General features: G+C 39.0%; 6 protein-coding genes across 8 annotated transcripts; 4 read left to right on the forward strand and 2 right to left on the reverse strand.

The window, feature by feature from the left end:
* Positions 1-2,707: 2,707 nt before the first annotated feature.
* prkd3 (protein kinase D3) lies at positions 2,708-38,455 on the reverse strand. The gene is made up of 19 exons (XM_041972588.1): positions 38,075-38,455; positions 36,769-37,417; positions 20,594-20,732; positions 17,237-17,368; positions 16,533-16,690; positions 12,919-13,114; positions 12,749-12,826; positions 12,266-12,449; positions 11,915-12,038; positions 11,634-11,711; positions 8,699-8,975; positions 7,776-7,828; positions 7,282-7,354; positions 7,069-7,175; positions 6,764-6,925; positions 5,868-5,966; positions 5,520-5,787; positions 4,954-5,039; positions 2,708-4,270 (listed from the first exon to the last, which is right to left on the reverse strand). The coding sequence occupies exons 2-19, from the start codon at positions 37,054-37,056 to the stop codon at positions 4,097-4,099; spliced, it is 2,676 nt and encodes an 891-aa protein (XP_041828522.1). The 5' UTR covers positions 37,057-37,417; positions 38,075-38,455; the 3' UTR covers positions 2,708-4,096.
* Positions 38,456-38,800: 345 nt separating this feature from the next.
* On the reverse strand, positions 38,801-46,071 carry mocs3 (molybdenum cofactor synthesis 3). Its single transcript, XM_041972832.1, has 13 exons — positions 45,835-46,071; positions 43,310-43,442; positions 43,132-43,224; positions 42,788-42,908; positions 41,974-42,048; positions 41,691-41,808; positions 41,496-41,604; positions 41,333-41,395; positions 40,672-40,835; positions 40,477-40,524; positions 39,811-39,907; positions 39,610-39,717; positions 38,801-39,222 (listed from the first exon to the last, which is right to left on the reverse strand). Exons 1-13 carry the CDS (start codon positions 45,925-45,927, stop codon positions 39,065-39,067), a joined length of 1,380 nt encoding a protein of 459 aa, XP_041828766.1. The 5' UTR covers positions 45,928-46,071; the 3' UTR covers positions 38,801-39,064.
* Positions 46,072-46,509: 438 nt separating this feature from the next.
* LOC121631370 (glutaminyl-peptide cyclotransferase) lies at positions 46,510-55,058 on the forward strand. The gene is made up of 7 exons (XM_041972235.1): positions 46,510-46,677; positions 49,249-49,395; positions 49,715-49,996; positions 52,597-52,764; positions 53,366-53,465; positions 53,728-53,844; positions 53,925-55,058. Exons 1-7 carry the CDS (start codon positions 46,546-46,548, stop codon positions 54,104-54,106), a joined length of 1,128 nt encoding a protein of 375 aa, XP_041828169.1. The 5' UTR covers positions 46,510-46,545; the 3' UTR covers positions 54,107-55,058.
* A 2,144-nt stretch (positions 55,059-57,202) lies between these two features.
* Positions 57,203-88,290, forward strand: LOC121631458 (connector enhancer of kinase suppressor of ras 3-like). The gene is made up of 13 exons (XM_041972372.1): positions 57,203-57,453; positions 73,418-73,581; positions 77,009-77,211; positions 77,832-77,919; positions 81,208-81,249; positions 82,112-82,231; positions 82,455-82,514; positions 83,104-83,172; positions 83,268-83,414; positions 84,766-84,890; positions 85,356-85,543; positions 85,651-85,737; positions 87,005-88,290. The coding sequence occupies exons 1-13, from the start codon at positions 57,402-57,404 to the stop codon at positions 87,292-87,294; spliced, it is 1,635 nt and encodes a 544-aa protein (XP_041828306.1). The 5' UTR covers positions 57,203-57,401; the 3' UTR covers positions 87,295-88,290.
* Positions 88,291-95,336: 7,046 nt separating this feature from the next.
* On the forward strand, positions 95,337-103,888 carry ipcef1 (interaction protein for cytohesin exchange factors 1). 3 transcript variants are annotated; one of them, XM_041972373.1, is made up of 11 exons: positions 95,337-95,611; positions 97,075-97,128; positions 97,511-97,550; positions 98,067-98,236; positions 99,944-100,017; positions 100,866-100,937; positions 101,021-101,085; positions 101,340-101,464; positions 101,583-101,931; positions 102,189-102,379; positions 102,548-103,888. In XM_041972373.1, the coding sequence occupies exons 1-11, from the start codon at positions 95,360-95,362 to the stop codon at positions 102,746-102,748; spliced, it is 1,593 nt and encodes a 530-aa protein (XP_041828307.1). In that variant the 5' UTR covers positions 95,337-95,359; the 3' UTR covers positions 102,749-103,888. The 3 variants fall into 3 exon arrangements, with proteins under 3 accessions (XP_041828307.1, XP_041828308.1, XP_041828309.1); XM_041972374.1 differs by lacking the exon at positions 95,337-95,611 and adding an exon at positions 96,158-96,301; XM_041972375.1 differs by lacking the exons at positions 95,337-95,611; positions 97,075-97,128; positions 97,511-97,550 and adding an exon at positions 97,689-97,792.
* A 149-nt stretch (positions 103,889-104,037) lies between these two features.
* On the forward strand, positions 104,038-132,744 carry scaf8 (SR-related CTD-associated factor 8). The gene is made up of 20 exons (XM_041971077.1): positions 104,038-104,176; positions 105,063-105,146; positions 123,989-124,033; positions 124,348-124,509; positions 124,663-124,819; positions 124,927-125,054; positions 125,359-125,535; positions 125,612-125,691; positions 125,832-125,943; positions 126,475-126,606; positions 126,687-126,796; positions 126,909-127,102; positions 127,202-127,302; positions 127,656-127,769; positions 127,960-128,116; positions 128,379-128,509; positions 128,717-128,858; positions 128,939-128,986; positions 129,093-129,317; positions 129,473-132,744. Exons 1-20 carry the CDS (start codon positions 104,147-104,149, stop codon positions 131,338-131,340), a joined length of 4,197 nt encoding a protein of 1,398 aa, XP_041827011.1. The 5' UTR covers positions 104,038-104,146; the 3' UTR covers positions 131,341-132,744.
* Positions 132,745-134,674: the final 1,930 nt, after the last annotated feature.

The following is a 134,674-nucleotide window of genomic DNA, read 5'->3' on the forward strand; positions in this document are numbered from 1 at the left end:
AAACTTCCTGGTCTGGTCTTTCTCTGGGCTACAGCTGCATCAAGGAGGCCTTCCCCAGCCTCCAAGCCCACCCCTACCCCAATTGGCAAGATGTGTGTATTTCAGGTGAGCAAATATTGCCACTTGCCTGAGAGTTCAATGACCATCTCTTTCAGGGGGAGGAGGGGAGGTTGCGTATTGCGCCTGCCTGCTTTGTAACAGGGATGCATGCAGCTTCACAGGGCAACTAGTCCACAAGATGGGTCAAGGGAATTCTCCAGGCACAGCTGGAGTCAGTAAATCAAACATACCTATATAGCTCATCTGCATTTTCCCAGACAAGGAAACTGTTTCCTCTCTCTGTGGATTTTACAACAAAAGATGTCCCTGCAAGCCACCACACACATAGCTATGACCCTTTTTGATGTGGTAGTCTCTGATTAGATCTTAATAGAAAGCATTTTCTTTTTACACACTAAGATTCCCTGTAAATAGACAAACATAACTCAGATAATTTAGGTTATTTGGCAAAAGGTAAACATGGATGGCAATAAAAAATTGATCTCGTCAGCAGTTTGCTAGGTTTTGAGCACTTGTGCCTGCAATACACGCAGGTATAGTTTTCATTTCAGTCAACATTTACTTCAAATGCAGAATAATGATTCACAATCTATTGGCTAAAAGCAGCTTTGTAAAAGTGAAAGGTCACCAGTCAAATGGCACACCAACAAGGCTCTCAAATAAAGACAAGCAAAAGAAGAAAAGGCCAGCTTGGGTAAAGGCTACAGGCCTGTGGCTGCAGCCAGCTGTGTATTGGGTCAAAAGATGATGTGTTGTGTAGCCCGAGGACTGCCTTCATCCCCCTGGAAGTCAAACAGAAGTGTGGGTATAACCATGTCCTGGGAGGCCTTCTCTGCCATCACAGTGAAATGGAACTAGCCCAAAGAGCAAACAAGATCTCTTCCCATCTCTCCCCCAAGCCCAGACCAACCTTGTCTGAGTGATGGGTTTTTCTGTTGTTCTGTTTGTTTGCTTGTTTGGTCTGGAAACCATGGATACTCAGCATGGAAGAGAGCGGAGAAGCCGAGGTGGAGGAGAAGAGGTGGACAGGTGGATGTGGAGGGAGGGGGCGGGAGGTGGCATGACACACAGACCTCCCTTTGAGGTGACGAGAGACCAGCTGAGAAGCCTCCGGGCAAAGCTGCTCAACAAATACAGTATACACAGACCCAGGATCAGTGCAACAAAAACAAGTTTCTATTTCTGATCTTTCAGTAGTTTCTATTTCTCACAAAAATCTTATAATACGGTCTTGATTTGTAGTAATTACGCAATTATTTATCAGGTGTTTGTCATTAAAAGAAGTGTGTGTGCAGTCCAAAAACGGGATTTTTCACATCTTTATATTCTGCACAGATTTTTTCTAAATGTTGCAGACTGAAGAGAATGTGATTTGTCTGGGAAAATGTACTTATATCCATCTTCGCAATACAAAATTCTTCACCTGTCAGACTTTCCAGAAATCTGCTGCAAGTAAGTATTCCCGGACATTTTGAATGGATTAACCAACAGAGAGTGCCACCTTCTGGTAAAAAAGAGAACTGTTTTCTCATTAGATGATGGTTCGTAGACAATTAACCACACACATTATAAACACAGTCCTGGTATGTAATTATTTTAGAGTTGAAAAGAATCTCTAACAGATATTTTCTTCTGTTCTACCAGTTTAAAAATGTAACCTTAAAGCCTAAAATATCTATTGCATAATTCCTATCATTATGCACTCATTTTGAGGCCAGCGTATCTGCTTGACTACAGCAAAAAAACAACAAAAATCACCTTATTATCCTCCACAGTAGTTGAGTTAGTGAGAAAAAGACCCTCATGTCAATGTTAAAATAAATTTACAGACAAAATTCTGCATGTTTAAGCATGACTAACTAATACACCAATCTACAGGCAGAGGGGGAGGCATTGCATCTATTTAGTCTGATATAAACATATGATTAATATGATGTGAAAGTCGGCTCATATCTCATTGTTCAAAGGTAATCTCACTGGACAGTGTATAAATGTTCCCACCACAGGGGTTAATGGGTCACTTGGGCTGCAAAGCAAATCCACATCTTGAAGTCATTCAGACGAACAGTTAAAAGGACAGCAGCATCAAATATCTTCCACACAAAAAGGAGAGAAAATTACGCTGCGACAAGCAACAATTGTTATCAAGGGAAGAACACTTCAAACATTGCTCTAAATCAATGACAGCTTTCTATTCTTTGCAGTAGTTAATGATGAGCAGTACCTTCGAACAATAGGCCCATTCAGAGGTACAGTCTAAATTCACATGGGCTGGACTCAAATGATACTTGAAGGGAATCTGTGATAGCTTTTATCATGAGTGATTTCAAAGTCTTCCACAAACCCCTCTCTCCCCCTTTAGCCTCCTAAACTATGTCATTACTCGCTTGCGGTGAGCAACTGGCTCTGCAAAGTGCTCGTGCTGTGCAACAATCACATCCAGCTGCTGAAAACTGGATCTGACAAGTGAAACCACTACACACAATCGCTCACACATCACAAAGCATCACACCAAATACAAGCTCAATACAAACAAATCTGAAGCCTGTCTTTGCACTGTGTGATGCAGAGTACAAGTACATGTATTAACTTTGTTTAGTATTCTTAAATTAAAAATAGGGAGACATTCAGAGTTTTAGGACAGATGTTTCATTTACTGTTCAGCTTTAATTTCATTTGTATGTACTGAAATATACAAAACACTGACACCTGCCAATCCAGCGGCAACAAAGACAGGAAAATAAAAACAGGAAACAGAAACATTCTCCCAAAACACACAAACAGAGCAAAGTACACAATTGTAGTACTATGAACTCCCATGTGAATCAAACTATCATTATACCCAGTTTTAATTTTGTCTTTTGTAGACAGACAAAATCATGAAATGTCATGAAGAATCAAACATTATTTCATTTGATGTACAACCCAGACTTGCCACTCCGGCAACACAACATTTCAGATACCTGCAGAGCATCAAAACACTCTTTCCAGAACTGGAGTGCTTTAAAGGTCACATTCAAGAAAACTGCAAAAATACAAAAAGGGGACATGGAAACATGATGCTATAGATCAAGAGTCCATCGCTTGTTTTAACCTCATGGTGAAGAAGTATATTAGCTTCATCGTAGGATTTACTAAGTTCAGGATGATGGTCTTCACAAGAAATTCACAATCTTGAATAAAGACAACAGTTTTCAACATTTCTTAACATATTTATGGGTCTCTTTCTCCAGGGGATAGCTGATCAAACTTACCCACTATTAGCTGCCACTAATAGATCAAACTTAACATGTTGGTTTAAAATACTTGCAGCTAATACTGTGAGCTGCATACATTTTCTATAGATTATCACACTTTGCACCAACAGTGGAAATGTAAGAACTGTTTGCTCTCTGTAGCAGCGAATAGTGTTCCTATTCAATTGCTATATTTAATAGTTATATAGTGCAAAGACTTACCACAATTACTAAATACATAAAAAAAACTACATATGCATGTGATATTTCCAGTTCATGCCGGAGGACAGTCTCACAAACAGTTCGGTAATGAGAATAAACTCGTGTTTAATTCTCAGACTGTATATCCCTTGTGAAAAGTGCCCTTTACTCCTGGTGCAAGCTTTTCTTTTTCACTCATCTCCTCTCTTACATCAAGAACATTATCACACAAAGTTGCCCAAAATTATGTTTAAAACTATTCGCTCTCAGGTTCAACTTTTGTGTTACAACTGTTCTCAAAAATGAATAAAACTAAAGCAAATCCATGGAATGTCTTTGTTCTTTAGAGGAAGAAAGGACGCTCAACTCTCCTGAGAGTCTCTTAATGCGTTCTTGTGACGGTAATCTCCTCCTGCTTATTGCTGCAGTGCATTACGCTACTAAATCTGTTGGGTTTTTTTCCCCACTTTTAAATCCTCTGGGGGGCAATTCTCCACCTGACTGGCTTCCCTCCACTGCCACAACAAAGAGTTCTGGAAAAAGTCTGTGTCATAATCCCCATCTTCATTACAAGAGATGTAGTAATTCCCCCTGCGCCACTAGGGGTCCTCCTCCATGTCATCTAGGTTGGGAGCCATGATAAAATGTTTGGGGTAAACAAGACTGTGCTCATCCGCATACTCCTCCCAACGTGCATCATCGCTTTCATGGGTGATGTAGCGCTCACCTCGCCGCGTCTCAAACTCCCTCAGGTCCAGCCATGTCTGATAGTCCTGAAGAAAAGTGACACAAGTTCTGTCAGTACAGTCAGTGTGAAGAGTGTGAAGCTAATCCTGCCATTAACCCACTGGGAATAATTCTTCCTCTCATTTATTTTAAATTACAGCCTCGATAGTCTTTGCAAAGGCTTGTTATTTCCATGTGGCTGATAATGGCATTTCCATAAGCTAGACTCCTCCTGCAGACTTAAAGCTGACACACACTGATGGATTTTCTTACTCTTATTGTTATTCCTCTTATAAACACTCTTCTTAAGGATATAATTGTAGTATTTTCACTTTATTGTAGTTGTTTTGTGGTGCGAATAGTTTCTTATATTCTGATGTATATCTTTTTTCAGGTTGGTTGGATACTGTGCGGGTTACAGGTTCTTTCCAAATAAGGGAAAGCTATTTTGATATGATTTGTTTGAGAGCTTTGATTATTTTGTTCTGTTGTTTCTTTTTTTTTTTTTTTCTTTAAGCCTTCAGTTGTCTAGATTTTGTCAAATTTGAGCTGTGAAAGTATAAATATGTTTTAGCAGTTCCTGTTGACACCATAACCATTACTATTGATATTTAGGTAATTATTAATAGATTCAGCTGGGTTATAACTCTCCGAGAATGTGTGATTTTTTTTTATTAGTATTTTTTTAAAACTGTCAATTTAAAGAAAAGAAAATAAGCAAGTATTTCACCTGTAACCAGGGATGACTGAGACACTTGTCCACACTATACCTCTTCCTCATTTTGACTTGGAGAAGATTGTTGATCAGATCTGTGGCTGTGATACAAACAGATATTGAGCAAATTACATCAATAAACTGAACTTATAAGACATCATTTCATGCAAACAGCGTATTAATAGTTTATAAGGTTTTAACTGTCATAGGGACAAGCTTAAAAAAAGAGATGAAATAACACATAAAAGTAACAACAACATATACTTAGGCTGGCTTACTAAACTTTAGCAGTATTCTGTATTTTGCATTGTGGGTAGAAAGAGCGGCAGCTTGTACAGTTGGGGAAAACCAAAAGTGATTCATCTCAACCTCAGAAACAGACAAGTCAGTAAAGACTTTAGATGACCCAGACATGTAGGTGGAGAGGGTAGCTCTGGAAATGCGTGTCCAAATTTCAGTTTGACACCAAAATGCAGCTACAACCAGGCTAGCAACAGTTTAGTTTACATAGGTAAAGGACAGTATAAATCAAAGACTTGGGGATTCAGTGCAAATAAAAACACAACTCTTTGTCTTCCTACCCTCTGCAGAGATGTCCTTCCAGGGTGTTGGGGGGTACATGAAAGCAGCATTCTGGATCTGATCATTAATGTCCTCGTCTTCATTAAAAGGGAAGGTCCCACTCAAGCTGACATACACAATGACTCCCACTGACCACATGTCTAGAGAGCGGTTGTAGCCTTTACTGCGCAGAACTTCAGGGGCCAGGTAAGCTGGGGTGCCCACAACCGACCGCCGGAATGACTTTTCACCAATGATACGGGCAAAGCCAAAGTCACACAGTTTTACCTGGAGAAAGAAAGAGAAGTATTGTAAACAAATATAAAGGCAATGGAAATAAAAACATCTGCACAAAAATATCTATTTACCTGAGGAAAAGGCTCAGCAGAAGCCAGAAGCACGTTCTCAGGCTTCAAGTCACAGTGAACAATGTTTTTGAAGTGCAGATGTCTCAAGGCCACCAGAATCTGTTGCAAACATAAATCCAATGAACTTAGATTTAGCTAAATTAAATCCAGATGAATTTTATGTAAACTTTAGCAACTAAATGTTTAATGGTATAAACCTCATGTTATACACAGAGTTCTTTGTATAATCCATGCAGTAAAATATATGTTGCAACCATACAGTGGCAATATAAGCATACAAATACCCTTAAATACTTCCATCTTGACCCATATCTTTATATGAATACATATGATCTCATTATCTCATCTATATTCAAAAGTCTGTTATAAGTCTGCACTGCACGAATGTCTGCCTGGGGCTCTGTACCAAAACCACAGTGCGCCTGGCTCCGTGCTTCTGACCCTGGCTTTAACAGAAGTCCTCCCAGCCACATTAGAGCCAGGCCCGCCGCAGCTAATAGGGCTGTTGCTGATGGCCCTGCTCCTGTTTGGGACCAGGAATCCACAGAGACCTGGGGGCCTGCTGCTCCTTTAATAAGGCCACAAAGCCACCAGCCCATGAAAGCTGTAATCCACAGCTTTGGGAGGAGTCTGTGATGCCATGCGGACCAATCTCATAAACAATTCCCCCCAATCAGCTTGCCATACAAAAAAAAAAACAGGCCTCAGAGATGGAGTGGAGGCTCTTAAGATCCCCAAATAAAGAAACAGAATGAAAAGAGTAAGCTACAGTAGAATATTGATGAAATTATGAATATAAAACGAATTCTAAATGTTCAAAATACTGGAGGTCAGTGACACAGCTAAATATACATGGAGCTAAATTTACATAAATACAGTAATTAACTAGCACAGACCTGTGTAACTAGGAACTTGGTGATTCGTTCAGGTAGTTTGCTCTTCTCGCTGGACAGGATCATCTCCAGCATGTCGCCGTGCAGCTTCTCCATGACAACAAACACCCGCTCTGGTGTCTCAAACATACACTCAAGATTAACGATACCCGGATGATGCAGATTCTAAGGAGAAGCAGATAAAATATTCAACATCTTTATTTCTAAAGTCCTGAGCATGACCTGCACGGGCAAAAGATTCAATGCAAGGCGTATACTTGGTTTGGTTTATATTGGTTTGTGCTGTTATCGATGGATTCTGTCATTACCTGTAAAATGGCCACCTCATTCCTTAGCTGGCTCTCCTGCTTGGTAGGAAATCTCATCTTGTCTATAACCTTAATGGCCACATCTCTGCCGCTCTTTCTGTGTTTGCCTTAATTATTATAGATTTGTAAAAAGAATTATTCTTACAGTCCACATATTAAAACTGAACAACATTAACAGATAATTTTGCGTGTTTAATAAAAGGTGAACCATACCTCCATACACAATGCCAAACTGGCCCGATCCCAGCACTTCATCAGAGAATATTTGGTACACCGAGGCAATATCCTGTACAAATATAATTTGCATTGTTATTTAATGACTGTGTTACTTGTAGACACATTCAAGTTAACTTTCCATGCTGATACTGGCTATTACATCATATATGGTTAAGCAAAACTGTTGCTTTTCCAAAATGTTTTGGGTATTGCCAAATATATTACTTTCACTCAGTGCAGAAGTGGAACCAAGTCAAAAACCCCACAGGCCAAAATAAAAAAAAATTTAAAAAAAAGTCTGCTTCCCTATTTGTGCAGCATAAAAGCTTCCACTGGATGTTTTAATAAAAGCAACTGTAGGATACAATTTCTGCTTTTACCACAACAGCTACGTTAATAGCACATGAATGCATGAATTTGCAGGCTGTGCTGGGAAGTTGTGCAATAGCTTGTCAAGCAAAACAGAAAAAGAAAAAAGTAGCTCCACTCACCACATTCTCCTGGATCTGGCAGTTGGACACAGATATGCTGATGGACAGCTCTTCTGGAGGGGAAAACACATGATGTTTCTACATTCAATAGCTGAAACACTCCCCTTTATCCATGCATTAATCCTTAAGTAATTGTAGTAAGAGCTGCATTGCTTACATGCTAGTGTTTCTTTTTTCTTTAAAAGCTTCAATCTTACCGCAGCTGCATGCAATAAGTCACAGCCCCACATAATGAAGCATTTTATTACACAATAAATTGGTTATAAAATCGATCTGGAGAGTTATGTGTGACTAAATGGTGTAAGTATGCAGTGCATTTTAGTGCTGGGAAGTAAGACAGCGACAAAAGCAACTAATACAGCATACTAGCCAATGAATGGATAGTCTGAGATAAAAGCCAGAGGCAGTTATTCCACGAGTTTAACTACTTATAATAAATAATCCAAATCAGTTTGTTACTTTGCAATTTCTAAAATGGTTTACTAATTGACATACGGATCTTATGTAGATGTGAATCTTCTTGATTGAAACTCAACATCCTTGTCGTGACCAGTGAGAGTAAAGCTCAGTTTCTGTATTGTCTGTTACTTCACTTGTCTCAACTGTCATCTACAAACGGAGACTTCACAACGCCACTTCCCGTGGTCTACACACAGTAGAGCAGGGTTTTCCCAGACTGCCAAAAGTCAAAACAGGTCTTCAAATTCATTTGCACTAATCTCCAACTTTCAACATGTTAGCAACACTTTTCATTTTTCACGAGGCCCTTGAAAAAAACATGTGAAAAAACCACAAAAAAAAAACAAACAAACTATGAACTATGTACCCATAATATAACCCGTTCCTACTGAAGCTCCCAATTTCACACAGGGATGCATCAATATATTTAGCTATTTAGAAAAGATGGGAGAAATTCAACTTACTGTGATCTTTGCCCTGACCAACAGCAGTGGCCACACTAGGCTGAGGGGTGACAGGCATCAGGGCCTGTCTGATGGCCTTCTCCCAGCCTTGGGCCACCTCCATGCCAACTCCAGAGGCAGCCAGAGCAGGGCTATGGTAGTGACTGCCGTTATTCTCCCCTACATAGTAGACCATGGTGGCTGTGATAATCTCAAAGCAGTGAGGATTGCTGCCCTGCGCCAGGTTACTGAAGTCTCTGAACGGTTCTACCTGGAGGATCTCAGACAGAGGGATTTCCTGTGGGAGCAAGTGAGGAACAATTGGTAAGTGAAAAAAGATGAAATCAGGAAATGCTGCATATGCTACACTCCTCCAGCACATATCAAGGATTAGAGGTTATTTTTCTTATCTTTATTTGAACCAGAACACTGACATAAACAGTTTCCCCTAAATGAAAAGTGGAAAGGACTGAGACTCCAATATTAGGAGAAACCACAGATGCATACCAATGTAAATTTCCACATGCATGTTATATTTGTTTGAAAAATGAAATTAAAAAGGAAATGGATAATAAAATACCACAATGAATAATCTGGGAATAAAGTCTCAACAACAGTGGACTAAAAGTAAAATAAATAAATAAATAAAATATGTTTAGCTTTAAGCATATAAACATATTACCACAGATGTGTTTTTATAAGATAAAAAAAAATTCTTATCAGATCTGGAAAGCGAAGAATACAGCATTATATCAACATAAGATGATGCACAACAAGTAAACAATTTTGATACAGGTAGTCACACTCACACTCCACAAGTCTCCACTCTCTTTGGTTCCAGCTCTAACTCTCTCCTTTCCTCTTCTCTCTCTTATGAGCACAAATAGAAAACACAGTTGTGGCACACTTTAAAAGTTTCCCCTTCCCCTTTAAACTCACTACCAAATCAAAGAGAGGAGGCTGGGTCAAAAACAAAAAACACAGAATTTCCAGCCAATAAGGGGCCCACAGAGGCGCACGCTGTCCCCTCCGCGTGGCTCACCACAGAGTATCAGATGAAGTGCTTGTGGTTAGCGGGGCCGGGTCACGTGAGCAGGCTTTGCGGCAGCCGAAGTGCCCTGGTTGCCTGATTACAAGGCAGGGCCAGCAAGAGGCCCCTTATGAGCACGAGCCACTGGCGCTACCACCCGCCACTAAGACGATAGACAAGGCAACTACCGTTCCTCCCACAGGGTAGAGTGTAAGTGGGTGTGTGAGGGTGCTATGTTTCAGCTTGACAGCACTGAGACAGAGAGAAGCCCCCTCACCCCATAAAAGCTTCTTCAGAGAAAGCCACAAGTACAGAGGTCTCATCTTCAAACGAGAAGCCGTTATGGCTTCCAAATGGTGAAAATGGCTGCCATGCCTGGCAAGCAAGCCACCACACGACCACCACTAATCAGATTGGAGGTATAAAGAAAAGAGGAGAGGGGAGGACGGTGGCCACACACTGATGAGCACCAGGCAAGAAATGAAAGGAAAATGCCCAAGACAGACGGTTTTGTGGATACTGACTGAGCTTATGGAGAATCAGTGGCTTCAAAAAAGAAACCCCCAAAAGAACTGTTTTCTAAAACCATCTCATTTAACATCTTTTATATGTATTTTATACCCTTACTGAACAGATGTAGAACAATAACCAACTTCTGGTGAACGAAAGGGATGCGCAGCTACAATACCTTCAATTTACCCCCTGAAGGTTTTAAATGTAGATGAGAGCCAAGCTGATAATAAAGAACCACATAAAGTTGCCAGTAAACACACCCTGAGGAGCCTGTCCCCTCTGAGGTTTCCTTTGTGGCAGGGGATTCAGGGTGTGAGAGAATAATTAGGAGAGAAGGGAGAGGAAATAAAACTTTCTTTGGGCTTGTTTCATAGCCAACTTAGAAAGAAACAGAGGAAGGCAGGACTCTATATAACAGCTATGTAAGTAGCCACCTGTTTAACATGCATCCAAGTTAACAGATTAACCGAAAACTTAAACCTACACACAATCCCACGGCAAATACGTCTCACCACAACTCAATGAAGTGTAAAAGTCCGAAAAAACACACAAAGTTAAATGAACAATAGAATAATTACACCCACCATCACCTTACATGCAAACACAACCACCAACACACATGTGGAAGTCTTTACCTTAGCAAGCTGAAGCTCCCTCCCTCAGGCCTTAGTGTGTAATTACTGCTATTACGCTCCTGTGGCTGTGTAATGACTGACTATAGTGCTGCCACTGAGAGGGAAGTGTCACACACTGATTTTACACATCAAAATTACAGCATTACCACTTATTTTGAAATTACTTCAGGATTCCAAAAAAGATTAAAACTAAAAATCTCACAGTCTGGTTTGTAGAATTCAGCTGTTCACTAGAATAACAAAGGCTGTATATCCCCTTTTATACCTGTAGATCCAAATACTCAGAATTTTGACTTTCCCTTCAAATCCCCTTCAAATGTCCCATCTGTTGCATTAGTAACAAAAGCTAAAACATAGAAACTGATAGTGATGTGACCATTTCACTTCATGCAGGGACGACACCAAGCTAAAGAGTGAAAAACCACAGGGGAATTTTTAATGAGCCAAACTGACCTTACTATAGTTCACAGTTGAAACACAGCTGATCTTAAGCTGAGTCACATGGTTACCACAAGCTTTAATTCACGTATCTCACAAGTATGACATTGAATATGAAAATATAATGTATCATAACCTAATCGATTTCAGCGGTGTTACTTTATAATCATAAGATAGCAGTACTGTGGTTTCACTTCTCTTACCATGGAGACTTTACAAATATCTCAGACTGAGAAAACATTTTCTGGCATTTTAATGAATGTTACTGTCAGTTTGATATAAAGGGCAAGACATGTTTGTTTTTTCAAGAACAAGGCAGAGATGAGCCTTTTAAGCTTACTTTGTAGAACTTGGCTCCAGTGTCATTCTGGAAGAGACTCAGACTCTTGCTGTCCAGCCTCCAATAATGTCTCTTCCGCTGGTAAAATAAAAAAGAAGGAAAATTAGTTAGGAAATTCACTTCAATCTATATTTAAGAAATGTAAAGGTTTTATGTCACAAGGAAAATACCTTCTGTGCTGAATTTCAACACATGAAAACAGCTTGCGAGAAGGAGTTTTGCCAAAGCGCAGCCATTTCAGACTGGGCTCCTCTGTTGGGCATTTGGGTTATCAGTCTTACCAGGTTGTCCCTGCTTGTATAATGAACCATCCAGCCCTCCTTCACCACAGTGGAGCTCCGCCTCTTGGTGTGTTTGATGGACTGGACCACCCGCATCAGAGGGATGTTGCTGCTGGTAGAAGGGCTAGACACATGAAAAACAATCATAAAAACACAATTCCCTTCAAGCTCAGTTTAATTGAATACTGACTCGTTATATCTCAGTTCAACTTTTCTAAGTAATTTGAGTCTGGCTCTTCTTTCTTGACATACATCCTGAACAGAAAGTGATACTTTTGTTTATACATGAAAACAGAAATAATAGACATCAAAGTGAACAACCTTTAATTACATTAAATCATGTCTAAATACCTAATAGTCTTTATGGGCTCTTCATCCTTTTCTCTATCAATGAAGGGAGAATCCATGACGAACATCCCGTCTGGGGTGGATGGTTCCTCTGGATCATCCAGTCCTCTGCCACCATCCATATCACTGCTGTCTACCTCCATCGTATCCATGGTAGTGTCTGAGTCTGGCCCAGGGCTGGCTGGCTCTACACAACAACGTCAGATGCATTATTTGAAACAGCAAATTTTACTAATATTTCTACATTAATATAACCTAAACATCATCAGGTTCTTCTTCTTTTTTTTTTAATAAAAGTAATGCCAATAATTGATGGTTTGTGTACTTTACCATTCACAATGTAATACAGGGTCAATTTACAAAATAAATAAACAACTATATTTAACAGTGTTATATCACGTTATTTATTTGCACAAATAAAAAAAAAACTCTTAGTAGATTTAGGTCATGTTTATGCAAAAATATACTAAATTAACAATAACTTACCTCCATTAAAGTCCACCTCCCCTAAACAGTCTCTTGGTACCTTTGAAGCACACCGCTTATGGCAATTAAATCTGCAATCTGATATATGATAATTATGGTAAAGTGGTTCCATTTTTTCTTAAATAAACTAAAGGATATGTCTTTGGATAAAAACGTTCATATATTTTCACCTTTACACTGCATGCCTTGGCGAAAGAGACCCTTGAGCAGACGTTTGCAGTACTGGCAGATTGTGGGTCGAGTGTAGGTGTGAATGGCGAAGGTGTGTGGCACTTTAACTTTTAACTTTTCCATCCTATCCATCCAGATGGGCCTTCCGCTCCAAGACAGGATGCGCTTCCCTGCCTCTTGATGGGATCGCTGTTGCTGTGGATGGATGGAAAGGGCAATTATAGAGGGAAATTATAAGGACTTACAATTTACATGCATTTACGGTCCGTGCAGACCGCAATAAACAACTCAGCGGGAAGCTGAAGGGAGGTGGAATTGCGGTGCTGGTAAACCAGCGCTGGTGTCATCCTGAACATGTCACTGTTAAAGAGAAAATCTGCAATAGAGACATTGAACTGCTAGCTGTGAGTCTCCGCCCGTATTATTTACCCAGAGAGTTCACATGCGTTATTCTGGTAGCGGTATATATATTACCTGGTACCGCTCCAGACGCAGCCTGTGATGTCATTAACTCTGTAGTGGCCAGGCTTCAAACACAACATCCAAACGCATTTGTGGCGATCTCTGGAGATTTTAACAACATCTCCCTCTCTGCAACTCTACCAACTTTCCAACAGTTTGTCAGCTGCTCCACCAGAGAAAACAAAACGTTGGACTTATTTTATGCAAATATTAAAAATGCATACAGCTCCTTTGCCCTGCCACCTTTAGGAAGATCAGACCATAACCTAGTTCTTCTCTCCTCCTCCTACAAGCCCATCGTTCAGCAACAACCAGTCATTAGAAAGGCTATTAGAACCTGGTCTAATGAAGCTGAAGATGCTCTGAGAGGATGCTTCGAGGCTACAGACTGGAACGTCCTATGTGAACCTCATGGAGATGACATCAATGCCTTGACTGAGTGTGTGACAGATTATATTAACTTCTGTGTGGACAGCACCGTTCCAACAAGAACAGTGAGGTGCTTCCCCAATAACAAACCCTGGATCACCAGTGACCTGAAAAAGCTGCTGAACATCAAAAAGAAAGCTTTTAGGGATGGAGACAGGGAGTTATTGAAGTCCACACAAAAACAACTTAAAACACAAATGAAGAAGTGCAAGGAGGACTACAGGAAGAAGTTGGAAAGTAAGCTTCAGAAAAACAATGTGAGGGATGTGTGGTCAGGAATGAAGAAGATCACTGGCTTCGGGATAAAGGAGGATCAGACTGATGGAGGTCTGGACAGAGCGAATGAACTGAACATGTTCTTCAATAGGTTTAGCTCACCTCCTGCTTCAACCCCAACTAGTCACACACCCTCCATGAGCCCACAGCTTTCCTGTCACACCTCCACTCTGTCACCCTGCAGCTCAGTCAAGGACCTGGACACAACCTCATCTCCCTCCACATCAGGACTTCCTGAAACCTCCTCTGCCTCCACCTCCACTCTGTCTGTCTCCTGTAACCAAGTCATGCAACAACTGGTGAAACTGAACCAGAACAAGGCTGCAGGTCCAGATGGTGTCAGTCCCAGAGTTCTCAAGACCTGCTCAAAACAGCTATGTCCGATTCTCCAGCACCTGTTCAACACCAGCCTGAGCCAGAAAAGAATCCCGGTGCTGTGGAAAACATCCTGCCTTGTTCCAGTGCCTAAAAAACCACAACCAGCTGAACCAAAAGACTACAGACCAGTCGCCCTGACATCTCACGTCATGAAAGTCCTGGAGAGACTCTTACTGGCTCACCTCAGCAAGCAGGTGAACACCTTTCAGGACCCATTACAGTTTGCATACCGTAATGGGCTTGGGGTTGAAGATGCCATCATATACCTGCTTCAGAGAGCCCACTCTCATCTGGACCAGTCAGGCAGCACTTTGAGGGTCATGTTCTTTGATTTCTCAAGTGCTTTTAATACGATTCAGCCTGCTCTGCTGTGTGAGAAGCTGCAGAAATTCCAGGTGGATCCCTCCACAACCACCTGGATTTACGACTACCTCACAAACAGACCACAGTTTGTGAGACTGAAAGGTTGTGTGTCTGAGATGGTGGTCAGCTGCACTGGAACACCACAAGGGACTGTACTTTCACCATTTCTATTCACGCTGTACACCTCAGACTTCCAGTACAACTCTGAGTTCTGTCATCTGCAGAAATACTCTGATGACTCAGCAGTTGTTGGGTGTATCAGTGATGGACAAGAAGCAGAGTACAGAGAACTGGTCGGTCAGTTTGTGAAATGGTGCGGTGACAATCATCTCATCTTGAATACCAAGAAAACAAAGGAGATGATTGTTGACTTCAGGAGGAACAAGAACACACATAGAAGTGTTTACATCATGGGAGAGGAGGTGGAGGTGGTGGAGGAATACAAGTACCTTGGAGTTCAGCTGGACAACAGACTTGAGTGGAAAAGCAACACTGAGTACATTTACAAGAAAGGTCAGAGCAGACTCTACTTCTTAAGGAAGCTGAGATCTTTTAACGTCTGCACCAAAATGTTGCAAATGTTCTACAGGTCTGTTGTTGAAAGTGCAATCAGCTTTGCAGCAATCTGCTGGGGCAGCGGCATCAGAACCAGAGACTTGAAAAGAATTAACAAACTGATCAAGAAAGCCGGTTCTGTGCTTGGAGTAACTCTGGAGCCGCTGGAGTTGATCATCAAAAAAAGAATTCTGTACAAGCTGACGAAGATAATGGAAGATCCTTCACACCCTCTACACAACGCCGTGACGAAACAACAGAGTGTGTTCAGTGGGAGGCTTGTTCAAGTCCGATGCAAGACAGAGAGATACAGAAGATCCTTCCTTCCAGCAGCTATCAGGCTGAAGAACAAAGCCCTTAATTAATTAATGTGATTGTTTTACTTTACTAAAAAAAAAAAAAAAAAAAAAAAAAAAAAAGATTACTACTACTACAATATTGAATTTCCCTTTGGGATTAATAAAGTATTTTTCATTCATTCATTCATTCATAAGGAAAGTAAAAACAAAAAAGAAAAAATAACCAGGAAAAAGAGGAAATGAAATCTGTCAAAGCACATTATCATTACTTTGCATGTTATCCTCATTCTGAGCTGATTATTCAATTTGACGTGTTTTACCACATGTGACCATTTGGTTCTCATTTTATGTGCTTAGATCAAGAAGTCTGGAAGCATCTGACAGTAATGGGAGGGACACTTTCGTAATTTTTGCCGACAAGTGAGCAGATGCATAAACTTGGACTTCAATGGACTTTTAATGTCATTAGCATAATTGCATTTCCTCATGACCTTTCGTATGTACTCAGACAAGAGAGGAAGATTCCAGTGTGAGCTTATGCAAAAGCTGTTTCATAAGAACTCACTGGGAGCTCTCCTCTGAGCTCAGTTAAATTCAATTTTCTGCATCTGTGGTATTCCACAACGTGGCCCTGGAGATTCAACCATGGAAAATGGCCAAATTTGATAAGTTCAGAAACATTTAACAACAAATACAGAGCTTGTGAACTGCATGTGGACTATGGACTTTGTACACATGTAAATTCAGCTGACATCCAGTCTGATTCAGAATGATGTCATTACCTTAAGCAGCTTCAAAGCACGAGTGGGATTTTTTTGCATATCTCAATCACATTTTGATTCAGAGCTCACCTCATCTGGGACAACCACTGCATTTTCAGCAGGTAACGGTCGTGGGACTGAGAGAGACGGTCCTGGCAGTGAGACATTGGACAACCTTCTCTTCCTTACACCAGTGCAGTTATTTGGGATCTTGAAGGCACAACGCTTGTGGTAGTTCAGCCCACATCCTTACAAAACAGAAAGACATATATCACATCAGTCTTAAAAGCTAGGAAAACTGCCAGAAAAAATGTAAGGATGAAGACATTTTTCACTTTGCAAATCAGCCACAAGATGGCCCCGCTGATAAGCGGAGAGTGTAATAAGTAAATGAATCTACTTCATTAATAGTCAGTAAGGACTTCTAACGCAATTAAATGTTAGAAAAATAAAAGGATTTTATTCAAATCTGATTCGACAGTGACAGAAACTGAGGCAATCCTGCATGCCATAACTCCACTGAGATCTGAATGTCAAGCATTTAAATGGCTACAGTTCCCAGACCAAATCATTCTTGTTTGCTTGTATCGCCCTGATACATTTTCAAGGTCAGAGACGTGCTGTGTTTATTCATCTCAGTGTGAGATAGAGTGCAGTCAGAATTATGCTGGACTTCAACTAATGCATTTTTCTCAGCTTATTTCTAAACTAGGTTGCACTACAGCAAGATACAATAAAACATTTTTAAGAGGTCAGAGGATTTACATAAACATAGCAGCTTGTGTGTCTCTAACCTTCACATTTGAGCCCCTGCCGGACAAGGCCCCACAGCATCTCCCCACAGTAGTCGCAGAAGGTGGGGGCCTTGTAGGAGTGAACGTAGAGGGCATGGGGTCGGATCTGGAAGTCCTCAACTGTGGCTTGAGCTAAAAACAAAACAAAAATAGGGTATACCTATATGGATAAGTTTAATACATCTAGAAAACAGCACAGAAAAAAATGACCGCATAAGGCAACAAAAAGATCTAAAAGACAAGATCATAACAGTTTATTTATAATTCAAGCGTTTTTTTTTTTGGTTTTTTTTCATGCAGTTTATAATATTGCTGGTCACCTTGAGAAGAGAAAACCAGCTACAAAGATCAGCTGTTTGCTTCCTCTCTACACATATAGCTGCTATAGCCTCATAGCTACAGTAGAGGGCAACAACGCAACCTCAATGAATTCATTCCCTCTGCCCAAAAACAAGACACGCCTAAAAGCCGCCAAATAAATAAAAAATTGTCTCATTTTATTAGACTATTTATGTTATTATGATCATTATATCAAAGGCAGTACAGCTCAGAACATGTCTCCCTTTCCGTTCTCTCATCTTTTCAGTATCCTGTGTCAAACAGCTCACTCTGAGCTCATTGTTGGACACAAGTGTTGGTTAATCATGGCTGTGAATCATCACAGATGTGAAGATGAGTAAGAAATGTAGGTGAAGTCTGCCAATCTTGTGTGCGCGTGACTGAAGCTTCTCTTTTCTAAGTGTTTCTTGCAGTTTTCATGCAATCATTTATGTGGCCACAGCGACCAACAACAGAGTGGTTAATCTTTACACTGTAGTTAAGCAATGAAACTTGTTTGGTGGCAATAGTGACGTCATATAGTTTGTGTTGAGTTTTAAAGATAATCAACAAGACACTTCTGCTAGAGAAGACAAGACACTGTTGGCTGTTTCTGTGATGAGATTCAGACCTGAATAACATTTCCTTAAAGAAAACTATTTAAGATTCAAAGAAATAAGATTTCATGTGATAAAAACTCTTTTATACTGGTAGGATGGGTCCAGAGTAAATTTCAAGATCAAAATAAATAAGTAAACACACTTAAATCAGTTTGTTTAATTTTGCTAATGCTTTGAACTCCATCAACAAAATTCTTCATTGATTTGTATATGCAGTACCATTAATACCAAAGATCATCTGAGATAACTCGGGACAATATTTTTTCTTCATTTCAAGGAACTGAGATGGCTTGTGGGGTGATGTTCACAGTTTGGGTTTGATTTAAGAGAAAAGAAAGAACTGCAGCAGGTCACATGTCATGACGAGAACATAGCTCCCCGCCACAGACACATGAAAGGCGGCATTCATGAGCTATTTCACACATGTCTGCAAAACAATTGGCTAATTCTTAGCAGTTGCAGTGTTACCTAATGCTTGCTAATTAGCAACAAACAAAACACCGAACATAAATTGACACATTGTTTTTTGCAGTATTTGTCCCAAAAATGAATGAATCTGATTGCTATGGACTGAGTTTCCATTTGGAAGTATATATGACAAACAGAAGGTATTAGAAAATACAGCTTCCGCACTGCCGGTGGTGATGAATAAGGAGTTTGTGAAAGTGGGTGGGAATTTAAGAGGAGTGAAAAACAGAACAAAAGGACAATCGGTCAGGCCAAACCTCAAACCTCATGGGCCAAAATGGCCTGTGCTGTGTTCACAGTGTCCAGAGCTGCCCCACACATCAGAGTCTGTTTATACTCCATGGGTCTACTACAATCACTTACTGCAGGAAAAACAAGCCATTTTCTTTGAGCTCACAGCCAAGAAAAAGCCACTTCTGCCTCCCTCTTGCAGAGAGGAAGATATTCAGATCGTCTCTCTCCCACAGCCACAGAATCCAACAACACACTAGTTAAGGGAAAATGAACGGAAGATGACAGGAGACAAATTGTGGGGCAGAAAGAAGTTCATATTTTCTCAGAAGCAAATTAAAGACCTGGGAACGTAGATCTCTCAGCTTTTTTTTTTTGCAAAGATCAAGTTCCTAACAGGCAAGCTGCATATGGAGCAAATCTAAGATGTTTCACTGTAGACTTTATCACGTAAATTAGGAATCATTTAGCACCACAATTGGAACTTACACCTGCCAAATAAACTTTGATGAGTTAGGAAGGATTAAGACGAGAAAACACAAGGAGGGAAACAGAGTTACAAACACAAACACAGACACCAAGTAACAAAAAGAAGGAAGTTCTCCAGTCTTTAGTCTACATTCCTCAGCCCTGATGCCTGAAGTATCTTCAGAGCCTGAACTTATATGATCATCCGCTCTAAATCCCTGCAAACAATACTCCCAGCCCAAGAGAAAGGGGAGGATATTCAGCACAGGTGGTGTCAGGTGCTTCCCACTAGAGACAGATGGAGCAGGAGAACAGATTAGAGCAACTCAGAAACTCTGAGCATTTGCTGTTCTCAGCAAAGCAAAGGAAAGCCAATTCATTCATCAGAGGAAATGGAAAAAAACACAACAAAAAGCAGACACCTGCATAGCTGCTGCAAAGGTGGACATTGTAATGAAAAAGGATGACAATAAAATACAGACTTAGTGCAAAATACAAGTGAGTGAGAGAAAAGAGTGCTGTTTACTTTGATTTGGAGTCGCTCCCTTTTTTTCTTTAGTTTTAGTTAGTACCGCAAAGTTCTTGAAGAAAGTTAAATAGCCTGTTTTTACTGGAAGGGGTGAACTATGACTTGGCAAAAAAAGGCACAAGAATCTCCATCTAGTGTATCAGCTTTAGACCATTGTTTGGACTGTAAAACATTTGGTTTATACTACTTGGAGAAATTTTGCATAAATTTTGCTCCTGTTTTGGAAGTCTAAAGAACCATGACCTTAAGTCTGTTTAGAATAAAGCAAAAGGAATCAAAAGGCTGCCAGCAGACAAATATTAAAACTTAAATTAAAAAAGTGCAGAAAATTATTCAGATAAAATTTGTTTTAGTTGAGTACATAATATAAGTGTGAATAATTATCTTTGTATAAACTTTGTTTAATAGCTTTCCTGTTTTTTTGTTTTGTTTTTTTGTTTTTTTTTTTAAATATGTGGGTTCATATATAATAAAAGTCTCTTCCTGAGCTTTTCTCAAACAGATCAAGATTTATATTGTTCCCTTTAGTCACAGAACTAAAGCCACTGCATTCAACATTTAACAAATACATATCATCTGATTCTGACTATACTTCCTTGACTACAAGTTATTTAAAAAATTAAGTTAGATAAGATTCTCAATGTGTATATACTGTAAACTCTGGATGTAAAAGAGTGTGCACAATGCTTTGAACATCAATGAATAGTTCCTCTGGATACATACCAGAGAGCACCACCTCAATGAGGTCCCCTTCATGGATGTCTTCTACTGAGGTCAGCCTCTGCAGGATGTTCTCATCATTTAAGTTATGCCGGAACAGCAGGATTTTGTCGTACATGCCAAAGAAGCCACACTCTGGAAACTGAATAGAAGTGGAGAAACATGTGAAAAGATGAGTAGAAATGGTGGTAAAACAACAGAGGTATTATTTATCCATATGTCCCAACACAAATCTTGATATTTACTTACTACGCTGTAGTGGGTGGTCATTTCACACAGAAAGTAAAACGAGATACAGATCTCTCTGGTTCAACTGATTCATATTAACAACCTGTTCTATAGAAAAACTAGCAAATATAAACTACACACACATATTACATCATTTCCAGTGGCTTACGTCATCACCTGTAATGGAACCGGAGTATTTTGAACCCAATGACTCAGGAAATGAGTCCCTGCTCAGACCTCTTTTCCTCTTTTCAGAGGAATCTAAGGTAAGAGGAAATGCAACTAACTTAAAGGACCTCTCATCGAAGAATGAGCCTCACTTTCATCGCAATCAAACAAGTGTCCACATTTATCTCCATTAAGAACACATGTGTTCTACTCTTTTATTCTTTATGAGCAAGTCTCTAAACTTTGTACAGTTGAACTTTTTCTTACACAAAGACAAATCATATATGTGCTAACATAGCCATGACCCCATAACCAGCAGTCACCGCCACTGTCAATAACCAACATAAAGTCAGATAATATAAAAGAAGGCCACTGATGAGGGTGTGAGAGAGACACTGGGAGAAGCAGGAGGTAAACAATCTGAAAGGAGGAGACGAAATTCAAGACACAGGAAGTGCAGCTCCAATCAAAACTGAGTAACTTCCTGAACAGAGGGCAGTACATAACCTCTCAGAGAGCAATGTGTTTGTCACAAGAAGAGGATTTTAATTACATTTTGTGATCAAATGCATATTTCTAGTGTGCACATGCAAATGGAGAGGCTTGCACATTGATGTGGTGTAGTGGTTCTGCACTTGGAATGTATGCTTGGCACCAGTCTTTTCTATTCATTCATATTTTTTAAACCTCAAAGGAAAATTGTACTGTGAATGTCTCCTGCAGAGAACAACATGTTTACACACCTGACAGTGCGGAAAAAGTCTATCAGCACTGGATAGATGTTCAAAGCTGACCTGCACAGTTTGTATCAAAATGAGAACTGCAGTATTACACTATGACATGAGCCTGGTCTTGATGCCAGACAGGCTGGTATTGCAGGATCCACCAGCTGTTTCCCCCTGAACCAGGGTCATGTACAATGGGCCCACCAGAACAATGTCACTGTGGCCTGGGAGCACCGGGGGCTGGTGTGGTGTCTGGGCATGGGACACATAAGACACCTGGAGCCTCATAAGTGCCAAGAAACAGAGAAGGCATGACAGATTGATAGCTGAGGAAACATGCACACATCAGATCACTAGTGTCAACTAATTCAAAGAGATAAAACACCAAACTCTAAAATTATTTTTCAGCAAAAATATTAAACTTTTCTCTTTAAGGAGGATAACCATCTCCCATCAGGAATTAGAAAATGACATCATCACATTAGAAACATTAGATGGCAACTTCCCCCCCCCTGACCCATCAGGCACCAGTTGTTTACAGTATTCATGAAGCGCCTACAGGTTAAATCCAAGCTAAACAACATGTCATTTTCAATCCGATTTTTAAAAAATTAATTACTTGTCAGGAATTTTGGTTCTGATATGCCTGTACAATACAGAGCTGGACAATCACTGTAATCACTGTGACATGGCCATGACTATCTCAACTAATGAAGATTATATGATTATTGTTAGTAGTAAGAGAGGCCTTTGAACAAAGAGCCCACATTGTTGACATGCCCTCCAAACTCTTCAAACCCCAATGGGACCATCCATCTGCAGGATGAGAGGCCCACGATTCACAAGACCAGGGGGATCCTGGTGCCAGACCACACAATACGTCTCATTAAGAATGTTGCAACTGGAAAATCTTAGTTGCCAATTGGTAATGTATTGATACAATGTAAAATGTATACAATTTTGACTAACAATTTTATCATTACTCTTAGATTTATGACTATTTCAGAGACTATTTAAGATTAGTGGTTTTGATTTTTTTTTAAAAATTAAGATGATTTTAACTGAACTGAAACTATAGGGAGTATGTGAGGTTTATAGGTATATGGAACCAGCTCCGCTTTAAACAAGGCATGAGTGTGTATCACAGCATATTTCCAATTCGCCCCCTCTTTCTGACACACCAACATCCTAAACCATGCCACGCTTTGAAGTGATTAATGCTATGTAGCACAAACCATCACCACCGCAGACGGGGGGGGGGCATCCTTCCTGAGCTGGCTACAGTGTCATGGTCGGACTTTCCTCCACTAACTTGACAAAAAAAAACTGACGTTACTGCATAACTCTATTCAGTTCAGATCATCTCCTCTTGGCCCCTCGTTCAGCTCTTTCCACAGTACAGAATAGGTACCATTCAGAGCAGGAGCATCTGAAGGCAAGCATGTAATGACTACCGTACAAGGGCAGAGGACACAACATTTTTCCAGGCTCAATTAAATCAAGAGGAAGCCAGACATAGGAGAACAATAGCTATGCAGGGGTTTAGGACACAATTTTAAGAGTTTGCTGTTTAAAGGGATAACTGATGGCTAACCTGTGGCTGCATGCATGTATAAAGCAGATTCCAATACATGTTTTCTCTTCCTGGAATGTGAAAATAAACCTACGCACACTCACACACCATTATCCCCACATGCTACTGGATACATCTCTGAAAACCATAGTGACTAAGCATGCCTTTACTCATCTTTAAGTGAAAATCCATTCAACTAAGCAGCCACGACCACACACACACACACACACACACACACACACACACACACACACACACACACCAAAGATCGGGGTACAGAGGAGCTGTGTGTGAGGTCCACAAGTCAGGCTGGAAAGACGAGTGGAAAGAAGCTTTGCAGTAGTAAGCTTTTGTTAAACGAACTAATCTGCCATTGATATGCTAAATCCTGTTAAAGGAAAAAAGAGTGAGGGGAGACAGCAGGGCCAACAGAGGGAGAAGAACGCATCTGAAATATGGCGCAATATTTACATGCACTCAAAAAGCCTCATGACAAATCATGCAGTATTATTTATAACCACTGTACTATCAGCTGCATTGTAGGGTGCAAAATCATAAAGAAGCAAAATATTATTATAGCAAAACCATGTATATTTTATATTGAATCAAAGATTAAAAGGGAAAATGGAGCTATGCGCTGTGTTTAATGTTCTGCTGTTGCTATAAAAGAATAAAACTGATACATAGAGGCATTCAGTCACTGAATACAACTAAATATTTTGTAGAAACAATTGCTTTTGATTATGTTGTTGGAAATGTTGTTTTTCCTCAATGTGTGGTATGTAGCAGAAGTGGAAAGCAAAGGGAAACAATGTTAAGAGCAGCGTAAGGACTCTGACAGATGGCCATATAATGGCAGTAAGGAAAGTATGCTGCTTGACCTTAGGCTGCTTCTTCACACCTTTGTTAGTGTGGAAGTGGGCCAGGCAGATGTGGAGGACAGATATGGTTGAATGTACTACTTTACATTCTTATGTGTAAGCCAAAAGTTAAATAAATTGGTTGGCAATTGCAGGAAAAATATTAATAAAAAAACATCACACCTCATCATTTTGCCTGTACATATGCATTACCTACTTTTTAACAGATAGTTCTACTACTCAGTATGGCTTTCATTTATCTTGTATTACAGGCCACCAACAATGGATCTTGTCCAGAATACTCTTTAAAGCAGAAGTACATACAGTAAGAATGCCAATTTTATAACATGGGTAAGAAAAAGAGAGCTTTTTTGTTATTTTACCGCTGGCATCCCACTGTCATGTGGCTTACTCATGGAATTCTCCCTACATTATGCCTTTCTTTCTTCTGACACTGTAAAAACCTAATCTACCACAGCCAGACATCCATTGTATAAAGGTTAGGTTGCACAACCGTGATGTTAGAAAAAGCACTGGGCTGTCATTATGCAAAGTAATAGAAACATCCTTCAAGGCTTTTTTCAAAGCAAAAGCCAACCCAATGTCTGCCCGGAACTTTTAACCACCCAGAGGGCTTCTTTTTTTTTTTTTTTTCGCATTATTTCCAAATAATACCCGCAGTTTTCTTATGTAAAACGATAACTTTTGTAGTCTCCACCTAAAACAGGAAAGCTGAGCCCTTTACAGCTTCTTTAACACTACAATGGCACAATTCACCTGGGGAAATAAATCAGAAAACACTAGTAAAGATGGAGAACTTTGGACACACATTTGTATTTGATGCTAATTCAAATTCACAGTCCTGAAACTGAAACTGAGAGATGAACTAGATAAGCTACACTCTCATTCCATTGCTACTTTAGAAGTGCCCTCCAGTAAATCAGCTCTCAACCGTAAACTTAAATTAATTGGATGTACTTCCCTCCTTGTGTTTTTTAACTACGTAAAATATTATCTAACTTCCCAAATAAAACTAAATATTTTCATCCAGGTGCAGGGTTCTTGTGAAACATTTAACCAGAGTCAGGAGGCAGACGGCCCATGTTTTGTTTATTTAGCTTGAGGTGGCAAGATAAAGGCTGTCACAAGATCAGCAGTATGTGATAGAAGGTGCTTTTATCAGCCAGATAAATAACTCTACTGACTAATAACTGCAATTATTCAATAGTGTTAAAAGATGGGGCACACAGTCCCAGAAACACTACAACAGAAGCAACAAGGTGTTTTTTTAATATCTTAGAAAAGAGAAGCATTGCTTAAGATGGTATGAGTATTCAAAATTGTTAAAAGTACAATACTTAATGAGTTTTGAAGCTTTGCAGATTTAATAGACAACATGTGCTGCATCTCGATGTCCCACAGTCATTCTTGAAACCATGACTTTGACTGAGCTGTAGTGAAGGTTTCACAAAAAGAAAAACAGTTTTATTTTAAATGTCAAAACAATGGGGAAACCATTGTTTGACTTTGAGGTACATTTTAACACCCACAACAGAGAAAAATACGCTTCAATACTTCAACTCGTCAAACAACTGCAGTGGAAAATCCAATTATGTGTGCATGTGAACCTTGAGGGAAAGCTATACTAATTCTTTGTCCAAGTCACATCAAACACTGTGTGGAAAACTGAGTTAATTTATTAAAGTCAACAGTGGAACTCTAGTCGTTTACATTACGTATTATTATTATAATACCAAGGCAAAGTTTTCCACACAGCATGGTACAAGAAACACATGCACAGCAAATTATACGATTACTAGAACGAGGACAACAACAGCAGCCAAATAATTAATTTGTCATTTGGAATGATGCATCAAAAGAGTGCACATTGAAAACACTCTGGTTTTCCATCATCTTGTGCAACAGTACGTGTTTTTTCCCCCTTTCATTAACAGTTTCCATATAATTTGGTTAGATGACTTCTAAATAATTCCCTTTGATGGTGCAAATCCACTCAATATCCTTCGGCATGAATCAAAATCCGTATAGAAACACAATTGATTTAGTTTTGAGATAAAAAATTATACAACTGAAGTTAAATAACAGCAGAGAAAAGATTATCTTTCAAGTTTAAGTGGTACAACAGTCACAACAGCACACATGCACAACCTAGCACACTGTCACCCTCAGATGATGCATGTGATTCATGATGATTTATGAGGAGTACATGCAGGATGTAGGAATAAATGTATCTCCTAATAAGCTCATTTAAAAGGCAAAAAATAAGTGTTTATGAGGCAAAATGCTTAGAATACAGGATACAACGTGACTAAAAGGCTGCAAGGTGACAGCTACTACAGGGCCCAGTTTCATTCATTTCATCATGGTCTCATGAGCCCCTTCACACAAAAAACTACCTACAGCATACTCTTCACTCTGCTCACATGGCTACCTGTCATGCATCCATGCAATTTTTTTTGTATTTTTTTATACATTAAAAGGAGATTTCCAACAAGGTTTTTGGGTCACAATATAAGTTCACTGGTGTGCATCCATCCATCCATTATCTTGACAACTTATTCCATTACGGGTCGCAGGTGAGCTGGAGCCTATCCCAGCATTTTAACAGGTGAGAGGCAGGGTACACCCTGGACAGGTCACCAGTCTGTCGCAGGGCCAACACAGATAGACAAACAACCATTCACACACACACTCTCTCCTAGGGAGAATTTAGAATAACATGCAAACTCCACACTCCACATGCACTGGTGTGCATGTTCTTATTAAATGCTTTATTAATTTAACTTTGGCACTGTCATGCAGAAAAGGTCAATTGTAGCTTCCTTTTGACTAATTTAAGGATGGTGGATCACAGTTTTGATTAAAAACAAATATATTCTAATGCATGTTTGGGCTATCACAAAAGCATCACTTTTTTCTGAATTCTAAGAAAATGGCTTTTTATTTCTAAACCTAACAAAACGTATCTTTATATGTAATCATTTTTGTCCATGTATGCAAAAAAGTCACATTTAAGAAAACATCATACAAACGTCTACATTGTACTTGTTACTGACTGACCGCAGTTCAGAATGAATCAAGGAACTACACAGAATGAGCATTCCTTCTGCTCTTCAGCCAGAAGAGCTGAAAGAAAGGCCAAGTTGCTTCATTTTAACGGTACATTATATAAAACTGTTTGCTGCTCTGTTTGCAGGTTCAGGCCAAGAAAAACACACTACAGCTGGAGGCATAAAAGTGGGGGAAGGTACATGTAGCTGTCTGACAAAGCACTATCCATATACTCCTACGGTAGAAAGCATTTTTTACACTTTCAGGATCTTGCAAACTCATCCTACCCCCCTTCACTACACATTTCATGAGGTATGTTCCTCCAGAAATCAATACATCTTCTTTTCCACTGCAAAAGGAAGACTTCACCACCGGTTAATGGACTGAAACCATCTTATGTAGCAGAGAGGAAACTTGTGGTAGATTAGTGGCAAGAAAAGTAGTGACTTTGGAGGCTGACTAACTTGTTTTCTTCCATGTGGTGGAATATGGCTAACACTTCATTCATACGCTTTACTGTGTGAGGCTGTGCCATCTTGGAACATGACAGTTTGCGCTCAACCTGCCACATCCACTGATCAACACGTGATGATTCTCAACCTTGAAAGTCTCAGCCAAGAATGAAAGAATGCTTTTTCTTTAAATGTTTCTAGTGGTGCAGTTTATTTCAGTGTGCATGACACCATAGCCATGCACTTTCAATACTGCAGAGTAACACCTTACAAGCAGACAATCTAAACAACCACTCAGGCATAACATTGTCCTTAGAAACTTGCTCAGCTTCTAAGAACAAGGGTCAATATGCTGAAAAAGCAAAATCTGTAGCCTGGTTTAGCAATATTACAGTAAGATGAGAAACTCTGGTTTGAAAATGTGGCAAGCATTCATATGCATTTCCTTCACAGCTGGATTCTTTCTTATTGCAAAATGAGGGTTGTGAATGCATGGGACTGCAGCTTATGCAAATCTATATTTCTGAGCAGACAAGGTGGAATCACAGCTCTACCCACTTAGATTAGGTCCAGATCCTTCTTCAGACCACAGCATAGTAAGAGAGTATACACCTGTCATCACAGACCCCTTTTAGTCATTATGAAACTCCAAGAGAGCTGCCACTTACCCAATTTACATCAACCACAATAGCAGATAGTTTCCAGCAAAAACTCCTCCTGGTTTTACAAAACGTTCCTGTGAAGCACTCCAAAGAAAATCCCACAATTATTCCACTAGGCCTTTGATTATTTGAGTCATGAGAAACAATACTTTTCTGTAGTAATTTGGCCTAAAGTACAAAGGCGATGAAGTGAAGTGGAGATAATGGTAGTGAGGTCACTATTTGGTTTTGAGCCCCTGCACCGACAAAGCAGCCACCTAACAATCAAATCTTATACATACATGACAGAACTTGCCCTACTTTTTTTCCAGTTACAATTTCTTTTACATCTGTGAGTGTGTGCATTCATATATGCATGCATGCATGTGTATGTGCGTGCATGGATTTTGCAGGCCTTAACAGTGTTCAGGCTGAGAAGAGGAAGGCTGAGTCACAGGATCTAAGGCCTCGCAGGAAGACAGCAGTGTGATCTAAGGCATGCCTGGCCAGGCCCCCGCACACCACTGATGAGTTATAGCCCCGCTGCAATCCTACGCCAGCACCTCTGCCTCAAAGATATACTGCAGTGCACACTTCATCTCCTGTCTCTGGCCTGGAGTATCAGGGGGACGGTCGCCAGATTCACCACCACAGGGGGCAAATAAACAGGTGAAGCCAGAGGGAATTTGTGTGAGATTGATGGCAACTGCACTTTCTCTTCTTCTGTAAAAGATGGAGGTCAGAAGGTGTGTGGTAACAGCAGGAAGTAGGAACAGAGTGCTGTTGCACAACTAAAACATTAAAAATTGCTGTTCAGTCTGCCATGGAAAGTGAAGAACAAGCAGCTTGAAGTTTTCATTCCCTTTATTATCAAGAAAACCTACTTTTACAGATGTTCTTTTGTCAAATTAGAAATTTACAGACATATACCACTGCAAAACAAAAAAACTAAATTAAACTAAATAAGCAGCCCAGCTGAATTCCAACACCCGAGCTATCACCTCCTTCAAAACAGACCCCAGCAGGCAATTTCTCTAAACGTTTATACAAACAAACAAGAATAATAGCAAGTGCAGTGCAGTGCAGAGAAAAGCAGTTCGACAGACTTGAACAGGCTGTCCTGCTCTGCCGACCACAACAGATTGGCGAGAAGGAGCAGAGGGAGTATGGAAACAGGGAGCGGCTCTGAGGGGAACTAACCAGTGAGTAAGGCTGAAGAATGAGACGCAGTGACATATAGAGTCATGCTGAGTGGCCTTTAAAGTGCTTAAACAAGCCAATCAAACAAAAGTGGAACTGAAAATGAACTTCTTTGCTTTTCAATGGTTATTAAACAGGTATTACAGTAACAAAGCCTTTCGTAAGACCTTCTCCTTTTGTAGCACAGAGGGTTTCTTGTATCAACATGTAATTTCACTTCCTCTACCACCTTACTATCAGTTTAACAGATCACTCTGTACACTGAGACAGGAAAGGCAAACAGTGCTGAGAAAACAACACAGAATAAGGCATTCTGTAACCTACTCATGCTGTGGGGATCAATAATGCCATAGAGATATGACTGAGTGCGCACAATACACTGCATGGTCTCATTGCTGGACGTTGGGGGAAAAAAAGCCATGGCATGTTAGCAGATCTACTAAAATAAAGCTATGGAAACTAATCTACTGAGTCAAAAAGTGAAATAAGCAACTTTTGTGATGAACTAAGTCAAATATGCTCACATTAATGTATTGGAAAGGGTACTGTTCTTGTCATTAATCTGAGTTAGGCTGCTTCTCCTCAGCATTTGTCATGCTTGAAGTCTTTTAAGTGTGCTGAGGTTGTCAGCTAGTGCAGTTAAGCTGGAATCCATTCAGAAGAAAAAACATGCAAAGTTAATAAGTAAATTAATAAAGGAAAAGAGATATCCTCTTTAAGTGAACCATGTTGTGCCACAGTTACAAATTTATGAAGAGAACCACGTGGAGTTGCTCAGGAAGTACTCCTAAATCACTACACGTGGTTGGCTTCACAAGGACAAAGTCACCGGGATTCCTGAGTATTAAATGGTTCTATGTTGCTGCGGTGCTGCCCGCCACTTCAATATAATCACAACCAAAGCCGTTTCAGTCAGCTTTAGCACAGATTGGAGTGGTGCGAGATTATCTCCCACCACTGGCTGAAGCTAAGTGTGCTGAAGGACATTAGGGCAACCTGCGAGTTTAGAAAACCCAAACCAAAGCCACACTTGGTGGCAGGAGCAGTTTCTTTCTGATGGTTTTGGCACAAACAGTTCTGTCGTGCAGCACCCACAACCCCCTCTGTGCCTCATCTAGTCCGCCAAGAGGGCTGTCCCAGCCTCCCCAGCCCCCTTTCCCTGGAGAGGACCACACTTCTCCACTCTGTCATTCTATGAGTTTTGTGGCCAGGCCCTGTGTTCTGCCTTGCCACTTTACATTTAAAGGAGAGCAAGGCGGCAGAAATGTGCACTGCAGATGGTAGAAATTACTTAGCTCACTTAACTTTTTTTTTTTTTTCTTTTTCTTCTCTCGCTCCCTTTTCCACAAATTACTCCAAGACTGGGCAAATTGATAGATTCCTTGTGCAGGAAGGCTTTGAGTTGTGCATGTGCATCAATCTCCATTGTGATGTAAATTTAGTCAACTCCATGGCTTTGGGATAGATCATTACGCCTGCAATAAACACTGAAAACCATCTAAGTAGGAAAAAAGGTCATAGCCGTGTCTTTTACAACTAATACCAGTTGTGAATATTTTGACTCATGGGTGACCTGTTCTTTCATGAAAAGGAGCTGAATGTGCTTTCCAGGAAACTTCTGGCCTCATGTATATCACACATAAGTCTTGTGCTGTTGGGGAGTCTTTTGGGGCGAACTATGTCCGCCCACTCTTAAGGAACATGCAGATGTGGGCTTGAAGAGGAGGAGGGAGGGAGGGAGAGGGTGATTTATTTCCTGTGCGTTTCGGTTAATGTTGGTCGATGTGAAGTGCAGTCTCTCAATTTTCCATCTGCCCCCTTGATCTGTTATTATATCTTCCAACTTTCTAAAGAAACTTCTTCCCCAGACAAAATACCACTTAAAGATCTTAATAAGAGAGCTGATAGGGGTACGTTCAATAATTATACATTTTAAACCTTAGGAAAGCTAAACCAGCATCTATCAAATATAGCCCAAAGCCACCATAAATACATAAAAATGTAAAACCAAAGAAAACTTCTCTAAAGTTTCAGCTTAGATTGGTTCATTTTGCTGAATTTGCATTTTCTGTGAAGTGTTAGTTTGCACCTTGCAAGTGGAAATTACTCAAAGATTTGGAACACTTGAAACTGTTTTTAAAATGCTTAGATATTTCTTTGTATATTATCTAATATAGCCCATTTCTGATTCAAAAGGGCCTTTGTCTCCGTAATTACAGAGGCAGCTGTAGAGCCCTCAACCAGAGACTGGGAGTTAACAGCAATGACAAAACCAGTGGGGGAACCTGTGGCTGAGGCAGCTGCTTTTCACAGCATTTCCAGCTGTACTGCAAATGGAGCAACACACTAAAGACAAGCACTAAAAAGCCTTCATGAAACTACATTGAAAGTAAATGTTTAAATGCTTTCTAACAATGTAGAATAACTTCAAGGCATTATAATCCCTACTGATACAAGAAAACTTTCAACTTACGCCAAGCAACAAATTCTTCATTTATGTCAAACATGTCCGCTGCCAAAATTCTGCAGAAATTTCTATTGTGCTGCTGAAGGATCTTAATTACGGCTCCACAAAGACTGAGAAGAATCATTTCTCAGATGTTCTATCCTACAACAGAAAGTGTTTTACTTGAAATATTTAATTTTTCTTGCAGTCTGATCCCACCCATATGCAGCAGCATCACATCATCCTCCAAAAATGCCTGGGGGAAGAGGAATGTTCTGTAGCTGGCTGGTTGTCCAGGCCGACCAGCTGGCTTGTTGGGAGTCACTCTCAGAGAGTCGTGAACTTTTGTCCTGCCCCTGCTCCCTTGCTGACTGCACGAGAGGACTTGGGCGACACCAAACAGGAAACGCTCAACAAGTGGAAGCTATGGATGTTTATCTCGCGCCATTCATCAAGCCCCAAAAGCCAGACAGAGAAGTCAGGACCCAGCAAGTGAAACAAGGCTGTTCCGAGCTGGAGTTGCATGCTGCACTAGGGGCCATCAATGGGCCATCGTGGATTAGATCTGCCTCCACCACCCACTGGCTCCCTCCCATCATCCTTTCTCACAGCCTTCAAGGAGCCTGGCTTGTAGTTGATATTTTTGTGCTGAGCAGTGACACACACAAAAAGTCATTTTTAAGTATTCACTAGATTGCAAGAACACTGGCCACAATAGGTCTTCTGTATGGCTGAGACTGAACTCGTCAGGATCAGGTTGCACTAGACTAAAATTGACCTAAACCACTAAAATTGGTTATTATGGTCCAAACCGCCACTGTCAAAACCAACTTCAGATCAGCACAGACAAGAGAGAAAGCAAGCCGTCCAAGTCATGTGGTTGAGTCTTTAGCAGGGAGACGAATGAGCTGAACAAAATATATACAATGTACCGCTCTTATAACAAGCTACATGACTCCCTGAAGGACAATGAGACTGATTAAAATCTAAAGAGTTAAGGGGAGCTATGAAATGTCAACCTTGAGTCATGACACATTAAAGGCAATAAAAGAGAGCTCATGCATATATAGTTGTTCAAACACTTTTAGATTTTATTTCCTGCTTTATATTCATGTGAATAGCATATATTTTTAAAGTGAAGGGGGGCTGAAATTTATATATGAGCTAGGCTGTCATAATGTTTTTGGTACTCTTAAATATGTAAGACTTCAGTTTGGCAAAGCAGTGAAACAAATGGTTCTAAAGAGAATTACAAAAAAAAGGAGTCATAAATTTTAAAGGAAAACAAAAGAGAATACCAACTATTTGACCTGAAGTGGCAATCACAAGCTTTAAAATGATAGCAAAAAAATGCAAGTATAGAGTGCTTTTTGGTCAATGTCCTACACACTATTTTACACAACTCTAAGAGAAAAAAGTATTTTTATTCAAATAAAATGGTGTAAATGTTACATTTGCAGTATATAACTTTTAGGAATAGATAAGAGCACCAGCATCTCAGACTAAAGTAAATTAAACCAAAAACAAAACCCATCTTTTAAGCCCAGGAAAATCTAGAAGTTCATATAAAGTGCAAACCCTGAAGATCTCCTAAGACAGTTTTCCAAAATAAAAAAAAAATTAAAAAAAAAAAAACTTAAATCTTTCTTTTTTTTATTTGTTTCTAGTACAAAGGAAGTTATCTTCTGTCCTCACTGACCATTTTTTTCTTTTATTTAGATAATATTTTGAAAATTCTGAATTTGAGGTCAAAAACAGACAAAAAAAAGTTGAGATGTGCAAAAAAAGACTGAAAAGTTTATGAAATGAGCAACTAACAACATTCTGAAAGCATCAGGATTGAGTATCAAAGGCTTCGTCTTACCGCTCAACTCTTTGTGCCAAACTCACACCATCATGACCAATACAGTACAGCCACATGGGTTGAGGAGCACCACGGAAAAGCATTTTCACTTCACACAATCCACTGCTTCATCCACAGAGTGTGTGTGCTTGACTGGCCTGCCTGCAGTCCAGATCTTGCTATCTTGCTTGGGGATGTAGATACTTGGATTAACAATACACAAGTGGAAACAGGCTTTATTCTGTTAAAAAACTCTTCTACTCCACTACATCTTTGCAGAGTTTACAGAGTTGTTTTGCAGCTATGCCAAGCTTACAATTACTGTAACCTGTAGGGAGTTATTAGGATTCTTATTAACACCTTGCTTTGATTATATATGATGTACTTATCCAACAACCCACAGTTAGAAAGATAGTTAATAGCTGAATACATTGAAGAGAAAGCCAGAGGACAAAGGAAACCGTTTGAGAGCTTCTTGATGCTTGAAAGCAACCAATGAAAACAGCTCCAGGAAGATGATATGAAGAGTGCATCTTTGTCTCTGGGTTTCTCCTCCTGGCGCAGAAACCCATACATCCAGATGCAAGAAGATGAACAAAACAAAGCAAGAGGCAAATGAAATATCAACATTCTTAACATCACGGTTTACAGGCCACTAAAGACCACTCTGAAAATCCATAACAGCTGACACAGCAGAAAACCTGACATTTGACTGTGCAGATTTAAGTTGGGATAAGAATCCCTGCTTGTTGCATGACTGCGAGATGAGTCACATAGTGAAGCAGGCCAGTTCTCAGTGGAGGAAACAGCACCATGGGGGGGACTACACTTGCAACCAGATTTTATCTCCATGCAGATATTAACAGATGAAATCCAAAGCTTTTTCCTGTCTCGCCTTCGCTGACAGACACCTGAAGTTCTGCTGACTGGAGACATCCTGGGACAACTGTCAACGGCCAATCTAGCTCAGGTCAGAGATCCTCAGCTGGAAAAGTTGGCAAGGGTAAGTGGACTTTGCAAAAACTCACCACTGTCATGCATATTTCAGAACAAGAAGCGAGGCAGGGTTGAACTGAAAGTACAGGAGGATACAGTCATATTTTCCATTGATATCAAAGCCATATGGCTGGATTTCATTAAATAGTTGAAGCAGTGCACTACATTTGGCAGTGTTTAATAGGAGAAATTTATAATAAAGTGGATGAACAGACTGGATACGGTTTCTTGTGATGATGTACAATATTTTACAAATAAAGGAATATTCAGATACTTCTTTTTAAAAGAAGTTGGCCATATCCAGATCATTTCCTGACACATTTCCTCAGACTCATTTTAGAGATAAAGTTACACATGAGAGAAGGTTATCTTGATTTTATCTTTGCAGATTATCAGCACTGACTCCCTGCGAATGCTCAGCCACTGATTTTCTCTAGGGATTGTCTTTAAAGCATCATATCCCCCACCCTTTTTTCCTGTAACAGATTCTTGCAACTACGCCAATATGTTACAGAATCCATCTAAATATCTGCAGTGATGAGATTTTCTGCTCTGTCGACCAGAACTGCTCATAACTAGCTAGTGAGAATCAGCAGACCTCGTAAAGAACAACAACATTACCCTGCTCCTCTGGAATGTCAACTTAGAAAACATTGGGGGCAAAAGACACAGACTCAGTACAGATGGCTAATTCACTATCCCCTAACTACTGCTCGGTATAAATTAGCTCCTCGTCCCATTTTTCTTTATTTTAATTATGACCATCTCAAACATCAATATCGGTCTGGCCTACCTAAATATTCAGACTCTAGCCACTGATGAAAGTGCTTTGTTTAATCATGCTCTTCTTTATTCAATCAATGATAATTACAGACACGAATGGAGTAATCATCATTATTCACAAGAGGCTAAAAAATGGCAACATGTGGATGCACACATGAGTCATTTCATTATTCCAGCAGGCTTTGCACACCATTAATCCCACGCAACTGTTAAGTGCAGAAAACAGTCAAGGGCTCAAAGAAGATGCATTCATTATGGATATAAATATCTATTTAAAATAGCTAAAATGCACTGTTAGTTTAATTCTCAAGTTTTTGTACTTATTTGGCATTTGTAGCTGAGTAATGAATGTATTTATGTTGGGTTTGTTTGTTTGTTTTTTTTATGGGAAATCTGTTTTATTTAAAAGGCACGACGTGTGTGGTTTTGCAGATTTACACTGCTAATTGCATGTGGCCAGTTAAAAAAAAAAAAAAAAAAAAAACATCAATGCTTCAGTGTCGTTCTTATTTTGCACATTATAAAAATGCAAACTCACACACACAGGCATACACAGACCATGATCAAAAACGAACAACAACCAGCAAACTCAACTGGCGCCACCGATTTGCACTAAAGATTTTCTCACACAACCAAATATGAAACGGAAAATTGTTTTTAACAATTCAGCCCCTAGTTTTCATTTCAACTGAGGTTGCACTCCAGTGTCATTACAACACATTACCACTGTCATGGAAAATCAAGTGGATCCAACATACACAATAAGTATGAAGCCACTCTATAGGCCCGTGCTGTATATTTATGTGCCCACTTGTCTCATGTCAAGTATAATTACATCACAGTGTAAACAACTGGTACTACAACATTGTGTCATGTAACTGAAGAAGCTTCATTACTACTGTGTGCATGTTTCTGCTGCGTTTGACTCATTTTGAGGCACATGTCACAGATGGCTGCTTTGGAAAAACAAAAACTACACAGATGAATACGGTGGGAGACAGCAAAACACATGCCGGTGCTTCATTATGTTGGTCCTCTACTGTTTTACATATTATTGCTTAAGTTTGAATATAAAATCTCTGTAGCAAGTGTGCATGTGTTTGTGGAAAACCTTTAAGTTCAGAGGAGAGCAGAGGAAAAAAAGAACTTGTGTGGATTACTTTAAAACAAGGTTTTTGAAGACTTTCCTACCTTCTGATCAACTATGGAGCACACCAGGTCTTTGACGGCTGACAGCGAGAGGTCACTGGCCTCCAGGTTAACTGTCTCTCTGGTCAGTCCAATCTGCAGCAGGAAGGACACCCCATGGAAAGAGCTGCGGGAGTTGGTGGGACTGGGGGCGCTGTGACTGCCGTTGGACAGCCGTGTGTAGATCTGTCCAGGCGGGCTAGGTAACAGGGCAGATGGTGAGGGCGGGTGGTGCGGATGGAGAGAGTGGAGGAAGGCTCGAGGTAAGGACGGGGGAGAGGAGGCAGACATTGGGTTTCTTCCAGTTGCGACGTGAAAGACTGAATAGTGGAAAATGCAGTAAAAGCTAGCAGAAAAAAAACACTGCTTGGTCTTTGTGGATGGACTTGTTGTAGGGGGAATATTCAGTCCTCATCAGCAGTAGTTAGTTTATTTAAGCAGTACTCTCTCTCTCGCTGTCTCAAATGAGGATGACAGTGTCCCACCCACCCACCTGAGGTCATGCATCATTCCCTGGATGGGCCGATGATGGAGAAAAAAGTCTGAACAATCCGCAGACTTCTGCAGTTAAAATCACTGCAACAGATTCATATCCTGGAGTTTTGTTCCTTCTCTTTACTAAAGTCAGTAATCCACTCTGACCACAGGAAGCCTGTCACCACAAACATACACAGAAAAACACACACAAACAAGTATTTTTACAAAATAAAAAAGGAGTACATGAATGAATTAGCTCATGTTCTTACACTATAAACGTTCTAGAAATATTTTTTTCTTACATGCCTTCACTAAAACTGCATCTTTAAAACATATCCTTCCTGAAAATGATCTTTCTGTTGTTGCACTGTTATGGTTTTAAGTACTTCCCCGTGGTTAGGTTTAAAACTAACTCATGCTGCCCTTTTGTAAATGCACCGTGCTAAATGAGCTACATCAAAATCAGAGTATAATGACATTTGATAAATAACATTTCTATTTAGTTGTTACTACGGCATTCTTTCATGCTCGCGCGCAAAACAACAGTCCGAACAACACGCAAAGGGGGCTTTATCAAGCGTGTATCTACTACGTTTACACAAATTCAAACTTTACAAACATCTGGAGCCAAGGCTTTTGAACATCTGCACCCCTCCCACTTTCGATTGGCTTGCTGGCAGAACACAACCCGAGTGGAGAATGCCAGCAAAACAAGTTATACAAGCCCTCAATTTGCACATTCTGAGAGCTCTTTGTTGGAACTGAGTCATCTTCGTATAAACTCTGCTTAAAGTCAAACGTCGAACTCAACGTTTCTGTAATGTTACTTTACCTTTACTCCCAGCGAAAGGCGCTTTTCTTTCCATTGTGAGAGGACTGAAGATGAAACTTTTCAACTCCATCAACTGGGGGAAGCGGCGCCTGAAGTTTTCTATTCTTCTGCGCTTTATGGAAGTCGCCCGGGAAAAGAATACAACGCTGTCGCCAAATAAACTCGATAAATACCCGCTTAAGTTTTGCGAACAGCCTCGCTGAGACGAACCGTGCCGTCCATTTAAATGATCTTATCTTTTAATTCCAGATTGTAAATTCATGCGCATCTTATTATCCTTCCAGCTGTGACTACTCCCCCTGCTTCAAGAGAAAAAGAGAAGCGGTCGCCGCTGGGGTTTGGAGTCTTTTTTTAATCTCCGCATAACTGCTTTTCCATATGTGGGGAGAAAAACTTGAACTACAGTCCGTGAGAAGCAATGGCGCCTCCGATGGGGCTCCGTCTAACGCGCATGTGCATTTCTTTTCCGTTATTTCAACTTGGCCATGCCAAGAAAAAAAAAAGTAGAAGAAAAATTCCTCATGACCCGGATGGGTTAAGTAGGCTGTACGAGGACTTTCAAAGTGTAGTACAAGGTATCCTACAGGTTTTTCTCTCTGTCCCTGACCAGATTAAGTTTAATTAATTCCTTTTTTTAATAAACCAATAACGGAGCTTGCTGTGGTTTGTCTAAACAGCTGATTTGTTTATTGGATAAACTTGAAAAAATCTTTACTGAAGGAGATAAAGGAGATATTCTCTACAACTTATTCAACTTTTTAGGGATTTACATCAAAACAAAAGACAAAACACGTGACTTTGTGAGCATATGTACATGCCATACAGCAGACAATTCACAGATAAAAAGTAGGAACTTGATCTTTTAATTGTCTTGAGAGATTGTGTAATTCATGACAAGGCAAGATGCTCAGTATAGATAGAAGATATAAAAGAATCATCAACAGTCTTAGAGGAAAGTTTATTAGCAAAAAGTTATTTAAAATTAATGCATTAATACTGTGGAAATGTGGGGTCTATTCTCTTCGCCCAAGCCATGAGGCCTCCACTGATGTCTTTCACATTGATACAGTTCACTTCTGATCCACTCATTTTTTCCAGAACCTGCACCGCTTTCTGAGAGTCGTTTCCCAGCTTACAGACGACATAAACTGAAAGGAAATCATAGACACAAGAATAAGAAACAACACCTCCTGAGATCAATATGTTTCAGAAAAAGACTTTATAAAATCCAGAAACCTGGATATATATAAGCCTACAATAGGTATAAACATGCAAAGGTATAAAGCGCTCACTTTAAACTTCACAAGGCTAAAATTTTGAATGTTAATTTCTCTAAGCAGACCAGCTGTTCAGGTTAACCGTACTTGTTTTGGAGAAAGGGTCACTTAGCAACCCGATTACAACCTGTCCAAAATAAGCCTCCGTACCAGCAGCATTAGGCCACACAGGGGAGCATGCATGTATGCAAGTGATTCTACATGTCTCCTTGTTTTAAACAACACACACAGATCATAAACAGAGTTGTGCCATGTTACCTGATGGCTGGCAGTCACCTGCCATCTGTTGTTTCAACTGGCTGATTCTTTCCTGAAGTAACTGGAGATGTTCAGTCTTCTTCTCCTCTAAACTGGAGAGAGGAATATCTGGCAGAAATTTAAAGAGAATAACACAGAAATCTGGAATATTTTTTATGGCACACAGTGAGATGGATTTATGTATTTACTGCAAAAGGATACTGAGAGAAAAGGGCAAGTGGCATATGTCCACTTCCACAAGGGGGCGCACATCCAACAAGATATGAGGCTCTGAGCTGTCCACCTTTGATTTATAATCCTGAAATTATATTTAAAACACGAATTAATGCAAACACACTATTAACTTCTATAATAGGAGAGAGCTTTTAGGGGGAAAATATGTTGATTTATATCTTTAGTTAAATTGGGAAACCAAATTAGTCAGAAATCATGTTTAAATGTTGCCTGGATTTGTAATTATGCAGTAACATGAACATTTTAACAACTTTTCCTTCAATCATAGGAAACAAAACCAATTCTATCTGGAAGCTTCTTACAATTTTGGCTGCACCCAATCAATCACGATCCCCATCTCTTGTGCTTAATGACTCAGCGGATTTCAAAGCACCAATTCTGCTGAAATATAAATAGATGCAATCCACTACCACTGCTCTCTGTGCCAAAGAGAATGTGTTATTCTTTCCCATAGAAAATCTACAGGCACATTTTCAGTCATTTCCCATTTAAGGCTGGGTCTCCACTGAGATGTAATCAGTTTATGAATGCACATAAAAACCGAGAAAATTGTGAGTAATCATACAATAAATGGTACTAAATACAGGGAGTCACGCACCAACCGACTGTTCAGGCGTATATAGCCTACCGTACCTGCACTGTGATCCTCTGATCTTTGGACAGGAGATTAAGTTTGCGGCACTGAAAGGAGATAATCAAATGCACATTTAAAATGCGATTGATGAAATCCAGTTAATATAAGATGTACTTCACTTCCAAAAGCAACATTCCAGTGGAAATGGGCATGACTCATATTGAGTTATCCCATCAGTTTCTTTTATGACTAACCTTATCTGTGGCAGCAGACCCACAGAAAGCCTCATAGTCTATTAGCTGGGTAACGCTGGGGTTTTCTCCACACACTGCACAGCCAGCTTGTTTGGCCCGCAGCTTGATAGACCTGAATCTGGCATCTTGAGCATCAAATATCACCAGCTGCTGACCACAGGAAGCTGGCACACCCAGTCAAAGGAAAAGTTTCTATGTAAAAAAGATTCAGAGAACTGCTTACTGTGGCTCCCAGTGGTACATTAACAGTCACACATTTAGGGATTTTGATGGAAAAACAACACAACATTTCCCTTACTGACGTATCATGGGCAGGTGTTAGCATGTGTGTGACAATGCAGCGCTCAGAGCAGGTTAAGGCAAGTTTATTATTTACTGTGAGTGTGAATATTAAAACGAGAATGCAGAAACTCCAACGGCACCAAACACAATGGTAAATGAATAATTGAATCCAGATAATGCAAACTAAATATTTCCTCTTTTGCTTTCTTTTTTTTTTTAATCAAACAAGCACAAAATGTTGCAAATATAAAATCCATTTTAATGGCTCATTATCAATGAATCCCAATGACTGGGCAAAAAACTCATACAAAGAAACATAATGGCAAAGGAGGTGCTACGTCTAACGTGGGAGTGAGGAATGGGGAAAAACAAAGGATACAGCCCTGCCCAGAGGCAATTTTGAGGACCTCCAAAGCCTGGAAGCAGCCCATTATACCTGGAACTTAAGTAAAAATAGATTTTTTTTTAACAAAGAAGTATTATTTACACAGAAAAAAATAAATATATAAAGACTTCTATGAAAATAAGGAGGCAAAACTCACCCACTCCTAACACCCCTCCATCAGAACAGTTGGTCACAGTCTCTGGAGGTGGAGGAACTGGGTATAAACACCTATAACAGGGGCCTCCATGGTAGTTATACACTGTCAGCTGTGCACACACAAATAATATTGTACATCTAAATTAAATTGACCACAATGAAGGAGAAAAAAAGGAGACCAACTTTGCTAACTTACCTGGCCCTCCATTCGTAAGGCACTTGCTGAAACAAGAGGTTTGCCACTGAGCACACAGGCATCATTCACCAAGTAACGAGTGGGGACATTGTCTGAACAATCAGCCACAATGTCATATATAAGGTCAAGGGAGTCAAGGTGCCCTCACAGGTCAGTATAACAGAATACTCAGTGTACTGTACAAAATGGTACTTATGTAGTAATCAAAATCGTCAGAAGTGATCAGATGTATTTATGACAGACATTTGACCAATGACAGGTAACATGATTAGCCTGAGGATACTGTTGAATGAGTTGCAAGGCATTCTCTGGTGAGAGCTGCAGGTGGTAGGGAACACACTCTACTGTGGAATTTAGCCTGCAGACACACATTTAGAAAAAGTATTTTAATGTTGTTTATTCACTCTCATAAATAGTAAATTTAATACAAACAACCCGTTTTTCTCTCAGCTGCCTTAAAACAAATCAAAGCCATGCAGGAGGTTAAATTAAATCAAGGCAGATGTTATATTTCTGCTCCTGCTTCCATAATCTTTATTGTCTCATGAAATAAAACCTGGTCAACAAATACAACAAATAAAGATGATTTTATATGGATGACACAACAATAAATTTAAACATTGCACAAGTTTGTTTTTGTTTTTTTTTTGCCATTAAAAGAAATGCTGCCCTCTTGTGGCCACAGCTGTGCAACATGTTTGCAAACCACAGAAGGCCCACAGTGAAGTCAAATGGCACCATTAACAGCTGCTTCTAAAATAACATGTTTACTCAATATTTGTAGACTACGGAAAAATGCATGCCCAGATATAACCTGTGGCGAGACTGGAAAGCGCCAGCAAAGTAACCATAGGGTCAAAAAGAACATGAAATTTACCAATTATCACAGTTATTTCACATCTACTAAAAATATCAAAACACTACATTCCCTATTTAAGTTTTCTTGGGGCTGTTTTGAGAGAAATAAACAAGTTCGGTTTCCCAGATTCTCTTGGACATCTTTTTTTCTACAAGATGGAATTAATATAAAGTTGCCACTGACTTCTGCACACTCTACTGTAGTGTTTAATGTGTATTTCTGCATGCCGAGTCAATACCTTCTAACTGCGCTGGCAGCAGATAGAGCCTTGGCCTGGCCCTGGTTCTCCTCCCCATGAAGCACCTGCCTATGCAGGTTACTGAGCTCCACTTCATCATAATCTAAAAGGCCAAGGCGCCCTAGAGAGACACAAAACAGAACAAGTAAATTCTTAATAGCCTGTCATTTTAATTTACATAGTTGAATCAAGATGCTAATTTTAATATCCAACTAAACTAAGACTAAGCTTTTGGTATGTCAACAATTATTCCAAACCCACATCATTACAAGGATAACCAAAGTAAAAGATCTGGTTAGTATTATATATCATCAAGGGATGCATTCGTCGACTTGCTTACTCACCAATGCCGGCTGCTGCCAGATACTGTGCCAGAGGGCAGCCCAGCCCTCCACAGCCCACAATCAGCACTGAAGTCTTGGACAAGTTTAGCTGACCTGCACACAATCAAAATCCACTCTTATCCCAGAAACCACACCTGGCAGGATGTTTACTGCACTGTTTGTCACTACGCATCAGTACCTTGCACTCCAAGCTCAGACAGAAGTAGCTGTCTGCTGTACCGCATGATGTCCTCGTTGCTGAGTGCTGGTTTGGCTAACAGGGGGGTTAGCGGTGTCACTTTGTTGTGTAGCTCCAAAACTGAGTTATGGCTCTGATAACACACCAAGACAATATTATTATACAATATGCATCAGTCCAAAACCATCTACTGCTAAATTATAGAGGCATTTGTAGATATTTCTCACATTATTTATCTGCAGTCAATATGATTAGTATAAGGAGATTAAGGTGGTATGTTGTCTGCTTACTTGTATGTTAAACACGTAACAATGATTTAATCAATTACTGCAGAGTGAAAAAACAGTTTAAAACTTGTGTTCTGTTTTAAAAATGCTAAGACTGAATGTAAAATTGAAGAAGACAATGTTGTTCAAGAATTAAAAATAAAATATTATTTGCAGAGAAAGAAAAATTGTACTTTGGTAGGTAATTTTGTACTAATGATCATTTTCATAATAGATTCCATTTTTGATTGTTTTCTTCATGAACTCATTGACTGTACATTGTATAAAAATATGTAATTATTAAGAATGCATCAAAACAGTGCAAGTATTCATAAAGAACAGCAGGAAATATTAATTTTTTACCCATTTGAGGGGACACGTTATGAGAAAAACAATCTTTGCTTATGTTTCAGCTTAGACAATCAGGCTTAAGATATGTGCCCAAACCGGATTATTAAGGAACAACATTTTCAAAAGCTTTGATTCGATGTCATTCATAAACATTGCTGGAGCGAGAAGAGTTTGTCTCTCAGTCATTTTTCCATTTTCATTTCATTGGTTTGAGTGTCTGAAATGAGGTATTTTGCTGTTGTGATTTATGTCACTTCTTATTTGATTTAACATCCAAGTGCATTTAAACGGATGAATTGAACAGTTTGACCTGAATAAAGATACCTCATTCAACACACAACTTTAGACTTTTATGTCTCAAATAATATATAAATCTAATAACAATCAAACATATTGAAATAAGAGTATATTTCACACATTATTCTAAGTGGTAACCTTGTTTCCACCTCATTTCTTTGCAGTATCTGAGGGTCATATTAGGGCTTTGACTAGTCTCTGCTGTTTACCATTAGCTTTTGCTGTCGTGCTCCCTGTTTTTTATTTGTTACCTGGACAACCATGGTGTTCGGCAGGTGAACTTTGAGACCACATGAAAAGTGGTCAATATATTTAGTTGTTTCAGCCATTAACTGTATTTCAGCATTCACTGAATTAAGTCATACAGTTTAAAAAATCTCATCCAAATCCAAAATTTGCTGCTTAAACTCCACAAACAAGTTATCATACGTGCAAGAATGTATTTCCCAGAACAAGAAAATGAAAGCATGCTAACAAGCTTTTGTTGTTTTTGTTCACTTCGTTTCACAAAATATTTGTGCTTATTTAAAGCCATTCAGGTAATATCTCTTCACGCAGCTCTAATTGGCTCTTGACTCTAGAGATATTTTCTGGCTGAAAGCTCATCAAGAGAATAGTTTTAAGTTTGATGGCATTACCAGTGTCTTAAATTAACTATGACATCTTTTAGACTATAATACATGTCATTTTTATGCAAATGTATTTTTATTATACAGTTGTAAAAAGAATCTGTTGAAGATAAATTCTCATCTCAGAAGAACTCTGACTAAAATCCCCTTTTTTGGTTGGATTTGTGGGTTGATTGTGATGACAGGATTAACTGTTGTGACACAGTAGCATCTGTGGTTGTCTACAGTATGTGTCACTATATTGCTGCAAAACATTGTAGACAGACTTCCTCTACGGATTGATTGTTTTATTTTAACAATTCGCAGTGGAAGTCTGTCTGCAATGTTTTGCAGCAATATGAATGACACATACTGCAGACTTCCTTTGTTTTATACATGTGGATGCATGACAGTGACATTAATTGCATATTACACCTCTGATACAGTAGCATCTCTCATATGGTGTATAAATTGTACACTAAAGTTTGAAGCTGTATGATAGCTCTGAAATAAAATTCATCTCCTTGGAAAGGAGGGAGTGGAGTTAAGTGGCTTGCTGCACAACCTTAAACATGTTGCCATTAAAAAAAAAAGTAAATTCATGGTTGGAAATGGGAGAAACACTAACAGTGTTGACAAAATGCACCTGATGTACAGTCATGTCTGGGCGTGTCTGTGTTTTCTGATTATTTGCACAAATATAGCTGCATCACTCTTCACACGGATAAGATGACATGCGTCTCCGCCGTATTTTAAAATTTATTGTTAAATGACAAAGGCACATATATTTAGTTAACTGACCCACCAAACAAATAGTTTGGTGCATATGAAGTTCTGAGCTCTACTTCTGCTTAGTTGTTGAATCACAGAAATGTTTACAGCCTGAAACTGCGCTACAAGACTAACTGTTAAACTGGGGAAAGAAAAAAAGTAAACAGGACATAAAATACAGGCCATCTGATATGTAACTGTGAACCTCCATTACACTCTAATGCTTTCGTACCTTTTCCATTTTGGCCAATTTATTCTTCAGGGCTGCTATCTCTTTTTCTCTCTCCTCGAGTTGTGCCTTCAAACTGCACACCTCTTCAGCCATATGTGCCAGCAAAATGCACAGATGTACAAAAATATAGTAAAAATCCTATAAATTAAGCAAAAAAGGAGGGGGTTAGCAACAAAGTATCTGTGTAACAAAAACACATGAAGAATACGGAGCGAACTTCCGGGTTGACCACGTGAAAGTAAGACCACGTGATAGGTGACGTACGAAATGTCTGCGATTGAGACGTAAATAAATAAATATTTACATTCTGAATAAACATATTTGATTTATTTTCACAAAAAATCAATTAAATTTGATGAGCTCTCCTAATTTAAGAGCTTGAATATTAAGTTTGGTTTATATTTTTAAATTTTTTTCAGTCAGTCAAATGTAAGGTACAAATTCACAGATGTGATAAGAAGGAACTATACATTTCAGAATAATAATGTTCTCCATAAAATATTCGCCATGAATGTAGTTTTTGTTGAAATTTGAACGGATCATTGTGTCATCATTGTTCACAAACACAGTGATTGCTAAGTTCAGTGGGGCACCGCACGCGCGCCCACACACACGCACAAATACAACAGTATAGTGAGTGACGCTATGGTGTAGAGAGCCTCCCTCCTGCTTTTCACATGATCTAAAATCTCCCTCAGGGGAGAGACGGGAATGTGGAAAGGAGCGACAACATCGATGGTTGATCGAAGCCACAGACTCCTCATAATGCGTTCATTTTACACTTTATTAATCTGTGTGATATCCATCCTCAGCTCGAATGGGCTTCCTTGGACGCAAGAAAAGGTAAACCTACTAAAAGGATTTGTTAACGTTTTCTTGTCTCAAGATACGGTGTTATTGCCAAGCAGTTTAATAACAAAAAAATTTTTAAATCCAAAGGAGATAGAGTCTTCTCAGCTGTAGCTCCAACAATGTGGAATAAGCTGTCTCTGCAGATCAGTCAACCTCTTTCTCTTGCTGTTTTAAAAACTCGTTTAAAAACGCATCTTTAGTTATATTTTCCAGAGTTTTAGTGGTGTGTGACTTAATTTGATTTTTCTTCCTACACTTTTTTATTATAAATTTCTATTAATTATATATGAATCCTTTTTTATTTTTCCAATTAAATCTATATTTACATTTTAATTCCTGTACAGCACATTGGTAATCTGTTAAGTTGTTTTTAAAATGCTATAGGCAAATACAAAGAAAGCTGATTATAAATGTGAAACTATAAAAAAAAAAAAAATCATTTATCTTTACCCTTGCAGTGATTTTTCATTGTTGTTATTATCCACAGTATATCGTTGTTTAGTTTGCTTGCTTTCAGTATTAATTCACTTCTATAATTTAAAGCATGCACCAGTTTCTTTTGAAACATGACTACATTGACTCATCTTTGGATTATCGATAAAAGGAAATCCATTCAGTTTTTATTTTCACATTATATTTGGATGTGTACCTGTGATGCAGATTACCTGTACTTTTGTTGGTGCTAAGATTACTTAATGCTTTTTCATTTATTAAGTATGTAATGTGTGCAATTTTATGCATGCTGTTCATCAACACTATGCTGCTGTTTCTGGTCACTGTCTCATGAGATGCACCTGGATGTGCCTCCCTGTTCATGTTCCTCATCTGTGTTCTTCTCTCCTCCCCTTGCCTTGTTGCTATGGCAGCATAGTCATCACCATTGATCCTCCAATTGTGGGTCTTTGTATTTATAGACCTTAAGTGGACCCACTTTTAACCCCCTCTGAGCCTAGTGAGCCCCAGCCCTTTGGAGAACTGTATTCAGACTGTGTGACCATGTAATTATACCTTTTACACTTTTCTCCACAGCCACAATTACAGGACTGATGTATGAGTCATCCAGTGTGGGTCCAACTCACGCTTGGAATGGCTTTTGTCAATCTTTGCTTATGTTTCAGCTTAGACAATCAGGCTTAAGATATGTGCCCAAACCGGATTATTAAGGAACAACATTTTCAAAAGCTTTGATTCGATGTCATTCATAAACATTGCTGGAGCGAGAAGAGTTTGTCTCTCAGTCATTTTTCCATTTTCATTTCATTGGTTTGAGTGTCTGAAATGAGGTATTTTGCTGTTGTGATTTATGTCACTTCTTATTTGATTTAACATCCAAGTGCATTTAAGCGGATGAATTGAACAGTTTGACCTGAATAAAGATACCTCATTCAACACACAACTTTAGACTTTTATGTCTCAAATAATATATAAATCTAATAACAATCAAACATATTGAAATAAGAGTATATTTCACACATTATTCTAAGTGGTAACCTTGTTTCCACCTCATTTCTTTGCAGTATCTGAGGGTCATATTAGGGCTTTGACTAATCTCTGCTGTTTACCATTAGCTTTTGCTGTCGTGCTCCCTGTTTTTATTTGTTACCTGGACAACCATGGTGTTCGGCAGGTGAACTTTGAGACCACATGAAAAAAAACATTAAGTGGTCAATATATTTAGTTGTTTCAGCCATTAACTGTATTTCAGCATTCACTGAATTGAGTCATACAGTTTAAAAAATCTTATCCAAATCCAAAATTTGCTGCTTAAACTCCACAAACAAGTTATCATACGTGTGAGAATGTATTTCCCAGAACAAGAAAGTGAAAGCATGCTAACAAGCTTTTGTTGTTTTTGTTCACTTCGTTTCACAAAACAAGTATTTGTGCTTATTTAAAGCCATTCAGGTAATATCTCTTCACACAGCTCTAATTGGCTCTTGACTCTAGAGATATTTTCTGGCTGAAAGCTCATCAAGAGAATAGTTTTAAGTTTGATGGCATTACCAGTGTCTTAAATTAACTATGACATCTTTTAGACTATAATACATGTAATTTCTATGCAAATATATTTTTATTATACAGTTGTAAAAAGAATCTGTTGAAGAAAAATTCTCATCCCAGAAGAACCACATATGTGAATAATGAATTGCAAAAATCCCCTTTTTTGGATTTGTGGGTTGATTGTGATGACAGGATTAACTGTTGTGACACAGTAGCATCTGTGGTCGTCTACAGTATGTGTCACTATATTGTTGCAAAACATTGTAGACAGACTTCCACCACAGATTGATTGTTTTATTTCAACAATTAGAAGTGGAAGTCTGTCTGCAATGTTTTGCAGCAATATGAATGACACATACTGCAGACTTCCTTTGTTTTATACATGTGGATGCGTGACAGTGACATTAATTGCATATTACACCTCTGACATTAACAAGCTATAAAATAAGATTACATTGGAGTTTTATCTGTCCACACTTATTTCCTGCTTAGATATGTATTTGCATTCTGCTTAAATGCCCACCATCCATTTTGTACCACTTTGCTTGGTTTACTCTCCAGCTCCAACACAGAGCTGTCACACTAACACAAGATGAGATCCGTGCCGCCCTGTCTCACACTGATCTGGAGCAGATGTGGCAGAGGGACCTGACGCCGCTGCTGGTTACCAGGTACCCAGGGTCTGCAGGCAGCCAGACTGTACAGGATGTAAGTTTAACAGACCTTCACTCATAAAACATTTAATTTCATGAGACACCCTGTTTACCATGAGACATGCTTTTTTTTTTTTTTTTTTTTTACAAAAATGGCCAGTGAAATAAGTAATATTCTTTGAGATTACCACATCAAAAGTATTGTTGTTTATGGCAACTCAAGATGTAGATTGTAATCATTAGTAGAGATAAAAGTTATGTTTTTACACAATAAATTGTCACAAGCATTGGTCAGCTGGAAGCAGAGATAAGGTTAACAACAAACAAAGCAGTTGTTGCAAAAGTCAGTTTTCTGTGTGTTTGTGTGTTTGCAGCATATAAAAACTACCCTAGGTTCCCTCGGAGCAGGTTGGGAAGTAACGGAGGACAAATTTTTGTCTCAAACTCCCTATGGCCAATTGCCATTCACCAACCTAATTGCCACATTAAACCCATCAGCCAACCGTCGGCTGGTCCTTGCCTGTCACTACGACTCCAAGTACTTCCCACCTCAGTGGCATGGACGGGAGTTCCAAGGTGCCACTGACTCTGCTGTCCCCTGTGCCATGATGTTGGAGCTGGCACGAGCTCTGGATGAAGAACTGAAAGCTCAGAAGGTAATGGACCAACACATGCATTAAAGCTGCAGACTAAGATGAAATGCTGCATTATGCATTATTAGTTATGGACTTTTTAGTAGTCCTCAAGTCATTGAGCTGGATGTAAGATATATATTTAGCATGCTTTTGTGCTTGTGGCCAGCACTGACTTATAGTGTGGCCATGAATCACAGCGAAGTCGTGACACAAAAATACCAGTGGCTAAAAGCTCAAAGAAAAACATTGAAAAACACCAAGCTGATGAAACCAGTTCAAAGATCACAGTAAATATTGCTGCAGAGTTTCTAAATGTAACACAAACATGAGAAACAATGTCATCTCAGGGTGACTTGCAAGTACTACAATACATACCAAAAGAAGCAGCGTGGTACTAACAGCACCCAGGAACACTTGGGAGCTGAAGCAGATTTAATAATAATAATAATAATAATAAGAAGAAGAAGAAGAAGAAGAAGAAGAAAAAAAAAAGAAGAAAGAAATTTATAGAGCACTTTTCAGAAGCCCAAAGATGCTTTACAAGATTAAAAAAAAACAAGTTAAAAACAAGGCAAAAATATAAATAAGCAGGTAAAACAGAAAAATAAAACACAAAGTAGTTCAGATTAAAAGTTTATATTCTGAAAGCAGAGCAAAACAGGTGATTTTTTTAGTTCAGATTTGAAAGTGTCAGGGTCTATGGTGTCTCAAATGTATTGTGGGAAAGAGTTCCAAAGGATGGGGGCGACACCAGAAAAGGCCCTACACCTCCTAGGTTTGGTTCTTGCTCCCAGGTACGATCAGGAGGTCGACATTAGTGGAGCTCAGGGTACAGGAAGGTGGTGTAGGGGTGGAGCATGTCTTTTAGCTAAGAGGGGGCCTGGTTATGGAGCATTTTATGGGTGAGCAAAAGGATTTTGAATTTGATGCGGTATGTAATAGGGAGCCAGTGAAGGTTTTGGAGGACAGGGCTGATGTGGTCTCGGGAATGGGAGTGGGTGAGGAAGTGGGCAGCAAAGTTTTGAATGTACTAAAGTCTATTGAAGAGGTTGGTGGTAGTGCTATAAAGAATGCTATTGCAGTAATCAATGCAGGATGTTTATGATGATTATGATGTGTTTATTGTTTTTAGCTAGTTACTAAAACACATAAAACAATGATAGTTTCATAATTAACAAAAACTTAAAGCGAGTGAAGAAATCTGCAGGAAAGGCATGGAAAAAGTATTATCACGATCACCAATACAATGAAGTGTGCCATTCTCCTTCCTCTTCCTGTGAGGACTATGTTACTGAAACTAAAGAAGACTAAATATTTTCCAATAACGTAATACATAAGGAGAGAGCTCAAGGCTCAAAGATATACACGGCAAAAATAAATACAAGATCAAATTTGAGAATCAGTTTCATAAAGGAAAATCCCGGCAGGCATGGGAAGAATTAAAGAAAATGATGGGCAGGACATCCAAAGGGCTGGATGCGATAAGTACAAGATACCGCTCCTTCGTGAATAATCTTCACACTTTTTATGGACAATTTGACACACAAGACTATAAAGACAGGATCAACACTAAAAGTACCAAGATACCCAAGAACGATACCATCAACAGACGAACTGCCTCTCTTTGATCCATCTCCACAAAGCACCTGGACCTGATGGTTTAAAAGGGCAGATTCTAAAAACATGCTGCACCCAGTTTAAGATGTTTTTAACATGATCTTTTCAGTTTTTCTTAAATACCTGTGCTATGCAGAATACATGGAACACATCTATAATTAGATGAGTTCCAAAACTCGGTTTAATTATAATTATACCCCCAAAAATAGGGTCCTAAGCAGAAATTTGCACAATTTGGGATTTAAAAAAATTTAATAAAATAGAGTCACTAAATAAGAGCTTACAACCCCTTTTCACTGCAGAAATTTGATATTTCATAGTTAAAGATGGGAACATAAATATAGTCTTTATTACAACTAACTGAGATCTATGGTGTTTTATGCTCCCCTACTGGACATATTTTATGAGAAACAGAATAGAGCTGTTGTCTGTGATAATGGTGGTTTTAATGCTAACATAAGAAAAAGAAAACATTTTTTTAAACCCAGATATATTTTTCTATTACATCCTATTATTTGAGAAACCTAACACAGCATCATTGTCAATAATAACATTTCAGCCAAAAAGCTTTTAAAGTAAAGCCACGCTCAACTGATGAGTAAGGATAACATTAGCATTCATGTAGCTTCCTCCTCTGCCCTTTTACTGTTTCACTGTCGCCCTCAGACTCTTGTCTTTTGGCAGACAGTGACAGCGCCTGTGACAGGGAGATCAGCCAAGAGCCATGTTTGTCAGACTCAGCTGTCTGTCACAAAGATCACTGAGGGAGTAGAAATTGTAGTGAATACAAATCCATTAGCTGCAGTGGAGGACACATAATGTAAGAGGTGATAAATCATGTGGGAGGTATTGTTTGTTTAACATAACACAATCAGATTTGTTGGGAAATCACAACTACTTCTAAATTTTGTTTTGTGTTGTAAACTCATAGCCACTAGACGGCAGCAAATCTCATGAAATGGAAGTGACTAAACAGAAGGTTTTTTTTTCTGATTTCCATGCAGAGCTCCAGCCCCAACTTAACCCTGCAGCTGATCTTCTTTGATGGAGAAGAGGCACTTTTCCAGTGGACCTCCTCAGACTCCCTATACGGCTCTCGCCACCTGGCCCAGAAGATGGAGAGTACCCCCCATCCTGCAGGAGCCACAGACACCAACCAACTGCATGGCATTGTACACATGAGTTCTGCTCATCCTTCTCTGTTCAGACTACATAGGATTAACATAATCACTTAATCACAATCAAGATTATCCTTTTGTTTGCCCACAACATTTCAACAAAATCTGCTTAGCCCTGATCTTCTCATACACACAGCCTGCACAAAGACATCTTAAATCACTAAGCCACTCATTTTATCACCCGAGGAAGGTTTATGTCTAACACCATTTATTATATAGTCTATGATAATCTGTGGTTCTTGGTATATTTTTTGTAACCTAGCAATGGACTGATAGCAACTGTTTATCAACAAATGAAGACATTGATGTGTGCAGATACAGATAAAGCAGACTACATCTCTCCGCAGCTGGTGTGTGTGTGTGTGTGTGTGTGTGTGTGTTTTGTGTGTGTGATGTGTGTGATGGATGTGTTTTGTGTGTCTTGTGATTATGTCAGGGTGTGCTGCACTGTGGAACACATGATGTCATGATTGCACCTCAAAACTTTGTGGTGGAGATGTGATTACCATGAGAACAACTCTGTCAGGACGTTATCCTCAGGATGGGTGGACAGAGTTTCCCATGCATCCCTCAGCCCTCTCTGTCTCTTCTCCAGGATTTGTTTGTCTTGTTGGACCTGATCGGGGCCCCTAGCCCCCGCTTTGGAAACCAGTTCCCAAGCACAGCACCCTGGCTGACTCGGCTGCAGGACATTGGTAAATAGTCAATGCAGACTGATTACAGGGACAGAAAATTTCCACCTGAAAGGAACAATGCAACATCTAAACCAAATAGTGATGGCAGTCATGGAAATGTTTGCATATGTTGGTCTGCCTTGTGGATTATAATAGGTAAAACTGCTAAACTCCTGATAAAATAGTTTAATTACTGACTTTTAAAAGGTAAATATCATTTCAAGAACATTTTAGCCTTTAATTAAACTAATAGATGCACTTTCTTTGCCCTTCTTAAACACAGAGAAACGATTACACTCCATGAACCAGCTTGTGCAGCATCCTAACAGTGTGCAGTATTTCTGGCCTGACTATCCTGTGGGCCGTGTTCTTGATGATCATATACCCTTCCTAAACAGAGGTAAACAATACATGCAACATAGCAACAGATTTACGGCTCTGTTCTCTTTCAGAACTTCTCAACTTGTTCTCCTGTTTCAGGAGTTAGAATCCTGCACCTCATCCCCAACCCCTTCCCGTCCGTGTGGCACTCGTTTGATGACAATGAACAGAACCTGGATCGTCCTACGATTGAGAACCTCAACAAGATCCTGCAGGTTTTTGTTTTGGAGTACCTCAACACCAGACCTGTAGTTTCTTCAAACCCACAAAATGCCCCATAAACTTTCCCTGAACACTTTTTTTTCTTATTACATGTAATCAAGCTATTCAGCTGAAAGAATACACACCATTAAAAAGATGAAACTAGGCTCTGACTAGGCTCTGACTATAAGACCAGTACCCAGTTTAAAGAACGTTCACAGACTATTTACTTATAGATACTTGATGTCATCTATGTGGACAAGTTCAATATTTTGTTTTATTTCATATATAAGTAATATGGAACACATATTTTTCTCTAATGGCTTTATCAGTGAGGGTAATGCTTCAGAGTTTCTTCTCTTCAAGCTCCCAGCAACAAGATCGGCACACAGGAGCTTCAGTGTGTCTCATACAACACTGCTCTCTTTATATTAGTCCTCATTAACACTGTGAGGAGACATTTAGAGTCAAAATTAACAACTTTGATCTGTTCTACTTGACTCAAGAGGAAAAGAAAGAAATAATTTTCCTGGTCACATAAAATATATAAAAATTGTGCAAGCCCAAACTTGGTGATAATTTAATTGTGAGTTGCTTGAAAAACCTAAACCCGAAAGCACTTCATGTAACAGTATCCAGAATCTCTGATCTGACTTGTTGTGTAAGAAATGCCACAGCAGATGCTACTGAACATATTGGATAGAGTAAAAAGGTGGCATACATGAAATGGTACTACATTGTGTGTCTAGCTACAGGTTATAAGATATTTCCTCTTCTACTTTTAATCTGTTCAGTGAGAAAAGCCATCAGTGGCAGGAAGTGGGGTTAATTCAAACTGAAACAACATATCTAGCTCTTTGCATCTTTTCATCTTACACAGAGGAGTAGAAAGCTTCCTGTGCTGATGGCTCATGTGACTGATTTTGTTTATATATTACTAGCCTGATTCTCATGTATCTGCCCAAATAATATACACTGCCAAAAGTGGACTTCCTGTATGTGAGAATGAATAAATGTTGATTCAGAAAACAATGGTTGTGGAGCAGGAATTGCTTATCTTTACACATCTTTTTTTAATTATACTTTTTCAGGACCTGCAGATAAAGGGTAAGGTCTCGCTCTGATTCTAAGCCCTTGTGTTGATTCAAGCTGTTGTAAACTGTTTTACTGTAACCTACAAACCAAGAATAGTTAATAATGTGTCCCTTGTTTTCCATCACGTGCCTTTTCCATCAGCCTTTTCCCCATGTGAGACCTCTGCCTCACCTCAGCAGCGATCTTATAATTCCTTTAATCCTATCAGGTAGCCCTCCCATGAATTCCACACCACCTAAATCCCCCTCACTCCACACTGCTCCCATGATAAGAGAATGTGGATTGGCCACTTTTTGTTGCAAGCAGAAATGTTTATGATGCCTAGCAACAATTCAGACCAAAACACTGCATATCCTCCCTACAGAGAGATAAAAACTGCACCTCTCTATGTATATTTAGCATCATTCTTTATTCTCATTGTCACTCATTTAGCTTTTTTCTGGTGTGTTATAATCCATAAAAACGTACATCAGACAGCGTACATGCTATTCAACAAAGAAATTAATGGGCTCATTTAGTGAAGGGATTTATCAATTAACTTTAATCTAATGAAAAGACTTTTTAATCTTATGAAAAGACTTTCACTCTGTTTCTTGGCTCTGTTCAGTCACAAAGTAAATAAACATGTTTGTGCCATAAGAATGTGAGAGGAGAGGCAACATAAAAGTTTTATATGGCTTCAGAAATGTCTGTTACTGCAAACTAATGCATGGGAGGGTCGACTAACAGCACTGATATCTGCAGCTGATTACAGTGCAGCGTATACAACAGCTTCCAGCTGTGTAACATTGGATTGATGGGTAGGGCTGGGACTTTTACCCATGCAAGGTGTGTTAGAAAACAATAAGTGAGCCAAGTAAAGTTACTCTCTTTGCAAAAAGGATTGCTGGCTAGATTTTAGGACAAGGGTTTTAAGTGAAAAGGGCAAAGAATATGGTTACATAGCATCTAAATTTCGCCATAATTTAAATTTAAAGCTTTTCCAACATTCATGATCTGGATACACACACACACACACACACACACACACACACATATATATATATATATATATATATATATATATAAAATCATGATTTTATTTTTACTGGTCTCACCAGTATGGGTCTGCATCATGTCACATTATGTATGCCATTATACTAGAATATAATATGTAGTCTCTGGCAAACTCTTCAAAGAAATTTAAAAGGGGTTTTTTCAACACATCTCAAAAATATTTTCTGCATTTCAAGTCTTTTTTCATGTTTTTTCTATTTAATGGAAAGAGGGGGGCACAGGAAAATAGTTCATATTTGCTTCTGGAAGTTGTAAAAATATCATTGTGACTGGGAAAGCTATCAGGTTCTGTCTTGCTGGTAATCAGATTTTATTTTGGGTCTGAAAAAGGGGAACTAAGTAAAATAACAGTAAAAAACTAAATGTAACTAGATGTTGTTTACCAATAGAGAGCAGTGGTGAGTCATGTTCAGTTTTAATAAGCTTCATATATCTCGGTTATAATTACATTATATATTGATAAGTATCAATATGGTTTAAACTGTATAACAAATATATTAATGTTGTTAGGTCGTCATGGTGAAGCTGCTAAATGCACAAATGCAAGCAAACTTAAATGCATTCATCTACTGAAATTATACTGACAGATTTTCAGTGCCAAAATCTGTATGAGCCTGCATACTTTTGTTTTCCAGATTCGATATAACGTGAACTAGGTGATACAGTTTGCTGTACATGCTTCTATTTTCAAATAAGGGCGGTGAATGCACAAAAATTACCAACATCATATTGCGGTGCTCCCCGTAAACTTTTAATTTCATATACCAAATGGGTGAACAGCCAACATTACACTGTTTGGCGTTCGAAAGGCTTCTGTAAAATGTTCATATGTAAAACCTGTACAATAAAAGTTTCATCTATGTATTATTTTTAATAGAAATATCATAAAGGCTGCTAGACTTTAGCTAATTCTAAGCAAAATAAGTGGGCTTGGAGTTTGAAGGTGCGCTTTTTTGCCGACAATGGCTGTTTTCCCCAGTGTTTCCGGTTGTCATTGAACGCAGCATTAATCCTTGACCAGGCAGTGAAGAGCTGTGGGGGATGTCAGTCCAACCTCTAGTCATGCGTGATTGTTGAGTTGTTTGGTGAGTGAACACAAACAGACGAAACGCGCCTAACTCCTGTAAAGAATGTGACAGCATATAGTCAAAAGTTTATTTAATTTACCATCAGCGTCGTCATATTTTCATATATTTTTATTTGCGATATTGTAAAGAAGAAGTCATGGAGCCGATAACGAAGTGGACGCCTAAGCAAGTTGTGGATTGGATGAAAGGTGAGTCTGAAGCACTTTTTGTGAACGGTTAATTTCTATATCATTAGTGGCATTAACTTTTGAAAGTCGTAAAACGCCTTTGAGTTTCTCTCTGTATTTCTCCAGCTGGTTTCGTAGAAACTGCTCCTGTGTGACAGCATACCTTCAGAGGCGCATAACAATAGGACCGTATTTTCTCTCGATTCCCTCTTGAAGATGTTAAAAAACCCGTGATTCGTCTGTTAAATTACAGTTCACTGGTGTCATACAAATGGACTTTACTAAAACGACATTATACCTTAAGTAAATAAACGTTTGAATGAGTCTCGGGCACCTTGTTTTTCTACTTCAGTCAAAAATCCCAGAGTTACCAGAGCAAAACTCCTATTAAGAAAAGATTTGTTCGGTCTGACACGACTTTTGTTACATAGTTAGGAATGTTACATCTTGTCCACTCAATTATTTTAGTCATTATCTTTGATTAAGTTATTGTGATCCATACCAGATCTCAGAGGGATCTCAGTTTTTAAATCACTGTTGTGTTGTGGCAATTTCTCTTTCTGAGGAAGGCTCATAATTCCTCTGGTGCCAGTCTGTTTTGTTTTCCTTATTTTTTAAAACAAAATCTCAATTTAGACTGATCTAAACCTTGCTGTTTGAACTGTTTAATTTATTCCTACACACATAAACACTAACATAAATATAACATGTAACACAGTCACATGTAACAGGACACTGAGGCAAACTCAAATTATAAATGAGACTTAATCCCTCTAAAGTTACTATCTGTATGATCTACTTCTTCAGAAAACCCATACTTGTTTCATATGCTACAAGGAATGCTTGCTATGATAGTGACAGTGTTAATCTTTGAACCTGACTTTAGTCACAGCTTAGGTATGTCTAAGCAAAGCAGAGGCTCAGTGGAATGTGAAACATTGGTTGGAAGAGTGAGATCATGTTAAACAAAGTAACAGGGTAGTACATCTTTTATCATATAAAATGAATTATAGGCTGTTTAAATGCCCATTGATTTACTCTGAACCATATTTTAAAACTGAATCTTAGCTGATTGGCATTATACCTCAATTAAAGCTCCCCTGACTGAGGCATGTCTGTCAGTGCTCATCTATAGTTGTTGAGTTAAAGGGAGATTTTGGAGGGGTTAGTCTCTGTGTGTCCTGTGAAGCCTAGCCAGTGCATACATGGATGGAGGATTAGTTGTCTATACAGACCCCATTGCTCTCAGACTCCTGAAAATCTGACTCAGCAGTTGTCTGTGTAGGTCCTAACCACTGGATTTGCAGACCCCTGCAAACACAATGGAGGTGAAGAACTAACCAAAATGCTGCAGCCTGCTCCTGGGAACATTTTGTACACCTCTTTCACATACAAATCTGGTGGTGCATGATCATTGAATGGTGGTTGATTATGGGTAAATACCAGGTGGCATATTTAGACTCTTATCAAAAGTGATTATTGCGGTTTTCTCTTTACACTTGAGATTTAGAAAGGTGGATGATACAAGCATACAGAATCGACCCTCAAGTCTGCCTTCCTTCACTGTGGTCTGACTTGCCTAAATAACCATTTGCTTTAGTTATAGGTGTTGTCTTTGAGTGTAGACTGCAATTACTTTGCAAGCAAGTGGATCTTGCTCTTAAGCAGCCAGAGCCACAAAACAAACCAAGCCCTTGGAGTAAATTTCAGGATGCAGCACTTCTTGTTGATGTCAACTAAAGCCGTCTCATGGGCAGGTCCTGCTAAATGTTGCAAAGGTACATTTTTTTGCAAAAAGAAAAAAATGCTCATGTTTCAACATTTTTACACTCAAGAAAAACAGAAAATGTAACCAGGAGAGCCAAAGTTACCATCAAAGTCCACAAAAAAGGATGTAAGTTTACAGCAAAACATTAAATAAAACAGATACCTTTTGATTTTAAAAAAATAAATTGTGTAATGCTTACAGGATAAGCAATATGAAACTGAAATAAAACACGTTTAAAGCAGGGTCATGGCCTCATGTTGACCATTCGCACCAACATCAAACAGTAATGTTTGCAGAGTTGTTGTACCTGGGAGACAGAAGTCACAGAAATCATTGTCTCCAGAAACACAGTATGTAGACCTTTACTCTCATCTGCCTCAGGCTGTTTTCCTCAGAAGGACAGTGACTGCTCTTGTTGGTTGAGACAGTTGTTAATCACTTGCATTGTTAAGAGATCAAGTGATGATTGTTGAATGTTTATTGCCAGTGAAAGGGGGTTTGATTCTTTGAATTTAAACACTTGCTTTTTGTTTGACTGGAGAAGCCCCCAAAGCGCTTTTCCTTCACCACAACCTCTGATCTTCCAGCTGGTCCTGTGGTGTCGCGTGATTGCTATGCCATATGTCATGTGTTGGACCACTGACCCTGGGGGAAATATGCACTTTTCTAGTGACAATTTATTTCAGTTTATATATTTAAAGTGTCTGTGAAGCTTCAGAGATTAGATTAGGATTTGATTTAAGTGACTGCATTCAGCGGTATTAATATAGTGACCCACATAGCCATGTTTCACAATGCAAAAAGTTCAAATGATATGAAGCAAGTCACTTTCCAAATATAGTCCTAATTCCTCACTTGCAGTACTTGAACTGAAACTGGCTGACAACTTTTAGGGAATATTTTGCTCTGGCTCAGCTGAATAGCTTTTCATTCACCAAATGCATTTTTTCTTTCACTCCTTGCTTGTCTGTTTTGGAGTTACTGAGTGTAAGACTGCCAGGTTTTAACAAGGGAACCCAGACATGTAAACTTGTACAACTACTGTCTAACTGGATGGCTTTTGTCCAATTCTTTAACAAGCCAAGACTGGGGGTGCCCTCCAGCATTTTCTATACTTGGATACTGGCTAATCAAATTACAGAACCCTATATCTGGAAATAGATTAGACATGAATTTCAGTGGTGGGCTGTTTTAAGCAAGAGACCATAATTTGGACTGGTCATAGATGGTCATCTTGTGACTGACCACACAGCCTTATTAGCAACACATCAGTGCAAGGAACTATAGCTGAACATGTGTGATTTGTGTATGACCAAAGCTCAGTGGAGGCCTTGCCAAGTCTCATCCACATTCACCTCCAAAACATCCATAACTATTACAAATGTATTTTAAGTTGTACAGGATCGACTACAACTAATAACATGATGCAGCAAATAAATAGAAATAAGTGTTTTTGAGAAGTAGATGTAAGAATTTTAGCATGCAAATACAGGGACATTTTAAATAACTTTATACATAAAACGTTGCATTAATAATGTTAGATTTCTGCAGAGCAATCATTAAAATGAGTTAAAAAGAGCTGTTAAAAACTAAAAGCCAATATTTGTTCAAAAAAAGTGAACCTTGACAAATAGGATGTGGGCAACAACAGAAACTTAATACATATTAAAATAAACATAGTGTAGAGAAGACAAACGACAAGCTAACAGGCAGATATTACTGTTTGTTTAGCTCAAAACCAATATGATCTTCCACTGAAAGTGAAACAGCAATAAGCAAGGAGAATTTCCATCTTCTTTTCTTCTGTTGATTATTAGGCATTTATTGGGTAGCTAACATAATTTGTCTAATAATTTTGAACACTTGTCTGTGTAAATTTAACCCGCAATTGTGGGTAGATAGCGTCCTAGGCGGCCTATAGGGAGGTGTTACAAAAAGAATAACTTCTTGTTCTGAAAAGCAAAACAAAGGCAGAAGTTGCAGAAACTGCTTTTACTGGATTGGGCCACTCCCCAAACACCCATCCAACCATTTTCTAAATCCGTTTATTCCAATGCATGGTCAGTGAACCCATCGAGTGTTAGATGAAAGCAAGGCACCTGGAGAGGTTGGCAGTCCATCGCAGGACCAACACAGACAGACAAACAACCAATCACACTTACGCCTAAGAATTTAGAAACACCAGTCAACCTAACAAACATGTTTTTGGACTGTGGGACATTTGGACTGTGGACATGTATGTACTGCAGGTTTTTAATGTTTTCCTGTAGTACATACTGTGCAGTAAATTTTCTTTATATTGCAATGTCTCATATGTTGTTTGAAGTATATTTTGGTAAGGTTGAAGCAAGCTTCATTACAAAAGGGGGAAAAATTTCTTCCAAATTCTTTGTCAGGGGGAAGGAAAGTTGATGCACGTAAAGATGGATTAAAAAATGTGCCTGATGCACATTTTCTGTTCAACAATATTACAAAACTTTACAACAGATTTGCATGAAAGCTTTTGGTGCACCACCTAAATGTTTAAAACATACTGAAGTCAATGCTGAGGAGTCTGTTTAATGTTGTGTGGATGGAAACACTAGTAGCAAGGGTGTGCCTGCATCATGCCTCTCAAGTAGCACCAACTTGCTAAGGAGGTAATTAGCTTGTCTTATAAGTGACAAACATGTGCTGAATGTGTCTTTGTCTTTGACTCAATGCATGTCTAGAAAAATAGCACAATTATGTCTGAGTGCTGAATGACCTCACTGATGGGTACCCTGAGCAGCCTTATCTGTAGAGATGATAGCAAGGTGTAGGCAATAGTGGCCCATGATCCTTATCTAGTTAAACAGACTTCCTAAACAGGAGTGTTTGCAGACATTGTGCAGACACCTCACCCTTATTAAGGCATCCCCGACCTCGGTTTTAGAGCATGTTCTATCAGGCAAGTGGACTTCTATGTTTGGATAGTCACCACACATATCATTTATCCATTTTAGCAACTCTTTTGTTGTAGAGTCTGTGTATATGCTTCAGTGAGAACAGGTGTCAAAATAATCCAAACATGTTATTTAAGAACAGCTGGAAATTGGTTGCCCCCTCTAGCATTATTAAAAGGAAGTAACAAATCAGTATAATTTATTAAACAGAAATTCTGTCTTTCCACAAGGTTAAAACTCCTGTGTCATTAACCAGTTTCCATTTATCATGCAGCTTTTGAAAATCAACCTATTGTATTCAATAGATGTGCAGATAATGATGTTACCTCTACAGAAATGGGAAGTGGTGTAAGATGATTCCCTCTGGGGAGATGTCATTGAGAGAGACTGCTGTAGTTTTGTCACTGGTAGGCCTTATGTAGCCTGGTTCTCACACAGTCCAGCTATCCCAGTCTAATAGCCTGAGGAGCTCCAACATATGGGAACTCAGAGAGAAATTATCAATTGTTAATGCAGCTCCTCTAATCTAGTATTAAAGAGACAAAGACAAGGCAGTTGTGGGTGTTTTAATCAATACTGGAGTTCTCACATTTAATGTCTATTTATTGTTACCGGTGTTGGGGTAGTTATTTTAAAAAAGTAATTAGTTACTAGCTACTCATTACTTCACACAAACACAGCTCGAGTAACGCAGAAAAACGTGTTACTGTAGTCCAGTAAAGTAATTTCGTTACCAATATTTTAAGTGTAACTCAATGCGTAATATCATTACTGTAACATGTTACTTTGTAAAGTGTTACACTGATTGTTACTGCATTGTAATGACACAACACAATAATAATCTTTCACGTGAACAGCACTTTATATGCTTGAACATCTGTGAACCACCATCACTTTACATTTGACATCTAACAGGGTTTTCTACAGCGGACATGAGACAAAGTGCCACCCCATATCCCAGGCAATGCTGGGCTAGACCTGTTTGCTTTTTTTTATTCAAATTTAAAATGTGCATTGCAAATCTCCCAGATGATCTTGGCTTAGTAGCTGCAAACTGTTGGGTCAGCCCTCTGAGTATGAGCCCATGAAGATTCATGCTTAAGTCCAAAAAAAGAATAAAAGGCCCAGACTGCTGCAGAATGAGAGTGAGGCTCAGTTAGGATGTAAATGTGGGTCATACATTAACTGATTTTGTAATTCCAAATGCTTGTCCTTATGTGTTTGATGACTGTACACAAAGGTAGTCATACATTTAAAGTATATCAACATAGTCAAGTTTTAAATTGATGTCATGCTCAGTGCTTGTATGATGATGTAAACTATTACAGAATTAAGGGAAAAGGAAGTGGGTGGCTGGTTGACATTACTATCAAAGCACTGCTAATGCATTTATGCTTAGATAACCACAGAACATGAGAGGAAAGTAGCCAATGTTGTTATTTTTTTTTTCTACCAAACCAAGCCAGCAGCCCTGTGAATGAGCACTTTAAACAGGTCACACATGTCCTTTGTTACATTTGGGACCACCGGTTGCTTTTAACAGATTAAAAATCCAGCCTGTGTGTCTTTGCTCAGCGTGTGGTTACCAACAACCGCAGCTCTTCCACCATCCCACCTGCTCACACTGCAATATAGTAGAATGTCAGAATGATTATGAAGTAATCTGTAACTTTATGAGCTGTTACCCACTTTTGGGTTTCACTGGGTACTTGGGCAAATGCCAAATCAGACCAGATGCTGTTCAGTACATGTCCAGACAAGTCCACAATGTTTTAGTTATTCAGCCACTAACTAAATTTGTGTTTGGATGTTCTCACACTACAATTAACATCTCTGAGTGGAGTACACCCTTAAAATGTAAGTTTCTTTTTATATTTTTTTATGAAAACATGGTGTTGGTTTTACATTAATAAACCATAAAACTACTCCTGTAATGTCTCTTGTTCATTGGTTACATTAAAGAGTGATGATAGACAGGGTAGTTATAACAGACCTGTCTGTTTTCACATCATTGATGTTACATTAATGAGTCCCCAGGCCCAATATCAACATGACTTTATGTATTTTAAATGGGTGATACCTAATTTGGAAAACACCTGCAGGGCTAAAGGGAAAGCCCATATTGCATTTGTGATTATTTGTGGTTTCACATGCAGGTTTACAGCACTCAAACGCGTGTGTCATTATGTTATTGGAAAGTTAGAACACTCATAAGATGACACGGTTGTGCCAAGTTTCTGTTTTCATTTTGTTTATGGATGGAAGATACCTAGGAAGTCATCAGAAAATTCCACAAGCACTTAGCAGTGAAGTCATACATACTGTAGCTCCGTGGTGCATTTTTGTTTTGTTTTTTTGTTTTTTTTCGTACTGCCCACTTTCCCTGGACTTCCTGTTACAGGAAAAGCAACATTTTGTTTTAGCTTATTTCCTTGTTCTTAGCATTTAGCATACAGATACCACATCAGAATACTTATCAGACACCCTTGCATATTTTCTCACGCTGGAGTTGTCCTCTTTACCGTTTGAACTTACAATCATCTGCTGCAAATCTCATGACACATCTCTGTTAATCTTGACTAACTGGCTAAAAACTCCAGTAGGTCCCTGACAAAACTCCTTTTGTTCTCCGGATTTGAACCCAATATATTGGACAAAGGATATGTGAGCAAATATGGATTTTGAATTTGTTTGAACTGGGAGTGGTGGTTCCTCTTTGAGAGAATCCCGGCCTGGAGAAACAATAATCGGTGAGTCTGTTGATCCTTCCTTTTGTATCCTTTGGTGCAAACACCTGGGAAAACTACGTCACCTGTCCGCCATCTCTGTTCAAATGAAGAATCTTATTAGCTGTTTTGAGTCAACAGCACATTAATCAGTTAGAGCAACATAAATGTCTTTCTTACCCAAAACACCTGCAGATGGGTGGCATTTGTTTTTGTGATGAGAAAGGCTGACATATATTAATGCGTGTGTGTTTACGAATCCATGTTTAGTTTTGTGTATTAATAGCAGAATATTGCCACATCAAAGCCAGATGGTAGGTAGAATTGCATCGGCACAGCATGCATTGTTTGTGTGCATCATAGGCACCCTGTCCTGTCCTGTGGGTGACACACTGTCATTCACTGCTATCTCCCACTGAAGATGACTCACCCTCCCCTGCCCTCATCCTTCGCAGCATGGGAGAACGGGATCAGCTGCCCACAGCCTATAGGCTGACTATTAATGTCTTACATTGCATAATTTGTTCAACTGCTCCTTTTTTTTTTTTTTTTTTTTTTTTTTTTTTTCGTGAAAACATGAGTCACAATGAAGTTTTGGGGAAGCCCTCTGACTTCAAACTCATGTTTATGTCCTCTGGCATGTAAATGTGTACCTTTGTGTGTTTTTGTCATTTTGGTTAGAGGTCTACATGGAAAAACTAATGATGCGCTCAGTCTTTTCGACCCCTGTCTCCTCTTCCTTTGACCTGGACACAAGCCTGCTATAAATTTCCATGTCTTCCCCCAAAAGCCCATCTCCCCTCATATTTAGCCTCCTCCCACTTCCTTCTCACTATAGGAACCTTAATTTTATTTACAGCCTCAGCCAGTTCTTGTTGACAACCCATTGCAGCTGGGTGGTTGACCAATGGTAGCACTTTGCGGTACCACGGTAAAATGCTCCAGCTGGAGTTGTTCGAGTTGGAAAGCAGGTTTGGATGTGGACAAGGCAGGCAGGCAAAGGGAGCTCTGCTGTGCCAGGATCAGAGATGGATTCTCTGTTGGTTGTGATCGAGTAAATCCTCTGCTTGGCTTGGCAGTAGAGTCTAGCTTTCTATTTTTTCAGCCAGGCTTTTTACCAAAATTTTAGGGGGGGGATTGGCCTCTAGGAGATTTATGGCAATTAGCAGGTTCTTATCCAAAGATGCTTATGGGAATCCACATTAGGAATGTAGCAAGCACTACACTCAACCATATGAGTCTCTGGGGCAATGCGATGCTATCTTAGGTTTAATTAAAGGCTTTCATCCCTCTGCCTGTTACATCTGTAGGTCTGAAAGTTGAATAAAGCATTATCATGCTACAAAATAACACAACAGATGATAACTTAAACTTGGCTTCTTTAGAAAATGCCCACATGCAGTGATAGGAGTATGTCTAGTACAACATTTCCATGGCAAACTAAACGAGTGGGGCTCATTTCCTCCCCCAAACCTTGTTCGTCTTTATTGTGGTCTCCTTAGGCTTCTATTATGGTGCTACAAATATGTCTGTAATCAACATGCAAGGCCACCCTGATCATGCATCATACATGTGATGGGAAACTACTGCACTGTTTATCCTGTTTTTTTTCTTTTACATGTTTGTGTCTTGGTAGCTATGACTTCAGAGTCCAGGTTGAAGTTAACTCTGGGATGTTCCTCACAAATAAATTCTTATTTTTGCCTTTTCTTGTTCCCTGGCTCTTTCATTCCCTCTTCTTTGCTAATTTTCCTCCATCTCATCTCATTTGCAATGCACAGCAGTCTTTAATTATAGTTTTTTCTCAGGGTTGTGATGCATAGGTTGTCCTGTTGACACACACTTTTCTTTCATGCAACATCCTATCCTCCACATAGAGGCCACACAGAGTGTTATTACTACTTCTTACGACTCAACGCTGTAGTGATTTAAAACTGGAAAACAAGCAATCCTCAGATCACAACAGTGACATTTTCTACTGTTTGTGCTTTTCAAGACACAAAGACTGTGACTATCTTGGGACGCTTGTCAACAGGCGGAACCACAACAATATAAGCATTGGAGGGGCCAAGAAAGTCAAAATATTATGGTGGTTGTAGGGGCAGGAATGGGACAGAAAAAAGATGGGGGTGTCCAAGACATTTTTGAGGTCTTTGTTGCTTTCTTTAGTGAGTGTTTATGCTAGTGGTAACGAGCTGCAGCGTGGTTAGGCGGCGCACTGGCTGGAGAGTGGTGAGTATTTATGTTGGCCTGAGATGTAATTGCTCCGACCCTTATATTTACCTGCATAAACCTTTACTAATAATGACTTCTGTTGTTCAGTAAAAAGAAGTAAGTGGCTTATGTGCAATCATAATATGCCATAGTCTTCTTTAATCATAAAATACTATTTGTCGAAGTATACACGTCGGTTATATTATGGACTTTAAACCAGATTTTATGACAGCAGGAAGCATGCACGTGCAATTAATACTTAAAGAGGACTTCAGTACAGTTGAGCCTCTCATATTGAGGGTTTGACCCTGTTGACCCTAGCTAATTGGGACGGCACAACAAAACCATCAGTAGTGAAACAGATTTTATCAGATCAATAAATACAAATTTGTTATGTTGTCACCCAGAATAATTTGGGCTTTTTATCCCAGGATTAGAGTCTGTACCATTACAAAGCCTGCTTCAAGCACTAAAATAAACTAGATGCAAGTAAATATTTTGGATATTATCAGATATAACATGTTATAAACCATCTGTGTTAGTAGGATTTACATAAACACCGCTCATTCAGACTGCCTAAATCAGCCCATTTTTATTGAGTTATTGGTGTGCAAGTAAAAACAAGAGAATTGATACTCCCCTTTTTGAAGGAGGTAGTTTAAAAGCTTGTTAGGAAACAGTAGGTTTCAACGGTTAAAGAACCTGCTATCTGTCAGGTAAACTGGTTTTAGAGACTAGTTCAGAGCTGGGGGCAGAATTGCTGTTGTAGACATGACTGCTGTTTGCAACATTTCTAAACAGTAGTGATATCAAAACATCCAAAGTGGGGAAAATTAGACTAATGCTGCTGTCCATGGTGAAGACAACGTGTTTTTAATGTAGTTCTAGAGTACACTGGAGTGATAATCAAATTAGATGAACCACTGCTGGAAAGGATATAAACACTTTTAATGGCCATATACTTAAGCCCAGAACTAGACCTAAGTTCACATTGACATAAAGGGATCATTTTGGTAAGAGAATCCAGGCTGCATTGCATAAAAAAGGAAAAATCTTAAAAAGAGAGAGAAATAAAAGAAGAAGTCAGATTTCAAGTGCAAACTCAGAGACCCCGTCAGCCAGCATTTCATACTCTGTCTGTTTCCCACCCTTAGCCTCAGAGACAACTGTTTTGGTTGCCCCAGGTTTGCAGAGACACAATAATGAGCCTGCAGCAGTTCTGCAGTGCACTTTGCTCTTTGTCTGGTGGCCTTGTTTTTCCTCTTTCTTATGATCCATTTGTTGCCAGAAGTCATCATGACACAGCCCATGCAATAAGCAAAATAGTTCTCATAACCTCCTTTGGTCATCTGCTCTGACTTTTCTCGTCACTATAGTCAATATTAATTAATCTGTCCAAATCACAAATCATCAAATCTAGAAACTGAACAAGGTTCATCTATATTGGCTGCGGATCAAACTTAACAACTTCTATTAAAAACAGTCAATTGTGACAAAAATAAATTCCTTCATAAAATCTTTGTCACTGAGAATAACATACTTATATCATGATCATTTCTGAGACATAACATGAAAATCTCACAATGTTTCAGCCTTAACTGGCACTCATACTTGCTGATGTGCTTAACCCACGATGGCCCCCATGACCTTTAACCCCTCTTCTCTCATCAGTCATCATCCATCATCCTGCAAGAGACAGAGCTGCTTTTGTCTTCCAGTAGAGAGACTAGTCTCAGCTGCTTTCTCTCACTTAGGAAACCCACTCGGGACAAGTAACTGCCATTTTGTAGTTGTCTGTGTTTAAGATTAGAGTACGAACTAGCAAAGTGTACGAACACTTTGCTAGTTGGAGGGATAAGATTGAATCACGGGTTGCAGTGTTGTAGAAAATTAACCACTTGTACAAAGATAATATTAGAAAATTTTGTCCTGGGTGCAAACTAGTTTGCATGTTTTGGGAACTACAAGAACTTCTGCAGGAGTTACTTAATCAGATATTTACACTTGGTAACTAATCTCCAGAGCAGTTTCAGTTGTTGAGAAAACAAATCCCAGTATCTCAAAACATTGCAGATTATTGCTCCTGAACTTCTGACTTGTTTAGGAGGAAAGAAGTAACATTCTCTTCTGTCCACAGATGAGGACAAAATAAGTGAAGACACGCAGCATTGTGTAACTCCTTTCCCTAGTTCCCAGTGTGTGTATAGGCTTTGTTGTTCTGTGAAGTCATGCATTAGAGAATAGCTTAGCAGTAGCCGAGAGGAGCTTTTTCTTTCCTTTTAATTACAGCACGCCTGGTCCAGCCAGTCACCATTGTGCCAGAGTGCTGCGAGTTCCCACAATGGAGACGCGCTTAGCAGAGAACAATGAGTCAAATTCCTGCCCATTCCCCACAGGTTCAGAGGCCAGGCTGACAAATAAAGACAGTGGAGTTACAGTGGCTTCGCTAGTCTACACCCAGTAGTATTCCCAGTGGTCACCTCAGTGGGGATATTGGTTTGTGTGTGTGTCGCCATTTGTGTGTATGTATTACTGGGTGGTTACACCTCCCACTGGGAGCACAGGGAAGGGTTCAAAGATGGGGGAGGGAGCTTGTTTGGTTCACTCATTTACTGGTGTAATCAAACCCCTGAGAACAAAAAGTTGGCAGAAGGCGCATTGGAGACATTGTTAATAAAAAGCAGTCAGCATTTTTTAGGACAGCACTGAAGATGTGCTAGATGTCACGCTCAGACATGTTTGCTGTTCTTTAATGTTCTTTATCACACAAACTGAAAGGATCCTGGGCTATCACATTCTGAGCGGACACCACTTTAAACTCTGTCTCCTGTTTTTGTTTCTGTGATGGAAATGGTCAAGCTTAAGTTAGGCATAAGCCACTATTTAGAAATAGGAAATGTTGTGTTTACACTGCCAAAACTGAATGTTTACAGAGCCTTTAAGTAGGCTACTGAGCTTAAAAGCCTCCAAACTGGGTCTAGATTACTTTGTGTTCCCCAAACTGTCCAGTCTTTGCTTTTCCAGCTGTCCAGAAACATCCCAGTTTTCAGTATGTTTGTCCTTACATGTACTGACTATTGTCATGTTTGTAACCTTTTCTGCACCTAAGCGCTGTTTACTAAAACTGAAGTGGTGGGTGGTAAGGAAGACATAATGACCAGGTGCCACACACAGTTCACCAACATGTCACTGACACATTTTCTTCACTCTTTTACCATACACACATGAAATGGTTTTCTTATAAGTTGAAATTACACAGAAATAAAGGAAGTTGTCTTCCAAACACTTTTTGTTTTTCTTAAATATGTTTAAAATACTTCTTCCTTAAGAGTTGGGCCATGAGCCAAGAAACACGTCATTTGTCGCAGATTTAGGAATTTGTTTCAGGAAGCTCTTAACACTGAAACGGACAGCTCTGCATGTTATAGCAGTCTCATCAGGAACACCCCTTGTTGTTCATGGAAATTCTCATTGAAGTACCTTTTAAAGATTTCTCTCAAAAAACAGTATTTTAATATAATATAAATCATGGTGTTGGGGAAAAAAGGAGAAACAAATTATTTGTGCTTGTATGTAACCAAAAATATTAATCAAACTTGACATTTGATAAATAATATAATGTAGTTAGGGGATTAAACTTTTAATGCTGACTTGTGCTCTTTATTTTTTACATATGGACCTACAGAACCTTAAAAAAACTGACGACTCCAATTCAGTTTATGCTATAAATGGACTCATTATTGGTTTTCCTGTATGGTATTTGAATTCATTACTCTTCACACATCAAAAGCAGTTTGCATCCCTTTTAATTAATCAAAAAATTACGTGGGCAATAAATGCTTGCCCAGCTTATTAACGTGCATTTGCAGACGACAGTGCTGTTTGACTGGGCTTCTGCTTTAGCTACACCAACTTGGTCTGGTGTGAGGACATTTGCCAAGTGGATCACAGAGGCCATAAAACTCCCAAAGCGTTTCATCCTGTGCAGGCTTTCGAAATGCATTCACACTGCCTTTCCGTCTGCCCTCCTCCTTTGCTCAATTCACAGTAACGTGATACTCTATCTCTTTTACTGGTTTCTCTGCCCTTAATGAAAATTGATAGTCTCACACACATACACACTTCCCAGCAGCCATTGATCAGGGCACAATAAATGTTTTATAAGCCTTGCTGTAAGGACACCCCTGCTTTCTTTTTGCACAGAAGGTGTTTGTGGTTGAGTCCAGAGGGAGAGATTGTGCTGGTTTGTTCCTCTTTGTGGCCCTAAAGTTGGTACAAGTGTAATGCATTTTCTCTGTAACACACATTTATCCTTTTCTCAGTCACTCATAGCAATAAAGTGCATCATGACATGCCAAGATATAAATACACAAACTCGCTGTTTTACTTCAAAGTTGGAAGAAAGTTCTTGTGGAATCGGTCAGAGATTAGGTGGAAAAATCTTGATTTATCAATTAGTGGCTACCACAGTTTCTGTTAAGAGTATTTCCTGATATGTGTTGTTGTAGAACAATTGAGCCAAGACAATTGAAGTGAAACCCCCTCAAGTGTTATTGTTGATCAAACCACAGCTTTCCCTAGTTGGCATTGAGGATGGTGGCACTATTCCACAGGAAATGCCTTTTTAACACAGCAGGAAGGAGAAACTTTGCCTCCTTTAGAACCCAAGTCTTTGTTTCCATCTAATCATATTAAGTGACTAGCCCAGTGTTTGTATTTGGCTCAGGCCCGCACTCAGCCCCTTCCTTACAATATGAAGTGGATTCCTTTTAGAGAATGCCAGCGGGCCAGAGTTTAATCTAAAAATTCTCTGAAGTCCTGCCTGAGAATTAGCATGCCAAGGAATGAGAAAAATGTAATGAGCCTAACTGGACTTGACTTGTGTGGAGGCTAATGGTTAACAAGTCATGATGGATTTTCCCTTGTGAATAACTGGAAATGACTTGAGCTTTCATATACAGTGTATTTTCCCAAGGATTCAAAAAGTCTGGCATGAATCATCTTTGGTACTACAATGGAGTATTCACTCATGAAAGTACTAATCACTTTTTACACAAATACTGTTTATTTTGAACAGTAAATAATAATAGGAGTGGATTGAGGCATAAAAAACTTTATGATCAAATTAAAGTCTGATTAAAGTGGTTCTAAACCTTTTATTTTCCTTTATTAGAAAGCAGTTGATAACTGCACATATAGGTTATGTGCTACATATTCAGTATTATGTGGTACTGAATTAATGGGTATCAGCAAAACAATTGAATTTCTTACACACTTGTAATAAATTAAGACAGTTTCTTTGGCAGTCCTACCCATGCTGTCTAATCTTGTTTGGCCAGCACTGACTATCATATTGCCCACACAAGTACCTTTGTTGTTCCTGTATGCAAACTGTCAGCAACAGGTGCACAGACTGAGTGTCACAGAGGCATAAAGACACGAGGTGCCACAGTGACCACAGAACACGCCCAGTAAGTTTCCACTCATAACTTCAAGCTTCACATTGTGAATTGATGCATCTGGTGACGGTGCAAAGAGTTTAAAGTAGAGCTTTTTGCACCCAGAAAATAAACATGAAATCCTTACACTGTGGGATGTTATTTGTGTGAGTGTGTGTATTTGTGTGTGGTATGGTTTGGAGTTGGGGTGTCTCACAGCTGACAGGTCTTTCAGAGATGCAGGGCACCAGGCCATGTCACTGCAGCTGCCCTCTCTCTGTACACTCTTTGATAGGAAGAGACATAGTGTTTACTTCCACACCCACAGCTAATACACACACACACAAAACACACAAAGGCTCATTTTTCCCCCTCTGCTGCATGCATAGGGAGGGCATGTATTGTCTGTTTAATGTAAAGTACAGTTTATGACTCACACTACAATGTCAGAAAAGCCTTGTGTAATTCTTCACAGTATTTCCATGAGTTACATCCTTCTACGTTCAGCGACCGCAGCAATTTGTAGTGTAACGGTCCAACTAGTTTGTTATACGAGCTTCAAATAGCAGCAAAGGGGGGTCGCCTCTGATGCTGGCATGTTTACTGCAAGCACCCACACCCTCACACAACACTTATCCATACGCACACAAATATAGCATCCATTGTTTAACCAGTTGAACAGACTTAAAAGTCTCAACCGTTACTCTGTTTATGGTGTGTTTATCTAAGGAAAATAGCCGTCCCACCTGTTCCTTATCTCCACTGTTCACATTTCCACAATTAGGCTACACGCTAATAAACTTTACAACGCCTGATTGCATTATTCTTTTTGTTTTGTTTTGAAGAAAAGAGCCTTGAGAAAAACAACACACTGGTTTAGGTTAAGGATTTGTATTTTTCCTCTCATATGTCCAGGTTTGGATGACAGCTTGCAGCAATATGTAACTAACTTTGAGAAGGAGAAGATCAGCGGGGAACAGCTTCTAAAGATCACACATCAAGACCTGGAGGAGCTCGGGGTGGCAAGGATTGGACATCAAGAACTTGTTCTGGAGGCTGTTGATCTGCTCTGCGCTCTGGTTAGTAAATTTATATTTCATGTGTGTCTGCAAGGATGTCAAAAGATTAAAGCATGATCGTAGGATTGGACTGGACCTTCAGGAAGGGTTTGTTGCAGAGCATCTGGTCTGCTGGCCATTTACCCTCCCCCTCTTGCCCTCTGCATTCAGTAAAATCTTAGCCACTAGTTTCTCATGTGCAAGCTGAAAGGACCAGTGATGCAGAAGGGCTCATCATTTCCCACACAGCTCAGCAGGGTGTGGAGGCACCACGACACATGAAGCAGCCTGAGGACACTGGGGGGGACAGCAGGATGACTGGTAAAAGTGAAGAGATCAGGTCATAGAGGTCCTGTGCTCTGTTGGGGAGTTTAAAGCTGTGGGAGATTATTGGAGGCAGTTGATCTCTCTTGGTTCATTTTAAGATACTCTGTTTGTCTCCTGTTACTCCTGGAAACATCTGACCAGCTGCCTATCATCACAGCGCCCCACTGAACAAAAATGTCTATGCCTTTAACTTGCCAGCATGAAAAGGGAGATGAAAACCGAGTCTGCTCCTTCTGAAAGAGAACCAGGTTTTCCAGCAGATGGGATCGATTTGGAGTTTTATCACTTCCTGTCCCATAAAAGTCCCAGATTGTGGTCCCTGGGTTTTGATCAGTGTCAGCATTTTTGTCTTTATGTTCTCTTAAAACGCTTTACATTAATCGCTCCCGCATGGCGATATTTATCCCTGAGCATAGTTTCTCCCCCTGCATGAAGCTGGATCTCACCCTGATGCTAAACTAAAGGCTGGGGGTCAAATTGGTTTGCATCAGCTACTTTTTTGTCTCAAAAAAATAATAGAAATAATGCAAAAGTTTTATTACATCTGGAGTCAAGAAAGCACAGTTCAGTGTATCTCTCATCTTTTCAGCTTGCATCTCATAGTTATTGTGATGGGGTCACATTAGATAATGTAAATTATCCAGATATGCACACTGCAAACTGTACACTGAATGTGTTGTGTAAGCACACTGAACAGTGACGAACTGATTGATCTTTTAACTTAAGTCACACAGCAACCTGCCCTTAAACTGTATAATGTAGCCCTTGGTATGAATAGATAGAAGCATTTGGCATTTCATGTCTGCTTTTTTATTGAACTTTAACATCCAGCACTAGTACAGTAAATAAGCCTAGATTTTTCTACAAACTCAGAACCTTTTATTGTGACTATTTGTATGCAGTTCTAGCACTTCATTTGCAATTTGGTGGGGACTTATTTGTCACATGTACCATCACAGTCCTTAACATATGGCCAGGAATTTTGGACTTTTAGCAACCTTTCACCTCTGATCGAAGCAGTGCAGCTTAATGCTTATTTTGCCCATTAGGGCTTTCCTCATTAAGAATGAGGCCTCGGCCTTCTATATGTCCCTTGGGAGGAAATGAAGACCCGGATTCAATTAGCTGTAACCGAGGCAAGGTCATTGCTACTGACAGGAACACAGTCCGCAAGCACCCATACAACCCCTCTTAGATGCTTTACACTTTCCCCTCCCCTTTCTATTTCTTTTTTTTTTTTTTGCTGCATGGTCAGACATTTCCTGTTGCAGTCACATCCATTTATGTGACACTTTCCCACTGGGCTTCTTGAGTTTTAAACCTTTATGCATCTCCACACATGATAAAGATTTTACCTTATAGTATAATATCCTGTTAACAGTTCAAACCTAAGTCCTGATGACTGATGGCCAAACATAGGAAAGATTCATACTCGGGCTGCGCTTCTGGCCAAAAGCTATCAAGTCCAAACTGCTATCTAGAGACAAAGAAAGAACATTCAATTAATTTTACTGGACATCTCTCAGCCTTGATACTTTCTGCAGAGTAAGTGCTGAAAGTCAGGACCTTAATATTTGTTCTTAAACCCCAGTGACCCACCAGCAACTCATAATCCTCCCGCACACAAACATTAGTTGTATCTGTAAAACATTAAATATACATTATAAATATAAAACAAATCACCTGGTCTCATCATGCTTACAGCTATACCTTTTACAGTTGCATCAGAGTAAATCTGTCCTCTCATTGTATAATGTAACACTTAACCTTTAATGGGACATTACAGCAACAGACATATACATACATGTCCATGTTTCATTTGCATCTTGAATAGTAAAGTCAGATGCTTAATCCCTGTGGTGAGGTCAGGAGGTAATGTGTTGTTTCAGCTTTATTTTTGCCAAGGACACATGTCAATTTATAGTCCCTTCAGTGAGCCCCCCAACCAGAACATGAACTCTGGTTGGAAAAAAAAGTCACTGACAGCTCAAAAATCTGGCTGAAAATGTTTTGAAAATTAAAGGTTTTATGTTTTGTTGAAGCCTCTGGATTTTATTTATCTTTTGGAGGCTCAGCTGGCAGTGTGGGACAAAAGCCCACCAGACATACTGTATATGGGCCAGTCCGAGACACTTTTTGACTGTGTGATTAGCCTGCTAATAAAAACACAGGAGAAATATTTGATCTTGAAAGTGCTGAAATCGCACTTTCTGACTGACTGAATGCTATGCCAAAGCATTTGATTATTATTTTTTTCCCATTTTCCATAAACTCTTTGATCTAGTTTGCATATCTGTAATGTTTCAACAATCCATTTCATGTCAACAGTGGCATTAAATAAAGCTGCCAAGAGCCACAGTTTGACTTGTCCAATTATTCAAGTGTTTCCTCTGGGATCGAAATGAGTGGATTGACTTGTATGTGTCTTTGAGCAACAGCAGAATAAAAAATGACACACTAACCACTTGCAGATTTCTGCCATTAGCTGCCAAACACGTGCTGTTTTACTCCTTGCAAAGCAATATTTGGCCACTGGTTCGTCACATGGAGAGTAAAACTGCTGGCAGCAAAGCAACACCCTGTAAGCTGACTTTTACCAAGACAAGAGCCAGGCCACCCTTCCTCTGTTTACTTATAAAAGACACATTACTCTAAAACCATTTACCCAGTCAAAACATTACAAGTTAGTTCTTTAGACCCACACTTAACCCCCAGGAAATATGTGCATGTTCATACAGCTCAGTCTCCCTGGTGATTTGTACTGTATGATTTGTACTGTATGAAGTGACCCATGAAGATGCTGAGCATGCATCCTTTGTGAATGTGAATTACCCATAAAGGAATGCAAAGGCAGGAAACAACCCAGGCTCAAGAATGCAAACTTTTCGGTGCTTGATAGAAATTAGGTAATGGCTTGTGCACACTTGGAGCAAATCTGTCAAAGCAATGATTATAGCCATGCACTGTACAGGAAACAACATGTTTTTCCAAGGGATAAAAAAAACCTCCAAGGATTAGCATGCACGCATCTCTCCAGTCTAGACTGCCTTCTTGAGACTTTTTTTTTTTATCTGTATTTGTTTATTATGCCTTAAATCAGTTTTTTAATACTTTTTTTCAGAATTATGGAGTGGAAACTGATAACTTGAAGAACCTAGTTGTGAGGATGAGAGCTGCAACCAGTAGTCTCCACATGGCAACAGCTGAACGCAGAAAAAGCCCAGGGTACAACGGAAGCAACTCTCGAAAGCCTCCCAATGACTTCCTTACCTCTGTGGTGGAGCTGATAGGTGCTGCTAAGAGTCTCCTGGCTTGGCTTGACAGGTAATAACAGCTGTTCAAACTGGCTGCACATTACTGAACCACACCAGCTTTGAATAAAAGAAAAAAATGTTTATATATATATATATATATATATATATATATATATATATATATATATATATATATATATATATATATATATGGCTTTGTGTTTGCACAGTGTCTAATCTAAACTGCAGACAAGAAGGAAATTCTTCCTTATGTGGTCAAACATGTCATGTCACTTTAATGTTATGAACAGTTTTAAAACAGAAGCTATGCATGCTAAGGGATTTGACAGGAACTGGCAGAAAAACCCATGCCCTACTGTTGAACTGATCCAAAACATTATAAAATTTGTGCATTTCAAGCTGGTTTAAGTATTTCCTGGCTGAAATGAAGCTTTTCTTTCTGTGTCAAGCTTAGTTAAAGCAACTAAATTGTATTGTGATAAAATAAATGTTAATATGTGAGAGCAGAGTAGAGACAGTGAATCAACCTCCAAATAACAATATAGTAGTAGTTGTAGTTTTGGCAGAGAAATGTTACTTTTATTGATCATCAGACCAATTTCAAATGAAAACATATCATTACAACTCATCTCTTTATGTTCTCCTCCCACTTTTTTTTTGTCGCTGCAGGACTCCTCTTACAGGGATCAGTGACTTTACAGCCACCAAGAACAAGATCATTCAGCTGTGCCTGGAGCTCACCACCACAGTTCAACAGGTCTGCATGCTACTTAGCTCAACAGTGCACATGTAGCTAGCCCCCTCAGAAACATACACACAATAGCTTTTTTTTCCACTGAGCCAGCCCAGGGGCACAGACACAATATAAAATGCAAGAGAAGAGCGTTATGGGAAATGTGGTCTGGCAGTCATGACATAAGCCTGAAGCCAAGAGTCTGAGCACATTATTGCAAATTCTGATGTTTTTTTTTTTTGGGGGGGGAGGTCTCCTTCCTCCCTTTTGCTTGCTAACGAGGAGACCCCTGCAGTGTGGGGACGTTTATTGGTAAACGTTGCTTTTGTGTTTCCAGTTTCATAAAACTTCCACCAACTTTCTTTGAAAGGTGGCTGCCAGCATTCCTGTTTCTGCTTCTCCAAGATGCTTGCAGCAGGAAACCAAACTGTCTGAAAGCAGAAATGAGGAGTTAGTTGTCTTGCTTTACATTTATTGCAACTGGTAGTTGTTAGCTATACATGCATATATGTTTCACACATTTTATGTCAATATCATGTCTTTGATTTGTATGTACAGGTTTTCATCCTTTGAGTTGTTCTTAAGCATTTTACACTACCAGTGACTGTGGCTGCTGAGGCTCCAGGTGTCATTTTTCGTGGATTAATTTTTATTTATTTATTTTAATTTCGTGGATTAATGCATCAAAATAAATTCCTTTCCCAGAGTGCCCATTTCCTCACCAGCGTCTGGGATTTCAGCAGGCCTGGTGATTTACTGTGGGTGTCTCGGTCATGGTCATCCAGTAGAAGTGGGGGTATACGTTTCCCACACTTTCATGTGAACCTCTGAGGGTATGGTGCAGAATCAACATCTGATAGGTGCTGAAAGAGTCTCATAAGACTTGAGCTATTAGTTTCCTCTCTCAGAGCAGAGAAGCAGTTTGGTCCATTAGTCTTGAACCAGCTCATATCAACTAACAAACCCCATCATTTATGTATCTAAACTGCCATATTTATTTCTCATTTGTTTGGATTTGTGTGGGGCTAACCTACAAACCACTGGTTAAAATAAAAAATAAAATAGGTTGCACAGGAGGCTGCCTCTGTGATTAGTTTTATGGTGGGGGAGGACAGCGTGAGGTTCGCTGTGGCGGTTCATGAACTTCAACCAAGAATTAAGGCTTTTTAGATCACGCAATTTATGAGTCGTGGCTGACTGAAGGCTGTGTGTACATATACAATGGAGCACGGCTATAAAACTGTTACCACATCACCCGTCTTGGCTGACCTGTCAGAGTGGAGGTCGTTTTCTTTCAAAGAACACATTTTTCAAGCCTCCCACTTCTCAGTTGCAGTATGATGTGAAGTTTATTCATCTCTATTTAGTAGAAAGTCACCCAAATTGCAGAAAAGGGTACAATGCATCCGTTGGCAATATCATATGCTGACATAAGGTAAATATCTGGATCTTGGAGTGTCCGGCTTGAAATTTTGCTGCTGATGTGAAGCCAGTCCAGGTTCCTGCCCTGTGCCAGCACTCCTTCCTCTCGGCTACTTCATTGCTCGGCCATGCAAATCCATTCTAGTGGCAGATCAAAAGCCCAACAAGCTGCACACAGAGTCATTTGATCCACACTGGTCGTGGGATCAAGTCCATAATGTGAGGGATCAGTACACCCAGGGAATTGTCCTTCTGCCTCTCACAGTGCTTAGTTATGATCTGCCTCCCTTTCTTTGGTTTTTATCAAAGATGTGAGATTTCTTTTGATATCACAAACCGATTGTAGGATTATCTGTGCTTTTGTTTTCACGTGATCTGATACTTTGTTGAAGCTTGATGAGAAATTTACCAATTCAGTTTAGTCTGCAGCTCATAATTTTAGTGTTTCGTTTACTTCTAAATTTCAAAATATGTATTTGTAATTCATCTGTTTTGGCTCAGTCCACGGTGTAGTCATCCAGACATGGTTCACTCTGCAAAAATAACCTGAAGTTGCTTGTTTACACAAGCATAGCTAAATTCTTTCTGAAACCACCATATATTCCTGGCTGTAATGACAGAATAAATTGTATGGAAACATGGTTTTGGGACCAGAGTATGTCATGTGAAACCTACAATGATTGTGTCTTTCTCCATAACTAATGTTTTTGTATAACTCTCCATTTTTCCCTTAAATAAGGGAAACCTGGCAAAGTCTTAAAACAGCATAGTCACTGATCAAGATTGGCCAAACTCAGATCAAAATGAATGTTTAGGGAACATAAGATTTTTGTTTTGATGTAAATCTATTGTTCGTGGTCACAGATAGTTGTTCAGATCTTTTTAGTCCAAACAAACCAACAGGATGACGAGCAGAGTGTATCTGAAAACAGACGCTCCCCTTTAGCCCAGTGGAATGTGCAAGCTATGGAAATACAGAAAAACTTTCTCTCGACCTCCATTCGCTGTCTGCACAATGGATTTACAAAGAGCAACAGGGCTGGCTTTGTACTTGGCACATGCCTATGCATGTCACCACCAGTTTTCTTTTTCTTTTGTTTTGACAAAAGTTTACGGCTTGTGGAAGCTCTCGAGACATAAGAGACTAGGTTAGACTTTTTTTTAATGCTGTCTCGTTTTGACATGCATTTCACCTGTGTTTTGATGGAAAACTTACCTAAAGGCATTCCCATCATAAAGTCAATTCCAAAACATCTATCTACAAGCACATTTAGTGTGAACCCACACCCTCTTGGCATAAACCCTCTCATCACCTACAACACAGTTGTCAAGTGAGGCTGTTGCCTCAGCTGTTTCAAGTCCAGCTGTGTGAGACTTGTGCAGGCACACATTCAGAAGGGGTAGGTGGATGGTTCCCAGCTGAATTAGCAGATTTTACCAGTGGCTCCTTCACCAATGCATTTAAGATTACTCCCAGAGACTCTCTGGCTCCTTAAGTCCACCTGCATGCAACTGCAGAAAGCAGCACTGCTTCTGTTTGAGAGACTGTTTTTCTGAGTGCTATCACACGTTTTATCCCAGGCTTGTCAGCTACACATTATTGCTATATGTGTTCTAGTGGAATTTAATTTCCAGCACAGTATGCTGAACCACAAAGGCTGTTGTGCAATTATGGCCTCTAGAGAATTTAGGCAAAGAAGTCATTTGAAACTAAAAGCTGTTTTTTGTGGCTGCTCTCCATTTTTCTCAGTTCTATATGCGGGATTCTGATTATATTGTATTCACCTAACCCCTATACTTTTTCTCTCAAGCAGCTGAATAACTTTTTCTTCTTCCCTGTTGTTTACTGCTCACAAGTGTAATCTGTCATCATTGTCTCCTTTGCTACAGGACTGCAGTGTTTACGAGATGGAAGAAAAGATCCTAGAAGTTGTAAGTATAATGCGTTGCTTCTTATTTCCCAAAATGTAAACTAAAGAAGACCCAGACGCTCATGTATAGTGGGGAAAAAGCCTTAATGCTTTCAGCAACAAGGTCACTTTCTGAGTGAAAAGAGCAGACAGGTCTATAGGATCGCCAACAGAGGAGGCGGCTCTAACACGCCCCCAACCATCAATCAGTGTTTCCTGTTGCTGACACTCTCCAGACTCTGTAGGCTGAAACTGGGCTTCATCTACAACTCTTAGAATTCTTATTCCACAGTAGAGTTGTCTTTCTTCTTTTAGTCTGCCTTTTTTGTTTCTTTTGCCCTCCATGCTGCTTCATGCATCTTCTCCGCCTTATATGTAACCATATTTTTTTTATTTTATGAGTTGCATTGTAAGCTCAGCTCCACAAAGTATACTTCACTTGCTTAAAATAATATGTTTGTGCCACAGTTCCTCTCTAATGGTGACAAATTACAGTTTTTGTCCTTAGAGGTACAAGGGACAAAGAAAGAGGTGTGCGCACAGGGCTGATTTAAGTGTTGTGCGTACACTGATACATCCAGTTAATGGCACACTAATAGTCCCCTTTTAGGCCATTAAGCCTTGCAGTAAACTCCAAGATAAAGATGCATTTATACAGTGAGGGAGATAACTGATAAACGATAAGCCTTTTGAGTCATGAAGGTCATGGGTGGCTATGCAACCCGACCAGTTTAACCAACCTGTATAACGTAACTGATGACTGACATAGGCATAACACCTTTTTAGAAGATTTACTACACCACTTATGATCTATGTGAAACGTTTATAAAAGTCTTGTGCTTCTTTCTTCACTGAAGCATTTTGTTCTGTCTTTGCCTTTGCAGTCTAAGACATTGAACAGTATCTGTGATCAGACCGTGAGAACCACATCTGACCCCCTGATGAGCCAGTCGGCCTGCTTGGAGGAAGTCCAGTTGACCAACATCAAGCCGGGCGAGGGTCTGGTGAGGAATGCTCATCAATTTTCCTTTTCATGTCTTCCCTTTTGTTAAACCCAAAACTTGCTGTCTGCTTCTTGGATTTCTAAGCCAGGAATGTATGCAATGTGTGTCAAATTGTGCCCCCCCCCATCTCTGTCATACATTTGTCTGCCCTTAGGGAATATTGTCTTTATACCAAAACCATAAGTGAGGTGTTTTATTTATTTATTTATTTATTTTAACCCAGGGAATGTACATCAAGTCTACTTATGATGGATTACATGTAATCACTGGAACCACAGAACATGTAAGTATGACAATATACACACTGCAACAACTCAGCTCTTCTTGCAGAAATTAATTATTCGTACTCTTAAAAGCAAGTTTCTGATTTTGGTTTTAAAAAAAAACACTCTTCCTCCTCCACCTCCTCCACTGTGGGCACGTTCAGCTGCAAAATCTGCAGGAGTTAAGAACAACTCATCTGCAAAGGGAATTGTTTGTTTCTTGCCTCCTCAAGCTGGCAAACATCACAAACAGCCTCCACAAAAAGAAGTCCTACCTTTTCCTCTTACTGACACAACCAGTCAGTGACTAATGCACCAGCATCATCACCACAGTTAGATCTTCATGCTTCCAGTACACAAGTATGAATCAGGACCTGAATCATCACCCATAATGACAAGTTAATCCTGTTTGGCTTTGTTGTGAAATGAAAAACAATTCAACTGACATTTATACTCACGGAAAGCCACTTTCTCCTTTTTTATCGTTTGTTTACCATATTTGCTCCCTGATGAGTGAATCTAAGAGCAGACATGACATAAATTGAATGGATAAAGAGTAAAAAGTCATTAGTCAGGTTTTGAACTTCACTGTCTATTTTTGTTTTTTAGTCTCCTGCAGACTTGTCAAGAAAGATCCATGCTGGTGATGAGGTGATCCAAGTTAACCAGCAGACTGTGGTGAGTATCTTATCATGGCTAAAATATACATGATTATAATTTAATTATTGTTTTTTTATTTATATATATATATTTGTTTACATTCTGTTTAACAGGTGGGTTGGCAGCTTAAAAACTTGGTTTTCAAACTGAGAGAAGACCCTAAAGGTGTGGTTCTACTGCTTAAGAAGAGACCCACAGGCACAACTAGTTTCACCCCCGCCCCACTTAAAAACATGCGCTGGAAGCCTCCTGTACCTCAGGTACACACTCACAAAAGTGCACTCGTATACACTTTAACAAAAAGCCTGTGTATGGCTGTCTTGTCATTGACAAACAATTATGAGCTTTTTGGGGAGTTGGTTCAAACACAGCAAGTTCAGACAGGGCCACCCTAAAAGTGCTGCTGGCTGAATTGAATACAGCATTGAAGTGTTTTTTTTTTTTTTTTCATGAACAACAAAAGAGGCAAACAAAGTCTCATGACATCGGCATGTAATGTCTGAATCTGTTTGGCTTTATCAGACACAAATGACTCAGGTGTTGCCATTAAAAAAAATCAGTGGGGCATAAAATTGTGAACTTGGGCTTTTTGACAAAACTTCCCAAATGTCTGCTATTTAAACAACAATATGAGATGACTAATAAATATTGAACCAATGTGGTTATGTGACCATGGTCTAGTTTCTGATTAACCATCGTGTGAAGACATTAGACTTAAGCTGGCATTTAACTGTCTTGGCACCAGATTCTCCTTCTAACAGACAGGGAGTCAATGAGCTTGTTGTGAACTTAGACTTCTGTGGAACCGCCTTCTCATGCGTAGCCTGTCTTAGAACCTGAGAAGGAAAGATGAGGTGATACTACAGTTGGACTCTAAACACAATGGCGGCCAATGTCAACATGTGCATCAGCCTCTTGTTTTAACAAGTACTCCGAGATATCCAAGTCAGCCATCTCAGTTTATCTATGGTAATAATGATCCAAAGTCAAAACAGACAAATCACACACCCTTATTCAAGAATGGATCACAAAGACTTTGTAATACTGTACAATGTGTGCACAGGAAAGCTTCTTTTTACAAGGAAAAAAAACTATCTACAACACTGTATCTCTGTAAATAGCTGCTAATAAGACTGAAATATACAGTCGACATGATGTTAGAGAGTGTTAGGGAACATAATTGTGGTAAATGAGTACATATTTCACATGCTATTTTAGGCTTGACTCACAATCTTTCCATACCTCAAACAAGAAAATTTATCCTTAAACTCACACAAGCACTAAATGTCTCACCATATATGGTGAACTCCTCCCAACTGCCAGGAAGACAAATTTAGTTGCCAGAAACCATAAGCAACAACTTAATTTGTTTGTGGCTGTTACGACCCGATTCAGGGGCATGATTGGGCGTAACAAAAGATGACGGTGGGGACAGCTGGTAAAGGTAAAATAAATCCATTTTATTAAAACCCTTGAACGATGAGTGAAAACCTGGCCGTAACAGTGACTGGGACTGGTACTGTATGTGCAGTAAGATGGGCACATTTAGTGTTAAACCTTGTGGTTATTGAGATGGTATTCACTCATAATTGCTCTGTATCTTTTTTCCAGAGCAATACCTCAATGATGAGAGCTCAGTCCCCCTGCAGTTCAGCCAATGGATCTACCAAAAAAGAGAAGCCAGCTATCTTGGATTTGTACATTCCACCTCCTCCTCTTGTGCCCTACACCCCACGGTGAGTCATCTGATTTTGTTTTTAATGACTTGTTTCATAAGGTTGTATTCAATTCAGCAGGCTGAGATCTGAAAGTTAGAAATTCAAAAAGAGAGAAAAATAAATGTAAGCTGAAACTAAAAGAACTAACAGCAGGTAGGAGAAAGGGCATCTGCCCCCTGCAGTCACACAGCCAGTCAACTTCTGCTGCGTTTTCCAACTCAGAAGTTTGCAGCTTGTGGATAATGAGTGGGCAACATTCATGTTATCAGTACACCTCCTCCTACTGCATGTTCTCCTCCGCCCGTCTTCAGCCCATTCTGCTCCCACCAGTGCCACCCTGACAAAATATAACCACTTCAGTAAAATACTGGAAGAAGTAGTTTCACTTGTGAATCATCGTAATCGTGATATGCTCCATGAAACCGGAATGCTGTAGAATGGCAGGCTGAGCTATGATTAATAAGCGCACATTTGTTTCTGCAGAGAGATGAGAACAGACTCCTTCCCCAGCATTAGTAAAAGACCAAAGGGGTCTGAGTCACCCAACTCCTTCCTGGACCAGGAGAACAGAAGACGATGTCCCATCCCAGATTATGACAAACTGAGTGCTGGCTGTCCGATTGAAGCCAACGTCATTCAGCCCAGAATGAGGGAGCATAAGCCGTCACGTGGTCAGTACCTACTCTTCAAGGCATTTTATAAATATGTCGCTCACAAATGCTGAGTCATGATGTTCTTCAAATATCACTAGTCACCTTATTGGAACTTTTGTCTCAAGGTAAACCCCGGCCACTGTCAATGCCAGCAGATACCTGTGTTGGAGTAATTGATCCTTATGCTAAACCCTGGGCACAGGGCAGGAAAGGTATGTATACACATAGTTTCAGGTAATAATGTTGTAATATTAACTTATATTTCTGTTCTATTAACCTCACTCGGAGAGTTATATTTTCCCCGTCTGTGGTTCTGGAGAACAGGGAACGCAAATGTCTCCAGTAGCTTATGCACCCTCAAAATGGGATTTGGACTCTGCATGTTTTTTCGGACACTGCTCATTTCAAATGGAAACCATTTGAGAGGGGTTGTGTGCTGTTTATTTGAGGAAAAAAGATAATTAAGATATATGATCCATCAGTACATCAAAGGAGTTTAAAACACATGTTATTAGGCAAATTGTATTCTTTAAGATTTCCTTTATTGCTTAACAATTATGCTCTCAGTCAGTCCAGATGTTTTTTTTTTTTACATTTAAATCTGAGTAGTTGAAGTAAAAGTGTATCATTAGGAAAAGCTTTGTTTCCCTGATCACGTCTTTAATCTCAGTTTTTTTAAGTGGTTCAAATAAAAAATTACAGCTAAACATTTCTTTCCTTTGGAGAGGCCCTTATTTCTCTGGAAGAAGCAACTACATCAAACAAATAAATGTGACACCTAAATATTTTTTTTATTTTGATGTGAATATTCAGGTATATGTGGTTTGTTGTTAGAAACTGACCATACAAATAATAACAAGATCAGACAACCCACTTATTTTATTATACAACACACATCATAAATTGATTGATTCAATATTTTTACCTAGCAAACAGTGTTAAGTTCATTCCTTTAGTCGACCCTATTTTATCATGTTTTAGGGCGGTGATGCTGTCTGTTGTTATCGGGATGACTGCCATACTTTTTACACTGACTGCAATATTTTCATTGTTGGATTGACACGATGCTGCAGCTGTGGATGCGGAACATATGGCTGTCACTTGTGAAATCACTATTCATTTATGCTTACTGTTATTTGTCAACTCTATTGCAGCTTCACACCAGTTTTATTTATTTATCCCTTCAATCCAGGTCATTCATTGCTGCAATGAATAACGCATCTAAAAGAAACTTAGCTCAAATCTTTTATGAAATATAAATAAAATCTGCTCAAATTATGAATCTTATTTAATTAGATTAATTGAATAAGTTTAATTCAATTGATCTCTTAGTGCTTTGCATAGAGGAAACCCCAATAATTCATATTTATAAAAGTTTGGCTTTTTCTTTCAGACTAACAACAACTAAACACGCTGCATACAGTAAAAAAAACACCTTTTTTCTTCTGTTATTATACTGTCATTGCATCTTTGCTTTAGGTGAGGACCTCCTGTACAGATACCTCAGTACCGAGCGGATCCCCACCATTGCTGAGGAGGTCCCATCAGGGTCTCCATCCTACAGGCGGGCAGGGGAGCGCCACCTCGTCCGCGTGGACCACATCCGAGGCAGTCGCTACTACTCCAACTCAGACCTCCACAACAGCGCCACCATCCCCTACCAGGAAGACATGAAAAAGGCCCCCGTAGCCCCCATCTCCAAGCGCACGTCGGCAGAACGCTCACTACTGGTCAGTTGGATCACGCGGCTTAAGCTATTGACTCACTGATGATGTGCTTCCTGTGCGGGGCTTCCTGTTCCTGTCCTGTGTCCTTCCTCAGTGCCTTTTGATATTTAACGTCCAGCTGTTTTTGGCAGCTTCGGGCTTTCTCACACTCCTCTCTCCCCAACCTCCATACTTCCCTGATGTTACTGCTACTACCAGCTACTACTACCAACTACAACTACCACTCCTCAACCAATACTTGCTTTTGTAGTACTCATTACCCCTTTAACACTGCCCACAGTCATCATCTCTGACTACAATCTTCAGCCTCAAGAGGATACGATCTGTTCAGGTTTAGGATGTGGCTGTGTGTGGTTTTTGTAGACTTTTCTGTATATATTAAGTTATGTCATGTTTCCGTTCAGATGCCCTCTGGTACCATTATTTAATACTGCAAATACTGAAGGTGTTTAGTTATGTGCTTCTTTGGTTTTCATTTGCATTAATATAAGTTATGATAAAAAGAATAAAAAAAACTGGAAAAATGTTAGTAAAACTGCTTGTTTTCATGTTACTTTTTTCTGCAACTGACTTTTATTTATTTTTTTTATCAGTTACTTACATTACTGTCTGCCAATGGTTGCCTCTTCTAAGCTATGCATAAGATTTACAGTCACTTTAGTCCACAGTGCTGCATCACTGTCAACTTACAGGCAAATATTTGTGCATGTTTTAGGACTATGCACTCTTTTCAGTGAACTTATATATTCTGTGTTTAAATTTACTCTGCAATTACCCACCCAAAGGGCCTTCAGTATACATACAGCTGGTTGACGGTAATGACTGGTCTACCATAGCCAGTATTTTAAACCAATCTTTCAAGGACACACAGGTCAAATTGCCTTCTTGTAGCTCTTTTTATAGAGACTACAGATCACAAGAGAGAGAATGACAGTATTATTTCAGAAGCTCCAGGGAGGAAGTGTCTATTGTTACTTTATCTGCCTTTTTGTAAGATTTGAAAGCGTTTTATTAAAAGTCGGAGTTCATTTCAGTGAACTTTTGTATTGTCTTTATTTTGTCAGTGCGTGTTGAATGACTTACAAATATGTCCTTTAATATAAAGTGTTTAATTTTTCCTTCCTTTTTAAATCTAATTTCTGTGCTGCTGATCTGTGTTACATACTAAAAGGACCCATTTGTAACTGAAAGGCAGTAAATAATATTTTCTACTCTTGAGCTGAATGCGAGAACAGACTGCCAGAGCGTCTGTCACTCTAACCTGTTTTAACCTTTGAGGTGAGCCCTGCTTCTGTTTTTTAAAGCATGTGGTGAAACTGGATAGCTAATGTCAAGTTACCTTTTTCTCTGTGTCTCAGATGGTGATGATTATGTAACTGCTTCCCTCTTTGATGAACTTTAAATTCCAGTTGGTGAGCCATATGGCCAGAGCAGGTTTTCCATTAGGAGATCTTTTTCCGCTACATATGCCGTCTTTTAAACATTTAAATGGCAGGTTAGGGTTACCTTGCCCTCCATTTATTTGAAGAAATGTTTCCCTGTGAAGTACACCTATCATGGAACTGAAGAGCTGACCATTGTCAGGAATGACTTACCGCTCACCTCTTTCCCCTTTGCCTGTTGTTTTCTCACTGCATGGATTTAAAATTTGAGAGGAGCCTCTTTTATCTTTATTTCTTCTTTCTGTGTCTTGCTCTGCCCAAGCTTGCTGAGCTGTCATTGCCTGCGGTCCTCACTAATTTGCACTTTCTGAAAACCTGTGGTGCGCTTAAATGCTACCTGCACTCCTTTTAACCCACTGCATAAGTTGGCTAACTACTAACATTTTAAGCCTGCACATCACAAATTTTTACATGAGTGAAATGCTGAATTACTGCTAGTGTGTGCATGTGTGACTTTGTGGTTGAATAATTCTTACCAGATTTAAAAAGAAAAAAAAAATCTGCGATTCATAAGGATGCAATGTTCATTCTTCCCACAAGTCATTTCCAAAAAAGCTGAAAAGCTATATATGTTTAATAAAAAAAAACAATGCAATGCTTTGTAGAAAACTTTAAAACCTATATTTAATTTAAACCAATATAAATCAGATGTTTGTTTTCTTCTAAAAATAGACTTTTTAAATTTGATGTCAATGACGCCTTGCAGAATGTTGCTGTAACTTTGAAAGCAAAGTGTTTTCCCATGTTTATTTGTAGGATTTCAGATGCTCAACACGTTACTACAAAGCCATGCCACCAGAATGGGAGCTTATGTTGACATCCAAACACATTCAAAGACATCCTCGCAGATGTGCAAGCTATCCATGACTTGAAAACTACTGCACGTCTGCATCATGCAAATCCTTGTGTCAAATTCTGCACGTCTATCATCAATAGACCAGAGGATACAATACTTGTTAGTTCAAAACTTGGATTTGTTGAGCAACAGAAGAGGCCAGAGAAGTTATCAATTCTAGCTTGGACCTTTTCTTCTCTTTGCAATAGGTGAATTTAAGGAGAAAGAGTGGTCATCCTCCTATCAGTAGATCACTGGTTTGATCCTCAACTTCCTTAGTTCACATATCAAAGTATCCGTGGGAAAGAGACTGGAGCCCACACTGCTTCTCAATGTTTTCCTCACTTCTAGGCAGCTTTGAATAAAAGCAATAGCTAAATGATTGTAACCCAATGTTACAATTTTAATGTGTAGTTGTGGATGCAGCAATAAACTGCGTTTATATGGTGGTTTCTCGGCTTGTGCAGAGATTCTCCACAAGTGCTGTTATAGGCCTGGTGATGAAATCCCTTTGCAGTTGAAATGGACTTTATAATTGTAAGCGGAGAGAGGACATACATTAGTTGTTGACAACAGACTGGTGAACCTCTCCTAATCTTTATAAGCTCTAGAGAGATCAGCTGCTCTTTTTACACCCAGTCATGTTACTGATCTGACTGGCAGTGAACCCAGTACATTGTGAGATGTTCCAGTTTTTTTTTTTTTTCCTTACACCTGACTGATTAGAAATGTTGCTGACATCAAATTTAAAAAAAACATATAAAAAAGTACATTACAATTTGTTTCAACACCTGATATGTTGTCTTTATTCTGTTCCAATTAAATGTAGGGTTGTAAAATCATTATATCTTTTCATTCAGGTTTTTGCAGAGTAGAAATTTTCTTTTTACTGTGACACAAATGCAAATATTACATTAGATATCATTTTGTGTAATTAGGTCACCCAGAACTAGTTTAGCTACACAAACGGTTCCTGAGACAACTTAAAAATAATCCTATAAAAAGTGCACATACGTTAATGTATTGATCTTTATGTATCACAGGGACCTGACTGGTTTTCTAGCAGTGACTTCCTCAACAGGTGAGTTCAGTTGAATGTCTTTGATATGTAAATATACACTGCTGCATAGACAATAGGTCACAGGAGAAACATAGGAGCAGGGTGGGTCTAATTTTCCAAAAAGAGAGGCGGGCAGCAGACTGGAATCTTTCTAAAAAGCAAAGGGGTTATAGGTGTGCTGCTTTTATGATCAGGGAAAATACACTAAAAATACACAGATGAGAAATATCTGCCTTTATGTAACTTGTGGTCATATCAGAGGAACAGGAAGTTGTTACTCTACTTTGAATTAATCAGTTGTCTTAGTTGTCTCTTAGGATCTCCAGTATCCAACATGTCCCACACACCAATGTGTCTCTCTAGCCCCAACACTCCTTCACTTGCCAGAGAATCTTCAAAAATGTCAGCTATGAGAAATCTCGATTCTCCTGCGCTTCCAGCTATAAATAACTCCATCCTGCTGTGAAATATGTCAACATGCAAGATTTGCAGTTTCCGTCTCATCATTCTTGGTCCTCGGATCTCTCCTGGTCTTGGGTGCAGAGCCCAAGGAAGCCTGAGTCCCCACATTAACGCCCCAACTGACGACTAAAGGCCTCGCACAATACCGTCCACCCACCTCCCCCTACACGCCAGTTCTATTCTGAGCATAGCACACAAACGCAACACATCCGGTTTGCTGAACGCTTGATCAAAACACATTACTCACATTTGGAATATGCTATGGTAAATCATGGAGGAAAGCATTTGACTCATCGCTGGTGGCTGTTACAAACATGTGGCACTGGTGCAGCAAATGGGATTTGATTGACAGTGGATTTAATCAGGTGTCATATAAATTTCAGCTAATCATTCTGAAAAAACAAGAGTGTTTTTGTTTTGTTTTTTTCTCTCATGACAGAGCATCAGTTCTCAATCATAAAACAAGTTTTAACACGTATAAGAGCATCCTTCTCTCTTTCAGTAAACTTATAATTAAAGGAGGACACAAATGTGAAAATGTATGGGTGACAGAAGGATGGGGACAGAAAAAACCAAACTGGAGTTAGATGTCATACCCTAAAATTGCAGGGTGAGGCCCATCTAAGGGAAACTGAGTATTCTGAGCACTGGGAACAAGCTTCTTGTCTACCCATTGCTGCACTGGCCAGTTTCCAAGACTATTATCAGAAGCATTGGCACAAAAACTAAATGCCAGGTCTTAAACTTACTCCACTGGCCAGATTGGAACACAGATAAGCATAATGGGCGGTTATAAATAAGCTGAGAAGTATTTTAATATATTTTAAAAACACACCTTGTACTGTGATGTTAACTAAATTTCTGTTTATGTAATAACCTTACTATAAATTTCACCTTGACATTCTGGCACGTTTGAAACCATGAGATGTCTGTGTCTTGTTTCCACAGATACAATCAACCACATATCCGATCCTGGTCTTTCTCTCAAGCAGTAAGTAACCAATTATCCACCACTTTTTCACTGTAACTGCACCTGCATACGTCAACGTGAACTTGCAACATCCTCTCTGTGATGTGAGGAATGCAAGAGGAGGTGAAATCAAGAGCCTCAATTATAACCACATTACATTTCACACAGAGATCAGACACCATTTAAAAGCTCTTTCATACGTGTACTATCCACCAGAACAGATAAATTAAATATATAGTAGAGATTATGTATGAAGTGAATACTCTTCCACTAGAGACGTGACCATATAACTACACAATAACATGTCATTGAAGAACACAGAAGAAAAAATTATCAAATGTTTCTACAAATATTCTATTGTTTCTCTAGAAAAAACATATTTCTCTGGGAAAATTAGAAGACGACTTTGGATCAAAATATATCGAGCATTTGGATAATAACTTGTTTTTTAAGGAAGGCCTTGGTTATTTCAGCAGGATAATGCCAAATAATATTCTGAAGCATGACTCTAATATAATTCAGGTACCAAAGTGGCCTGGTTACAGTTCAAATCTGTTTCCAAAATGGTGCAGCTCGAATACTAAATCAAGCAAAATGTGGGAAAATATTTCACTTTTTGAAACTGCAACAGCAGGTCCTCTCAGTCACCAAACACACACTCTGTGGTTAAAAGAAGAGGTGATGTCCCTTTCCTAAATTATTTGGAGTATTTGACTGAAATCCATTTCCATGTAGCTTTTCTGTAAATGGAGCTATAAATTAACCTTAGACATAAATATCCTGCTTGCCATAAAAACTAGCGTTCTACTCATTGTCCATATTTTTATTGTTACTGGTAATGGTGCAAAATCTAATCTATTTTCCTACCTTTGCATCCTTTTCCCATCTTGTATCCCAATTAGCAAATATAAGCACGCTAATATACTAAACTAAAATGGAACAGACCACGCCTGCCATGGCTGTGTTCTTTGTTGACTGCTCTGCAGGTGGAAAACTGATCAAATACCCTTCAGCTTTAGCAGATTTAGAAATGAAATTATCGAAAGGGTAAACTGAGGATTGCTTTGAGGTGTCTGCACACACAGAAACCGTACACCACAGCACCATAAGTTCCTGTCAATCCCTCAGCTGCACATACCACTCACACACCTCCACGGGGGGCAGATGGATTAGGCTCAAACTCAGTCGTGGCAAGTGAAGGAATTACATTTGTACAGATTTATGGCCCAATTGTGACTTGTTGCACCAAAACATAAAACCTTGACCTTGTTTTAAGCCTTTGTATAGAATAGAGAACACGAGATGCTGCCAATGCTTTCTCTTTAGGTTGTTATTGTTCACACAGCTGTGTTGCATAAGAAAATGAAGTAATTTTGAATCAAATCTTAACTGTTAATGCTGCATTTTCATGATTGAAACTGAAGCCAAGATTATTGCCAGGTCAAATGGGCAGTTATCACCAGCAGCAGGCGAGGGGCATGTAGCTAGAATCTGATATCATCCCCAGGCCTGCACCCTTCCCCCTTTTACACCACGTGAGTTTCGCCAGCTGAATAATAGCTACTCTGTTTGCTCTCTCGCCCATTTCCCTCCCTCACATACACTTAGTTTCTGGATGGGAGGTGGCAGGCTGCTTTAACTAAGTGCCATGACAATTCTCAGCATGAATCATGATGGGAGATTGAGCACCACAATGGTGTGACCAATCTGCATTCCCATGAATCCTTAAGGCCTTTGACACAAGTAACATGCAAGATTACCTCACTTCCACCAAAACACATCTTCACGAAAACGCCCCTTTTAGATCCCCCCACTCTGGCATGTTGAGTTATTTTCACTCATCTCAAAAATGACTGGAATTAATTAAATGGAATTTTTAAACCCAACACATTTAATTGAAATATTAAAGGCTTTTGTGAGGTTATTCCTGGGGATGCGGATTTAAACAAGGAAGTTACTTTCTATGAATAAGATGGTGTCAAATGGGAGGGGAGGCAAAAAGGAAACTAGTGTGAGAATGTGGTAGATAAATAGGGAGGGAGGTGGTCTTCTCATAGTCACTTCAGACCACTCACTGCAGTACAATAGCAAGTGGGAAAATGGAAAGAGAGAGGAGGCCTCTATCTACTTGAGCATAAAAGAAATGGAGACTATAATAAAGCAGGACTCAGGAATGTGTGTGTTGGCTTACCACCATCCCAGCACAGACGTACTTGTAGGTCAGCACATCTGAGCTTCTGCACAGATAGAACTTTAAGAGTGATGTTATGGCTGCAAACCTGCTCCCCACTGAGGCAGTGAAGGGTGTTGACAGGCAGTCCACAGCTTCCCACAGCCCTCAATGGACACTGAAACATGAAACACGTATTTTTTGCTTTCTTCTTGGAGACCACTGCTGTTATATTTAGTGACTTTCATTTAAAGATAACTCTAGCAGTATGATACTTAGATGCACTGACTGTAAGTTTCTCTGCGTGGTGCATTCAGGTAATTAATTCAAGAGATGACAAGATGTTTTTTTTGGCATATGTTTATTGGTAATTTTCATTACTCAAAAAACTCTTCAAAACCGCAGAGTTGAGTCCTGTCTCACTTTTCACTTTTTATAATCGGGGTTAAAAAGTCAAAGCAAACATGTGACTGGGAGTATGTATCAGATTTGAGGGAAAAAATAAATAAATTAAAGCATTTATGCAATTTTCTTCTTGACTAATTCTAAAAAGTATGTCAACCTGTCAATCAAAGAAAATATAATCTTTCAGGGTTCTTGTTTTGTTTATGACGAATGCTTGTTTTTAAGTGTTCCTTTTTTATGACAACTTCTGGATAATGGGTTTTCCATTATCTTTTCCATTTGCTTTCTTTTTTTTCACTGAAACGAGAGAAAAAAAAAGACAGGATGTCATGTGTTACAGACTGGTTTACTGTAAAAATGCAACACCAGCAAAATTGGTTTAATTTCAATTAAAGTAGAGTAGAGATTAAAACTGTATCTATGGTACACAAGGATTTGGTACTGTGTTCATTTTTAAGAATAAGGTGCAATATTTCCAGTTTAAATTTTGATTCAAGTAAACCATAAAAATAGCTTATACAATGCACATTTGCACTCATTGGTTTGATTTTACTAATCAGAAAAATACAATACAAAATAACTGATCATGTCAAAGAAATCTAACCCAATCCTCCAAGTAATATACAGAAATTAAGCAAAGGTTTCATTGCTATCCCTCGTACCTATGAGGGACTATTTTAAACTCTTTTGTGGCTCTTTAAGCCTCCACATAGCGAGGAATTAGCGACACCCAGTGGTAACTAGTGGGAACTACGGGCACTCGATGAAAGAAACCGTCAATTTGCTTTATATTAATATATTTGCTATTCTACTTGTGATAGAGAAAAACACACACAAAAAAGGTGTAACCTATGAAGTGTGGAGTGTATTCCTCTTACCTGACCTGAACTCACCTGAAACCAGTCGAGCTTTCTTTGTATTTCTTCGTCTTCATCCTGACATGTTTGCCAAAGTTTGGTCAGACTTTGAGCAAAGATTTCGGTTCAAACTACTTTCACTGAAATTGTGGTTTCAGGTAGAGTATATGTATTTGGTCTGAATTAAGGATATAAATGTTTATTTTATTTTATTTTTATCTTGTTGTCTTTCTCCGGCTAGCAAGTCCACTAAACCCTAACCGCACGGCTTGGCCGAAAAAATACTTGAAAACAAATTGAAGGGGTCCTGATACTGTATGGATTTAATCTCCGATAAATAATTTCTTTAAAATGTTTGAGGAACACTTTTCTGTGTGATATTTTGCTTTAGACATGTGCCAAGACTTAACAGTTTTATTTAGAGCCAGATTCCAATTACTTACATTTTTAAAAGCATACATTTCAGAAATAAACCAGATCTCAGTTTCACCCTCAGAAAATGTTACTTTCAAAGATTACCAGTAAACTTTAAACTTTTTTTTAGGCAATGTGAATATCAGAAACAATGTTGAATTTCAGGTTTTTAGTTTCTGAGAAAAAAATCAGGAAGTTAGTTACCAAAGACACGTTTACACGTAAACTTTCTGTGGTTATGTGGTGATGATCATCATGTTAACTCTTAAAACCCGGAGAAGAAGATATGATGCATTTATGTTGTGCAACACAGAAGTAGATCAGAGCTTCTTGCAGTGGTTCTCAGTCAGTCAGTCGGATTTTAGACTCTGTGGTTGTTTGATAAAACAGCTGTTTTTGGACTTAAATGAATTTATTAACCTCCAGAGAACAAGGTATGAGCCTTCCTCCTACCATGCCCCATTTCTGGGTTCATTTGTAGACTGAAAGCGATCGTCTGCAACAAGAGGACCAACCGCTTAGTTGTTATATTTCCTGAAGCTTTCCTTTTTTCCATGTATTTTTCCCCTCTTACTTTGAAGCACTAGATCTGCTTTATTAGATTTAGTGTGATCCGTCATTTCTGGAAAGTTGCAGTCAGCAACATAGACGGCTTTTAAACTGTAAAAAAAACTTGTTAAATGTGTGGTAGTATGTGTCAACGATGTTCTTTCTTTCTGGTCGCTTTTCATGTCAGAAATAAGGAACTCGAGAATGCAGAGGAAGTTAGTCAATAATGGCAACTTTGATTACTCAATGTCATTGTGCTGTTGGGATGTTAAATAGTTTTTGCATGTAGCCAAAAGCAGATTTTGAGGTAATAATCTGTAAAGGACTCCTGGCATGTTTAGATAGATACTTGCAGGTATTTGTCAGTTTAAATGAAACTGCTCTTTCTAAGGCTGAGTCAGTGCTGTTCATGAGCTAAACTTGAACAATTTCTACTTCCTGTTGCACAGATGGAGAAATGAAGATTTTTCTTCTCATTCACAATGGCTGTTTTAGCTTCTTTCACACTACAAAACCAGAAAAACAAATACTTTCTGTGCTTTTTACCCATGATGCAACTTCATTTTGGAGAATAACAAAGGAAAAAATTAGTTTATTTTCTACCCTTTTATCTGTGGGTAGTGATGTTAATAAAAAATCTTCTGGTTTCATTCAACAGTCTGCCTTCCCCATATCTGTGAGTCCTCCAATGGCTGCCGATGACTACAACCCTGTAAGTATTAAATTTTTTGTAACATTTACTGAAGAAATTAATCTGTCTTTATTCAGAGCTGACCAAGTTTGAACTTTCTACTTTCTACTGAACAGGTTTAACACAATTCATTACCAGGTGGATAGCAAACTACTGTCAAGTGTGCTTTTCTTATTATTTTTTTCACAAGTAGGACATAAAGAGTGAAGAGTAAGGACAGCCAAAGAGCAAGGTTGAATGTGAAGTCACACATGAGGATGTCAGAGGGTGTTAGAAAGTAGAGAGCACGGCTTAAAAGCGATGCATGTGAGAAACAGGATGTTTCAGATAGCGTCTTCTTGAGTCAAGGTCTGAGACTCATGATATTTTTCTCTTGTCTTCTTTCTCTGCTTTCTAACCACAGGTCTCCCTCCGACACAAATCCAAAAAGAAGAACCGAGGAGGTAAGCTAGTTCTCGCTACTTTGTATCTGTGTTTGTGTGCCTGGAACTGTAATTTGGACCAACAGTGGGCGTGTGTGAAGTGGCAGTGCAATTAGTATGTACAGAGGGACTTTAGACAATCCTTGGTTACTTTCACTTCATTTTTCTCTAGTCTGCCTCTTTACAGTGTGTCTGCTCTCATTTAAGAGGGTAATTTTAATTTAGTTGTGCTGTTACTGCTGCCTCATTAAAAACCACATCAGGTAGGGTTAATGTAGTTTAGCCTTTTTAAATGGATTGTTCTTGGATTTTGTGTGGGTTTGTTCAGTGTTTTCTTTGTGCTTCATTTAGTTATTGATCACTCAGTGACCTATTTTGACTCGAATGGAAATGTTTTTAGTTGTTGGTGTCAGAACGTTAGCCTGCAACTTTTGCTTCCTCTAAAGCTGCACTTGTTTGTAACTGTGGCTTTTTTTCTCTGTGGACAGTGGAGACAAAGTCTCTGTCGATTCATGTGCATGCGTTTTCTCTGCATAGGCAATGGTACAATGAGCAGAAGACGGATCTCGGTCAAAGAGCTGGGTCACCCAGACCACCAGGGCTGGCTGTACAGGAAGAAAGAAAGCAAAGGCTTCCTGGGGATCAAATGGAAGAAGTACTGGTTTGTGCTGAAGAAGACGGCTCTCTACTGGTATACCAACCAGCTTGTGAGTAAAACACCATTTTATTCAGAGACACATTTATAATGTAAACATGTTCCAGCTTTTACTTGTCAGACAGTGCAGCTGCAACCATAACAATGAAAAATTACACAAAAGTGTCTTTATTTGCCTCATCTCATTGATTCTGCAGGATATCAATCTCTCTGTCTTATGATAATATGAGATAGTTTTACTATTTAACATAGTAGGTCATGTTAGCTTGTTCTATGTCTCTCCGATCACTGACAATCTCTTTTTTTTGTTGTCAAAAAATGCGATTTAAAAGCTCAGGCTTGTCAATTCTTAACATAGACTCAGCTTTTCTAAACAAATAGCACAGTAAATGAATAAAAATGATAGTCTCGGGAATCTTTAGCAAGATATTTTGAGCAAGTATCTACATTGCATTTAGTAGGGGCTATTTTCAGCTGTGGGTTTGGTGGTCTAGTAAACATATCAACAGCAGATTACAGCTTACCTCAGAATGAAACATCACAGATTAAATGTTGACGTGGGTGCTGTCCGTATGTCATTTCCCTGCTCTTTTCCCCTTCTGTCTGTCTTTATTGTAACCATCTACAACATCATATAATGCACGCAGAAAGGATCTCTGTGATAATCAAAGATGCAGCCCAGAGAAGCAGGGTGATTTGGTGTGTTTTTAATACTTTCCAACAGTAGAGGTGAGGTGTATCAAGTTTTGGCTACACAACCTAGAAGCTAAATTAAATAACGTCTGTTGTTAGGTTAGCTTTTGTGTATGTTTTTTTTTTCTCATTTTAAAAGTATCTCATTAGTCTCATAGCATAATTGTCTAAGTCATATTTGGCTAAATTGGGATGTCTATCTAACTCTAGATAGCCGGATTGTCTGTGCATTATTGCCTATAAAACCTTAAAATACAACAATGTGACAAATGAAGAATATCACATAACATTTTCTTTTATTCTATGCAGTATTTTGTGTTTCTAAACATGATTACAATGTAAAAGGTCTAACTTTTAAAAATAAACCGTAACAATGGTGTTTGAGCCTATTTTAATAAATACTTAGATGTAAAAAAAAATTAAGGAAATTATACAAGATCATTCTTGAAAATGTATAAAAGAGATTTTATATCTGTTTGAAATAAAAGCTTTAAAAATAATGTTTAAAAACAGCATTGTTATTATTTAAATTACTACAACAATATTTCCCTATGGGATTTAATTAAATTTACTTTAATTTTTGCAGCAGAGCATCATTCATCTATATGCAGCTGCAGCCGCCTTCCATGTCTTGCACAGTTGTAGCTGTTTTTATTAGACTGCAGCTAAAATGTTATTCAAACGAATCTAAATGCAGCTTTTTTCTTAAAACTTTTGTCACCCTATGAGTCAGTGTGAGGCACATTAGTCATACTTCTGCTTCTTCATGCTTCTTTTACATCTGTCTCCCTGCTGATTTAACACTACAGGAACTGACTAGCCATGTTGCCATTTTTCCTGAATGTATCGGTGTCACCAATCTGATACACTCATACGTCACTGACATGTTTCATTTACCGGTAACATCATTGTAGTCAGATCTATTACATGCCATTTTTACTTGGCCAGAGAGAATAGACGAAGTAGCTTTCTGCAATTCACAGACACGTTGTCAGGAAGTGGTTTGTCACAGAAATTGTCACTGTGTTTTGTTGCTCAAAGTGTTTTTTTAATCTGTGTGTTTCAGGCGGAAAAAGCTGAAGGCTACATTGATCTCACCAACTTCATGATAGACATAGCCATGGAGTGCAAGAAGAAACAGTAAGCCCATGTTTTCTTTAAGCATGTTCTGATCTATCTTAATGAGAGTTGTCATGATTCACACACCACCAGTGGTTTGTATATAAAAGGAACTATATTTATATTTAGACCTGAAACACTCCCACACACTGATAGGAAATGAATGGCGATAAAAACAACCTGACAGGAATCAATACATTCGAGATGATCTTGCAGTTTTCATTAATTAGTTATTTTTTCTTCCCTCACACAGAGCCTGTCTCATTGTAGAGATTTGTTCTTTTTTTTTTCTAAACTATCACATTTTGCACTGAAAATGGATAAAAGAAGATAAAATGTTTATTCAGCTTTTTCCTGAGAATGATCCAGTAATGTAACAGTGAGTGGCAAAGATATATAGTGTTACCATTTCATGAAGCAAAAGTTACTACTAAAGGTTTCTGGTAACTATAGATCCATCCTGAACAGCTTGAAATAATTATGGCCCATTTGTTCAAACAACATCCTCATTTCTAAGATTTCAGTGGGTTTCATCTCATTAACTGCTCACTTTCACAGCCTTTACACTGGATTAATGTTACGACCCTGACAACCATTTTTTAGTTCCTTTTCTGGGTTATTACTACACTCATGCTTGCGGTGCTCTTGTACAGGATAATGAAATTGGGCAGCAACTTGTGTGTTAAATTAAACATTGTACACATTTTATTGTCAGCCCATTTATTAAAAACATCTGACTCTAACCACACCCTCAGTTAATCCTGCTAATCTTACAGGTTTATGTGTTTCTAATAGTCACAAATGACTAATTTTGATCCATGATCTACTTGAGGCACCACTCTAAATGCTCTTTGTTCTTCCTCTTGCAGTGCGTTCAAAGCCTGCCATCCTCAGGTCATGATGTTTTATTTTGCTGCTGAGAACCACGAGGACATGAATGTGTAAGTCACATAAAAGTGCAAAGATTTTAAATGGAAATTTTGATTCAGAAATCTCATAAAGTTCCATAATTCTTTGTTTTCAGGTGGTTGAATAAGCTTGGATTAGCTTCCATTCATTATGAGGCAACAAATCAAAACACTGCAGCTGGTAAGCACCTGTGGACGTTACCTGTCTCTGTTGTTGGCTTGGGTTTCACTTAGACTTGTTTTTAAGTTGTTTTTCTTTGTTGTTGCTGCTTTTCCATATCATAATAGTTCTGAAAGAACAAATCTGCATTAGCACATTTTCAGTGATAGCCCCAGATATTACAAGATTAATTAGCTGTCTGGGTCTTTATACACTGCATGTGTCTTATTATAAATTCCTGCTTTGTGTCTTCCCACTCAAATGTGGATGTCTAGAGTGTTATAGTGAAGCCAGTGACCACGAAGAAGCTGAAACCACAGAGATCCCTCCTCCACCATACTCTGAGCAGGGTCTGCGGGACCCTGTGGGTACGTCTGAGCCACCTGGTAGCACAAATCAGGTCAGCAGAGATGCATCTAATCATGAATTTGTTTTTTTATTTTTTAATCTAAAAAGTGGATTGAGTTTACTGCAGAATGTCTAAAAAGACATCTAACAGCACTGTTTTTGTCTTTCAGGGTACGCTTCCTCCCCCTTACTCATCTGCAGCCCCAAGTGAAGCCAACGGTTCCCTCTCCTCACCGGTCAGTACAATGACATCGCAGAGCTCTGCCTCCTCCTTGCTCGCCAAGCAGCGGCAGTCCTGGTTGGACCTGGTCTCACAGGCGTCTCCTCCAGCTGGGGAAACAGCTGTGGTGTGCTCAGTTCAGGTTCACTCACATCAAGCCCCGCAAGAAGAGACAGAGAAGGAGACGGCGTTGGCGAGATCGGCCCCCGAGCACTATTCAGACTCAACTGGGTCCAATGACGAAAGCACTGCGGCGGAGGTCGAGGAACAGAGGGATGTTTTAGGGGCCAGAGGTGAAGGTAAATGTTCATTTAGCTCATTTTAATGGTTAATTATTTGATTCTATACTTTTGTGTTAAAAAATGGTATGGTTGTTGATGCTGCATTTTCTTGCATATTCCTGATTTTAGCTTTTTTTTAATGACAGTTTTTTTGTGTGTAGTAATTAAACTATAGCTGTGTTGTTCAGCTTTAATCTTACCTGCAGCTGATCATTACTCATTGTGGGGCTCTTTTTTTTGTTGGTGTAATAAACTGTAACTTTATCTTGTTACAGGCCAACAAGGAAAGAGTTCAGATGAGATGGAGAAGCTGTATATCCATCTAAAAGAGGCAAGCCTCTCGCCAATAGGAGATCGTAAACCATCCACGAAAAGAGAATTCAGGGCCTCTTTCATAAAACGCTGTAAAAACCAGACGGTCAATGATAAGCTGCACCTTGTCAGGACACTCAACAGCACATTAAAGGTAACTGTTGTTTATTCTGCTTAGCTTTATGTTTTAAAAAGAAGTTCTAATTCAATATCATGTCATGGCACAAGCAATCTGAAGATTACTTAATGGATAACAAATAGATGTCATTAAATACAGAGATTTATGCCATTATATATTTGCTTTGTTCTCTTTATGGCACAGGCAAAAGAAGCAGATTTACAAGCAATAGAGCAAGTGCTTTTGGACCCAGAGCTTACGTCTAACAAGTTCAAAGGATGGAAGGAGGCCAATCCAACCTTGGTGCAGGAGATCTGCAACAAAGATGGCCACCAGGTGGCGCCAGAATCAGTAAATTCTGCACCAATCATCGTCTCTGCTCCTGTGGTAGAGACTAGTTTATAAAACTCCTCATTACTTTTTTTTGCCATGTTTTGGACTGTCATGACTTCTGTCATTTACTATGAACACACACACTGCTGTTATTCAGTCTGATACTTTGGTTCCATACAAGTGGATATTTAAGTGCTATGCAGCACATAATGATCCATGAAGAGTGTTTTTTATTCCAAGATGAAGATAGAAATTTACAATAGACAACTTGCATCAAAATGTGAATTGCATTTAGTGTTACTTTTCCTGTTCAGTTTGTGGTATTAGAAAATTTGCAATTTAGTGTTTTTAATGCACGCACTCTTACTGTTAAGAATAGTGTAGCCCATTAAAATGATGGATGCATTATTCTCTGTGTGGAAACACTTGATTTTATGGACTGATTTATCTGCTTTTTGAATTCATATGGAGAGAACATTTTTAACAGTTTTCTTCCAGTTACTGGTGCCATGCACCACCCTTTCCTGTTATACCTGCCTTACAGCAATGATTTGTATTTTGTATGCTCCTGAGTTGATATTTTGCCTATCAGTAAGACTTTTCAGACTGAACTGTAATGCCTGTGCAAATATCACAGATACTGTTTCAAATTTAAAGGAATCAGATCCTCCTTTTGCTGTAGCTTAATTTAAACAACCATTAGTAGATGATTGTAGTCAACTAAATCAAAACACACCTGAAGAGATCCAACAAATGCAGCATTTTAACTTCAAACGTTGACTATGTGAAACAATGTGACAAAGACTTGCTGAATATATTTAACTTAGTGTGTAGCAGTATTTATTAGCATTTTAGCACAAGTAGCTTGGTGGATGATCTAGAAATCCCCAGGACCATGTAAACCAGTCTGGTGTACTACCCTGTGCTAGTTCAGTGCTGCCATTCATTCATGAGCATGAGGCATTATGAAATTTCCCAGTAATAGGTAATTGGTTTAGTAATCACGGACCAAACCTGGACCTATTACAAGGGATTTGGCTTTCCTTTACACAATGCATTTTGCCCTGCCTTGAATTTCATGTCTTATGCATGTTTATATTTTCACATGGTGTAAATAATTGTACAATTATGTATGTTAACTGTTTTCAGCTATGGTATGAAAGTCTGTGTGCTGTTTTTGTATACATGGAAATAAAGAATTGTCACAATTTCCCACTGCTGTTTTTGTATTGTCATTGGTTTCACTGTTTCTGTACAGCAGCACCCACATACTACCTTTTGGTACTACCTGTAGTGTCCCGAAACTGACGCTAGGAGTCGCCCGTCGCTCTGCAAATTCCCGATTGAGGTTATGCGCCATATTGGCAGTCTCCTCCATCTCATCAAACGTCGAGCATGCATCTCTTATACCGGTTATTGAGGAGATCTCTGTAAATATTTGCAGTGACCTGTGAGCCGAAACGCAACACCATGGAGGCCGTTAAAGCCTTTAACAACGAGGTTTGTTTGATACCCGTGCATAAATGTCGAACGTTTTCAAGATACGTTGAGTAACTCACATTTTGGCTAATGTTAGCATCGGGTAACAGAGGGGGAGAGGTAATCAGTCGCAAGGCCGCTGTTTTTACTGCGATGGAACCATTATCTTACCTAGTGTGTAATACACGTGTAATGACTATTTACAATTACAGATGTGAGCAGAGTATACTTCATAACATGTAACTTGTTAACTGAAAGTCTGTTAAAAAATATTTTAGTCAGGCTGCAGCTAGCGGTAAGAAGCTAACACTAAGTTAGCAAAACCGCCTTAGTTACGTGATAACTTGGTGTGTTAACTAACAGATACGACGAACAGCAAAATACTCTGCACCGTCTTTACCCAGACACATAGCCTTGTTATTTGGTTTGTATTGGCATCAGTCGATTGCAATATAGTATACAAATAAAGTCAAAATTAAAGGACAATAAAACTGCTAGCTATGTTTACCGTTGGCTATCAGGGGGGCTCAAAGCTAGCAGTGCAGCTATTATTTGTCTGCATTGACTGAAGTCTGAGCTGTAGCACGAGCGGTGGACATGCTGACCTCACTGCTCATTTACAGTTAATGATTTTACGTTTTACTCGGTCGACAACAAGTTAATTGAGAATAGTAATTCTGCTTTACTGGTAATAAGATAACCCGATTCAGAAGACCAACTTATTACACCTCTGACTACAAGACATACTCAAAATAAGACTTTTATCATCATTATTTTCCAAACTTCTGACAGCTAAGGATGCTTTGCACAATTACATGGTGGTTTGGTGAATGTAAACATATTAATTTACTGTGGTGACATATTATATGTTGAATATATGACATGTGCTCCGATTTTCATCTTTCAGCTGTACTCATTGAATGAGTACAAGCCACCCATCTCCAAGGCCAAGATGACTCAGATCACCAAGTCTGGAATCAAGGCTATAAAAGTAAGTATGTTGCAGGATGAGGCAGGTAATTGATTAATAAAGAAATTGATCGTTCATGGAAACATTTGTCCACCTCCTTAAGAAAATATAACCTATATCTATACTAAACAATTCAGCAATGGATTTTTCACATCTTGCAAAATGCTATGAAATTGCTTTGGAAGAAGATCAGATCCAAAATCATAATATTTTTGTATTTTAGATATTAATTAGAACATAGTAAATTCAGAATAAGATTCGGAATGTTTTTAACATCTGTTTCAGTCTGAGGTAAAAGTATTCTGCCGTTTGATTAATGCAGAACATATTTTCAAAGGTCTTTTAAAACTTTAATACAGTTTCTTATAATAATAGAATGCATTTATAAAATCCAAATGACTTGTGTTTAACTAGGCCAATATGTTCAAGAGGATAAATCCTTGAATATTAAAATGAAAATAAACTCTGTGTGCTTGTAAAGCTGCATGATATGGACCAGTATACATAGCTGTGTATTACTATACAGAACAGTAATAACTGATATGTATCTCAGATTTTTTACTAATAATTATTGTCATAGTTCCTTTTTGGCATGAGTATTTCAAAGCTCTGTGAGCATCTAAGAAGTGCCACTACCCATGACTGGCCAGGGTAGATATGGTGTTGTAGGTTGAAAAGCATATCTTAGTTACCAGAATGGGGCTGTTCTGGTAACTTTTCTTGGGGAATCAGCTACGGATTGTCCAAAAACAGTTTAAATTTTCCAAGCCTATAGCTCACTTTGACTGCTACTCCAGAGGAAAAATTCAGCTGGTTGCCCCTAATGTTGGATTTTAAACTGGTTAAGTGGCGAGTTATGTATACTGGAGAAACTTCAATGAAGAAACTGGTTATCTAAAGCAACATCAACCATGTTGATAGAAATTTCATTGGTTCATTTCCATGTTGTTGGGAAAGAAAATATCAGAGGTATCTAAAAATGTAGCGTAGAGTATACTGGAGCTGGGGCTGGAGACCTGATAGTGATTCATGCCACACAGTAGAATACCATGTTTTTAACATTGTTTTTACTCTGGAAAAACACTTATTACAAACTCTTACATCATTTAGTTTTAAATGATCCTGAAGTTATTCTCCAAGCTTTTTAACTCCATTGGATACCTACTTTTAAAAATGCTTGGGAAAATTATATTATCTACTAAAGTGCTGCTAATGATATTGCCACAGCCTCATGTCAGGGCAACCTGTGTTTGATAGACCCAAAACCTGAACAGTGAGAAAGTATTGTTAGAAAAAAGAAAAGACAGGATAATAGTTAGCTATGATAGTTAGCTTACTGTGACGGATATTATCCTTTTGTAATCCTCGTCACTGATTAATTATCACACAACTCATTTTAGATAATTTAATTATCTGTGTTCATTTTAAGCTTTCATTACAGTACAAGCCTAATCGTTTACTAACAGGCATATACCTTGTGTATTGCTTGTTTTGGTTTTGTTTGTTTTTTTCTGCATATTTAAAAAAAAACTTATTCATAATTAGTGCTCTATCCCCTTTTCTCCTGATTATTTGGAATAACTGATTATCTAAAATAACTGCAACCAGACAATTATGTCAAGAATGTGGTACCTACATCGGACACCTGTTATTTTCAGTACCTGTAGCAGATCTCACCAGGTGGACACTGCAAGGATCTTTCTGTCATAATGATTAATGGGTTAGCGCTAGGAGGCAGAGGGTTTCTGTACAGTTGAGATTTTGCAGGACTTAGGGCGCATGCACATCGGAATTTCTTATTCGAATCCTAGTTGGTTTGCTCTAAACACTTTTTTGGGGAATCTTGAATGTGCAAACAACCTCTGACTGATATCAAAGAAGCGAACTGGGTCCGCCTAAAAAAGGAAATCTCGCTCTGCTTTTAGTTAACCAAATACAGGAAGAGAACTACAAAGCAAAGTGGATTGTGGGTTTAGTGCATGGCATTGTGGATAAGCACAACCAAAACATATGCACGTGTGGAATGATAGGCGGCTCTGGGCGGGAGAAATGGCCTGCGGTCAGACTTGAAAGACCTCAGTAAAGGTGCTGATAGAAATATGATCAACCCAAAAGCGCTAGGATCTGATTCAGCTGCTATGTGGTGGAAACAGGACCAACTTTAAACAATAGACAAACGAGTTTTCTCCTTCAGTAATCCTTAATGCAACACCAGCTCTGGCGGGGAGTGGAATACGTCATTTTAAAGGTCCGATTTGTTTGAGTATTGCAGCATAAACACAAACTCAGTTGAGAACAATGTTACACCCCCAAACTAAACTAAAAGTCCTCTTTCATAGAGAGTCTAGCAGACTATCCTGGTGTGAATGCACCCTTAAACCACAAAGGGTGAGAGCAGAGAAGGTTTTTTCAAACAATTTCATAATTTCTTTTGTATCAGAAGGTCGAAATTATTTCTATTTGTTACCAGTAAATATTGTATAGTAAAGCAATTCACTATTTCACACATTTCATATATTAGTAATTGTGAACATGTTTAAAAATTCTGATGAGTTGACAGATCATTTACCTAAAAATATGGAAAATGGGCACATTTAAATGGGTGGGAACGCTGTTCGGTTCTTTGTTTAATTTAATGATAGTATGGGATATTGATCTGGCTTTTTCTTGGTAACATATTTGCAGTCCACAAATATGAATAAATAAGTTTTTGAATTTGCAGATATCACAATACTCAAACTAGCAGCAGTACCTGCATTGACTAAACGTAACCATAAAACTGTGTTGTTATTCATGTCTTGGTAAAACTTACATCCCAGCACATAGTAACTGCAGTTCTGATGGTTGTACTTGAAATGTTTTTCAAGTCTTTCTTTGAAGGAGATCCTTATTGCAACTTATTGAAAAAGTGCATCTGATAGTCCGACATACTGTATTACAGCTCACTAAGTAAAAAATAGTATTCTTCTGCTGTTTTTAGTATAAATAACCTTACCCTAAGTAAACAGCCTTGTAGACAGTCTTGCTCTGTAGGCATCATGGACAACAGTGGTATGACAACAAACTGTAATAACTTTCAGATATTAGTTCATTACTGAATTCTAAGAGCTTGAATAGAAGAATTCAAGCTCCTAGGATCACCATGACCCAGATGACAGAGAAGCTACACAAGCATTTTTATTACTGAATTTTCTATATAGGTATTGAGCAAGGGTAAAGAGATCTGAGAAATTGTGTTTTATATCATTAAACTAATTTTGTTAATGGGTTTAATGTGTTATTATTGACTGTGATTTAACATCACACCAGCATTTGTAAAGGTTTGAATCTTACCTAATTTATACCTAAACAGTTCTTGTTCTGAATAGGAGTTGGATTATGTTTATATGTTTATTGTCAGACTCGATTTGTTGTTGCCTGTGGGATGTAGATTGTATAATAATGTAGATGTGGATGTCAGAAAATATCAAATGGCGAGAACCAAAATAGTAATAATTTTGTTGTAATAATGAGAAAAGGTTACGCTGGTGAACATTGTCATTGTAGTAATGAGTCTGAACACAAACTTGGATAAAACACTTTGGTTTAAAAGAAATTTTAAATCCTGAGGATTCTCAGACATGTGTGTTAATTTTTTTATACCTGCATGTTAATATACTTATTTCCCCCACTGGGCTGCAGCTTCATCCTTGTGTTTTTTAGCTTATTCATGAAGTCCAGAGATTAAACTATATTGATAAAGCAGTTATATTTACAAACCAAATATTTTTTTTATTTTGCAATAAGAGTGTTATGTTCTAGGTAACACTACTTTGTGTGCGTCATCCGTGTGGTTTAGTGTTTTTCAATGCTCCATAGCTCCAATATAGTGACAGACTGTTGGAGTAATAACCTAAAGGAAAACAGCTAATCAATATTTCTTTATATCATCCCCCCGCCTGTCCTACCATCAGGGTCATTTTGACCCACAAGCTCTGTTTTTCAAATGACTTTGAATCATCTTTGATTCTATAAGTTTAATTTAAAGTACAAATTTGTCTTGGATATGAAAGCATAGAAGCAAAGGCTTGTATTGTTATGTGTGACTGATGAGAATAAAGCTCCACACATCTACCGATGAGGGTTTTTATAAATGATCTATAAATAGATACGATCTTTCATAGGAAAATTGCCCTGTATTGTAAAACACAGTCCTGTCTATCAACAAACTCTAAACTGGCACAAATGAGACTAAACCAAGCATCCCTCCATGCTGTTTATAGCATTAACCATTATGATTTCCTGTCTCAGACAGAACTGCATGGCATTATTTACAAAACATGCCATAAATAAGTCATAGCCTGACCAAATGTAGGCAGCAGATACTTTGAAACCCAGTTTGCCTCATATTTATTTTACCAGTATTTTTGAGTAGATTTTAATTAACAGTTTAAGCTATTGTATTGCACGCCTGTCTTAACATCTTTGTTGTTTTTGGACATTTAATGATGTACATTCTGTACTCATCTGCAGCATAAATTGGTAAATCACCGAAAAACACTGCCTCATTTTTACTTTACTGCTATTTATAAGGATTGAGGTTTTCTCTCTATTTCCCAGAAAGTTACTCCCTTTAGTTTGTCTCTGTGGCTGGTGTCCTGCACCCTAGTCCTTTGAAAAATAAACAAAACCAAAAGCCTGGTGTAGAAAAAGAGCGGTCAGCATTAGTTGACCTAATGATCACCTTAGCTTAATATTTACATTAAATGCAAAACTTTTTTCCAACATGCATAAGGCATAAAGGGTTATTTAAATTATTTTTTTAAATACTTAAGTTTTTGTTGTACTTCACATGAATTAAATGACGAGCCTTGAGAATTATTCAGGAAACCAGCCGTCAACAATAAACCTTCCGATAATGTTTTTCTTTGTCATGTTTGTACTTTTGTTAATAAAGAAATTGTTGCTGTGTTTTCTGTTGCCTGTGAATAACACCCGTTTCCCCTTCCCTCAGCAGCTCTCCCAGCTCCCCCAAAGCACTGAAAGTGAAGCAGGAGGATGGGGTGGAGAGAGTTACAAAGAGATAAGAGAATCCCTAACCAGCTTAGGTAGGAGTATGGGTTGTTTCACAAGGAAGATGGGAGAAGACTAAAATCCCTTAAACTTGATTTGCTCCCACACACCTGTAGAAGCAGGTTTTTGCTGTTCTGGTTGTCTTGCGTTGGTTAATGCTGATCCGTTAATGGCTTGAAGCTGAAGGTGTAGACTTAGTTAATGTCTTATGAGTGCATCATTCACAGTTCCCTTTGAAGGCTCTGATTGGGTATACAGTAGTTGGATGTGGAACAATCATTTGTTAGTGTACTTTTTAAATTCAGAAGTTTTGGGAGATTATTAGACAAGTTGAATTAGTGATTTATGTATTGCTGACCTTTGGACAGTAATAAAAAATCTTTTGGTGCTTGAACATTGGATCAGTGTTCCTCAGCAGACGTCTTTTTTACAAGTAGATGGGAAGGATGGAATGGTCTGATATCATTCATAGGACTATGTAGTAGTAATTCATTCAGAAAATAGTATATGAATTGCATTAGTGACACAGCTTTGATCAATACCAGGGTTTCCCACATAGACCAATGTGTGGCGCAACGCCACAGAATCAACTCCACGCGCCATGATTACGCCTGTCTCTCTTCTATAACTCATTTGTTAAACAGTGACACGTTTCTCTGCATCTCAGCCATTCTGCCTCTGCAAACTTTCACAGATCTTTTTTGCCTGTGCACAGCTGTTAGTGCCAGGCAGGCAGACCAATCAGCCACACTGATGTAATGCACTGGGATTTTTTTCTGTTTTTTTTTTTTTTTTTTTTTTTTTTTTTTTTTTTTTTTTTTTTTTTTTTGAGAAGCAGGCGAGTCAGGGCACCTTCGTTTCAGGCCCAGGTAACTTTCGGGCCCAGGCTACCGGGAATTGTCCCGCTTTTTCTGTGGGCCAGTCCGGGGCTGCCTAATGAAGTAAATGTCAATATTGAACATCTCACACCCTTTGCTGATAAACGCAGCAAACAATGCGATTAAGATGAAACGTGGTTATACTTGAGCTAGGCTAAGGTAGGCGATATGCCCGTAGTCAATTAAAAAAGAATAGAACACATTTAAAACTTATTCTGATTTCAATGACTAAATGTTTGCTGTTTTAATCCAGATGAGTATTAAAAATTTTTTTCCTTGTCCAAAGGAGACCCAGCAGCTTTAGGAGGTATCGGTCTGAAATAAAGTTGAACAGTCCAATGGCTGTGGCTAGTACATGTTATTAATTAGTATATAATTTCAAATGTTCCTTGGCATCAAATAGTGCTGCACAACTCAGTGCTGCTCAGGGCTGTTCAGGATAGGTCAGGAGGACAGTAGCCAAAAAAATAACTTGATGACCGACTTCATCGACCACCATGACACCGTGACACTCGATTCCCAAACTGGTGCCAAAGGAGCACCACAAATTACTACCTGGTCTGTGGGAAACACTGAATACCGTCATTTGTGAATGTCTTGACAGAGCGACAGTGATCAGTGTGTTGTTACACACACATTGCAGTTGGCACAAGTTGAATCAAGGTTCCCAATCTTAGAAGTTTTGTGCCATGATCTGTTTAAGCACTGCTGACTAGCTGCGTTTGCATAATTAAAGATGTCACTGATGGCACTTTTTGTGATATTTTGTTAATTTCTAGGTGGTTGTTAAATTGTGATTGCCAAGCAGCAGCTTTTGAAATGGCTTTCTCCTTTTTTTGTCTTTCGTTTGTTTTCTTTGTTGTATTTCTATTTCTTTTCGTAAAAACTACCTCTCAGGCAGTCTTCTTGAAACCATAATGTTTGATGCTGCACAGATTGCTGTCTGCAAGAAATCCTTTAGGATTTAATCTGATCAGTGACAACTTGACATGAAATGTGTTGCACTTAGTTTATTACTGTAGACCTAAGGTGGTAAAAACCAGACGGCGCAGCTTATCTGTACAAGCACGGCAGTATTCCAACAATTGCTCTTAATCTCCATAAGACAATATTATGATTATGCTGATTACATGAATAGCAAATAGAGCAATCCATTCATATTTCTCTTTACATTTTACCAGATCAAAGTCCAATAAATGATGCCCACTCTTCATCCTGCCCAAAGACTTTGGTTATATATATTCTCCTCCAAATCACTGGGGGTTCTCTTCTTCTCAAGTGGGCCATTTTCTTACCATGGCCTTTCAGTTCTGTGCTGAACTCAGATGGAGGATTGCCAGATCTTGTGACAGAAGGAACCAGTTGCCTGAAAAGTAACCTAAAACAAGCAATGAACAGAGAAAAAATTATTAAGTGGAAGGGGTAACTGGACCCTGGGTCCTTGACCATGCTGTTGAAGAATCGTGCCAAGATGCTGCAAAAACACTGATAGGACACACTATTTTGATTAAGGTGTAAAAATGTTTAAATATTACCACCTTAAGACATTTTTTTAAGATTAGGGTAATGATAATATGCTGTTCATATGGCAGTGTTTTATAAATGGTAAGCTCTTAATGAGTTTAATACCATTCTATTGCTGCACATGTAAACAGCCAGTTATGTAGTTATCATTAGTGCAGATTTACAGTAGACGTTATGGAGGTTTTGAGTGTTAGAAGTTTATACAGTCTAAATCAGGGGTGTCAAACTCCGGTCCTCAAGGGCCGCTATCCTGCAGGTTTTAGTTATTTCTTTGCTCCAATACACCTGAATAAAATCAAATGGATCCAACAGCTTCTTATCAAATTCTTTACAATAACCCATTAATTTCAGTCAGGTGTGTTAGATCCAGCCCTCGAGGACCGGGGTTTGACACCCCTGGTCTAAATGTTGTCAAGCTATTTTACCCTGAGTTAACTGGGTGATATTGCAAAAACATAGACACGTTAGTATGAATGTTACTATTTATCACTATACTCTCAGCAATAACTAGTGACAGTTATGATTTATGTGACCCATACTGAGCATGTTTACATACCACATAAATTAATGAATGTTTAAATACTGTTGTTTTTTCAGACCAAATCTGAACTTTTACAGTATGTGTAGTGTGTTTAAATGAATCTGGCCAGCGCCAGAAATAGACCCTCCGCCATTGCTGAGGTGGCATTTCTGTGAATATCAGCGCAAAACAGATGAGAATCGCTATCTTCTGTCAAGAAACTTTGAAAGGCCTTGCACATTTCTTAACTGTTCGAATAGCAGTAGAAAACTTGCATTGTGTTAAAAAGTGAATGTGAAGAACATTGCGCTTTACTTCATGATGATTGCTGCTATCTGTCTGTGTGACACTGAGGGTGTCAGTGGTTGATGTTTGTCCACCGATGGAGTGTGTTTGCATTGGAGCACTGGACATACAAAGAACAAAGGAGAAACGACATGTTGCCATAGCAAAAACACAGTACAATTTGATGAACAGATGACACTCTGATACTAGATTGTTTGTATCCATGTTGCCGTCCAACTGAACCTGACATAATGGGTAATGAATTTTATGCTCGTTAATGCTAACCAATTAAGAGATAAGGGGCTGCGGTGTTGTTGAGAGTTAATGACTAATTTGGGAGATATTGTGAAATGCAACGTTATTTGTTGTTATCACACAATGTTATTTTAGGCATTTAAAATAGATTTAACCCACAGTTGATTTGGTTGATAGAAATCACACCTGTATTTATATCCTTTACTAGACTCTAATGGGCCTGGGTGCTCTGCACATGCGCCATACTTCCATCTTTTTGTACGTCTTTGTGAACATAGTAAGGTGTACATCAGGGGTTACGTTAACTAAATATTTTTTGTTGCTGACCAGTTTTTTAAAACAGTGAGGTATCTCTTGATACATGACCTTGTTGGCTTTACTCTGAAAAATGACCGCTATGGGTCACAGGCCGAAACAGCTTAACTACTGGTACAGAAGGAGCACGTGCTGCAGGATTTCCTGAAGTGCTGAAGTGAGTGCTTGCAGGATCAGGAAACCCGTAGATCAGAGAGTCTTGCAGACTTCTGATCATTTCAATTGGAGAAATCTTTCCTGATTTTAAAACTCTGGCTGAAATGGCACTTGTAATTCTAGTCTCCAGTGTTGCAGCAGAGCACAGATTCAGCCTGCAGGACAAAAAACATCAAAACAGCCATGAAAAGTCATCTCACCGAGGCAAAAATCCAAAACCCCGTGACAATAGTCTCTGCAGCAATCCCACTTGAGACATTTGGTCACACACAAGCTGTGTGCATTTCAAGTCCATGCAGACCAGGAGGAAGTGTGAGACTGTGTTTAAGTCACAGCAGACAAACTGTTCATATTTTATGTGCAATCGTTTAATTTCATTGTTTATATGTAGTTACTGGGGCCACAGTCAGTGGTTTTTGTTACTGTCCAGAAAGTTACATGTATTCACCAGGTTGTTCGGACTGAATAGTAATTAAAATGAATGAAAATGAAATGCTATTTAATATAAAATTATGGTCATATTAAAAAATAGAAATAGATTATGAGAGGTTGTTTTAAGACCTTGTCAGTCAAAATGACAATGAAAAAGTCTAGCGCAACCTCTGGTGTACATGTAAATCCTCCTCCTCCCCCAAATAAAAAGAAGCAAAGGACATTCAATATCTTGTCCTTCATGCCTATACTAGGACAATGATGGTCCAATTCACTCACCTGTGCATGTAACTGTACTGACTGTTCACTTGTAGCTAGAGTCTGTGAATGGAAACTAAGATCTGTTTACCAAAGTAAGAGTCTGTGTTACTGCATCAAGAATAGCGTATGCTATTGTCTAAAGAGTTCAATCAAAATGGCCAAAACTACTCTGGGATTATTTATCTCTGTTTTTACATAGATATATCATTACATTTTACATGATTCCAAGAAACATACCTTGTTTCATACGTTATAAATGTTGCAAGTTTCTTTTTACTTGTCTATGACCTGTTTGATGTGCAATATAAATCATTCCCATTTCTAAGTTTCTTATACATTTTTAATACAGCCTTTGAATTGCTCTAGAGTACAAGTAAAGATTATGTAAGAAACAGACCATTTTTCTGCTTTCCCTAGAATTAAAAGTGACAGATTGTAAAAGTTATTTTTCACATTTTTTCTAATTTCTAGATATACATATATACCCATTAGGGGTTTTAACTTGTGACCTCATCTACAGGCGTTAATTGAGTCCTTACCTTACCTTACCTTAGATTTCATATAGTTGCTTGCCACCAACTTGAGGTGATCACTGAACTCTAACTTAGCACAAAAAGTAAGGAAATGTTTGCTTAATTATTTCATTATCGTGGTTCTTGGCAAAAAATCTTATACCACTGGAAGAGGCTGTTTATTTGACTTTTAAATGAAGCATTAAGGAAAATGCATTTGTTGGATGAGCAGCATAGTTGAGTGTGTGGATTGCTCCCATTAAGAACTTCCTTGGCAATACCAGATTATTCTGTTAAAAGTTGTATAAACCGTCTTTCCAATGTTATGATTTTTTGCCCAGAAGCCTTGTTACAACAAAGACATAATCAAACATACACAAAGTTCTTTACTTTTTGTGCAAAGTTTATATAGCAGTGTAATTTGCTGTCTTCTCTTTGTGGTCATCTCTTTGAGCTGCATCAGTGTGTAATTCTTTGTCATGGTGGTTCTCTTTCTCTTATTTCCATGACATTAAACACATTATTTGAGCAATAACAGTTACTTGTTAGTACCTTGAAATTAGCCTCATTATTTATGATTGTCTGCCATGTTAGTCGAGCTCCTTCAGTTTGTTTCACTTGACCGGCTATTTTTTAACTATTGTTTTTTTTTTTTTTTTGTGATGGTGATGGGGGTTATGACGTATTTTATTTATTTGGGCTATTTTTACTTTATTTATATATGAATAATTGTTTTACACTCCAGGATTTGCAAAAAAATAAGGTGATAGTGAAAATCGGACACATGATCCAGGGTGCTGCGATGGACTGGCGACCCATCTAGGGTGTACCTGCCTCCCGCCTGCTAATTGCTTGGATAGGCCCCAGCTCCCCCACGACCCTGAATTAGACTAAGCGGTATAGAAAATGAATGGATGGATAAGTCATACATGTTGAACAGCTGGTCCTCGACTAAAAGCAAAGAAACAGACTCAGAGTTCACAGCATAAGTGAGACTGTTGGAACCTGAAATTTGTACATCTAAATCCAGCTTTACGTATTTATTAAGAGTATGCTTTGAATTGCACTCGGATGTTTCATTTGCGTATACAGCAACTGGAGATAATTTTTTTCCTCATTTAGCCCCACTTGTACCATGTTGCCTTTGTGAGCATAGCAAAACCAAGTTACCACTTGCTCCCAACAATGACTGGCCTGATTGTGTTGTCTCCCTCTCTCACTGTGTATTCCACCTGCAGCTTATAGGCACTTTATGTTGACAGATAGTGAGAGGTATGCTGCTTATGAGCATGAGCACCTAGTGTGCATATCAAGGTGAAAGTCTTTCACTCATGCATTTTTTTTCCTGTGTTCCACACTGCTGTCCATGTTGGTTGAACATGATTCTTAATGTGAGTAGAAATGTCTTGCCTTATAAGTGCAACATATGTCATATGCCATAAGATAGCCAAACACAAAAATCTAACTTATCCAGTATAGAGAATCCAGTGTTCCCATGTAAAGACTGAATAAATTCGTAATACTTTGTGGACAGCTTAGATTAAGTTTAGACTACAAAGTAACGGTAAAAATGCCAGAAAAGTATAACAATAAGCAAAATAAAGGTTAAAAAAAAGTTGCTGGTAGTCCTTCAAAGCAAAAATAATGTTGATCTGAAAATGTATTTGTTTGGAGTTTCAAGGAAATATCAGTTTTTGTTTGTTTGTTTGTTTTATTCTGACCAAAATGCAAAATATGCTACAGCATTACTTAAAGAGTCCTTGTGTTATCACAGGGTAAATTCAGTTTACCCATGTTTAGACCCAGTTGACAAGAGGATGTTCCATGTTTATAATAAAAACATGCTTTCCACTTTAAGAAGAAAATGCCCACTGCATTTGTATTGTTGCATAAATGTGAGACACTCAGTGTGGATATTGATGTGCTTTCTTTTATGCAAGTTGTGCATGCACTGGAAAAGTTAAATGGATGCTGAATTTAAAGGCAGGTTTTGTAGAGGCCCGTCTCTAGCCTGAATCTTTATTTTGTCTTTGAAAGAACATGTAAATTTTCTAAACCTCAGTTAAGTAAGAAAATGTGAGTTTTTGTAGAAAGGTCATTATCAAAGTTTTAAAACCAACAGTGTTAAAGGTGTCCACAGCTGTATTTACATGCCAGGGTGTATAATTCAAGCCAAAGTTAGTTAGATGGGATGTTTTCTAACATTTTAAAACTGTTTTGACTGAAAGTGGTGTTTTGGGTAGGCTTTACAGATCTGTGGGGACAGATAAGGTTCTTGTGACCTACAGTTTAGTGTTGGACCTGAATGTCTTCTTAGGTGACACCTTGAAAATGAAAAACACTTGGCTTTAATAAAACCATAGATGTTTTTTAAGTAACACTGGGTAAATACGACAGTGAAGTTATCTGTATTTTTTCTGAACCTTCCCAGAATCTCCTCTAGGCTTGATCAGTTGCTTCTAATGAACTAGTTCAGAGCTCAGTTATTTTCATTCAAGAATGAATAGTTGATATTCATAGTTCACTATTTCAGTTTTGAACTAGTTCACACTTCTTTTCATTTCAGTTGTTTTAGGATCGAACTGAGAATGAAAGACCAAACTTGAAAAACCTGTAACCAACCAAACCACCTGTTGCTGGGAAGTCATACCTCTGAAGGCTGCAGTTATTGTGATCTGGGTCATTTGGAGCTGTTGGCAGGGAGACTTGCCCTTTCCTAATGGCTTTTATTTAATTTTTTTTATTGGTAAGAATTTGAAAATATCCTCTCAAGGTGGATGTGTGCTTCAATTCCACGTCTCTTCAAATTAGAAGTCAATGAGGCTGACCTAAGTTGCCTTTTTAAGTGCAGGCAGACATAACTTGCATAGAAATGTTTGGTTTTTAGGCAGACAGAACATAATGTCCCTGTAAGTAATCATAAGCACACAATGCATGTGATGCGCATTGCTTAAGCCTGCAGCTTCTCTCCTTTCACCTAGAGTGTGCAATGCATGGTGGGTAACGTAGTGTGAAGTCAGTGTAGTGCCAGTGAAGATGTAGGCAGTGACTGTTAAAGACCTCACATAATCCGAATGAGCTCACATTCAAGTTCTTTATTTACAAATGCGTTGGCTTCAGTTCAGCAATCACAGAAAAATGAATATATTCAAAGAACTCGTTCATTTTAACACGTTCACACACAACACTGCAAGTCTCTAATGAAAGATAGCATTTCAAGTGTTTATTGAACTTATTTTTGCATATTTATTTTTTAAATATTGTTAATCATTGTTGTTGTAACTGGAAAATGAAACAAATTAAAGCCCAAATATCCTTAAGGAATAGTGCATATTTTAATAAGATATTATAGCTTGATCCTTATATTCTAAATAAAATAATATGAATTTTGTTGGTGCTTTTCCAATGTAGCAAGAGCTTGCATCTTTTAACCAGACCCTCCAGTATTTCTTGTGTTTTTTTCTCTTTCCTTTTCTTTACTCTGTGATTGTTGCAATCCAAAATGTCAGCATTTGTGAAAAGTTGCAACACAAGTTGTGGGTTTTAGTTAGTTTTTTTTTCTGCTTCTTCTTCTTTTTTTCAAAAGCATCTTAAATTTATTTGTAATGTTATTTATTCTATTTATTAAAATAATATAGTATTTTTACCATTCTTTATTAAAATAAATACAATAAATAAAAAGTATTTTACCATTTAGCAGTTCTCTTGAAGCTGCAGCCTATTGACAGTTTTGGTTGTCTTCCCCGTCAGTGTTGTACACGGTACAAAGCAGTTTACCTCCACTGTCATGCAGAAATCTGAGAAAGTGTCATGCTTGATCCATGGTGGTGATTTTGGACAGCAGACGTCTCATTTCTTTTCTTTGGGTTGAGCAATCATACTGTGTGTGCTTGTAAGGCGGATTGCTGGTATCTGTGGTTATATTTAATCCAGGTCACATTTCTCTTGAACACATTTGCATATTCAAAATGAGAAACACTGAACAAGAAGTTTATGATGTTTGTATGTCAGTTAACGTGGAAGAGGCTACCATTAGTCAGAGTTGCATTAAATTAGCAGTGATTGGACAAAATTAGGATGGTGTGCAGGATTCACTAGGAATGACTGAATTGCTGAAATGATGGTTGTGATTGAGACATGACAAATTTCTGGAGGTTAACTTATTGTTTAGAAAAGTGCAGAACTGCTGGTTCATGCTTTGAACGGTTTTCAGCATCATGGTTAAATCAGGCTTTTTGACTGTAAATGTGTCTTTTTCTGATATGCCAGAGATTTCTTCCCACAATCTCTTAGTCTTGTTTCAATCACAATTGATCAAGAAAAGGGTTTTTGGTAACAATATCCAGTCTTAAGGATATCCAGCTGAAATTATTCTGGAGTTATCTGAACATGGGTATGTGATATCTCCATGTATTCACAAAGTTTTTATTGCTCTTACAATAACAAGCCTGTAATTTTTACTTTGCTCATTTGCTGTCTGTTGACCCTGGTGTGTTTTTTCTTTATCTTGTGACTTAGAGAAACAGATCTCTACTCTAAACACAAGCAACTTGTCCATAATAGATAGAAAGGTCACTTTGCAGGATAGTGTGAGAAGGCAAGGGAAATTCATTTGTATGGCACATTTTGTTCATAGAGCAAGCTACTGTGCAGTGAAGTCAGTAGAGTCATTTATTTCCTGTCAAAATTAGTTGGATTTGTTTGCTCCAAAAGCCGGTAATATTTCAAATTGTGTGTAATTCAGACTTTTGTAATGTTGCTACATTAACATTAGTTTGTCTGAATTTGTAAAGTTGCAGTCGTGGTTAATTCCAGAAAAGTTGTCATCCAGACATGAAGCGTGTTCAGGTGCTGTTTCTCTTCTTTGTGTATGTGATGCATTTTGACAGGTTTACATTTTTATGACAAGTAAAAGCTGAAGATTGTAACCATGTAAATTCATTTCAATATTTTTAAAGAGTGCGATTAAGGGGCACCAGTGAAATGTACAGGGGGCTTACATTTATGTCCCTAGTTCTTTAAGTTTGCACATATTTTCTCCTATCACAGAAACAGCACTGTCATATGTGTCCAGTTATTACGTAGCCTGAACTTGCTGGATCTTTTATTTGTTTGCAGAAATTAACAAAACAAACTAGGTCAATTATCATTTAGACCATTTTGTGTCACTAATTTATGGAAGAAAAGACCAGGAAGCAGCAGGGGGGTTGTTTTCAAAAAGGCAAACCTTCTCTGACTGACAGAAAAGACATTCAGATTTTATGGCTTGCAAAGAAGAAAATTCTAACATGTATTGCTTTCAGTGATAATCAATATTTTGGGGGACCCAGCTTGACCAACTTGACTCAAGGTCAACCAGTGGTTTTGCAGTGAATCTGCCAAGAAGATTTTAAAGGCAAAAATCTTGATTATCAGTGTGCAGAAGAGGCTAGCAGAGTCTGAGATAATGGAAGAGCTCCCAGTCACACAGGTCAAGTGTTATATTCAGTAAATTTGGAGCATGTGTGCATAATTGCACAATGAACTGTGTCACTGATGAATGTTTGTCAAAATTAGTAAAAAAGTATTTGAATAATGTGATATATCATACTGACTGTTTGTAAATGAAGGGTAATGATTAAAAGAAGAATTTACTTTGTCCTTAAAGCACCACCTTACTTAAATAAATCACACAAAGTTGCATTGTTTTATCTTGATAGGCAGCAATAGTGTTTTTGCCTGCTGTAACCACAGGACAGCCCGTTGGCACATGATGGCAGCAGAAGACGGTCTGACGATTTTATGCATTTAAAAAACACAGAAGCTTTAAAATGGAACTTCACTTTAGTATTTTTGAAAACCTACTGCTTATTACCAAATCATTTATCTGTGATACTGGCCTTTGTTTCTGGTGATAATGTAAAAAAAAAACTTAAACATGTATTTTTGTTTGTTATGGTGGATGTTAAATTAAATGCTGCTCCTAAACTTTGTGCTTTTTCTCCCTAAATGTACAGAACAGATCAACAGAAAACTGATGATTGAATTGTATAGAATGATATGACAGAATGAGTGTTTTGAATTTAATTTGGATTTATACTAATTCACCTCACTCTACCTAATATTATTGACATCACAAGATTCCTCTACAGGATTTATATTTAACAACCATAAGATGTATCCAATTCAACTCGTGTACTTTGACTCCATCTACTGGCTGATTGAAAGTATGCGAGCTAAGCAACCAGCTACTGTGGAAACTGCAATGACTTAAGACATTTTTATTAGGTTAGATATAAAATGCCTCTGTTCTCTGTCATTCCACCAGATGCAGTTTTCCAAATACAAAACATGGCATAAATCCTGCCATATATTATTGAGTAGAGGTTCAGCAAAGACATCAGTCAATATTTTCTGTGATTTCAGCTTGACTGCATTTTGAAAACAATTTAAAAAAGTGAGATTACACCAGGCAGCGACCAGTGTTAGCAATGCAGTTTTGCTTTGCTATAACTATGCATGTTGCAGCCATTTGGGCAAAAATGATAAGTTAATAAATACATTTTGTCAGAACTCTGTAAAGCTTGAATTGGCTTCAGTCAGAAATAGGCTAGGTGTCCGTTACTAGTTGATTGACATGCTTCTGGGATATTTTTGAAGTACCCTTGCGGGTACATCAGGTGAAATTACAGGCACTGTTTTTGGTGCCTGTGTTGTAGTCAAGGATGTCTGTCTTGTGTTCAGATGTTCTTGGAAAGGAAAAAATATGAGCAGCAGATGGCACAGGCAGGGGTACCAAAGCAATTTGTGCAGGTAGGCAGTATGGTGCTGTAACAGTTGTCGGTGTTATGTCTCTCTAAAGGCGAACAGTGGCTTGATTTGACACACCACAGCTCTGTGGATTAGCCATTTAGCTATGAGACATATCTACTGGGACTCACTGTTTATTGTTGTTATCTTATGTGCGTGTCTACAAACTGCTTAAATATGTTACAAATATAGCCACATCTAAATAAACCTTTAAAATTATATCATGTTTATTTTTCTGTACAGGTTATATCAAACCTATTCACATTGGTTGTTTTTAAAGTGCTTTATTAAAAAAAATAATTAGAATGGATTGGAGTGGATTGCAAAAATAAGTACATTATTTTTGTTTGCTGGGCTGTGATAGTTTACACAGATTTGTGGATAACAGTAGAGATGTTAAGCCCTCAGGCTGTGAGGAAACATAAAGCCTCGTAATATTAGGTTATTCCCTGTAAATTACTCTCAAATGTAAGTCGCTTTGGATAAAAGCGTCTGCTAAATGACTGTAGAATAGAACAGAATAAATGAAGTTAGTTAACTAGGTTAATGCAGTTTGACCAACATTTGTATTCATCCTTGTCAAGCCCCAAAGCACATTAACATTTTTTAAAGCTTCTCATAAACTAGTTTTGGTTGCTTTTCTAAGCATTTCTAACCAGACAGTAAAGTCAGTAAATGACAGAACCATTTTAAATACTTGTACATCTTTACTTGGCACATGTACATACAAGTGTGTTAGAGTACAGAGGAGTGCGGTTGCATGTGTTTTAAACATTTTTATTTATCTACATGTAGCTTACTCTTATAATACTAAAACTACCTACATTTAATATAGTAAGGATTTTTTTTTGCTTTATAGATAAATCATAAACCATATTTTACATTAAAATTACACAAGTGATCAGTTTTAGTTATTTTGTTGGTTTATTCTTTGCAACTTTTGATTTCTGTTCATCAAAATGAAAAGCTTTTAACATTTTTTTTGCCATGTTATCAGTCTGCAAGTTTTTCTGTACTTGTTTTATGATTATTATTTATTTTTACTAAATTCCATTCATCTCACGTATGTTTTTATTTTATTAAGATATCATGTCAAGGCACTTCCTCAAATAAAGCAAACAAATTCAGTTCAAACTCAATTACACAGAAGCTGCTCCAAGTCAATACCACCCAGCTCCACTTCAGTCCTGCTCTGTTCACTTTACTTTAATATAGTTCAATATAATTGTATTGATATATTGTCACTTAGTAGCCTATAAATACATTTTCCTTGCCTTGCTAAGGAAACCAACAGATTGCATTAAATTTTCATTTTAATTGAGTTTCCCATCCAGAAAAGGCACAATTCTGTGGGCAGTGGTGCAAGAAAGAGCTCCCTTTCAACAGGAGAAACCTCCAGAATGAAACTTAGTGAGGCGTCTGTCTCAAATTGGGGGGGGAGGTTAAGTCTAATCTTAAAGTTAGATTGTGTATTGGCCTCAAATACTCATGCTGGGAGCTGTCTCCAGAGAAGAGAAGCAGGATAATTGCAGGTTCTGCGTACCATTCTACTTTTGGAAACTAGAAACCACAAGTAAGCTTGCTTTCTGAAAGCTAAGTGATCCGTTGGGAAATACTGGACTATAAGATCTTAAAGATGTGTTAGAGTCTGGTTATTAAATGCTTTATATGTTAGAAGAATTTTTAAATTGGTTCTGGCTTTAACATTGACTTTGTGAAGGAATTGGAGACACATAACCTCTTTCAGCATGCATGGTCTTGTTTCCCTTTTTTCTTGGATTTTGTTACGCTGTTTGCAGCTGTTTCTCACTTTTGCCAGCTGTAACTATGCCCTTAGATATTGCTATTTAAATCACTAAAAATGTTTTTTTTCTTCACTTTCAGTTCTACAAGCATGTTGTCCAGAGTGTAGAAAAGTTCATACAAAAGGTAAGCTACATTATAAACAGATCAATCAGTTGCTCAAAGAAATTTGAGCAGGCTTTAGAGCTTTTGCACTTTTCACCATTTATGATGCAATTCATTTGGTTTGAGTTCCCCTCTTAGATCTAAGCCAGTCACTAAGGGTGTATAGATAAAATCAGAAAGATTGTTAGTGTTCCTGCTTCTGATAGTGTCAAAATATCTTATCTAAAAATTCTACGAACAGTTTGTGATTGTAAGTAGGTATCGTCATCACATTGGTAAATTATACAGCTTTTAGATAGAAAATTCATCCTAACACAGCTGTGTGTTTTCCACAGTGCAAACCAGAATACAAGGTCCCAGGGCTGTATGTCATCGACTCAATCGTCAGACAGTCACGTCACCAGTTTGGCACAGAGAAGGACGTTTTTGCCCCACGCTTCAGCAAGAACATCATTGCTACGTTCCAGCACCTCTACCGTTGCCCCCCAGATGATAAGGTGAGGCAGTTTTTAATAGCTTTTCTTTTGCTCACTGTAGTTTTTCCATTTGTTTGGTTAGCCGTATCCCACAAGCGCAGTCAAAGCTTATTCTCCTCCTCTTTTACTGCTCTGACACAGCTGTTTTTGTCCTTCCATTTTTGTTGTGTCCAGAGTAAGATAGTGCGAGTCCTAAACCTGTGGCAGAAGAATGCGGTCTTCAAGAGTGACATCATTCAGCCTTTGCTGGACATGGCAGCGGGGATTCCTCCTCCCAGTGCCACACCTGTCCTTGCCAGTAGTGCTGCTCCTGTCAATAACACTACACCTGGTCAGTAAGAATACAAACAAGCAGAGTGCAAGCCGCATCAGGTATCGGTAACTTACTTGGAGCCACTCATGGTTTATTTTTCAATGATCTTTCTTTGTTTTTTTCAGGCACCCCGGCTACACCAGCCACTCCAGCAAACATAGTCCAGGGTCTGCCTGACTGGGCGTCCCAGATTACAAATACAGATACTGTGGCTGCTGTTGCTCAGATTTTACAGAGTCCCCAGGGACAACAGGTTAGTGGACTCTGAATTGTTCCAGTTGTTACTGAACCAGTTGTAATACTGGTACCGTAAATTTGGTTGGTAATTTCTATATTAGATTATTACATGTAAATTGATGCTTGGTTGAACATGCAAGTTTTCATTCAGTAATACAAAATGTGGTACCCAATTGCATTAAACCAGAGGTTTCAGTTAGGGCGTAAATAATCATCCATTGTAGATTCTATGTAATAATTGAGGCAGTTACTGTTCTGTATTTTGTGTAACTGTAAGCATTTAAAATGTATGAAATATGCTTTGTGGTAACTTATCACAGCTTCAGCAACTGGTACAGAGTCTGCAGATGCAGCAGCAGAAGCCCCAGCCATCCCTGCTGCAGGCTTTGGATGCTGGCCTAGTGGTGCAGTTACAAGCTCTGACAGCTCAGCTCACTGCTGCAGCTACTGCAAACAGCCTCAACCCTCTGGAGCAGAGGGTCTCTTCTTTTAATAAGGTAATACTGCATTCAGTGGTGTCTTTAGTTTTAGTTTTATCAGGATGTTCCTGATGTTTTACATTTTCTGTTGTAGAAACTTTTGGGTCCGTTTGACTTTGGGAACGATTCTGAGCGCAATGAAGAATCTAAAAAGGATAGCTCGTCATCTCAGCTGTAAGTTTTGTTTTTTTTTTCTGTTTCCTCCACAACAAAGTTGGTCCCTTGTGATCCACAGTTAATTTTCCTTCATTGTGTCACTCATCTCCCATCTAATGAATGAGCTTTTTTCTAATGACGTTCTTGACCTCTCCTAGGCCCATGGTGTCCGAGCCCATTAACAGCTCACTATTCCATCAACTGGCTGAGCAACTACAACAACAAAACCTGGAACAGTTTCAGAAGCAGCTGCTAGAGCATCAGCAGAAGGTATATCTCACACACACACACACACAAGTACAGAAAGCAAAGACTTTTATGCAAAGCGTCCTTTGATTTAATGATTTTTTTTTAATGTATTGTTGTCATCATGATGCTCATACTGATAATTGTTCAATATTTTCATAGCAAATAGCCTTAAAATGTTGTAATAAACAAGTACACATATGTGCAGTTTTAATTAAACGATTATATCTAATACTGTTTTAGTAAGACTTTAGCCTTTTAACCACAATACAGAAGCACCAAGAGTATTCGCTGTTGGGTATCTCTAAAGTCAGCTTGATTTTTTTCCAGCTCAGACTTCTAGTCTCATTTTTTGTTGTCTCATTACTTATATAAAATATTAATTATGAGAAATGATTTAAAAGTCAGTAAAGGAGCTGAAGCGGTACTTCAGTATGGACTAAATATCTTTAAAGACTTACAAGAGATAGGGATTGTGATTATATTCAGTTATTACTTTGATTTCCCTTCAACATGCTTTAATCGAAAGCCATTACACTCTTGTTTCCCCTCCAGGCAATGAGCATAGAGGGACAGGACTCAATATTTGGGCAAGAGAACTCTGTTGTAACTGCTCAGAACAGCAGCCAGTCACAGCTTTCTGAATCAGACAATAAGATTGATGACTCCATTGACAACCAGCAGCAGGTATTTGAGGCAACTTGTAATTTATACTTATTTAATGATCACTGAATGCTTTAACTTAAAATGAACTTTATCTTCTGTAGGACATGGATCTGGATGAGGGCCCTGATGGAATGGAGGAAGAGATCTTTGAAGCAGACGACAAGAAAAATCTGAGCGCACGGTCTAGAACACGTTCTAGGTCGCGCTCCAGGTCAGTCCCTGTAGTTTTAATTGAAATCCAAGTGTGAACTGAGCAAACTTGTTTAGATGCTCAGAAGGAGCTGATTGTGAATTGATCATATTTTTGTTTTATCTTTTGGTAGGTCCCCCAAAAGGAGAAGGTCCAGGTCCCGCTCTGGCTCTCGGAAGCGTAAGCATCGCAAGAGGTCACGGTCACGCTCCAGAGATCGCAAGAGGAAATCATCACGGTCTTACTCAAGTGAAAGACGTGCCCGAGAAAGAGAGAAGGAGCGCCAGAAGAAAGGGTTACCTCCCATAAGATCTAAAACTCTAAGTGGTAGGAGAAAGACATTGTTATTTAACATTATAATTTTTATTTTTGGCAGTGATTTTGCAGATGAATGACATGAGCTTATTTTATCTTCTCTTTCCATAGTGTGCAGTACAACTCTGTGGGTGGGCCAGGTGGACAAAAAAGCCACTCAGCAGGATCTCACCAATCTGTTTGAAGAGTTTGGCCAGATTGAGTCCATCAATGTAAGCAGACCTCTGCCCCAGTTAACCCTCTAATGTAATTTCAGTATGTCGGTCAGTTCTTTGATCTCCAACATCTGTCTGGTGGAGCTTTTGTTAATAGTTGACATTTTTCATCTACAACCTAGCCTTAATATCCTGTCTGTACTCAGGGTTCTTATAACTGGAAACCTTTCAAAAAGTTTTGAAAGTGCTTGAATTTTTGGTACAAAGTTTAAAACTGTTTTAAGTTGTAATTTCATGATCTGTGTAATTAATCGCTATCTGTCACAAAAGTCTGTCTGGTATTCTTCAGTGTGGTCATGTGTTGTTGTTTAACCTTTTCAACCTGTGGGATATAATCTGTGTCTCTCCAGATGATCCCTCCTAGAGGCTGTGCCTATATATGTATGGTGCACAGACAGGATGCATACCGTGCCCTCCAGAAGCTCAGCACTGGCTCTTTTAAGATCGGCTCCAAGATCATCAAGGTCCCCATTACCTTTATAATTTAATTCATACTCAATCTCTTTGATGTTTCTTCTAATTTAATTTTACCATTGACCTCCAGTGGTTAAAAACCTAGCTTTCCAGGCACATCCTATTATGCTTAAAGGACATTCCATAGAAAAGGTAAAATAAAGGACTGTATTTTGACCTACGTTTATCTGTCTGATGCAGATTGCATGGGCTCTGAACAAAGGTGTAAAGCAGGAGTACAAGCAGTTTTGGGATGTGGACCTGGGTGTCACCTACATACCATGGGAGAAAGTTAAGCTAGATGACCTGGATGGCTTTGCAGAGGGGGGAATCATTGACCAGGAGACAGTCAATGATGGTAAGAAAAATAAAAGAACAGCTTTGTTTGACATTAACACTAGGTCCATTGATTTAGTAGTAGTGTTTATGTCAGCTTCACTCGTGATTAAAGCATAACAGCTATCCTAACAGACACTTTTGGTATCTTATAATAATGCTTTATTTTTTTCATGTCTCATTCCCTCTGTTATTTGTTTTGCAATTGTTAAAGCTAAATTCCTGATACAAATGTAATATCGAAATGTAATTATAACTTCATTATTGTTTGTATGTGACTGCAGAGTGGGAGGCGAATAAGAACTCTGAACCAGCCAAGGAAGTTACAAGTCAGCCAGTAAGCGCTGAGACTACAGCGGCATCCAATACACAGACTGAGACCTACACCCAGCAGGTTACCATGATGCCCGTACAGGTACACAAGAGTTTTTTTTGCAATCTGTACATAGACTGTAAGCATTGTCTTTCGGGTGTATATTTGAGGGTTAATTGAACATTGCATTATAGGTGCAGAAGCTTAACAATACAACAAATTTGAGCAAAATCTTGAGTGGGGGGAGCTGAAACCAAGCCACTACTTAATGAATTTATCAGTGCTTTCTTTGTACACTATTTTATTCAGCTACCAGTGGCCCAGGCAGTTCCTGGTGCAGTCGGTTTGGTGCCTCCTACCTTCCCAGTCACCATGGGCATACCTCCACCCGGCTATGGGCCTCCACCGCCCTTCATTAGAACTGGCTTCAATGCCACACAGCCTCCACCAAGTAAATAACTAAAACTGTTGTGCAAAGACTATACAGTTTCAGAAATTCTCAAGCTCACACTATTATATTCCATTGTTTAGGTTTCATGCAAGCCGCACAGGCCGCAGGCATGCCTTCAGTAACTACAGGTAAGTTTTCATCTATTTCCTCCCCATGACTAATACCTGCATATAAATGTAAATTGCCTTTTTTGGTCTTTGGATTAATTTTTTTGTTTCTCTTGTTCTCCTGCAGCTCTGGTGCAGCCTTCAGTGGCCTCCAGCCAAGAAGCTGTCAAAGAGACCCCATTCAGCTCCATGATCCCTCCAGCCAGCACAATCCCTGGCAGCTTCATGCCTTCAGCCATCCCAGGAGCTGGTGTGTTCAACCCAGTGGGTGTTCAAACTCAGCAAGCCACTAATGAGAAAACTCCCCAGTCTGCTGAGGGTATGGATGCTGCAGCAGAGCTCACACTACAAGGTGAGTTAAAGCTAATATGTTCTTAAAGGAAATAAACTTTAGATTTTTTTATTATTTTATCTTAATGTACATTTAGGGTCGTTGGAACTGTGTGTGTGTTTCACCAAGAAGAATGTAAACATTTATTTCTATAATGTATGTGTTTTTTTCCCCAGGCATGCAGAATGCAGTCCGTGGTGGGATGGGTCTACTTGGCATGCATCCCACAGCTTCCCTCTCACATCCAATGCATCAGTCCGGTCTGGGTGGACAGAGGATGCCTGGCCTGTTGCCCCTGGATGTGCGGCCTAACCTCCTTCAGCCTGGTGCTGCTGCCCGCTTCCCACTCCTCATGCAGCAGGGCCCTACCCAGCAAGGCACTGGCCTCCTTGAGAGTTCCCTCCAGGCTCAGGCCAGAACCAGGGCACCTTTCCCTCAGGTGGACCCCTTCAGCAGGCCCCCCAACCTGTCTGGTGAAAACTTATCCAAAACAGAAGGCGAATCCTCTTCTGGGGCCGATGAGGGCAAAGACCAAGACTACCGCTTCCCTCCAATGGAAAAGCAGAGCACAGGCCTTCTACGGACTCCTCCACCAGAGCATAGGGACCCCCTTGGAGGTGGTGGAGGGGCAGGAGGAGGAGGAGGCAGACCTCCCTTGCTCCAGACTCCCGGAACTCAGCCAGCCAGAACCAGCTTAGTGGGACGTTTGCAGGCTCTTGCAGGCTTCACTCCTGATAACCGCTGGAACCATGCCAGAGGGGACTTTGATGAACGAGATGGCATCCGTGGAGGCCCTCATGCCCCTGGTGGTCTGAAAGGCTTTCAAGATGAACGCCCCCCACCTGGGCAAAACTTTCCCAGCCGCTTTGACAACCGTCCTGGTGCAGCAGGGGGAGTGGCAGGTGTAAATGCTGGAGGTGTTGGGGCCTCACAGCCCTGGAACCGTAGTGGTGCGGCCGCTGTTCAGTTCGAAAGTGAACTACATCAAGACCTAGATGATCGAAGACGTCCATGGGAGAGGCAAAGGGACAGAGATGAAAGAGATTTTGACTTCAGGAGAGATATGAATGGTAACCGCCACAGCCGTGAGAGAGGACGAGAAAGGGAGCGTGAGAGGGAGGGGGAGCGCGGCCGAGAACGTAACAGAGACCATGAACGTGACAGAGACCATGACAAAGAGAGGGACCGTGAGCGTGGAGGCTGGACACCTCTCCTTCCTTTACCTACACCTCTACTTCCCACTCCTTCTCTTAATCCCAACCTGACACTGAATCAAGGAAAAATTCTTGCCCCACTCAAATTAAACCCTCAGATGCAGTCACGATTCCAGTCGCCTCTTCTGCCTCAAGCTCAGGCCAAACCTCCTCTTCTGGGTCTGAATCAGCCACAGCCTCAGGTTCAGATCAGACCTCCTCCTCCATCACAGAACCAAGTTTCTGTGTCTGAGCCCCAATCAGAAACACCGGCTCCAACTGAGTCGCCAGCCTCATTCCGTTCACCTGACGACAAGGGTCAGAGCAAATTGACTGAGCCTCTCAGTCAGTCCAAGGCATCTCCTCAACTGGAGACCCCCCAGCAAGCAGAGTCACCACCCCAGCCCACTGTCCTGTTCCCCTCTAAGACCGCTGCTTCTCCAGACAATGAAACCCTGAGCCACGCCTCACAGCAGGCTGAGGCCTCATCCCAAGACTCACCTGTAGCCTTCACGCAAGCTGACAGCCCCCCCGAAGATCTGACTCCCTCTCTGGAGAAGCAGGATCCCCCACAGAAGGATGAGGAGGAGTCACAAGAGGGAGTCTCCTCACCTCAGCCACAATGGGTCAATGGACCTGAAAAGGACAGTGTCGGTATGGTTGAGCCCACTCCAGAGGCCTCTCCTGAGCCCACCCCAGACCCCGCCTGTGATTCTTTGCTCCCTGAAATGGGGCCACTACAGGAGCAAGTTTCATCTCCTAAGGACCTAGACAATGAACAGAATGAGCCCATGGAGGAAGCTCCGAGTCAGCCAGTGGTAGACACTGTCACAGACACTGAGGGGACATAATCATCACTCAGTAGGTAAAAGATCATTTTGTAAAGTTGTCTCTTCTTCTCTGTACTCATGTCAGCAAACTACCACCACAACACGGGACATGATGAATATTGACTCACATCAGTTGTTGTCTGATAATTAATAACAAATGATTTTTCTCTCTCACAAATACCAGTGTACTTAAATAGAAGACTCCTTAGGTGACCTATGGATAGATTTTGTTTGTATTTTATTTCATTTTTCCTTTTTTTAAGTTGTAAAACCACACCTCCCATTTTAAGTAATAGAACTTGGTAAATTTTATTGCAATGCCTGCCAAAATGTTTTTAATTGTACTTTGGAAAAACTAACTGAACCTTCCTATGGAAGAGAATAACAAATCCTGGCTGTTCGACAATGGATTGGGGACAGATCATATGTGATACTTGAAAATAGCAGCTGGTCAGCCAATTATTGTCTCCTCTTTTTTTAAACTGATTCTGCACAGTTTTACATAGAATTCTTTTATGTGTCTTTCTGTTTTTAAACAGAACAAATAGCCTACAACACAGTGAGACCAGAACAGCTGCTTTAATTGGAAAAAAAATTACGATTTTTAAATTAAATTGAAAACATGAAAAATGTTGTACCCCCAAAATAAATGTGTGTAATTTGTTTCTAATTATACAGTGAACACAAACAGAAAATCTTATGCCGGGGGGGAGGGAGAAAAAAAGAAGATGAACAGCGGGATGTTCTGTTGTTGGGTGCATATTGTTTTAGTTTTAAATAAACATGCTTTCTCTGTTTAAAAATACATGCTTTAGGACTGTTTTCTGACCCAAGACCAGTGGAAAAATAAGACTGCTTTACTTCACAGACTCGTACACACTGTGTGCTGTCACTTCAGTCGATTTGATGCTGTCAAGTTGCTGCTATACCATCTATCCACAGAGCACTTTGTTGGATGCAACCGTGGGACTTGTAGTTTTTAGCTTCTGATGACTTCAGCCTGTATGTTTGCCTAAGCTTTTTTTTGCTGGGTGACTGTTGAGGATGGTATTGTGCCTTTTTTTAATGGATTTGTTGTTCATGATGCTATCCAACACTTCTGTGTGATGTACTCCAGACTGTGCATGCAACTCGATTTCAGAGGGCTCTCTGAAGCAAATGCAACCTGCACAGAATTGACTGACTCACCAATTGAGTGGTAGCTGCACAGTTTGTACAGCACTCACCTAAAGGAGGACGATCTGTACTCCATTCTGTGCATGCAGGCCTGTAGCCATGTTTTAACCTTCGTGTCTCTCTTCATTTCATACTTGTAGTGGTTTTCTGTTGAGACATACTTCTAGTAATCCGTAGTCTGCTGTTCTCTCAGACCAAATGTCTACTACAGGACTTGTGATGTTAAATAAAAGTTGAAGGTGCATCTGATTTGTTAACCCTGTTATTGTCATGAATTCTAATCCAGGCTGATCAGATAAATTATTCTACACTCTACACTTCAGCTCTACACTGGCATGAATCATGTTTAGTTTAAACCAATAAAAGTGTACATTTAAAATAGTGTACTTTTACTGGCACCTTTCACAAATGCGCATTTCTGAGCCAAGAATAAAAACTAACCAAAACTTCTTAATGATTTTACTGAGACCAAACATTTTAGAGACTGAATAAAGGTCAGTCACACCCTCAACACACTGTAATATTCAGTATTTCACACCTCGCAATAAAGCTGTGGATGATTACCAAACGCCCTCTTCACAAAGCTGCCAAATTACACACTGATTTCATGTAAATTACAAACAGCCACCTGGTGCTAAACTCTGCAGAACAAAAGGCAAACAAGTAAATATAGAGAGGGGAGAAGTGGAGGGGGTAAGAGTAGTTGTTTTCCTCCCGCCACCCAGCACTGTCAGGGTCCCATCTGCTACAGCTGGAGGGAATGCTTACTCAGCACACACTAGCACATCTCTGCTTATTTGTGGTCTGGCTATTGTCAGGAAACACAAGCTGGAGAATTTATTTAAAGTATTACCTCCATCATGGCGTCTACTGTTGCTATTTCAGTGCTTTTTTTTTTATTTTTGTGGAGAGAAAACTGTGCTGCGTAGGTATTCCCAGTACTCCCAGCCACTTCTGAACTCAGCCTAATCCAAACAACACACAGAAAAACAAATACTGTCCTTATAATAATTTGGTTCAGGATTAAGCATCTATAAACCTGAGAGGGTTTAGATCTAAGCTGAAAATATCCACTTGCATGTCTTTTATCATGACTCAGTGAATAAATTTGTCTCCCACCTGGCTCCTAATGGCCCAGGCAGCCGGCCAGGTCCAGCGTCCTGCTGACCTCCCTCCCTGATTTGACAGGCTGAGACTTTGAATCAACCATTATCTGCCTCCAAACAGACACTCATGTATGCAGCAGTTGGCTGCTGCTCACGTGGACTATAATAAAATAAATCTTTATACTTTAGATCTTTCAGCATTCAGCTGTTATCTGTACAAGAGTAGAACGAATAACACCAATATAAGTTGTTTTAACAAGAAAACATGACAGACTTATTTTTTAGCTTAAAAATGGGCGTAAGGATGGATTGGGGTATGATTTGTTCCTCAGTAAACCTTCGCCCCCTAAAGCCCTCAAACCTGTCTCTGATCTGAGTCTAATGGTGTTTACTGTGCCAAGCCATTTGCACATCACAGCCTGTTTATACCTCATATAAATGCAAGCCAGTCCCATGGGAATGAAGCAAAGCAGACCTGACCTTTAGCTGAGGATTACCCCAGCATGGGCAGCTCATCAGAGCACCTAAATCATAATGGCAGTGAAATAATGACACATTGCTATTTCATGCCCCAGCGGACGTAGTAATGTTTGCTTTTAACTGTAGGTCAGATGCAGAGAAAGTCCCTACTGTGAAGAAGTCAATTAGACAGATTGCTGAACATCAGCTTGTAAATAGGTTTAACTGTGACAAGAGAATCATAAAATTTTTTAGACTTGCATTGGCTGATCTTCAAGGCCTGATTTATTATATAAGGGATACTCACAGTAATTAATAAATTACAGACTAAAGGTACACATCTACAGATACTGTACTGCTGTCACTGCAAATAGTGTTATAGTACCACATGTGTCCATCTGAGGTCAGTGTTGCACCGCAGCATTTATCAGCCAGTCCATGCTGGATTCTTGGGAGTGCAACAGCTCTAAATCTGCAGTGCTCACCTCTCTTACCTTCATTTTTTGTGTTCAGCATTAGTGCAGCAGAAAAACACATCATAAAATGTAATTTTTTCTGTACGTTTAGCTTTAGAATAACAGTATAAAAAATAGCCAAGCCAAAGCTTCATGGTG

The sequence above is a fragment of the Melanotaenia boesemani genome, chromosome 20 (genome assembly GCF_017639745.1).
Source record: "Melanotaenia boesemani isolate fMelBoe1 chromosome 20, fMelBoe1.pri, whole genome shotgun sequence".
Taxonomy (NCBI): Eukaryota; Metazoa; Chordata; class Actinopteri; order Atheriniformes; family Melanotaeniidae; genus Melanotaenia; species Melanotaenia boesemani.

Bases quoted from the DNA above. Each gene is read 5' to 3' on its own strand.
- prkd3 (XM_041972588.1), bottom strand. From the start codon at position 37,056: ATGTCTGCCTCCTCTCCCCCGTCCTTACCTCGAGCCTTCCTCCACTCT. The intron at 12,039-12,265 runs GTATTTAGACAT...TCATGTGTCTAG, and splicing joins GAGCCCATAAAGACTATTAG to CCCTTCTACCAGCAGCAACA. The intron at 5,788-5,867 runs GTAAATAGATAT...TTCTTTCTCCAG, and splicing joins CTGCTGAGCCTTTTCCTCAG to GTAAAACTGTGTGACTTTGG.
- mocs3 (XM_041972832.1), bottom strand. From the start codon at position 45,927: ATGGCTGAAGAGGTGTGCAGTTTGAAGGCACAACTCGAGGAGAGAGAA. The intron at 39,908-40,476 runs GTACGGTAGGCT...ATATAATTTCAG, and splicing joins ATCAGAGGATCACAGTGCAG to GATTATAAATCAAAGGTGGA. The intron at 39,223-39,609 runs GTAACATGGCAC...ATTTCCTTTCAG, and splicing joins AGGTGACTGCCAGCCATCAG to TTTATGTCGTCTGTAAGCTG.
- LOC121631370 (XM_041972235.1), top strand. From the start codon at position 46,546: ATGTGGAAAGGAGCGACAACATCGATGGTTGATCGAAGCCACAGACTC. The intron at 46,678-49,248 runs GTAAACCTACTA...TTTACTCTCCAG, and splicing joins TTCCTTGGACGCAAGAAAAG to CTCCAACACAGAGCTGTCAC. The intron at 49,396-49,714 runs GTAAGTTTAACA...GTGTGTTTGCAG, and splicing joins GCAGCCAGACTGTACAGGAT to CATATAAAAACTACCCTAGG.
- LOC121631458 (XM_041972372.1), top strand. From the start codon at position 57,402: ATGGAGCCGATAACGAAGTGGACGCCTAAGCAAGTTGTGGATTGGATG. The intron at 82,232-82,454 runs GTGAGGAATGCT...ATTTTAACCCAG, and splicing joins TCAAGCCGGGCGAGGGTCTG to GGAATGTACATCAAGTCTAC. The intron at 83,415-84,765 runs GTACACACTCAC...TCTTTTTTCCAG, and splicing joins GGAAGCCTCCTGTACCTCAG to AGCAATACCTCAATGATGAG.
- ipcef1 (XM_041972373.1), top strand. From the start codon at position 95,360: ATGAAAGAAACCGTCAATTTGCTTTATATTAATATATTTGCTATTCTA. The intron at 95,612-97,074 runs GTAGAGTATATG...TTCATTCAACAG, and splicing joins CACTGAAATTGTGGTTTCAG to TCTGCCTTCCCCATATCTGT. The intron at 97,129-97,510 runs GTAAGTATTAAA...TTCTAACCACAG, and splicing joins CTGCCGATGACTACAACCCT to GTCTCCCTCCGACACAAATC.
- scaf8 (XM_041971077.1), top strand. From the start codon at position 104,147: ATGGAGGCCGTTAAAGCCTTTAACAACGAG. The intron at 125,944-126,474 runs GTATATCTCACA...TTTCCCCTCCAG, and splicing joins TGCTAGAGCATCAGCAGAAG to GCAATGAGCATAGAGGGACA. The intron at 128,859-128,938 runs GTAAATAACTAA...TCCATTGTTTAG, and splicing joins TGCCACACAGCCTCCACCAA to GTTTCATGCAAGCCGCACAG.